Source organism: Microtus oregoni, unplaced genomic scaffold (genome assembly GCF_018167655.1).
Source record: "Microtus oregoni isolate MIOR12 unplaced genomic scaffold, Mior012 000008F_ref0000371, whole genome shotgun sequence".
NCBI lineage: Eukaryota > Metazoa > Chordata > Mammalia > Rodentia > Cricetidae > Microtus > Microtus oregoni.
This window is the reverse complement of record NW_024543067.1, coordinates 22,453,417-22,594,358: the sequence shown is the minus strand read 5'-3', so window position 1 is coordinate 22,594,358 and position 140,942 is coordinate 22,453,417. Positions and strand designations below refer to the sequence as shown.

Genomic DNA, 140,942 nt, shown 5'->3' with positions numbered 1-140,942 from the left:
TTGTACTTCTTGATTTGTTTATCTAGAAGAAGTAAATACTTAGAAATAAACTTGATCCTGTTCCCATCCTGTCTAAAGCACACAGGACTTGGGGAAGCACTCTTTCTCTAAAACAATGTTCATCTAAAAGCCCCTTTCTAATATTTTTCAGCACTTGAGACTTGATGTTTTTTCCAGTAACTAGCATTTCCTTATTTCCTTTATGACTCCCCATTTCTAAAGCAGCACACATATAGATATGTCATTATCTTATCATTGTCTTTATAATCTTATACTTCATTTTCCTAAAAAAACAGTGCTTTTGAATTTTATCATAAATGCAAAATGTTGATACCTCACTCCATTCCACAAACATTGTTTTCTTAGATTGAGAAAAAGGCCTAACCTTGTTGATATTTTCCAAATGGACTTGAACTCACATTATATTTTTATTTCCTCCTTAGACAGCACAGAAATACTATGTAATTATAAGTAATAAATACCAGAGAATCCTTGGTCTCCTAAACACAGGGTGACAGAACTCAATATTCATTGTTCCAGGTCTTCACTTTTACTGAAATCTACTTGGTCGTTGTGCCTTTGATAATAAATGCTCTTTCTTTGACTTCTTATGCAGTCTGGTTAAGGAATGGAAAGAAAATGGCAATGACCTTTGGGAGAATGTATTCCCAGAGTCTTCCTTTATGGTCAAAATAAAATTGCACATCAAAAATGAACTTTAAATTCTATTGTTTGTTGAATTTAAAATTAAATAGATATTTTACATTTAAAGGCTAATCAATTCTCAAATAATGGACATAATCCAGAATAATAGCAAACAGAATTAATATTTTATTATTTTTATTACTTGAATTAACGTACAATGTTATATATACTAAAATATGTTTATTATATTATCCAATTTATATCATTGTTTTGGTTGGAATTTCCTTACTTTTACAAAAGTAATAAAGACAGATATAAAGAAAATTACATAGAGAAATAGTCACTCTTAAAGTACTTGGCCAAGCATGGTAGTAAACATTTTTAATCATAGCACTTGGGAGGCAGAGGTATAGGGTTCTCTGAGTTAAAGGCAAACTTGGTCTACATAGGGAGTTCCAGGACAGCTATAACTACATAGTGAGACCCTGACTCTGATTACAAAAGCAAACAAATGAAAGAAAGAAGGAAGACTGGAGGTGGAATATAGATTTGTAGCTGAGCTGAACTGTAGCAAACAAATTCACTGGAAAACTTATGGGTATATATAACCACAGACAGTTGAGTATCCAACAGTAGAACTGAAGCTCTATTAAAAAGCAATTGACTGGGGCTGGAGAGATGGCTCAGTGGTTAAGAGCACTGGCTGCTCTTCCAGAGTTCCTGAGTTCAATTCCCAGCAACCACATGGTGGCTCAAAACCATCTGTAATGAGATCTGGTGCCTTCTTCTGGCATGCGGGCATACATGGAGGCAGAATGTTGTATACATAATACGTAAATAAAATCTTTAAAAAAAAAAAGCAATTGACAAGTTGGGCTGTGGTGGTGCACGCCTTTAATCCCAGCACTTGGGAGGCAGAGCCTGATGGATCTCTGTGAATTCGAGGCCAGCCTGGTCTACAAGAGCTAGTTCTAGGATAGGCTCCAAAGCTGCAGAGAAACCCTGTCTTGAGAAAAAAAAAGGAATTGACAAAAAATATAAAAAATGAAAATTAAAAAAGAAATATAAAATAAAATACCCTATCTTTCATCAGAGTTTTGGGAACCCAAAGTGTCTCCTTAATTTTCTCTTTGGTTCATATGACAAATGTCCATACCATATGTACTAAGTAGGAGAGAGACTTAAAGACTGGAAAGGTTTTATAAGCTATGAAGGTATGAGTAAGTTGTTGAAGGTACATAAGGATAAGACTTAGGGATTATATATTTATTAAAATTTGCAAGGTCAGATTCCAACTATTTCAAGGACAGGCTTAAAGGTATGCCAAACAAGGTTTATTGAGTTGTGTCTGACTCTTGAAGTATTATAAAGTAGTTAAAAGTACAAAACTAGTAAAAAACTGATCTTGTAGGTGTTTAATAATCATTCTTAGAGGCTATTCTAATGTCATTACAGGGACCAAAAGTGGGAATATTTCTCTCATTTCTATACAAGGTCAGTGAGGTCCCTAGGAACAAAGGCCATTTATTGATCATTTACTGTCCTGTTCATGGAGGCCATGGATAACCCAATCAATGAATTGGAATCATTATCAAGTCTACAAAAGGAGGATCAATGTGGGAAAGATTTCTTCAAGGCTTCAAAGGAAGCCACAGTACATAAAGCAAAGCTTTTGACTTATCCTCATATAAATGGACAACTGATAACAGAGAGACTTGAAGATTCTGAGATTCCTTCCAAGCACAAGTGACCTCTAAAGACTAGATGCTCAACTGGCCTTGACAACACAGAAAGAAAGACTAATTTTTGCCACCTGCATTGGTCTTCAGTACTCAAGAGAAATTTTATTTTATTTTTTTTTCTTTTTTTATATATATATTTTTTTATTGCGAAAAGAAGAAAAAAAACATAAACAAAAAACAAGTTTCCACCTCCTCCCAGCCTCCCATTTCCCATCCCCTTCTCCCCCTCCTCCCACCCTTCTTCCCCTCCTCCCACCCTTCTCCCCCTCCCCCCACTCCTCTCCCCCCCTCCCTCTCCAGTCCACAGAGCAGTCCGGGTTCCCTGCCCTGTGGCAAGTCCTAGGTCCTCCCCCCTCCGTCCATATCTAGGAAGGTGAACATCCAAACTGGGTAGGCTCCCACAAAGCCAGCACATTAAGTAGGATCAAAACCCCCTGCCATTGTCCTTGGTGTCTCATCAGCCCTCATTGTTCGCCATGTTCAGACCTTGGGGATGGGGTGGGATGGGGGTAAAGGGAGATGGGGAGAGAAAAGGTAGAAGGGAAGGAGGGGGGACCTGGGAAACAGGAGAATTGGGATAAAGGAAAGGTGGATAGGGGAGCACGGAACCACAATTCTTAGTTAAGGGAGCCAGTTTAGGGTGGGCAAGAGACTTGACCCTAGAGGGGCTCCCTAGTGCCCAAGATGAGGTTCCCAGTTAGTTCCTTGGGCAGCTGAGGATTGGGAACCTGAAATGACCCTATCCTAGAGCAATACTGACGAATATCTTGCATATCATCATAGAATCTTCATCTGGTGATGGATAGAGTTAGAGACAGAGACCCACACAGGAGCACGGGACTGAGCTCCCAAGGTCCCAAGGAGGAGCAGAAGGAGGGAGAACATGAGCAAAGAATTCGGGACCACGAGGCGTACATCCACCCACTGAGACAGTGGAGCTGATCTACGGGGAGCTCACCAAGGCCAGCTGGACTGTGACCGAAAAAGCATGGGATAAAACCGGACTCAAGAGAAATTTTAATCAAAGGATAAGAGGATTGGTAACAACACAACAGTTCACATTCCACAGACATTAGATGTAAGTCTACATGAGATGTTATTTAGATAGCAAATCTCACTAATATTTTCTTGATACAAAGATTCTGTACAGATGTGAGACAAGACTGCTTTGCCCATTTGCTCTAGCTTGTTATTGGCTAATTCTTACATCTTAATTTACCACATCTACATTAATTTGTGCATTACCATGAGGTCCTGGACTACCAGCAAAGTTTCAGTATGTCTATCTCCAACAGAGGCTCTGTGACTTCTCACTACTTTACCTTTCTTTCTCCCAGCATTCAGTTTAATTTTCCCTACCTAAGTTCTGCCCTATCAACAGATCAAGGCAGTTTCTTTATTCACAATTGGTATTCATAGCACACAGAGGAAAATTCCACATCACCTTAAGCTGCAGAGAAAGCTGCTGACAGTCTGCTCTCATTCTCCTAGGTTACAACTTTATATTACGTTATTTCTACATTCCTATTTCTGGAACCTACACTCTTATATTCTTATTCTTAGACTCTTGACTTTGATTTTTGATTGCCAATAAGTCTGCTTCAATGAGAAGAAATGAAAACATTTTAAAACATAATACAAGATAACAGACTTTTAAAGAATCAGTAGATACCTAAAGCAACTTAGTTTACAATTGTTTTATAAGTCACAAGCACTTTTTATTTTGGTTTTTCAAGACAGGGTTTCTCTGTAACTTTGGAGCCTATCCTGGAACTAGCTCTTGTAGACCAGACTGGCCTTGAATTCACAGAGATCCACCTGCCTCTGCCTCCTGAGTGCTACGATTAAAGGAGTGTGCCACCACCACCTGGCCACAAGCACTTTCAAAAACAAGTTTATTGCTATTTTTTGCAAATATTTGCAAATGCGAATGAATGTTCTATATATGTATACAGGATCTTGAGCCTCTCAAGTTGAGTGTTGGTATCTGAAATCAGAATATATGAGGGACCACCTGAAAAAACATTTTATCCAATAAACCAAAAGTCTTTCACAGATTAACAGCAACAAGAAAAATAAAACCTAAGTAAATAAAAAAGCAAATAATTAATTCTTGGGAACATGATGCCTCAAAACTAAGATGCTGTATATAATAAATTTGCAGCATAAAATGAATACAATTCAATGACAATTTCCAACAATTTATAACAGAAAAGCAGATTACAAAGCTACGTTCATAGTAGAAACACTCAGAGTAATCAATGAGATTTTGAAAAAATAGTACACAGATTGACATAATATGACTTCTTGCTGGAAAGTGGTGGTGTACATCTTTAATCCCAGCATTTGGGAGGCAGACACAGGCAGATCTCTGTGCGATCAAAGCCAGAGAAACCAAAAACTCAAAAAAAAAAAAACCCTTACAACAAACCTATAACAATCAAGAATGTGAACAATATTTAAGATATTTAGAAAACTATTCAGAAAAATAGAATAATTTAATATCTGCTTCCTATCAAAGGATTATAGCACAAGATATAGATTCTGCCCTATCTACCTGCCCAACATGCACCATGCACACCTGAGAAACCTTGGTAGTTCCTTTTGTCCCCTAGAACTAAACATTACTGAATCATATCATTGCAGCTGATGATAACAGAAAGTTAGAAGCATTCTAATCATGTATTGCCAAAAGACAATCAACCATAGTTCTACCAGCTTTTAAACTATTTGAAACATTTATAATAGAAACCTGAAAGTGGAATGCAATATTCAGAAATTCTAGAAACCACATCATCAGTTTTTCAATCTGTCTTTCCACTGAACACCAAAAGCATGCCCCTGTGTGTACACTGGACAATGCTACTATGAGTATAATATCCTACCATACCAGGGCTCCAGAGTCTCCCTCTTCCTGGGAGATCCATACACAGGTAGAGGCTCAGAGGACAAGGACCACTGGCCAGGTCACTACACAGACCAACAGAACTATTGCCTGGCTCATGGTCCATCCAAACCCCAGCAGAAATAACAACCCAACAGACCTTCTCTGAACATTTTACACTCACCATTGCATAGTTTGTGGTCTTCCTTACAACTCATTAAAACAGAAGCAGAGAAGAATCCTGGAAAGAACCACCTGTAAGCTACCTCCCACTATTATTCCTGCTTGCTAAGCTTTCCCAGAGTCCCTCAGCTAAAGCCAGCCTGCTGGGCCACAGAACATTATCAGCTCCCCTACTGGGTGATCAGAGATCAAATTACAAAGACATCACAGAACTTTCTACTCTGCCCTTCTAGCCCAGTCAACAGGGCCCTAGTCCAGAGAGTTAGTATTTTAGTAGACATTTCTCCACTTTCTGAGAGCATATCCTGTTTCTCATCAAAAGCACAGGGTCCTTTGTGTGCACATCCCATTACACACTCAATGTGCAGTGCAGCCAACCCATGTCCTCATTCCTGGGAAATCCTGCAGCCAAATAGAGGTCACATTCACAACTGTTGTTAAAGAAAATCAGGTCATAAATTAGAAAACAATGAGGGGTCATAGTAGGGCTTGGGGACAGAGAAGGAAATGTGGATATGATATAATTATAATCCCAAGAAATTATTTTGAAAAGTTGAAACAGGCTTTATGCTCATGTGCTCCAGAAATTAGGGATTTGTATTAGAGCACATCAAAGATTTCTCAAACCTTTTATCTCAGGGTATATATCTAAAACCAGTAAAATAACAGTCCTGTAAGGCAGGGCCACAACATTTCACTCTGATCTATTGTGGTTAAACTACTGTAACTATAGCAATTTGATTTCATAATAAGGTCAGACCAGATTCTTGATTGCCTGGTCTGTGGACACCAAGAAATGATCATCAGGACATTTATGGAGCATCTAAAATTGATTACCTAGTTCCATTTTGCTAATCTCAACTACTGTTGAAATAGGAAGGTTCTCAACCACTGTCCTGTCTCTCCCTTCCTGCACTGTGAATTTACCAGCTTCAAGCTTTGTCTATGTACTCAATTCTTGAACAGATCCCTCTTCATCTATAATCACACACTGAAAGTCAGAAAGACAGGAGGTCACTAATTAGCTGGTTTATTTTTCCTTCCCACTGACCAATCAAGGCCCAGTCCTGAAGAATTTGAAGGTCTATCTACCCAGCACTGGGCAGCAGAGGCAGGATTAGGTGTTTAAAGCAATTCTCAATTACATAGCCTGAGGCAACAATATTATAAGCTTATAGTCTCCCATTCGAGGATCGAAGAGCCTCCCCCTCCCCAGGGAATCCACACTCAACAAAGCTCAGAGGCCAAGGGCCACTACCCAGGTCACCACAAAGAACAGCAGAACTTTTCTGGCTCATGGTTCATCCCTGTCCTAGCAGCTCTGACAGCTCAGCCAACCTGCTCTTTCTGGTCTGGTGACCACGGCATGGCTTGTGGTCCTCCTTACAGCTCCCTAGACCTGGAAAGAACATGTAAGGTACCTCCTACTGGTGCTCCTAATTGCCAGGTACAGTCCCTTATTAGCTAGGACTGCTCAGCTGGCTTGCAAGACATTGGCAGTTACCCTACTGGGTGAGCAGAGATCAAATGTCTCAGAAAATAAAAATCCTCCAGGTTTGTCCTTCATGGTCAAACAATATCCTAATCTGGGAAATTTGTAGTTTAGTAAAAATCTTCCATTTTCCCAGATCACTTCCTGTTCCTCTTCTAAGACACTGGGTCCTTTGTGTACACAATCCATTACACACTCAATGCCCAGTATAGCCAGCCCTTTACTTCATAGCTGGGAGCTCCTGCAACCAAACTCGGGTCACATTCAAACAGTATTTGTTAAACAAAAAGAAGCCATGAATTAGAACACAATGAAGGATCTATAGGATCGATTAGAGGAAGGAAAGAGATAGTGAGAATAATGTATTTATAATCCTGAAAAATTCTATTAAAAAGTTGAAACAGGCTTTATGCTCCAAAGACTAGGTATTTGTATTAGAGCACACCAAGTACTACTCACACCATTCTCTTAAAGTATACATCTTAAACCTGGAAAATAAATCATGGTAGGCAGGGCCACACCATTTTATCCAGTTCTTCTATTTTACTTGAACTACTGTAACTACAGTAATTATGTTTAGTGATAAGGTCAGTTCTTTATATAGATTCTTGAATGCATGGTCTATGGACCAACAAAATGGCCATACAGGACATTTATAGAACATATAAAATTGATCACTCACTACTCACTGCTAATGTCAACTACTGTCACAGCAGGAAAGCTTTCACCCTCTTTCTTGCCCATCCCTTTTTCTGATATGACTAAACTGGCTTTACAGTTGGTCAGTGAACTCAGTTCATACACAGGTTTTACTTCACTTGTAAATTCACAATAAAATCTACAGAAATTGGAGACACTCATTCACTGATCTATTTCTCCTTCACACAGACCAGTCAAGGTCCAACCTGGTAGGAGTTTCTGGACTGACTTTCCAGCACTGGGTGGCAGAGGCAGGATTAGGTGTTCAAAGAAATTCTCAGTTACATAGTATGATGCAAGCCTGAGCTATAGGAGACATTAATCTAAACAAATTGTTCTCAATCTTCCTAATGCTGTGACCCTTTAATACTCATGATGTAGTGACCCCTCACCTATAAAATTATTTTACTGCTATTTCATAACTATATTTTTGCTACTGTTGTGAATTATAATATAAATATCTGTACTTTCTGATGATCTTAGGCCAGTCCTGTGATAGGTTCATTTGATCACTCCAAAAGGAGTCATGACCAACCAGGTTGAGAACCACTGCTCTAAACTGGTAATTCAAAAACTGGGAAACATTGGAAAATAAAAACAAAGAGATTATAGCAGTGATGCCTTTGAAGAAAATGAAATCTAAAAACTGATAAATAATAATTGGCTTCTAAAAATGATAGAAATAATTGAACACTTAGTTATTCTGACTTTCAAAGAGAGTAGGTACTTTCCTGGTAGGGAGAATGCCCATTAGTAAGAGAAAGCATGACTTTGTCCCATGTAAAATGTTAGCTGCTGAGCACTCTAAGCTGACACATGGAGTTACAGTCAATGGCCTGTGTCTCAAACATCTGAGCTGACTTAACTGTGTCAGCCAGGATTGAACATATCTGCATGAGAGAGTTCACTAATTGGAAACTAAATATGTAGTAGTTCAAGTTATCCTCCCTAAACTGTACACCCACTGCTGTCTGTCTTCATTCACATGCAAGGAATTAATATATGATGGGAAATTACACAGAAAGTCACACACTGTGCCCCATCAGGTCCTTCTTTGTTTTGGAAACCCCTGCAGCCCATGGCCTTAAACTTCATTCTGTGATCCAGCTATAGTCCAGTGTGTTTACCCCCTCCAGTGTAAACAGTACGCTGTTCCTACTTTTCTAGTCAGAAGGGAGAAGCCATAAAACCAGATACATTGAACCTGATAGAAGATAAAATGGGGAATAGCCTGGAATGCATTAGCACAGGAGACAAGTTAGTGAACAGAACACCAATCATGCAGGCACTAACATCAACGATTAGAAACCAGGACTTCATGAAACTGAGAAGCTTCTGTAAGGCAAAAGACTCTGTCAAAAGGACAAAACAGTAGCCCACAGAATGGGAAAAGATCTTTACCAACTCCATATCCAATAGGGGGCTAATATCCAAAATATATAAAGAAATCAAGAAACAAGAAATTAACAAACAAAATAATCCAATTAAAAATAGGATATAGTTCATGTGGTAAGTCCTTCTGTATATGTGTTGTTTTTATTGGTTCATGAATAAAGAAGCTGCTTCAGCCTATGGCAGGGCAGAATAAAGCTAGGCAGAAAAACTAAACTGAATGCTGAGAAAAAGAAGGTGTGGTCAGGGAGACACCATATAGCTGCCATAGGAGACAGATGCTAGAACATTACCAGTAAACCACAAGGGTCAGGATAAAATATAAAATAATAGAAATGGATTAATTTAATATCTAATAACTAGCTAGAAATATGCTTAAGCCATTGGCCAAACAGTATTACAATTAATATGGTTTCTATGTGATAATTTTGGGTCTGGGCAGCCAGGAAACAAATAAGCAGTCTCCAACTACAATAGACTCTTAGTAATGAATGACATGGAGCCAGAACTGGCCATCTTCTGGAACCAGACAAGGCCTCAAGTGAAGAAATTCGGACACCAATGCAACCATAAAACCTTCAACCTACAGCTTTTCCTGCTTGCAGAGTGTTCTGGGTCCAGAATTTAGCAGAATCCTCATCAAAGAGACCAGAGAGACTTCACACAGCAACTGATGGGAGCTTTGGGAGAACAGATGTGGGAGAAGGGGTCATTATTGCATTCAGACTCTTGATGTCCCACTTTGAAGAACTTAATTCAAAGATCTAGTTCTCTGTTTACCCAGGGACTCCCAAGACTTTACTTCCAGCACTAAGTCTGTTGACCATCATGTACATGTGGAAATGAAAACTCAGCTGTTTTCTGAGAGGTAATTCTGGGGAAATCTCTGTGGCTCAGTCTTCTTTGTCCTCCCTTAGACACATGTTAGTTCATATTAAGGGCTACTGGAGATAGCTCAGTAATTAAAGCCTTTGCTGATTCAAGGTCAATGGCAGATTTTCTCAAACAAGAGACATTTAACAATGATATTCATGATTGTCACAGCTGGGAAAGACATATTACTGGCACATAATGGATAGATGTTAATGGTGCTACTAAAAGCCTACTATACGCAGGACAGTCCCTCCACAAAACACATCTATGCCTAAATGCTAACAATGCCCAAACCAAGAAACCTTATCTAGACCAACACAATAGGCATAGAGTAGTGATTCTTTTCTCTTAAATAACTTACTTGTCTTACAGGATCTTCCTGTAAAGTCTTGTGTGGCTTTCTCTGTCAAAAGGCAGAAATCCAGTAAGTAAAACACATGTGATAACACACAAAGTTCATATGTCCCCTGCATCAGTGTGGGATTTCCTTAGCACAGTCTTTTTTTTTTTTTTCGAGACAGGGTTTCTCTGTAGCTTTGGAGCCTGTCCTGGCACTAGCTCTTGTAGACCAGGCTGGCTTCGAACTCACAAAGATCCGCCTGCCTCTGCCTCCCGAGTGCTGGGATTAAAGGCGTGCACCACCACTGCCCGACTCCTTAGCACAGTCTTGTGTGCTATGTACTCCAGGGCCCTACACCATGTCCTCACCCTCTAGTTAATACTTTTGCTCCTAGATTGTGCCAAAGGAATTAAAATTTTTGACTGTGGTCCCAGACATTATAAGAGATTTCTAAGCTTTAGGACCTCATAAGTTATTACCAAAGCAAAAACCCAGAAGATTCTGAAGCTATCCCAATCATGAAGGTATCCTCAGCAGTGAACTGATAAAAGATCTTCCCTCCTATGGTCAATCACCAAGCAAACTTCATCCTGGATATCAAAGACATGAGGCTCACTCATCTCTTGCACTGGTTTCTACCATAACTTATTGCATATTACTTTTTATAAGTTTTCATTATTTGTATGTAAAGGTATACAGAGGTATACCTATGTGCACATGGAGACCAGAAGTTAGCTTTGTAGTATGCATGTGTGTTTCTCTATCAATTTTCATCTTATATTTTTGAGACAGCCTTTCACTAAACCAGAAACTCATGAATTTTTCTAAACTGGATGACTAATGAGCTACAGGGGTATGACTGTCTCTGTTCCTTACCCTTCCCCATACTGGGGTTAGCAGATGGGTTCTAGGGTTACACACTCAGAGAACCTCATTCTTGTGCAGCAGGTATTTTACCAACATCAGCCCTACAAAATATTTACTGATGGTCTAGAATAGAAACAGCAATGAAAAAAAAATAAAAATGTACATCAGGATTAATATGTGAAAGAACCTAGTTTGAACAGGAAGTCAAGGGACTTTCCTCACCTTGCATCATCTAACAGACAAAGCATGTGTAATCAAAGCCTGAGAAGTACCAACATGGCAGGAGTTTTTTGAGTTCTTTCCTTAACTTACTAGCCCATTTCCATACTTAGGAATACTTTGCCCTTTTTTACTAAGCTGTCTATCTCTATTTCTGATCCAATCTAGAAGGAATGACTTCTCCATCTCTCCTCCTACCACAGGAATACTTGCATTTTTATTATTTATATATACACATTGATTGTTGTACCACATACACACACACACACACACACACACACACACACACGAGACACTAGAAGATAGAAGGAAGAGGGCCATACAGGGAATGGAGGTGGGACAAAATGGTGATGGAATATACACAGCATGAATTAAAAACAAATATTTTTGAAGTCAAAAGATATGTTACTTTGAAGAAGAGGTTTTGCTTTTGTTTTCACAAGAGAAATGTCTGAGTTCTACATCCAGAACAGATTCAAGATGCTGCCTGATATGATCAAGCCTCACAGGATACTCCAGTCACAACTTGAACATAATTCTAAATTTTCTTTAGGTCTCCATAAGATTATCAGTGCCCCCAAACAGCAGGAAGTAGCCTGAAAAACTATGCCCATATTCCCAAAAAAATGGACTATGAATATTTTCCTTTATTTAGAGTGTTGGTTGCAAGTTGTTATGGATAATAGTCAGGAGAAAAGCTAAACGAAGTATATTAGATTCAGAGTTCTTGTTGTTTTTTTTTTTTTTAAAAAAAATGGGAGGAAGTACTGTGGGAAAATGGTTTGATGTAGGAATAAGCCCAGCCCCTTAGCGGGCATGTTTGCCTCAGGCGAATGTTTACTTATAAATCGGGGGAGCGGGAGCCCGCGAGCCCCTTCTGCTTTCCTGGCCTCCGCTGGAACAGTGGTTCTGTAAGTCTATTTCCCCATAAAAGCTGTATATATTTTTACAATCTGTCTGCATTCACTTACGCCATTACATTTTGGTGTTTTTCAAAATAAATAAATAAATAAATAAATAAATAAATAAATGGGGATTAACTGGTTTGATGGGATGATTGGTATTTGTGAATTACTGTTTTTAGAAAATTGTATTGGTACTGTTTCCTGTGTATTGATATATTGAATATTGAATGTTCCTACCTCTATTTTTGTATAAGAGTATGCTTATAACTTTGTCTATATTGTATTGATACATCTACCATATCACAATGTACATTTCTACCTCTGATACTATTTATGTAATAACATTGTTTACATTTGACATGTAATGAAATTGTTTACAGGTGAAGATCATTGTCTTCATATATTGCACAGTTGTTTATTCTCTTAGTCTTCAAGTTAGATAGGTATTGAGAATTATATGTTTGTCATATTTATTTTTAGGTTAATCAGGTCTTTTAGATACATAGAGATTATGTTTAGTATAGAAAGTATAATCTTCAGCCTCTTCAAAGAGCTATAGAAAATGGCCTTTAATCTAACCTAGAATTCTGTGCCAACGAGACACAATTACTCCTGGCAATGCCACTCTACTTCCGAGAGAACGTTGAGCACTAAAGACACCCCACTGGGAGCTTGTCTTCTTGGCAGAACTGGCCTTTGGGTTAAGAAAAGCCCATACTTCAACTACTGACAAAGATATGAAACAAGATTGTCTTATCTTGCCAAGACAGGGTAGGATAATTCTAAGAAAGTTCCTTGCATTTAATAATGGTATGTCAGTTATGTTAGGCCTTAGCCAAAGTTGGTTGACTCAACATTGCAAATGAGACTTTGAGTGATTGCCCAGGTAGTCAGTTGTCTCTGTCATTTGTTCACATTTTGGATATCTCTCATTTGTTAAGTAATATTTATTCCCTTCTCAGATCTTTGATGGAGTTGAAGATTATATAATTGTAGTTACTCTCTACATTATTTAGACTCCTTGAGATAGAATGTTCAGCAAAACCTTTGTTCTCAATATTGTTTGTTATATTTATTATTTGTTATTATAGTGTATAGTTGTATTTGGTTTAGTTCTGTCCTATTTAGACAAAAGGGGGAGATGTAGGAATAAGCCCAGCCCCTTAGGGGGCGTGTTCGCCTTGGGCAAATGTTTACTTATAAATCAGGTGAGCGGGAGCCCACGCGCCTCTTCTGCTTTCCTGGTCTCCGCAGGAACGGTGGTTCTGTAAGTCTATTTCCCCACTAAAGCTGTATATATTTTTACAATCTGTCTGCATTCATTTACGCCTTTACAGTTTGTAACCTCTCAATTATATTTTAATAAAATATTGACTGACCAGTAGCCAGGCAGGAAGTATAGATGGGACAACCATGTAGGAAGTAGAGGTGGGGCAATGAGAACAGGAGAATTCTGGAAAGAGGATTTTGCAGTTTGCAGTCATGACCCAGCCACAGAAGCAAGATGTGACTGCCTCACCAAATAAGGTACCAAGCCACATGGCTAACATAGGCAAGAATAATGGGCTAATATAAGATATGAGTCAATAAAAAGTCTGAGCTACTAGGCCAATCAGTTTATAACTAATGTAGACCTCTGTGTGGTTTCTTTGAGACTTAATGACTGTGGGAACTGGGCAGGACAGAAACTTCAGTCAACAGAGAAATTTTTAATAAATCATAAAAATATTAGATTGTGATGCAAGTAAGGACATTTAGGCTCTAACACCAGTTCTATAGTTTAAACAACAAATCGTGTAACCTGATTTTAAATTTCACCAATATCATGATGGTGAATCTACATTGTTAAGACGACTGGATTTAGAATCACCATGGGAGCACTCCTCTGGGTGTTTATGAGGGTGTTTCCAGAAAGGTTTATCTGAGGAAGAGCTTATCCTGAATGTGGGGAGCATCACTCCATAGGTTGTCATTTTGGATTGAATAAAAGGAAAAGTAGCTGAGTGCCAGAATCAACATCTCTGCTTCTTGGCTGTGGATAAATGGTCAGCTGCCTCAGACACCAGTTGCCACACATTCCCTGCTGTGATAGACTATGCCTATTGTTGTAAAGAAGTTGCTTCTCTTTCTGGCGGGGCTACATGGCTTCTTTCTGACTCTGCCCTTCTTTCTCCCAGAATTCAATTTAGTTTTCCCTTCCCCATCTAAGTTCTGCCCTATCACAGGCTCACGACAGTTTTCTTTATTCACCAATGATATTCACAACATACAAAGGGAAATCCCACATCAGTTTATAGAATGAGGACTGAAGCAGACTGATTTTGAGGCCAGTCTAGACTCTATAATGAGTTCACCACCAGCCTGTGCTATGCTCTAAAACCACATCTTACTCTGCTCCACCCACCCTTCCAAAAAGAAACTCTCAGCTGGGGAAGTATAACAAAGGATTTAATGGTGAATGGCAAATGGCAAGGTAATTGTATTACATACACAACACATAAGTTTCTAATGCAGATACCATTGTGTTTCAAATAGTCTTTCTTCATACCAGCTTATACGTCTGCTCCTTTGTTTCTTATCTCAGTACTCTGTGAAGAAATCTGATGCTTGGCTCTGCCAGTTTACAGAAAATAGCTTTGTTCTTCATAGTGCATTAAATTTTCTGGCTAATAGTTTTATCAAAACAGACAGCAATTTAGTAACATTGCAAGTTCCTTTCCCACTTTCCAACTCCATCTCTAATTCACCTGTTCTCCCAGGGTGGTGCCGAAGAAAGTCATGAGCACTGCAAACCTTCCAGCTTTTCAGACCAAGTTTCCTATTATCTTTCACGTGGATGAAAGCACTTTGTCAATACTAATTTATTGCTCTCCACCTAAAATGGCAAAGAAGCTCCTTGGCTCTTAGAATTAATCATCAAATATCAAAGAAACTAGAACTTGTGAGAAATACACTGTTTTGCTCAAATAAAAGGCACTTTATTCAATACTGTTAAGTGGGTTTCATGTACCAAATAACTGAAAAAAGAATTCTGGTAATTTGAGATTGGAAAAAAGTGGGGTTCAAGACAAGAATTAGAGTATCAAATATAAGCAGACTCACACTGATAAACAAAACATGTCTCATAACAAATTCCTGTGATCATAGCCATGCTACACTCATTTTCTGAATACATATTTCTCTGAGACACCACATGCACTTTGAAGACATTAAGTAGGGATGGAATCCAGCAGGGGAGAATATGTAACATTGTCTTTCCAGATCCGCTATCTCTTCTCCTCCACCCCATCTTCCTCAAAGCAGCCTCAATGCCAGCTTAATAAAAAAAAAAAAACACACAGTCATCCCAGAGTTTATATAAATTGGAAATATCACTTCAGCTGTTATACACAGGGGTTCCTCAACATGGATTTTTGAAATAAAATATGGAAATACTGTAATATCCCTTTCTGTTTGACAAAAGCAATTAAAATAAGTTTCCTAAAATAAAAATTAATAAAGTCAGATTTAGATTCTTTCATCAGGTTGGTGATTACATTTGATTGGCAGGGTACTTGCTTAGTATGTGTGATGCTTTGAGATCAATTCCTAAGACCACGCACACAGAAAGATAAATTCTGTCATCCTTATTCTGTAAGCACTGTAAGTGGAATACAATAGGAAGGATGGGTGTGTTCTAAGATGCAATTTAACTACCAAATTGGCAAGTAGCCTGAGCATTGGGGGTTCAACTCCATGTAGGTTAAAGATAAGTGTTAGTTTCTGGTGCACTTAATCTGTTGAAATCCCTTTACAATAAGAGGGTGTTGCATTAAAAGAGTTAATACCTCTAGAGTAGAATCCCCTCCCTGGTTACAGATGACCAGATGGGTCATTTTGCTATCTTAGTCTTTAGAAGACCCCATGTCTACTAACACATTTCCAGTCCCATCAGTCACCACTGCTCTTCTCTAAAATTAGCTGCTACTGGGCTTCCTGTCCCTCTGTCATCATTGTACCTAAAATACTTTAGAAAGCAAGAAAATTGTTCTACATAGGCAGAGGACTATGATGAAGGGAACACACAATGCTAGGACTTGAAGTACTTGAGAAGCCAGCTGGGCTTGCTCTTACTGCATCTTATCCAACACTGAAGAAGGAAAGGGAATTTTATTTCTTCTCTCAACACGTCCAGCATGGTACATGCTACTCTGTCTTGTGCTCACCAACCTTCAATCATTCTACATTGGGCCAGTGAATGTATTTCTATTCAGTGAAGACAAGCATTTCACTAATAACTAAATGAGGACTTGGAACATTCTCTGTACAGTACAACTTACTCACATTGCTTTGGTTATGGTTATGATAGGTAGAAGCTGCTATTGTTATTTTATAAAGATGGAAGCACAGGAAGAAGAAGGGCTAAAGAACATTGCAAATGACACAAGACAGAGAGATGAAAATGGATATAGATTGGATGTCCAAACCAGAGAACAATTTCTGTTCTAGTAACTACACTCTTACTTCCTAGAATTCAGTGGTGGAAATTGCCCAAAGCAAGTCTAACTGGGTGCAGCAGCCCACCCCCAGTGAGTGACAATACCTCTTTCTCCTAAGGAGTTTATAGGAGTTGGAAGGCTTCCTCTATTTAACTCCAAGAACAGGGGTTCCCTCCTTCTCACTGTTTTCTTGCTCTCCTTTCCTTTATCACTGCCCTACTTTCTTAAAGATATCAAAGGTAATTGTGTTGGGCATGGTAAAAACCATCAAGAAAGCCTATATTCCCACTATCTCAACAGTGTAAAGACTATTCGAGTAAAAGAAAGGGGGGCATATCAACTCTATTCAAACAAAAATCTAAGAGTCAGGTCCAGTACCAGTATCAGCCAGTGCAAAAGGCATGGAGGTCACATGGGGAAGGATGTGTTCTCAATTATGTCATTCATACTAGATAACTGATCTTGCATAAGCTTGGCTGATGTGGGATTCCCCTCTGTATGCTGTGAATACCATTGACTAATAAAGAAACTGTCTTGGGCCTGTGCAGAGCTGAACTTAGCTAGGCGGTGAAACTAAAGTGAGTGCTAGAAGAGAGAAGTCAGAGTCAGGGAGACATGAAGCTCCACCGGACACAGTCGTAACTTTAGCTGGTAAGTCACAGACACATGGAGATACACAGATTAATAGAAATGGGTTAAATTAATATGTAAGAGTTAGCCAATAAGAAGCTAGAGCTGATGGGCCAAGCAGTGATTTAAATAATATAGTTTCTGTGTGATTATTTTGGGTCTGAGCTGCTGAGCAGCTGAAAACCAACAAGCAGCCAACAAGAACCAACACTTGGTTTTTCTCTTCCCAGGGACACTAGAATGTAGGTGTTAAGTTGAATTCCTGGTTAATGGGAATTCCCCACTACTGATGTAATAAGCCGATTAAACCAAATTAATAAATCCAGGTTTATTCTGAGCAAAACATTCCTGGGTGGTCCCCAAAGAGGTTGAGGAGACCACAAGGAGAACCCACAAGGTGGGGGTTTTCAATATCCTGGATGGTGGAGCCACTGGGGACAGAGCCCAGACTGAGGCAACTCCAGGGGAGGGGGTTTGGAGTGGAGCTTCCACCTGAACAGTAGGATCGAGTATTTCTTGATTATTCAGAAGATTTTTGTTTCAGTAAGGGAAGAGACAAGACAGAAATATCCAAGTTGCACAATCTCAAAAATCCTATTTGGTCTTTAGGTAAGTAAAAACGGAGTATTGAGGCTGTATTTGCCACTGTTTTACCTTTGTCCAGTCCCAGGCTCCACATGGCGCTTTACCTGACAAGGACCTGAAAGTCCAACTTGTTCCATAGTCAAACCTGCATCTTATGCACAGTTGGGCTGACAATGGCAGCTTGGGTTCTACTGCCCTTGCAGTATTTAGGTTTTGATCCTCTTGCTTGACTAAACCCTTTTCCCTCCCACTTTATTTTTGTTATGGTGTTTATCACATCAGCAGAAAGCAAAAAGGAACATAAGCATTAATATAGTAGGCTACTTAGACTGAAGTGGGAAGATCATGAGTTTGAGGAAAGCCTAGGTAACATAAAGAGATCCAATTTCAAACAAAAAAAATGTACAATTTGTCTTTTTGAACTTTGCTGGTGAATAATCTCGTAATTTAAGGAAAGGGATATTGATTTTCTTTTCGCCATCTCATCACGATTATTTGTTCTATGTTATTTTTCTTCCCTTTATAATTTGTTCCCCAATTTTTTCCTCAATAGTCCTTTTTTTAATTCAGTTTGAAATAAAGTCTCATTAGTTAGCCAAAACTGGCCAGAAACTCACTTTGTAGACCATACTGGTCTGGAAGTTTTAGTGATCCTCCTACCTCAGTCTCTTGAGGACTGGAATTACAATATGCATGACCACACCCAGCTAACTTGTTTTGGGGACAGGGTCTTATACCACAGGCTGTCCTGGGAGTTCTTTTTGTAGCTGAACCTTGAACCTCTAATCTTCCTGCCTTTCTTTCCTGAATACTAGACTTACAAGGAATGTGCCACCACCACCTGGTTTATGCTAGTCTAGGGATTCAAATCTGGGGCTTCTTGCAAGCTAGGCAAACATTCTACCAACTAGGCTACAGCTCCAGGACCTATTCATTATTTATAAAAATATTCCATTTTTGTTCGACCTGCTCAGGCCTGCCCATTGTCATGTTCCTTTCTCAACTGATGATACAGTCTACGGAATCAATACAAATGTTATTAGTCTTTCCTTTCCATTTGGTTTACAGTAATTTAACACAGATACCTTAACATTTATGTAGGAATCATTCCATTTTCCCTCCATTGTTTCTGCCTTTTGTGTAGTACTGAGAAGGACTTTCTGACACTCAGATGCACTGTGTAATAATGTCTGAGTTCTTTTGACAAAAAAACTTTCTCATTTTGTGAGATATGAGATTTACAAATTTCATCACAGAGGTCACAGATCGTTAAACTGATTCTCATTGCTTTTAATAATGTGCAACAGGAGAGTGGTGACCTCACTGTCTCCTAAAAGTTTGCTCACCCAAATCTTTCCAGTCTGTCCCTGATACTTTGTGTTTTGTTACCAACCATACATCCAACCTGTTTATTGCCTCTATGAAGTCCCACATGAGCTCTTCACCTGCCTTCTCTCTATTGTTCAAAACAGAAAAACACAGCTCCCAGCTACAAGTACAGCCCCATTTCAGAAAACAGTAAACACAGCTGTGAGTCAAACTGAGCAATGCTCGTTCTTTAAAAATGGCATAAATAGAATGAGCCAGAAAATTGGAATAATAACATTTTTGTTTTCTTCACATTTCTTCCTGTTTAACTTTTTCTTGTGTTTTAAGATCAGAAGGCTAGTTTTTATTATGCTGTTCTAAGTTCCCCATCATTTCCTGTATGCTCAAAACTTCTAGTTCATGCATGTGGTTTTTAGAGTACTTGTAAATCAGGGAGGCTTTTTTTTTTCCAGAAAAAAAGCCCAATCATTTCAAATATCTTAAAGCCACCTCATAGTGATTTTTAAGAGAATTTGGCTAGCCAGATCTTAAATAAATAACATATATCCTGAAAAATAAAGCTAACAAATTCTAGCTTCCATGGAAAAGTGTTTTATTTTGCAAATAAGCACACCACAAGGGTGTTTTCCTGTACAGCAATAACAATGGTAATCTCATAGTTCATTGATGTGTTGAAATGGCATGATTTCTTTGTTTTTATAAAAATAATAAACATATCAATTTCTTTATACACCCATTTGTTGATGAATAACTCAGATATTTGCAAGTCTTAGATATTTTGAATAGCACCACAATAAACACAGAAGTATAAATATCCTTTTGAAATACTGGTGTCAATTTCTATAGCTATATATATCCAGTTGTGGACTGAGAACACAAATACTGTCTGATCTCATTTACATGTGGAATCTGAAAAGGCTGAATTCATAGAAACAGGGGTTATAATTACTAGGGATGGGAATTGGAGAAATGTGGAGATACTGGTTGCTGGGGATACACTTTTGGTAATAAGGTAAATAAGCTCTGAGGTGCTCATGTCCTATGTAATGACTATAGTTAATAATAGTGTTTTGTATACTTGCACTAAGTGTGAATAAATGACTGCATGTGTCTGAATTTCATTTGTTCTACAGAATGTGAATGTGTTGTTGTTTTCTAGTTCATATAAAAAACTTTTAAAAACTGTGACTAGAGAGGAGGCTCAGAAGTTAAGAGAAAACAGAGGACTAGGGTTCAGTTCTCTGCATCTACATCAGATGACTCACAACTACCTGCAATTCTAGCTCTAGGGGATCTGATGTCTCCCCTGGACTACTCAGACATCTGCACACACTCAGCAGACATTTGTATATATAAATGTATATGTATATGTATGCATATGGGCAAATGGTATACTTTGCCCAGCATGTTCCAGGGTCTGATTCAATAGTCAGCACTGAAAATAAAAGAATTAGAAAAGAAAAATTACCAAAGAAACAATAACTTCATACATTTAAATAATAGTGAAACAATAATGTGACAAAAAAAAATTTGTTGTTTTTTGTAACCAGAGACTGCTCTTTTGTTTCCCGGCTGCCCAGACCCAAATAAACACACAGAAACTATATTAATTACAACACTGTTTGGCCAATGGCTCAAGCATAATCCTAACTAGCTCTTATATCTTAAATTAGCCCATTTCTATTAATGTGTATATCACCACAAGGCTGTGGCTTACTGAAAAGTTTCTAGCATCTTTCTCCTTTGGCAAGTATATGGCGTTTCTCTGACTCGACCTCTCTCTCTCTCTCTCTCTCTCTCTCTCTCTCTGCCTCTGTTCATATTTCCCGCTTAGCTGTACTCTGCTAAACCATTGGTCAAAACAGCTTTATTCATCAACCAATAAAAGCAACACATATACAGAAGAACATCCTACATCAGTACATCAGTTATATGTTACTTGTACCATCCATTCATTTTTCATTAAAATTTTTTTATTAAAAATTTCTGCCTCCTCCCTGCCTCCCTTTCCCCTCCCCTCCCCCCACTTCCCATCCCCCACTCCCCTCCTGCTCCCTCTCCAGTACAAAGAGCAGTCCAAAATGCCCTGTGGGCAGTCCAAAGTCCTCCCCCCTCTATCCAGGTCTAGGAAGGTGAGCATCCAAACCAGCTAGGCTCCCACAAAGCCAGGACATGCAGTAGGGTCAAAACTCAGTGCCATTGTCCTTGGCTTCTCAGCAGCCCTCATTGTCCACCATATTCAGAAAGTCCGGTTTTATCCCACGCATTTTCAGTCCCAGTCCAGCTGGCCTTGGTGATCTCCCAATAGATTAGCCCCACCGGCTCAAAAACAAAAAACCCAGGATACCCAAAACAATCTTATACAGTAAAGGAATGTCTGGAGGCATTACCATCCCTGACTTCAAACTCTATTACAGAGCTTCAGTATTGAAAACAGCTTGGTATTGGCATAAAAACAGAGAAGTCGACCAATGGAATCGAATAGAAGACCTTGACATTAACCCACAAACCTATGAACACCTGATTTTCGATAAAGGAGCTAAAAGTCAAAAATTGGGGTTCAGCCTGAATATCTGAAAAGCAAAACAACCAGCCCCTGGCTCTTACCTTGACCTCAGTCTGAAATGACGATCCTGTCTCCAGGATTTTAACCCACAAACCTATGAACACCTGATTTTTGATAAAGGAGCTAAAAGTATACAATGGAAGAAAGAGAGCATCTTCAACAAATGGTGCTGGCACAACTGGATGTCAACCTGTAGAAGAATGAAAATAGACCCATATCTATCACCATGCACAAAACTCAAGTCCAAATGGATTAAAGACCTCAATATCAGCCCGAACACACTGAACCTGATAGAAGAGAAAGTGGGAAGTACCCTACAACAGATGGGCACAGGAGATCGCTTCCTATGTATAACCCCAGCAGCACAGACATTAAGGGCAACATTGAATAAATGGGACCTACTAAAACTGAGAAGCTTCTGTAAAGCAACGGACACTGTCACTAAGACAAAAAGGCAACCTACTGACTGGGAGAAGATCTTCACCAACCCCGCAACAGACAAAGGTCTGACCTCCAAAATATATAAAGAACTCAAGAAACTAGACTTTAAAATGCTAATTAACCCAATTAAAAAATGGGGCACTGACCTGAACAGAAGAAGTTCAAATGGCCAAAAGACACTTAAGGTCATGCCTAACCTCCTTAGTGATCAGGGAAATGCAAATCAAAACAACTTTGAGATACTATCTTACACCTGTCAGAATGGCTAAAATCAAAAACACCAATGATAGCCTTTGCTGGAGAGGATGTGGAGTAAGGGGTACACTCATCCATTGTTGGTGGGAATGCAAACTTGTGCAACCACTATGGAAAGCAGTGTGGCGGTTTCTCAACATCCATTCATTTTAACTATATAAAATGACAGCATACAGTCATTTCATGACAACACACAGTCATACAGACCTATCAAAGTGATGAATAAGCTTGCAAGATTCTTGATAAAACATATTCAGGCTATTTATAGATGGTGGAATTGTGGGAGGACTGGCCATGGCAATATAACAAAAACCTTGGTTGCCCACCAATTGCAGACTTTCAGATGTGAGCACTTCATAAACCTAATAGTGATTCTCTGTGGTTTTTATAAACTATGGTGAAGCACGATTAAGAAAAACTCAGAGTCAGAAATTGGGATTCAACCTGGATATCTGAAAAGCAAAACAACCAGCCCCTGGCTCTTACCTTGACCTCAGTCTGAAATGACGATCCTGTCTCCAGGAATCTCTGAATGACTGGTGTCTGAGAGCTGTCTCACCCCATTTTATATTCTTCTCTAGAGCTGTCATTAAAGCATGCTCCACTGGGATTAAAGGTATGCACCACCCGATTTCTATGGCAAGTAGTGTGACTACTAGGATTAAAGGTGTGTGTTACCATAACCTGGTCTGTATGGCTGACCAGTGGGAGTGTTTTTCTCTCAGATCTTCAGGCAGTCTTTATTAAAATACAATTAAAATGCCACCACACTACAGCAGCATTTACATTGATTGGATCTCTTCTACTTCCAGTCAATGTGGACATGCTGAGAAAGCCCAGAGCAGTTCTGACTTCTTAACTTTATGTGAGCATTTGGCAGAATACATAGGCAATCCTACCTAGGAAATTCACACTGAAGACATTTGTTAGTTTGTGATCTAAGTATATTGGGAAAACAAGTAATCCTTTTGGAGCAATTATGTGCTGGCTTTGTTGATACCTATTGCATTGCCAGCTGTGTTTTCTGAGCTACCTCATCGCTTTTGAAATCTGATTCTTTGTGACTTGGGCAGTCAAAAGTGTCTCAAAGTAACCAAATATATATAAGTGCATTATAATCTGCCCAGTGTGCAAAGGAAGTTGTGGCTTATTGTTAAATAAATAAATGTAAGGCTCTGGTCCTAGACTAGTTAAGAAATAACCAGCAGCCCTTGGCAATTGTAAGACATGACTAATTATTTGTTTAACAAATACACTATATTACAGAATTAGACCTTCTGTCTGCAAACATTTATTATTTTTTTAAAGAATGCTTTTTGATTATTTTATTTTTAGAGACAGAGTTTCACTCTTTAACCCAAGTTGGTAAATTCATGGTAAATCTGCATAAGTTTCTCAAGTTATACTACTAAAGGCACAAACCATCACACCCAGCATTTTCAGTGTTTTAAAAAAGAAACTTTTGTTCATATTAACATTCCTCAAAAAATGTAACGTAATTAAAGTTCAACTGTGGAAAAGGTGTATTTACATAACATCCTGGTCTTTCATTGAGTCTCTCATTGGTAAAACTCTCTTGACCTTGACTATGGGAGAAAGAGATGACCAGGACCCATCCTCTCACCTTTGCTCCTCCTAACAGTGAATTTCTCCTGGGGTGTACTTAGACCATCTGGCTGACTCACTGTTGATATAAAAACAAGATCCAGGCACTGTGTTGAAAGCTGCTGAAACTGGAGCAAACTAGTCAGTAGCAGCCTGACTATCAGCTGAGTGACTGAGACACCCACACTTTTCCAGACCAGGGCCAGTGTTCTGTGGCAGCAACTTCAGCCTGAGCACTATGCTTGAAACTGCAGAGCTACACTTCAATGTGGATCATGGCTACCTGGAGGGCCTGGTGAGAGGATGTAAAGCCAGCCTCCTAACTCAGCAGGACTATGTCAACCTAGTGCAGTGTGAGACCTTGGAAGGTAAGTCCCTCACCTCATCCCATTAAAAGAAACACAAACAAAAATGATATTGTCCTCTGGAAGGGAGGAAAAGGGCTGCAATCACCTACTCAGAAGGTCAGAACAGGTTCTTAGTCCTGGAATTCAGATGCCTTTGGTTTAGGGACCTTGGATGTGAGGAAAAAAGATTGATATCTATTTATATAATTTAATAGTTTAACATTCCCTTCCATTGTGAATGCAGGTGATAAACCATGGCTAGTGGTCTGAGCATCACCTGCTACTGATATCCACCCAGAAACCCACAGCTATCCCCTGATGTTCTTGCAAGTATTCTCAAATATATTAATGCTTCTTAGTTTGAATTTAGATGCTACTCTAATTTCAAAGATATTTTTACCTTGATTTGTAATGTCTCAGTTAAGAGTATATTGTACACATTTTTAATATATTCTCATAATTATACTTTAAAATATTGTGTTTCCTTTGTCATCCTAACTCTCTTTTTATCCATATAACTATAAACAGTACTAGGTAATACCCTTCACCAACATGAGTCTATGGAGAAAGAAACAGCTAAGAGTTTTGGTTTAGAGAGATTTTTGTCTGGCTCCAGCTTTTCAGTATTGATTTGAAAATTTGTTTGAGATTTGCCTTTAACCGAAAGACAAGTGAAAAAGAAAAGCCAGGAGTGTGGTGGATTAAAAGTCTTGGTTTTAATCTCTGCTACATCTAAGTTGGTGACTGAGTTTTCAAAGTCTCTGAGCCACAAAAGTCTTCCCTTATACGCAGGGAAAGAATTCCTACTTAGTTATTAAGGAGAAAAATAGATATGTACCCAGTAAATGATAATTTTCCTTAAATCACATTTTTCTTAAACCTTAACAAAGAATGCACATCTGTAACTGTTTTATTATTAAAAACATCTTTGTTTACTCATTTTGAAAAACATCCAGATTATACTAGAAGAAAAAGCAATAAGGGAAAAATTCTTGGAAAAGTAATGAATTAGGTGGCAAAAATGGTTTGGGGTGGACAACAAACCATGTTTTTAAAAAAACCTTTTGAAGGTGACTTTGATAGTTAACTTCCTTGTAAGGCTGAAGGAAGCTAAGATCACCATTATATAACAGTGACTAGTTATAGCCAGCATTAAGGGCTCAAGGTTGATATCAGCCTTGTCTGGCCTTTCAATTTACTTTATAAACAGATCTTTCAAATGATATATAATTCTATTGACTACAAACAATGATACATAATTCCAAATACAGTTAGGAGTTTGGTGACTAGAGAATGTTAATTGCTTATAGAAATGTCTGTATAAATTAAAGTAGAAAAAATCTTTAACACAGGGAAGAATACATGCTTCAGAGAGAAGTCAGCCTTTTGGATAAATTCTATTTAGTTTTGAGTCAAGCCTCTACAAGCAATAAAAAAATGCTAATTTAAATGCAAGCAAAACTTGAGCTGCCATTTGACACCAGACACTCACTGCTCATATCAGAGAGAAATCAAAGAAGTATCAAAGTTGGAGAAAGAATTCTAGGGTATAAAAAAGTAAGGAGGAGACCGGGCGATGGTGGCGCATGCCTTTAATCCCAGCACTCGGGAGGCAGAGGCAGGCGGATCTCTGTGAGTTCAAGACCAGCCTGGTCTACAGAGCTAGTTCCAGGACAGGCTCCAAAGCCACAGAGAAACCCTGTCTCGAAAAACCAAAAAAAAAAAAAAGTAAGGAGGACATAAATAAAGAATTAAAGGTTACAAGAGGGGCTGAAGAGATGGCTCAGTGGTTAAGAGTAAGAACTGCTCTGGCAGAGGACCTGAATTCAGTTCCCAACACTCTCACTAGGCAGAAAGGTCGCCACCATCTAGGAACATCAGCCACAGGGGCATCTGATGCCTCAGGCCTCCAAAAGCACCCCCATTCAAATATACACATACCCACCCCTCACACATGTGAGTACACATAATTAAAAATGAAATAAAAGCATTTTTTCTTTTTTAAATTTATACAATGATTTTGCCATGGAACATTTTAACCAAAAGATTCACTGAAAGAGGAAAGGGAAGAGAAGAAGATGTATCTGGCCTAGAACAGTTGCCTAACTGGATTTAATATCTTTATTTTCAAGGCAAGTTTTCAATCCCTTTTTGAGACCTCAGGAATGATGCTTCTTGGAAAACTGTACATGTACCCACACATATAACTTCACAAACAACACTAAGGGGTAGTGAACCATGAGAAGGCATCCCTGTATCCTACTTGGGAAATGCTGCCCAGTTCATCATTGCTTTATCATCATTATATCTCATGATTTTTCTTTCTTCTCAGTACAAATTTTTTTCAATTATTCAATTTTCAGATATCTGTCTACACACTCAGAACTCAGAAGGGTGGGCTGACCAAACAGAACCTCAGAACAGCTTATAGGGACTGCTTCCAACCTTACATACATTTGTGTGACAGACAACTATTGGAAGATACCCAGAAATTCATATACCAAAAGCTAACCACATTTGAGTTATCATAGACGCTGAAAAAAAATCCAGATGAGAAAACCTTTTAAGCATTTTTAAAATATGTACCTTTGGGTAAGTGTACACCACATGTATGCAGGTGTCCACAGATGTCAAAAGAGGGCATGGATGACTTGGAGCTATAGTTGTAGAAAGCTGCACATCACTTGTTATATAGCTCTGCAAAAGCAGCAAGCACTCTAAATCTTTGAAACATACCTCTAACTTCTTAATTAAGAACTTTTTGTCCTCATACACCTGAGTACACTGAGGCTTAGACTGGCTGTGAGCAACCTACAGGCTACCAACAACAGAAAATAGAGATATCAGTGCTTCTTTTTCCACTTGATTTCTACTAAGAGACACAGGGTACATTGTGAGATATGGCTCAGTGATAGAGTGCTTGCTACTTGCCTAGTCATGCATGAAGCTCTAAGGAACACCTCCAGCAACACATACACACACACACACACACACACACACACACACACACACACACAGAGAGAGAGAGAGAGAGAGAGAGAGAGGACTCAAATTGTGCTGTTTTGATGCCAATTCTGTTTTACTAATAGAAATAACACAGACTGCCCTACATAGTCCATTTCTAGGATGTTAGGAAGTAACAGCTCTGGAAAGCAAGGTATTTGTTGCTTTTGTGAATATGCAGGTACCCTTTTTTTTTTTTTTTTTGGTTTTTCGAGACAGGGTTTCTCTGTGGTTTTGGAGCCTGTCCTAGAACTAGCTCTTGTAGACCAGGCTGTTCTCGAACTCACAGAGATCTGCCTGCCTCTGCCTCCCAAGTGCTGGGATTAAAGGTGTGCACCACCACCGCCTGGCTGCAGGTACCCTTTGAGCCAACTCATGGCTAAGAATCAATCAAGAGGATCTTCTGGGATGAAAGTTAAGGACTTAAGGACTTCTGTTTACCTTTGCAGAGTATGCACTATGTGAATTGTGAATAAAGAAGGGAAGGTAAAACTGTGCTGTCACAGTACTATGTTGAAGCAGGTGCATTTTGCAGAGGAAAAGCTAACTTACCAAAAATTGAATTTTTTTCACTGTGTTAAATCCTGTAGTCTTTAAGCCTGTTCTGATGTGATAATAGCAGACTATTTTAGAATCATTTACAAGAATACATGGTATTCAAGTAACTTTAGAAGACAGAAAATAAAATTGTCCAGTAAAAAACTTTGGGAATCTTCATATTCAGGTTTGTGCTGACTTGTGGGTATCACTGGACAAATGTGGTCAGAAACACTCACCCATTCCAAGTCTGACTCTGACTAATGGAAGCATGAACTAGTCATGGGAGTCAGTGCAAGTCAGTCTTTCCTGGGAACAGAAGAAGGAAGCTACTACTCTTGAAAAAAACACACCATTTTCATCAGAATGTCAACTACAAATAATTGTGGAAATAGCCATACCTCTTAGAAAAAGACAAGGTGGAGATGCCAATACCTGAAGTTCAGTAATGAATAGGCTTTTTCGAACACAATGAAAGAGTGCACTGGCTCTGGGGTGTGGACAATACTCTATAATGGATTTTCACATTGTTCTCCTTGACACAAATTTTTGGAAGGTAATGAAAGATGCCCACTTTATATTCCTGACCATAAGGTCTCTTTAAAGGGAATTGATCTCCAGTCCTTTCCCAACTGCGCCTTTAAGTAGGAACTAATGCAGTTGGCATACATTAAACACTTTCTGGCTAAGTCCAAAGAAGAAAATATGGATAAGATATAATTCCTGCCTTAAAAGGACTCTCATTCTAGAAAAGGAAATGGTTAGGCGAATAAGAAACCCTTAAAGAGGACAGTTTAGCAGAACCAATCAAATTTCCAAATGCATAAAAATAGTGCCAGGAAGTTTCACCTTCCATCGTGAGGCTTACACACATGTGAGAGGACATATGTGCAAATGCTCTTTGTTGTATTATTATTATTTGTATTATTATAACACAGCAAAAGATGGGTGCTGTGTTAGTTACTTTTCTACTGCTGTGATAAAATGCCACGACTACAGCAACTTATAGAAGGGATGGTTTATTTGACCCTCTGGTTCCAGACAGATGAGTCCATGATGACAGACAAGAGGCATGGCAGCTAGAGTTGAAGTTGAGAACTTAACATTTTGAACACCAAACAGGAAGCTGAGAAAGAACCAGAAAGGGCACTGAGGCTTTGAAACCTCAAAGTCCACCCCCAGGATGTACCTCCTACAGCAAGGTTACACCTCCTTAGGTTCCTGTAACATTGCCATCCTCCATCTTAGGGACCAAGTATTCAAATGACATAACCTATAAGGAACATTCTCATCCAAACCTCCACAGGTGCCAATCAAATGACCCACTGTAGGGAACTAGTTAATTAAGTTTGGGGACATTCTTACTGTAATGGAAAAATTAAAAATGCAGCAGGATCCCTGGTGGCTACAGTGGCAGAAATGCTGCAGGTCCCTGAGCAGCAGCAGTGGGCAGCTGGTCCCAAGGGCAGCCAGTCCTTGGCAGGGACTGGTGCAGGTCCCTGAGCAGAAGCAGTGGGCCATGTGGCAGCAGGCAGCGAACAGCAGGTTCTGAGAGCAGCCAGTCACAGGTAGGGATGGCACAGTTCCATGAATGGCTGCAGTGGGCCATGAGGAGAGACAGACAGATGAGCATGCTATGAGACCATACCACAGGTCTCTGAAGGCAGCTGGTCCTGGGCAGGGAGCCATGTGGTGGGAGGCGAGAGACAGAGACATGGATAGGTACACCATTCAGAGTGAGGTTGAATATTTATTTAGTGGGTTATGGAGGGGGGAGGGGTAAGGGGAAAAGAAAAAGAAGACAGAGAGAGGGGGGAGGGAAGGAGGGAGGGAGGGAGGGAGGGAGAGAGAGACAGAAGTGGGAATGGGAGAAGTGGGAAGAGGCGGAAGCTGCCTCTTAGAGAGAGAGAGACAGAAAAGGAAGGAATTCAGGCTAAACGCAGGAAGGAAGATCTGCCTGCCTTAGTGGAGGGGGGAAGTGAGTATTGCTTGTCTCTTAAAGGGACAGAATAGATCATTACACTTATAATGGAATATTCTACAGCTGGAAAAACTTAAAACTAAAATAAGAAACTCCTGTATACTGGAAGTGAAAAGATTACCAAGATTAGCTCTCATGAAGTGAGCTAAGCAAAGAGGACCATGTGTGGGATGATATGTCTTAGCTTCTTAAAAGGTGTTACATTTTTGAAAAAAAGTTATATTATTATCTAGATGCAAAGAATATGTAATGATTTAAAAGAAACTAAATACAATTATTATAACAATATATTAGAATATATAATATTATATATTACCTGAAGATAAGAGTAAGTGATGTGGCATATAAGAAATATTGGAAATTTTTCACTGTATACACTCACATACAGATTCCTTTTACATTTAAAATATGGGGGCCAAGGAAATGGCTCAGCAGTTAAGAATACTTGCAGTTCTTGCAGAGGACTGTTTTAGTTCCCAGCACCCATATCAGTTCACTACTGTCTATAACTCCAGGACCATTACACAAATACACACACACACACACACACACACACACACACACACACTAAAAACTTTTGTGAAAAAGTAAAAATACATATAGGAGAAAGACTGTTATTACAAAGACTTTTCTCTGAATCATTAGACACAATTTGTGCCACATTCTGGGATTTACTTTTGTTTTATATTTAGATGAATATGCAACACTATTGCTGTTCCATGGTACACTAGTGGCTTTCACTCAACTGTCAACTGACCTCTGCCTATCCATCTTTCAATCCTTGGGTCAGAAGCTTTTGACATTTTTTATACATATCTCTTGAGTCACAAATTCCCTTTACCTACTTTTCCTAGAAAATATCTGTTTCCCTTTTAACCCTCATTTTAAGTCTACTTCTAGAAGCCCTTTGCTATAGTGGCCGTGGTGACACAGAATTGGAAAACTTCAACTTTGTGATCCTTAACATGCAGTGAAATAATTGCACAGAAACTATATTATTTACAATACTGTGTGGCCAGTAGATCAAGCATATTTCTGGCTGAATCTTAACCCATTTCTATTAATCTGTGTATTGCCATGTGGCTGTGGCTTCCTGTATAAAGTTTCATCTGATGTCTCTCTCTGGTGGGGCTACATGGCATCTCTCTGATTCAGGCTTCTCTCTCTCTCTCTCTCTCTCTCTCTCTCTCTCTCTCCCTCTCCCTCTCTCTCTCTTCTGTCCTCTATATTCTGTTAAGCCATTGGCTGAGGGCAGCTTCTTTATTAACCAATAAAAGCAACACATAAACAGAAGGACTTTCCACACCAACTTATGTCTCTATTAGGGTCCTCTTCGCTGTCTAGGTTCTCTGGATTGTGAATTGTAGGCTAGTTTTTCTTTGCTTTATGTCTAAAAGACACTTATGAGTAAATACATATTATATTGGTCTTTTTGAGTGTGAGCTACCTCACTCAATATGATGTTTTCTAGATCCATCCATTTACCCACACATTTCAAGATGCCATTATGTTTTTTTTCCACTGTAAAATATTCCATTGTGTAAATATACCACATCTTCTTTATCCATTCTTGGTCAAGGGGTATTTATGTTGTTTCCAGGCTCTAACTATGACAAACAATACTGATATGAACATAGTTGAGCACATGTCCTTGTGGTATAACAGAGCATCCTTTGGGTTATGCCCTAAAATGGTATTTCTGGGTCTTAAGGTAGGCTGTTTCCTAATTTTCTGAGAAATTGTCACACTGATTTCCAAAGTGAGGGTGCCAGTTTGCACTTCCACCAGCAAGGGAAGAGTGTTTCCTTTACCTCACATCCTCCCAAGCATAGTTGTCATTAGTGTTTTTGGTCTTAGCCATTCTTACATGTATAAGATGGAATCTCAGAGTTGTTTTGATTTGCATTTCTCTGATGGCTAAGGATGTTGAGCATTTCCTTAAATATCTTTCAACCATTTTAGATTCATCTGTTGAGAGTTCTCTGTTTATATCTGTACCCCATCTTTTATTGGATTATTTGTTCTTTTACCAGCAAAATTTTAACACATCTGTCTCTGCTGGTGGCTTCATGGCTTCTCCCCTGATTCTGTCTTCTCCCAGCATTCAGTTTAGTTTTCCCCACCTAGCTTTGTTTTGTTTCACCCTATTAGGCCAACCCAGTTTACTTATTAACCAATGGTATTCACAGCATACAGAGGGGAATCCCATATCAGTTTCTATTTGCTAATTTCAGCTCTCAATTTGTTTATTTCCTGCTGTCTAGTCCTTCTGGGTGAGTTTGCTTCTTTTTGTTCTAGAGTGTTCAGGTGTTCTGTTAACTCACTGGTGTGGGATTTTTTTCCAGCTTTTTTATATAGACATTTAGTGCTATGAACTTTCCTCTTTACACTGCTTTCATTGTGTCCCATAAATTTGGGTATGTTGTGTGATCATTTTTATTGAATTTTAGGAAGTCTTTTTTTCTTCCTTTTTTTTTCTTTACCCCTTTGTGATTCAGGTGAGCATTGCTTAATTTGCATGTGTTTGTGTGCTTTCTGAAATTAGTGTTGCTGTTTAATTCTAATTTTAAGCCATGGTGTGGTGTGGGAGGTCCTTCTGTCTATATGTTGCTTTTATTGGTTAATGAATAAAGAACTGCTTTGATCCTATGGCAAGAACAGAACAGAACCAGGCAGAAAAAGCTAGGCTGTATGCTGGGAGAAAGAATGGTGGAGTCAAAGAGATGCCATGGAGCCACCTCCAGAGTCAGACATGCTGAAACTTTGCCAGTAAGCCACTGTCACATGACAATACACAAATTAATAGAAATGGGTTAAATTAATATGTAAGAATTAGCCAAAAAGAAGCTAGAACTAATGGACAAAGCAGTGATGTAATTAATATGATTTCTGTGTGATTATTTCGGGGATCTGAGCAGCTGGGGACCAACAAGCAGCCCCTCTTACTACAATGGTGATCCAGTAAGATACATGGGGTTATTCCATTTTTTTAATCTGTTGAGATTTGCTTTGTTACTTAGTATGTTGTCAGTTTTTGAGAAGTTTCCATGAAGTGCTGAAAAGACGATATATTCTTTTATGTTTGGATGGAATGTTCCATAGATGTCTCTTAAGTTCATTTGAGTCATAGCATCTGTTAGTTCTCTTATTTCTCTGTTAATTTTATGTCTTGCAAACCTGTCCAGTGGTGAAAGTGGGGTGCTGATGTCTCCCACTATTACTGTGAGGGGTTTAATGTATGATTTAAGCTTTAGTAGTGTTTCTTTCTTTCTTTCTTTTTTTTTTTTTTTGGTTTTTTTCGAGACAGGGTTTCTCTATGGTTTTGGAGCCTGTCCTGGAACTAGCTCTTGTAGACCAGGCTGGTCTCGAACTCACAGAGATCCGCTTGCCTCTGCCTCCCAAGTGCTGGGATTAAAGGTGTGTGCCACCACCGCCTGGCCTTTTTTTGTTTGTTTGTTTGTTTTTTGAGTAGTGTTTCTTTTAGATATGATGGTACCCTTCTATTTGTGGCATAGATGTTCAATATTGAGATTTCCTTTTGATGGATTTTTCCTGTAACTAATATGAAATGTCCTTCTTTGTCTCTTTTGATTGATTTTAGTTTGAAGTCTATTTTGTTAGATAATGTTAGATAATGGTGTTAGAAACACCAGCTTGTTTCTTAGATTAATTTGATTGAACAATTTTTTCCCAACCTTTTACTCTGAGACAATGTTTGTCTTTGAGGTTGAGGTATGTTTCTTATATGCAGCAGTAGGATGGATTCTATTTCAATATCCAGTCTGTTGCCTGTATCTTTGTATAGGTGAGTTGAATTCACAGAGGTCACTTGCTTGGGCTCTGCTCTGGCAGAGGTTGCTGGCTTGGGCTTGTTCGCAAAGATGTCTTTGGCTTGGGCCTGTCTCTGTGAAGATCCCTGACTTTGTCCTGGTCCCATAGAGGTATCTGATTTGAGCCTGCTCCCCTGGTGGTTGCTCTCTCACACATGTTCCTGCAGAGGTTGCTTTTTCAGACCTGCTCCCACAGAGGTAGCTAGCTCAAGCCTGCTCCCACAGAGGCTGCTAGCTCAAGCCTGCTACCACAGAGGTATCTGGCTCAGATCTGGTACCACAGAGGTAGCTGGCTCAAGCCTACTCCCACAGAGGTAGCTGGCTCAGGCCTGGTACCACAGAAATCTCTGATTCAGGCCTGCTTGTTTGGCAGTCACTCCCTTGTACCTGCCCTGTGGAGGTTGCTGACTTGGGCCTGTTCCTGTAGATGTCCCTGGCTCAGGCTTACTCCCGCAGAGGCCCCTGGCTTAGGTCCAGTTCCACAGATGTCTCTGGCTCAGCCCTGCTCCCTTCATGGTCACTCCCTCTTACCCATTCCTTCTCCTGCAGAGGTTGCTGACTCATGCCTGCTCCAGTGGAGGTCACTGGCTTGGGCCTGCTCCAATGGAGGTTGCTTGCTCAGACCTGTTCCTGTGGAAGTCCTTGGTTTGGGCTCGGTCCCCTGGAGGTCCCTGACTCAAGCCTGCTCTGGCAGAGGTCACTGACTCAGGCCTGCTCTGGAGGAGGTCACTGGCTTGGACATACTTCAGCAGAGGTCCCTTGCTGAGGCTTCTAAGTCTTGTTTTAAATTACTCAGAGAAGCAAGTGACTATTACACGCCACTTATAAGAGCAGGACAATGTTAAAACAGTTCTTAGAAAAGGGTGAATTTTATGACAGAAGTTCATAAACAGCAAAGAGCCTAGGAAAATCAATTAATAGATTGGCAAAAGAATCTGTGTGTCAGATGATCATCCAAAACAAGAAAAGGTAGGAGGGAAATTTTAGTGAAGAAATAGATGCCTATAATTCCAATAGGTGGGAGGCTGAGGCGGAAGGCTGTTGAGTTCAAAGCTAGCTTACCTACATGTGAAAACCCCCAAGACCATAGAAAGGAAGGGAGGAAGAAGCAAAAGAGGGAGAATTGGAGAGAGAGAGGAAGAGGAACCAGGAGGAGGAGAAGGAAGAGAGGGGGAAGAGAGGAAAGACAGGAAGGGAAGGGAGGAAGGGAGAGAGGGAGGAAGAGAAAGAAGATTTGATATACTAAAGCACTGAAGAGAATTATGCAGTTTTAATATTTTATGAATAATATTGTTAGCAAAATAGATGAAGTACCTTGTTTTATATTAATTAATTTTCTCATAATTGTGAAAAATATCTGACCTATGCAACTTAAGGAAAGAATGTCTTAGTGTGTCTTACAGTTTAAGGAACTGTGTCACTGAGGACACAGTGAGTCAGTCTATGGTCTGTTCCCATTTTTAGGATTAGAAGCAGAGAAAGGTCTGTAATTTTACCGAACTTTACCCAATAGGCTTAGATTCTATGACCCAAAGTGTCAAGAGACACCTTTTGGGGGTGACTTCTGCCATGGTCCAGCCACAGCAGGCTTGTATGCTTCAGGGTAAGGGGCATGTGGAGTACAAATGTTAGGTGGAAGGAACAGAGATAAGGAAGAAACACAGAGACATAGGATAGATAGTACAGGGAGGGCAACTCAGTGGATTCGGGATACTGAATTCACCCACATTTACTTGTTAAATGCTTTTATATTCTAATACAAAGTGGGGGAGAAGGCAAAAGACGGCTTTAACATGACAGAATGGACAACCAGAACTGTTACTTTCTTCAGTACTTGAGACATCAAGAAATTATTTCCTGAGTAAAGCGTTTGATGTTTTGAGCAGGAATGTGTAGTGAACACATCCCAGACCACGTATCCCATAGGCAGCCATTCTGTATGTCAAACCTCCATACAAATGGATGGAAATAGAAAACACTATCCTGAGTGAGGTAAGCCAGACCCAAAAAGAGGAACTTGGGATGTACTCACTCATATTTGGTTTCTAGCCATAAATAAAGGACATTGAGCCTATAATTCATGTTCCTAGAGAAGCTAAATAAGGTGAATCCAAAGACAAACACATAGGCATCCTCAGGAATATTAACCTTCATCAGGCGATGAAAGGAGACAGAGACAGAGACCCACACGGGAGCACCGGACAGAAATCTCAAGGTCCAAATCAGGAGCAGAAGGAGACGGAACACGAGCAAGGAACTCAGGACCACGAGGGGTGCACCCACACACTAAGACAATGGGGATGTTCTATTGGGATCTCACCAAGGCCAGCTGGCCTAGGTCCGAAAAAGCATGGGATAAATCCGGACTAGCTGAACATAGCGGACAATGAGGAATACTGAGAATTCAAGAACAATCGCAGTGGGTTTTTGATCCTACTGCACGTACTGGCTTTGTGGGAGCCTAGGCAGTTTGAATGCTCACCTTACGAGACCTGGATAGAGGTGGGCAGTCCTTGGGCTTCCCACAGGTCAGGGAACCCTGATTGCTCTTCGAGCAGATGAGGGGGGGGGACTTGATCGGGGGAGGGGGAGGGAAATGGGAAGCGGTTGTGGGGACGAGGCAGAAATCCTTAATAAATAAATAAATTAAAAGATTAAAAAAAAAAAAGAAGGAACAGAAATGGGCTTGAACTCTCTGACCTTTGGTCAGGGTGGACCAGATTCACCCCTATGGGACATCTTAATGTTCAAAACACTAAGTAACCACACCCTAGGTCAGGGTGTGTAGTCACATTTGTTGACAACAACTTTAAAAGAGCAAAATAAGCTCAAACTCTCTGACCTCCAGTCGGGGTGGAACAGGCACACACCTGTGTGTGTCCCCACACCAAAGGTTCTACAATCTCCCAAACAGTGCTACCAAACCCAAGAATCTGCGGGGGATATTCCATATTGAACATAACACAACATAACAATTTAATATATATATTAAAATATAGATAATTATTAAACCTAATAATGGAACTGAATATATCAGTTGGGAAATGTAAAGCCATCTGTATTATTGAGAGTTTTATATAGGAACAGAATTAACAGAATGAGTGAATATTGTAATGGGTACTTCACTAGAATGACTTACAACCCATAGGTCTGAGTAGGCCTCTGCATAATGGAAAGGTTGACAACCCTGTCGCTGTTTGGACCATGAAGCTGGATGGTATAGCAGTCCCAATGTGGTGGTGAAGGTCTAAAATATTCCTGGAGAGTGCCCTGGTCCTGAGTTGACAGGATGACAGCACTGGTGGTCAACAGCAGCAACAGAGTAGACACACATCACCAGCATAAAGTGAAGGCTGCCAAGCAAAGAACACTTTTCTTCTAACCTCTGTGTATCTGGGTCTCTACCAGAAGGTGAAACTTAGGGTGGGGAAGAGCCTTCTCCCATTGAAAAACTTGGAAATCATCAGCTCAGAGGATTGTCTCTCAATTGATTCCAGATCCTTTTAACTGACATTTAAAATTAATGGCTCTGGTCTAGGTTTTTTGTGTTTGTTTGCTTGCTTGCTTGCTTGTTTTTAGCTATGTGAAATAATACCATTTCTTGGGTAATTTGAAATTCTTATGGTATGCTACAATATCAATATTTACAGTGACTTTTTCATTTCTTTAGATTTCAGCACTGTAGTCTAATTATATATACACCCATGTAAAAATCTAAGAAGATAATCAATATGTCTTCATCTTAAAGTTACCACAAATACCTCTTCAAGTTTAACTTGACTTGGGGGTTCTTTACATTTCAGATCTGAAAATTCATCTCCAGACCACTGAGTATGGTAACTTCCTGGCTAATGAAACAAACCCTCTCACTGTTTCCAAAATTGACACAGAGATGAGGAAAAAGCTCTGCAGAGAGTTTGACTATTTCCGGAATCATTCATTGGAGCCCCTGAGCACATTTTTCACCTACATGATGTAAGTAAAACTCTGCTAAACCCTGATGGAGGAAGGTCATTGGTTAAATAAAAAGAAACTGCTTGGCCCTCATTGGTTAGAAGATAGGTGGGAGGAGTAAACAGAACAGAACGCTGGGAGGAAGAGGAAGTGAGCTCAGACTCCACAGCTCTCCTCTCGGGAGCAGACGCCTGAGAGAGACACCATGCCCCGCTCCTGGGCAGACACATGCCATGAAGCTCCGACCCAGGATGAACTAGGCTAGAATCTTCCCAGTAAGACCGGTTCTCACAGATTATTAGAGATGGGTTGATCGGGATATCAGAATTAGCCAGTAAGGGCTAGAGCTAAAGGGCCAAGCAGTGTTTAAATGAATACAGTTTGTGTGTTGTTATTTCGGGGCATAAGCTAAGCAGGCGGCCGGGGTGCTGGGAACACAGCCCCGCCGCTCTTATTACTACAAAATCCCAATATGATGGATGATGACCCCTAATGCTTAAAAGTGGAAGAACAGGCCTGAGTGTCTGTGTTAGACCTCATTGCCTGTAATTTTGAATGCATACAGATTTTAGTGACTGGTGAATTTACAACCTGTTTTTGTAATAGAGAAGACTTCATGGATATAAAGCTGATTGTGGAGGTGGTGATAACCTCCATCTACAGTGCTTTTGTTTTAATGAATACTTAGTGGAGCTAATCCTTAAAGTGTTAGTACTGAGGTAAATCTTATGTGAGTTTTTGTATCGTTTTCAGGGTGGGAGAATGTTGTAGGAGGTCACTTCTTTGTTCCAAACTGCTCAGTCCCAAAATAATCACACAGAAACCATATTGATTACAATACTGTTTGGCCAATAGCTTAAATGTATTTCTGGCTAACTCATATCCTAAACTAACCATCTCCATTAATCTGTGTATTGCCACAACGCTGTGGCTTACTGAGAAAAGTTTAGGTATCTGTCTCCGGCATGGATACATGGCTTCTCCTTTTATTCCACTTTCTCCCAGCATTCAGTCTAGTTTTCTCAGCCTAGCTCTATTCTGTTAAGCCACTGGCCAAAACAGCTTTTTAATTCATTAACCAATAATAGCAACACATATACAGAAGGACCTCCCACACCAGGAGAAGACTCAAAAATTGTTTTAAAGGTCATATTTACCTTTCTGGTCCCTTTCTCACAGTACAATTGCCTCCTGTCATAGTTGCACATTTTATTCTTTTCCCTTTTCAGTAGTTTCAACTTTCCATTCTAAGGTAAATTCTAATGCTAACAAAGTAATAAATGACAAACTATACCAGTGCTCACCTGAGACATTTGAAATAGCTTTGTACCACTCTAGCCGTCCCAACTAAAAACACTTACAACAGATATGCTGTGTATTACATAGATCAAATTTAATTATAAGCAACAAAGTTATAACTAATAGACCCAAGTTCTACCAAACGCTTAGCACTCAAACATGCAGTGTATTCACAGAAAGATGTTAACAATGATGTAAATGCTGGATTGTATGGGTCTAAAAGTAGATAAATGAAATAAAAGAACAGGACTTGGTATAGAACAATGTGTTTAGCAGTAGACAGAAATCAGGAAAGTGTCTATGAATCAATGTGAGGATTGGAGTGCATGTAAGAAGGGCCTGGGAGAAAACTATGGAGTGTAGAGATAGGTTCTGAGGAGCAGGGAGAGGGTTAGGACAACTAGGCAGATGGCAGAGGGGTCTTCTAAAGGGGCAGTTTCAGCCTCTGCCTTTAAGACTGCCTAGTAGTATAACAATAAAGGTGATTTTGTGTTCCCATCTCTCTTCTATTTCTTCATCATCTATTCTTACAGTATGTAAATATCATCAGCTCTGACCGTGAGTCTAGTGAACAGACAAAGGGACTCTGCTGAGCTGAATAAAGCCGGATGGATGCTGGCTGCTGTGCCTCACTTTAGATTGAGAGGAAAATGTCAGTTAGAAAATCTTCTCACACTATTTCAGATATGTATTTCAATCTAAAAATGACAACTAGAAAATATTCCATAGAAATAGAACCACATACCATAGTTAATATGGGTCAAATCAATGTGAACATTCTGTCATTAGTACTGGACAAGACCAGAAATAAAGGGAGGCTTGACTGTTTGAGATTTCCTACTATTTCATGCTCTTGGAAGATCAACTTTACTTCATGATTAATAAATATTGCCAAGAAAAATATGGCTGAATTTGTTGCTTAGTGCACTTGTTAGCACAGAAAAGACCCTGGGCTCTATAATGCATGTTGCATAGGAGGAGAAAAAAACAGAAGGAAGGGAGAAAAATAAAGAGAGAAGGTATGCAGAGAAGGAAAAATCAAGGAGCATGATTATAACTTAACAAGAGTTCAGAAAAGCATAAAAATTGCCCTATTCCACATATCCCTTGATCTCTACCCAGTTCCTCTCCCCAGTGGAACCACTTCTTATTTTCTTATGTATTTTTTTATAAAATCACTTACATGTATATGTGTCTAATAGTGCATGCCCTAACCAACACTCAATATTTCAAATGTATATAGGCATCATCTTTCATTCTGCCCCCTTTCTCTCTCTCTTAATATTTCTTACTGATATCCCTGTGAACATTGTCATCCTTAAATAATCATATAATTCTGTGTTATAAATATGCCATGACTCCATTTACCAGTCATCTCTCAACATGTAGCTAAACTATTTTTATTTCTTTACATTGAAAAATTAAATTGCAATTATCTAATTTCCATGAAGATATTTCTTTTCAGTGCAGGACCTTATGTTTGCAAGGAAAGGGAAGTGCTCTGGTAGTGAGCCACATCCCTAGCCATCTAGGCATGTCTTGAGCTGATTTCTAGATTCAGTTTGTTGCAGTAGAAGTGATAAGTCAAAGAAACATGTTGTTCTTGACTTGTTTTGTTTTGAGAAAGGTTCTCTGTATCCAAATAAGTAGTCTGAGACTCACGTTGTAGCCCAGGCTTGCCTTAGACTCGTGATCCCCCTGCTTCTGGTAAATATTTCTAAACTGCTCACAACAAAAATAGCACCAGTTTGAATCTCCAAAATAGTGTATGAGAAGGCTTGTGTTCTTATACAATTGCCAGCATTATGTATTCTTTTAAAACTTTTACCAATCTGATAAGGTAAAAGCTCGTAACCTCTCCCTTTGATTTTCTGTTCCTTATGAGTAGAACTGATTACTCCATACTTACATATTACTAGACTAAATTATTTACCTATTTTATTAGGGTTTACAGAACTTTTTAATTGATGTGCATACTTTGTAAATTAATATAGTAGTCTTTTTTAGAAATAATGTGTCAAAAACTCTTTTTGGTTTTATGTGATTTAATATTATAATACTTAGCATTGGTATTGTATGATTTTGGTGCTGAAGACCAAACTCAGGACCTCACACATACTAGGCAAAGTGCTCTACCACTGACTATACCTCAGATACAGTAATCTTTATTTTTTTATATTTATTTATGGGCATTTGCATGTGTGTTTAGGACATTTTATGAATTTGTTTGTTTGTTTGTTTGTTTGGTTGGTTGGTTGGTTGGTTTGGTTTTTTGATACAGTGTTTTATGTAGCCCTGTGTGGTCTAGAACTTAGAATGTAGTCAAACCCACCCTCGAATTCCTAATCCTCCTGCCTTCACTTTTCAATTCCTCGGGTTATAGGGATTTGCTGCCCTGTATTGCCTAGTTTTTTGTTTTGTCTTGTTTTCTTGAGACTGTCTCACTGTAGAGCTCAACCTGACCTTGAATTTGTGTTCTTCCTTTCTACGCCTCTTAATGGTAGGACGACAGGCATTCAGCACTGCGTTCACATCTAGATCTGTAGGACTCTTTCAAAAAACTGAAAAGAAAGGAAAAATCTGTTCTGGAGATTCCAAGCATATGCTTCCACCACTTTACTTTGCATTTTCACACACAATCCCACTAACAGCCAGGCTTATCTAAACTGTCTGACCGATCCAGAATTTACAGTCCTCTTGACTCAACCTACCAAGTATCTGGGATTGATCTGGGAATGTGCACCTAGGTCTTATGACTTTTGAACTTTTGGGAATTGAACCAGGGTCACAAGCATGTTAAGCAAGCACTCTCCCACTGAGCTCCCTCCCCACCCTTAATATTTTGAGACTAGGTCAAACCATGTAGCTACCTGACCCTACAGCCCAAGATGGCTCTGGTCTTTTGATTCACCTGCCTCAACTTCCTGAGAGCCAGCACTGCAGATGTGTACCACTACATCTGGCTCCTACAGAGCGATCTGTGTTTTATCTCATCATATATTGTGCTGTGACTTTTCATTTCTGGCCGAAGCCTGCTGCTTTCTGCAGAGCTTAGAGATTTATGTCAATAACCAACTGTGTACAAATGTGGGAACAGTGTCCCAGTTCTGAAGTATCTTCTCTAATACTCCCTCCAAAATGTTCTGTGAAGTCAAGCACCTATGTAGCCCCAGTGAACTTCCAACAATCAGAATTCTATCTTTCCCTAGTAGAAAATATCCTGAGGCAACACTGTAGTGCTGTTAAAGTCAACCCTAAGAAAGACAGTCTAAATTTAAATTGATTATCTTAAGCTATGCACATTTTATGTGAGATAATTACTGCACATGAGAAACTTATTTTAAAAATGTGGAGCAGATATTTTTAAATCCTTCATAGCAAGAATATATGAAGGTTTTTGCATACCATAATTATGCACAGTTTATGAAACAAAGGAACAGATCCAGCAGCATGTTAGTGAAGATTGCTTAGTATAGACTAAAATTGTTTTTCTTCCTTCCGACTCGGTACTTTACAGAAGCATTTCAGCTGCTCTTCTCTTTTGGATGAGCATCGTTTTAAAATAATTTTTCAAGCATTCAAAGCATTCTACTACCAAGATGATAAAAATTTTAATGCAATGACCAGAAAAATACAACCTTCAAGACCTATGTAGCAGTCCTGACCTCCATCAGGAGTAGATCAAAAATATGCTGATAAATATTGTACCTACTTTACTGAACATGTACAGATTTTTGTTGTCATGCTGCTTTAAAATATAACTACATATACAGAATTTATATCAAATCAGTTAATAGAAGTGATCTAGAATATAAGTTAAATATATGGAATGATGCATGCAGATTACATACAAATACTATGCTATTTTACCTACTTGAATGTCTGGGAATATTAGGTATTTGGAGTAGGGATTTGGAACAGTAGGCACAGGGATGAATACAATGAGAAATCTTGGGTTAAAGATGAGATATACTGAGAATCTCAGGCTAATCTGAAGAAACCTTAAAGATTCACTTATAAGGGGTAACCAAAGTTCTTTACTGTCTCATCCATGGCCTACAGATTATCTGAAGGCTTTGCTCTGTGCTGTGTGTTCAGGTTCTATAGACTTGGGCCTTTCAGTACTAAAACCAGGCAAGTCCTTAGCAGTCTAGACAGGAAATGAACACCATGACTCAGGTTCACTGAGAATGTCTATCTGAACGAAGTAGATGTGTCCTTGAATGGTGAAAAGCCAAGACAGGATTAGGCAGCAACTGTCACAAACTCGGGCATTCAGTCAGGCAGGGGCGCCTACAGACTTAGAGCAATAGCTATGATGTTAAAGGATCTGCAGAGAAGGCAGACACAAGCAATATTTAAAATGTGCATATATTGAGGGAATAACTGAGACATGAAAAGAATTTGTGCTTAGAAAGAGGAACTCTTTTCATCTGGGTATGGACCTAGATGTTTAAAGAGAAAGGAGTGGGGACAAGAAAAGAGACTGGCCAGGTTCTGGGCTTTTATCCTAAGTAAAAGTCAAGAAAGGAGGACTTTCCCAAAGATGCCCAAGTTGACATGCCTTCCCTGTGCCAAACTGTGACCCTCTCTTGATAGTCACTACCATATATGACAAGGACTGCATTCCTGCTGTGAGACCATAAGATGAAATGATTGGACGCTTCCACTGCAGCTGGCCAGATAACTAAGTAGTTTAATGTTATGTCTTTATGCTCTTTTCTCATATGACCAGTGAGAGGGTACCAGCTCTTAGGACTGTTGTGTACACAGTGCTCATTCAATAACTGCCAATGCTGCTATCATAATTATTTACTGGGACATATTGAAAAATAATCTTCCTAAGTCTGCAGAGCTGTTATGTAAGTACCCAGTATTGTACTCCAAGAAGCCCTGTTCTAAATGTGCTGCATTCCTTCTTGTTTACTTATTTGTTTTTACTTGTTAATTCTTCCTACTTCATAAAGTGAGTGGAATGATGTATTTAGGGAGATAATTCTGTTATTATAAAAGATGTGTTCAGGAGATGAGACAAAGCATAGAAAATACAGAGGAAGTTATTTCTTAAATTTGCACTGGAAATCTTGGCAGGGGAGATAGGAAAGAGGGGATGGTTACATTGTGGTTAGACACTTTTAGGAGTTAGAGGTCTCAGAATTTAGTATCTAGATTTGTGATGAGTGAGGGAAAACAGCAGTAGTTACTAGTAGTTACTAGGCAGTCTAGGAAAAAGGAAGAAATAATTTACAAGGGTTTTATTTTTCTCTGTAGACAAAAGAAGTTCAAAATCCAATGTGAATTAAAGCATATAATGTAAATAAATTACCATTTATGTCATCATTGCTTGACATCTTTGTATAGTCTCTTTCTATTCATTTTTAAAGGACTAAAATCACTGTTGATTTGAAATATTAGCTTCCTTACATCCACTGTCACCTTTTTCCCAACATAAATAATATTCTGACATTGGTTTTAAACGACGGTAGAGCCTTCCCTCTGGTTCAGACTATTTAGATATGTTAAGCTTTGTGTTTCCCTTTCTCAAAACTTTGCTTATTATATACTATGTTCTTATTTCCACAGTCAAATTTCCAATAATATTTTGTGATTGCCAATAGTGGCAATCAATCTTGACTATTAATTTGACTGGATTAAAAGATGCCAAGAGAAGAGCAAAGCACACCTGTAGGTGTGTCTGTGAGAGACATTTTTTCCACCAATGGCTAGAACTTAAGGCCTCTCTCTGATCTAATAAATAGTTTACTCTATGGATAGGCTAATATTTTGGATAAATTATTGGAAGGTGATGGAACTGGGCCCTGGTTGAAGGAAGTAGAAGGCATGTCTCTAGGGCATGCCTTTCCTGCCCCCTCATGTCTTCATGATGTCACAGGATGTCACAGGTGTCACCTGATGTGTTGTGCTGCTGATCAGGTAAATATTATTCAACTTCAGGTAGCCCAAGCTTTACTTCTGGCAAGCCTTCCTCAATTCACAAAAGTTATGAGCGGTTTATGTTCAGTCTGTGCGAGCAACTGCAGCGAATCCAGCTACCAGGCCAGTGTGAGTGGAAGGCTCTGCTCTGCCACTGCTTCCCACCATGGTTAAGTAAAACTTCCGAAATGGTGAGTCAGTCAGTCTTTCTCTTGACTTGTTTACATCAGGCTCTGTCACAGTGATGCAAAGTCACTTACCTCAGAATCACTCTTCATTCCTGGTTGTGAGTTTCCAGCCGAAAAGTCTTTCTCCCAATTTTACACAAGGCTCTGCCTGAAAGCTTTCACCGTCTCCAGAAATTCCACCAGAAGCAAGGACGCGGCTAAACAGTCTCACCTGCAGTGACTGATAAGGGCCTCATCATTTTAACCTCCCCAGCCCTATAAGAGCTGAAAACACCAGCGCTATTCTGCAGAATTGAAATCTGGTCTGTCTAAACTGGGTGATATTTGTTGGATCATCACATGTTTTTAAGAACTACTGCAAGTGAGGATTTGTGCAAGAGTCTAATACTAAAAATAAATTCATAAGAGTTTTGTTTTCTAACTGTGAAAGAATTATTAAAGGAGCAAATTCCAAGATTGTGCTTCTAAAAATCATGGCTTAGTGGGTCTTGGAACATGTCTGTGAATCTGCATTTTATTTAATAAGTCTTACAGGTGACCCTGATGCAGGTTGGGAAATTCTCATAACCATGACTCTACACTATGCTACTTTGGGATCCTCCAAGAAAAAGTCCTTTAGTCATTCAAAGCCTTGGTTTCCACTTAAGGAAGAAATGTCATTTTATACAATACAGAGTTGTGAGTTTAATTCTAAAAACGGATTAGCTTCGTATTTTGTGATAGCAACTGCTAATAAAATTCAGAGTCTCTGGTTTAAAAATGTTTAGTAATTTCAAGAGAAAATGGGATATGGTTAAACCAAATGAGGGTCCCTGGGTTGTTACATAAATCGCAGATTTGTGAAAAATCACCAGTAAAAATGTGCACTTACACAATAATTAAGCACATCCAGTCTACCTTCACTCAAAAATCTTCAAGCATGCAAAAAAAAAAAAGGTAGCAAATTTTACTTGCGAATGCCAGCACAATGTTCACCTGGGGGAGTGAGGAAAAGGTACACAAAGAGGCAAACATCCAAGCCAAGCTTGTAGGAAGAGGTTGTATACCTATGTGGAAGTGGAGAAACGAACAAAGAAAAAGAGACCAGTTTAATATTGCTGCTAAAATTAGCAAAATTCGCGCCCGAGGATTAAGGATAATAAGGGACTGGGTGTGGAGGAGTTTAGGATGTCTTCCCTTGCGACAGATTTTCAAGTGGGATACAAATCTGGGTCAAAGGCAAGCTCTTTCCTTTGGGCTTTGTCCATGAGCTGCCTAACCATGAATTGTCCACCAGGGGGCGGGGTTGATCCTGGTAACCTGGTTTCCAAACTGTTTCTCCTTCCTTGTTTTTGCTTAAAGACATTTGAGGCTGTTTCATAACCTTTGTTCTTAGGATACAGATCAACATCTACCTTGGTAGTGATCCAGATATCTGTGGTCCTAGTTTTATTTTATCTTCCTTTTTTTTTTTTTACTGCAAAGAATCAGTATGTTTTAAAAACCTAGTTTTTAATTAGAATTTAATACTCACGACAAGGTAGTGCATTTATAAATGCTTTATATGTATTGAGCTCACTTAATTCTCACAACAAACATACTAAGTGGCATTAATATTATTGGGTTTTTTAAAATATAGGAATACATTAAGATCCTCTACTATTCACTAGGATTTGTTTCTTCTCTGTGTCAGAAAGAAAAATATAACAGTCTATAAAACCTGCTCTGAGTGATAATTGAACACACTAAAGATGAAATATTATTGTGTTTTACTGTGAGAAGCAGACTGTGAGATGGTTACAGCATGTTTAACTGACCTAACTGACCAAAAATATACTTTTATCTATTAATAGTTTTCTCACTTTCTGAGAAGCTTCAAGTTTGCTTGAAGAGGGGGAACCATCTTTTTCATATAATGATCATTCTGTGGATAGAATAGTTACAGAAAATGCAGGAAATGGGCAATTTCCACTCCCAGAGAAGGATCAGTACACACACTTGTGTGAACATAAAGAAAAGAAAATGTTTATTGCATCCCTATTCTGCTCTAAACCCGGAACACTCAAAAACATACTTAGTAAAGTCCTTGTCTTTGCAGATGGTTAAAAACTATGAATAGCTATATTTCAAATGAACACATGAAATAACTTACCCAAGAGCACACAGTTGGAAATGGCAAAATTAATAATCAACTCCAGATCATACATTCTATTAAATAGGTAATGAATATTTGTGAATGAATGTGCTGAATATTTCTTACACTCATCATTGCTTCTGCCAGTATACATGCATAGAAACCAAGACACAGGGACAGAGAGAATAAACAGTCAGACAGACAGAGATTCCCTTCCAGCTGAAGGCATCTCTCAGGTTTATTTTTATTTTATGTGGATGTGTGAATACCTATGTATGTATACCAAGTGCTTGCCTGGTTCCAGAGGATGCCAGAAGAGGGTGTCAGATTCCCCTGGAACTAGAGTTACAGGCAGCTGTGAACTACCTGATGTTGGTACTGGGAACTCAATCCCAGTCCTTTTCAAGAGCAGCAAGGGCTCTTAACCAGCCCTGAGTTGTAAACATTTTTAAAAGCTAAAATAAAAATGCATCTGACTATTGCCTGAGAAGGTGAGAGGGGTTTGAACTTTCAGCATCTTTATGCATGGGGAAAAGACAAAGAACGTGACACAGGTGTGGAAAAAATGTAAATAAGTTTGAGGAATTTTCAGCAAGTCTGGTCACTCCCTTAAATACTAAAGAGATGAACAGTTATAGAGTTTGTGTGATGCACAGTAAGCAACATCCTCATTTTTGATGTTTGCTATTATAGGCAATGATAAATGAGAAGTAATTTTTCAGTATGTTATTTTGAGAAGGAAAATGAATGTGACAAACAAAAATTAAATCATTCTGAAAAATTAATTTTCACTTCCTCTATTTTAAACAAAGAAGCTTCAGAGAAATAGAAATGTTACTGAAAATGCAGAGGGAGCAGAATTTTTGTGTGTGTTCTGATTCTCACCAGTGTATTTGCAAACCATTCAGAATGTCAGGACTTCCCCATGGCGTACATCTGGTTGGGTCTGAATTGAGCAATTCCAGGACTTAATTAGATGTTTATAAAGTCAAACCTTCACTTGAAAAATTATTAAGTCGAGAAATACAGTGTGGCCCTTATTGAGTCATAATGAATGACAAGTCAGCCTGTATGAGTAAACCAGTACTTTCCATTGAGAAGTTTCACTGGGGGCTGAAATAAATTGTTTTAAAATATACCAAATATGTCACACAACACACACACACACACACACACAAAGATCTTTTGATGAACAGTTATATCTGAAATTATATGGTATCTTCCTTTCTCTGTTTCCCACATGTGCAAACATGACCTAGTCAACATATCTAAGAACTCTGATCACCTAAGACAGTTGTCACAGAGCACAGATAGAAGGATGCTGGTGTGGTCTCTTAGGTAAGAAAGAACTGGAACAATCAAACTTTATGTAAAAATGTAAAAAAAATGTAAAAAAAATGTAAAAAAAAATCAGTCCACAAGATGACTCATTGAGTAAAGATACTTATCTACCAGAACCTAGTGGAAAGAGAGAACTGACACCCTCATAGTGTGCTCTGACCTCCACACACACCATAGCATGCACACCCAACCCATGAAGTAAACATATGTAATAAAGACGTGACTTCCAGGATCAAGCCACATCAAAATCACATACCTTTAGACCATATATCTAGTATAATCACCAAATTATACACTGTTCATTTGAGGCCAAAGAAAGGAGTTCAGACTGAGTCTTCAGTACTTCCATCCAAAACAAGTTCAAGTCTTTTTATGTACAAAAGTGACTGTCACTTAGGAGAGCCACTGGTAAGCACTGCTTCCATTTTTGTCTGGGGGGTTTCATATTAGCATATGTTAATTATAAAATATAATGACCTCATTATAACATTTTTATTTATGCATATGATATACTTTAATAACACTGTATTAAAGTTAATGATTTCCTTGCCAAAGAGAAAATTAATATTTAGAATAATGACCATCCAAAGACATGAAGAGTTCAAAAGTACAGAACTGGCCACAGAGAGATGAGAGAGAGAGAGAGAGAGAGAGAGAGAGAGAGAGAGAGAGAATAAGAATGTCAACTGTTTTTTTCAAAATACCTATAAATTAAGCACTTAAAGCTAATCCCCCAAAGCATAACCAGATTTCCGTTTTAATTTTCTTTATTATTAGTGTGTGCATGTGTGAATACAGGCACACTCATGTAGATTTCACAGGATAACTTTGGGGAATTGGTTCACTTCTTCCACAGTAGGTTGGTTCCAAAGATTAAACTCAGGTAAACGGCCCTGAACTATAACATCACCATGGCTCATGGTCTTTTGGATGTCTCAGCCTTCTACACAGCTGCTAGGCTTCTTATCCCCACCTCCTACCCTCCAAGAGAAACGGTGAAAATTGAAAGGGTTCTTTTAGGCGATCTTGTCTGTTTCCAATTTCCTGGTGAACCTATATATGTTTTCCTTTAGGTTCACCTTATTACCTAGCTTCTCTAGCATCATAAACAATAGTGCAATATCCTATGTTTATAGCTAACATCCACTTATGAGTGAGTACATGCCATATTCATCTTTTGGGGTCTGAGTTACCTCACTCAGAATAGTGTTTTCTAATTCTATTGATTTGCATGCAAAATTCAAGATGTCGTTGTTTTTTACCGCAGAGTAGTACTCTAATGTGTAAATGTGCCACATTTTCTTTATCCATTCCTGTTGAAGGAGCTGTGGGCTATGTTCCTGTCGCCTGGTCGCCCACATGGCTAGCTTATGCCCCGAAATAATTACACGGAAACTGTATTCTTTTAAACACTGCCTGGCCCATTAGTTCCAGCCTCTTATTGGCTAGCTCTTATATATTGATCTAACCCATTTTTAATAATCTGTGTAGCCCACGAGGTGGCTTACCAGGGAAGATCTTAACCTGCAGCTGTGTCAGGTGGGAGAATCACGGCGACTACTGACTGGGCTTCTTTCTCCCAGCATTCTGTTCTGTTTACTCCACCCACCTAAGGGTTGGCCTATCAAATGGGCCTAGGCAGTTTCTTTATTAATAACCAATGAAAGCAACAGATTAGAAAGAAATCACTCCCACATCAGTGGGGCAACTAGGTTGTTTCCAGGTTCTGGCTACTACAAATAATGCTGCTATGAACATAGTTGAACAAATGCTTTTGTAGTATGATTGGGCATCTTTTGGGGCATGATGGGTTCACCCACTGAAACAGTCTACCTGAGCTAATGGGAGCTCACCAACTCCAGCCAGACTGGGAAGGAACAAGCATAGGATACAACTAGTACCTCTGAATGTGGTTGACAGTTGCATGGCTGGGGCAGACTGAGGGGCCACTGGCAGTAGCACCAAGATTTATCCCTACAGCCTGTACTGGCTTTTGGGGATCCTATTCTCTTTGGATGTGTACCTTGTTCAGCCTAGATATAGTAGGGAGGGCCTTGTACCTTCCACAAATAAATATGCCTTACCCTCTCTGGGGATTAGATGGGGGTGGGGTGGGAGGGTGTGTGGAGGGAATGGGAAGAGGGGAGGGAATGGGAACTAGAATTGGTATTTTTTAAAAATCTAATATACCCCCGAAAAAAGAAAGTATTTTTTTATTTAAAAGTAAATGTAAAACCACATATGAAGAAATCTCCAGATCAATAAAAAGATATAAACATTGCAAAATTTTTCATATTAAAGATGTGGTTTTTCATGTTCTATTTCCACTCCTGCAGAGACCAATTTGTAGGAAAATCTCCTCTCAGAGTGTATGGCTTTCTTTAATTCGAACCACTCTCCTGTGTTTTCTTGTTATGACTAATCCTGAGGTCAACCATTCAAAACTGAATAAATATTTCCATTCTTAAGCTGAGGAAATGGAGTGTTTGAGAACTGGCTTTTAAGTGGCAGAACTGGCCTTAGAATCATGTTTATCTATTCCCAAGTCACGGCTCTTTCTAATGTGACGATATTATGATTTAAAAACCGCTTTGATATGCATGGGTTACTTTAATCTACCCCATGGCCCTAGCAAGTCTGCCCCTTCATGTTCTCTGGTTCCAAATTTGTTTAAAAGAACACTCTATTTCCCTCTGTTTTGATACTTGTTTACACACCCCCTTCAGTCTTGAACCCTGCTCCTCTGTGTCACCAAACGCACGTGGGTTGCCAAGTATGCTCTCACCTAGCCCAGGGGTTTGCAATTGCCAATCTCTCCCCACTCACTCTGATGACTGTCAACAAATTGTTGTCAGATTTGACCGGGTTGATCTGCAGGCACATACTCCTCAGCCCTAGCCTCGGTGCCCTCATGAGTAAAGTCTTGGCAGTGAATTGTCAGGAGGCTTGAATGAGAACTTGCAAAATGTTTACCACATAATACAAACTCTAGTATGACTAGTATTTACTTATAAGTTTTGAAGTAGGGTCTCACTATATGGCTCAATTTGACCTCAAACTTCTGGTCCTCTACCTCAGTCTCCCAAGTGTTAGCATTACAGGTGTTTTCCACCACACCCAGCCTAAAATGTATTTTTTACAATTTAAAGTAGTTCTGAAATTGAGTGACTATACTATGATTTCCTCAGATGCCAATACCATAGGCATAGAATAAACTATTAAGAAAGGGGCTAAGAACAGGGAGATTGGTGTAGACTATGAATAGTAGTGAAAATTACCCTGCCGGAGAAGGTACTGATTTTGGATCTGTGACCAAATTTATCTAAATCTATCTGCGAACAAAATTACCTAAAGCAAGAGTTTGAACTAGGTAAATAACCAGGTGACTTGAAGTTAGTGACCATATTCATGGCCACAGAGCTTTATGTATATTACAGCAGGAGAAAGTAATCTATCTTCTGAGCAACGTCCTTCCTCCAACAGCTGATGGTATTGATGTGTGATGGGGACAAGAAGGCAAGGAGGAAGGCAGGAAACAGATATCTCCTAATCATTCCTTTCCTAAACAATGCTATAAGAACTGGTGTTATTGCTATTTTAGAAACAAGTCTACTCGAAGAATGAGTTGAAATAAAATTCAAACCAATCCGTATTACCCTTGTTCTTTGTGATAAGAAGCCACCTTCTGTATTAGCAAAAACATAAGCACATGTAATAAACACAGTCCACACAGCTGTACAGGTGATTACATGTAGGCAAACCCTCCTCACGGTGCTAACTTAAGTTGCAGAATGTCAGGAATACATATGCCGTTATATTATAGAGGTGCAGTGGGGAATAGCAAGGGCCCGAAGTTCACCAAAGACTATTAAATGATAGTAAATCCTCTGTCAGGTAATTGCCTTTGAGCCTAAAGGGACAGTTAGATAAACAATACCATGCAAGTATCATTTTCAACAGATAAAGAAGATTCTCAAATTTCATAATGTCTAAATTTGTTGCTGCTGTTTGGAAAGCAAAGAAACTGTTTATGAAGGATAATTAACTGCTTCAAGAATGCTAGTTAGAATTCTCAGAGGGGTAGACTGTAGACTTTCCATGGCAAGGCAGACTTGCTTTTCCACCATAAAATGAATTGGTGATTCAGCATGTAACCCATGCACCAGGCTCCTGCAACAGCATTTCCAGTATCCAAATTCACCGCAATCCTCTGCAAGGTGTCACTTTTCAAGTCTATATTGTGGTGCAGTCCCCACCATTGTCAAACATGGTTTGTTTGTTCGTTTACCAGTTGACTGTCCCTTCCCTCCTCCAACCTGTCACCTCATTTTCTCCACTGCTTCTCCCCCCTTGGCATTACACATTGCCCTCTCTCCTCTTTCACATGAAGCAAATACTGACCTTCTAAATTGAAGATGTCCAGCTCATGCAAGGCTATTTTCTCCTTTCATTAAGGTCAGCTTGTCTCCAAAGCTACAGAGAAACCCTGTCTTGAGAAACAAAAACAAAACAAAACAAAAAAAGGTTAGCTTGTGGTATGAGCTCTCTCTCTTTGTCCTTCTCATTTCCTACTCATTTAAACATACATTGATCATCTCTGCCTTTCTCTCCCCCTTTCCTCTCCCACAAACACACTCTACTAAGTGTTTTTACTAGCTTAGATGGTCTCTTAGTTTCTGTAGCATATGGATGTCTGTGTCAGTGTCTACCTTAATGTACCTGTGGCCATTGACACTTTTTAATATCTCCTTATAACTTTCTAGGACTTTTTGGAGTTACTGCCCTGGCTATCCCCCATCTGGCCATTTTTCTTCATACACTTTATCACAGGTTCCTCCTGTGGTCACACAGAATGAACTCTTTGCTATTATCTTAGTTAAGGTTTCCATTGTTGTGATGAAACACCATGAGGCTAGGAAAATGTTTATTTGGCTTTCATATCCTGAATCTCTGTTCACGGAGGAAGCTAAGGCAGAACTCAAAAGTAACAGGAACCTGGAGGCAGGAGCTGGTGCAGAGCCATGGAGGAGTGCTGTTTACTGATTTGCTCAGCCTGCTTTCTTATGGAACCCAAGGCCACCAGCCCAACTGTGGCCCTCCCACACCAATCAGTAAGCAACAGAATGTCCTATATGCTTGCCTACAGACCAATCTTTTTTTTTTATATTGTTTTTTTTTTATTGAGAAAAGGAGAAAAAAAAACAAGTTTCCACCTCCTCCCAGCCTACCATTTCCCTCCCCCTCCTCCCACCCTTCTCCCCCTCCTCCCACCCTTTTCCCCTCCCCCCACTCCTTTCCCCCTCCCTCTCCAGACCAAAGAGCAGTCAGGGTTCCCTGCCCTGTGGTAAGTCCTAGGTCCTCTCCCCTCCGTCCATATCTAGGAAGGTGAACATACAAACTGGCTAGGCTCCCACCAAGCCAGCACATTAAGCAGGATCAAAACCCCGTGCCATTGTCCTTTGCATCTCATCATCCCTCATTGTTCGCCATGTTCAGAGAGTCCAGTTTTATCCCATGCTTTTTCAGTCACAGTCCAGCTGGCCTTGGTGAGCTCCCAATAGATCAGCTCCACTGTCTCAGTGGGTGGGTGCACCCCTCGTGGTCCCGACTTCTTTGCTCATGTTCTCCCTCCTTCTGCTCCTCATTGGGACCTTGGGAGCTCAGTCCAGTGCTCCAGTGTGGGTCTCTGTCTCTATCTCCATCCATCACCAGATGAAGGTTCTATGGTGATATGCAAGATATTTGTCAGTATTAATATAGGATAGGGTCATTTCAGGTTCCCTATCCTCAGCTGCCCAGGGAACTAACTGGGGACATTGCCTTGGGCTCCTGGGAGCCACTCTAGGTTCAAGTCTCTTGCCAACCCTACAGTGGCTCCCTTAACTAAGAATTGTGGTTCCGTGCTCCCCTGTCCAACCTTCCTTTATCCCAATCCTCCTGTTTCCCCAAGGCCCCCCCTCCTTCCCTTCTAACTTTTCTCTCCCCATCTCCCCTTACCCACATCCCACCCCACCCCCAAGATTCCAATTTTCTCCCCGGTAATTTTGTCTACTTCCCTTAGCCAAGAGGATAACTTTATGTTTTTCCTTGGGTTCACCTTCTTACTTAGCTTCTTTAGATTCACCTATTGTAGACTCCGTGACCCTTATTTATGGCTAGAAACCAATTATGAGTGAGTACATTCCATGTTCATCTTTTTGGGTCTGGAATACCTCACTCATGATAGTGTTTTCTATTTTCATCCATTTGCATGCAAAATTCGAGAAGTCATTGTTTTTTACCGCAGCGTAGTACTCTAATGTGTATATATTCCATACTTTCTTCATCCATTCTTCCATTAAAGGGCATCTAGGTTGTTTCCAGGTTCTGGCTATTACAAATAATACTGCTATGAACATAGTTGAACAAATGCTTTTGTCATGCCTACAGAGCAATCTTATGGATGCATTTCTCAATTGAGGTTCCCTCCGATCAGATGCCTACAGCTTGTGTCAAGTGAACATAAAACTAGCATGCACACATACTCTTTAGGGAGTGATCTTAATCCCTCTCAGGCTTTGTCTTCTAGCTTTAAACTGCCTCCCCCATCTGTAGATATCTTTAGTTTACACTTCTGAGGGTTTCTGGCTCTTTCTTGGTTAGCTCTTGGTTAAACTGATTCTGTCCAGAATCTACATGATCCGTAAATGTCTTCTTCCCACATTGTCTCTTCTCAACCAAAAACTTCCCAGTCTACTCATGGTCCTAAACACTGAAAACAGAGTAATACAAGGACTAAAAATACTGTACTTGAAGCAGACTGCCAGAGTTTTGGTCTCAGCTGTCCTATTTGTTAGATGTAGTTGCTATCATGGGCTACATTTGCATCTATCTGGGCCACAGGTTCCTCAAATAGAAAATGGAAACACTAATAATACCAATATTACAGTGATGTTATGGAGAATAAATAAAATAACTTTTATGAAGCACTATACTCTATATGTATGTATTTACCTTTTCTTCCATTTTAATATTAAACACATAGACCATAACATTACCTATAGTTGAAAAATTCAGCATTCACCAATATCCTTAATACCCAAGCTCCTCCCTTTATCTATCATGACCTATCATGAGCAATCTTGGGCCTACCCCAGTGATCTAGACTTTATGTGTGTGTGTTATCTCAGATGTTCTTCCTTCTACCTTGAAAACCTCTATCCTCCAGGACTCAGCGCTTTATGTCAAAAACTCCACTCATTCATCAAACTTGAGTTTGAATGTCATTTCCCAGGGAGTCTGACCTGTGGACTTCTTCAGGGCCCAACTACAAAATCACCACACTACCCAGTTAATTGTTCTCTAATGCTTGGGTATTATTCCAGATGCAGCTATATGATAGACAATGTAATTCTGCTCATGAATGGAGCATTGCAAAAGAAGTCTGTGAAAGAAGTTCTAGCCAAGTGTCACCCACTGGGCCGTTTCACAGAGATGGAAGCAGTCAACATTGCAGAGACCACCTCAGATCTCTTCAAGGCTGTGCTGGTTGAAACACCATTGGGTATGGAAACTTATTTTTTGTTTTTATTTGTTTTTCTTTTGTATTTTAATTTTCTTATTCATTTTACACACCAGTCACAATTGATCTTCCTATCCCTCCTCCTGTTCCCCCACCCTGCCTTTCCCCACTGACTCCTGTAAAAGGGTAAGGCCTTTCATGAGGAGGCTACAAAACCTGGTTACATTCAGTTGAGTCAGGACCAAACTACACTACTCTCTCCCTCATGCAGAAAGCCTAGTTTGGTCCCATGCAGACTCCACAGCTGTCCATCTAGAGTCCGCGAGTTCCCTCAAGACTGGTTCAGTTCTCTGTAGATCTCCTCATCTTGACCTTGTCACCATCCCCTTGCTCATATACTCCCTCCTCCATCTCTTCAACTGGACTCCTAGAGCTTGGCCTGGTGCTGGCTGTGGATCACTGCATCTGCTTCCATTAGTTACTGGATGAAGGTTCTATGATTACAGTTAGGGTAGTCACCGTTCTGATTACAGGGGAAGGCCAGTTCAGGCACCCTCTCCACTATTGCTAGGAATCTTAGTTGGGGTCATCCTTGTGGGTTCCTGGGAGTTTCCCTTGTACCAGGTTTCTCCTTAGCCACATAATAGCTCTCTCTATCAAGACATCTCTTTCATTGTTTTCCCCCTCTATCCCTTCCCCAGCACTACCATCCCATTCCCCCATGTTCTCATACCCTGTTTCCCCCTCTTTACTGTCCCATCCCCTGCCTCCAGTTTACCCGGGAGATCTCATCTATTTCTCCTTCCCAGGGTAATCCATACATCCCTCTTAGGAGCCTCCTTGTTACCTAGTTTCTCTAGTACTGTGGGTTGTGGTCTGGTTATCCTTTGCTTTACATCTAGTATGGATACTTATTTGTAAAATGGCCTGTGCATGTTAGCATAGTCATTAGAAAATGTACCTTCAGGGCTGGAGAGATGGCTCAGTGGTTAAGAGCACAGGCTGCTCTTCCAGAGGTCCTGAGTTCAATTCCCAGCAACCACATGGTGGCTCACAACCATCTGTAAGGAGATCTGGCGCCCTCTTCTGGAACACAGGCATATATGGAGGCAGAAGGTTGTATACATAATAAAAATAAATAAATAAATCTTTAAAAAAAAAAAAAGAAAATGTACCTTCAATATGAAACATTTTTATGAAAGTAGTTTTATAATATACAGGTTCATAGTTGCTGACAGGACTCTGAGATGGGCATGGTGGCACATACATGGTGACTAAAGAAAGAGGTTGGCAAACCTGAGGTCAGTTTGGTTACACAGAGAGACTCTACTTCATAAAAACAAACAATATCAAAAGAATCATCTAGGCCTAGGGAGATGGCTCAGTTGGTAAAGCAATTTTCTTTCAAGCATAAGGACTTAAGTTTGTGCCACAGAATCTTGTAAGGAAAAAAAAAACTAAGTATTGTCACACATTTGTCTAATCCCAGCACTAAATAGGACTTGCTGGACCCCTAGCCAAGCCTATTTGGCAAGCTCCAGGCCAGGGAGAGAGATCCTATTTCAAGACACGAGGTGGGTGCCTCTTAAGGAATGATACCTAAGGTGTCCTCTGTCTTCTATTTGTACACACACACACACACACACACACACACACACACTCACACACACTCACACATATGTGTGGGCATCCATGTACATAGGAATATGTATACAAATGTACAATACACAGAAAAATCATCTAACCTTGCTGTCTTGTCTCTCAGATGAAGACACGAGAAGCAATCTGGTCTCGGTCATTTATAAGCCATTCAGATTAAGGAAGGGACTGGAGCTCGTATCCCAACCACCAAATCCATATGCTTTCTACCAGGATATAGCAATTATGTGATAAGCTTGTACATGCTCAAACTATGTGTTCCCTTTCTGTTTTCCTTATCCTTTCATATTAAACTCTTATTTAATTCGGGTCATATCTAGGGACTATTTTGTTTAAAGAAGTTTATAAATGTCTTTGCTATGAGCTAGTTGAGAGCCTCTATTAACTTACCTAGATCAATTATGAAATGACTTAATTTCAGTATAACTTACCACCAATAAAAATGTCATTGTTCAAAATGTTAATGGGAAAAGTTTCAAGCATTATTACCGTCAGAATTCTAGATGGTAGCAATTCATTATTGACCATAAGCAAAATAGCTTTCATTTTAAATTGGGGACCAGGAGCTGGAGAGATGCTTCAGTGGTTAAGAGCACTAGCAGCTGCTTTGGAGGACCTGGGTTCAATCCCTAGAACACATGTGGTGTGTTCCAGAGAACACAGCAACCTCTTCTAGTCTCTGCAGGTACTGAGAATACTTGTGGTGCAGACATACATCAAGTAAAACACTCATGCATATAAAATAATAATTAAAATAAAGTAATTTGGGGAGCAGGGTTAAGCATAGGGCATTTTGCATGCTAAGAATATGCTCTACCCATGAGACCACACTCTGAGCCAAAATAGTTACCTTTCAAACAGATATTCTAAAAAAAAGGCAAGGGTGTGCTAGGTCACATTTAAGTATCTGTGGCTTAGCTAGTGCAGCCTGGTGGAAACAAGGTGAGTCTGGGATGAGTGAGCTGTGAATCTGAAGCCAGACTTTGCAAGGTCTCAGTATAATGACTTGAGCAATTTAATTTATCCCCATTTTCCTCATTTCAAATCCTAACAGTTTTGAAAATGAATTTAAACATAATTTTAGTAAAACAATGTGCCTGGTATAAATTTGGTTGCAGGTGGTAAATATTACTATAAGGTTGTGTTAGGGTATAAGGAAGGAATTGCAAAAAGGAAGCAAGTCTTAAATGACTGCTTCCAAGGTTGTGAAAATTAAATAAGCTAATGTGTAGCCATTGTTTGGTACAACATGTAGTGCCGAAGGTTCACACATGGTAAATACTTAATGAATAACAAGTTCTATCATCCTTATCAATATTTGCCTTACCCAGTGTGGACTGCTACTCCACAGAGTTTTCATTAGCAGTGAGCACACGTGGTGGCACTATACTTATTTCCTACACTTTATCGTCTGGCTTGTGATTCATATTCTTTTGCTTTCAGCTCCATTCTTCCAAGATTGTATGTCTGAAAATACTCTCGATGAACTGAATATTGAATTACTGCGCAATAAACTATACAAGGTAATTTTTCTTCCAGATGTATTTTTCTTGATTACACAATATAACATATTGGAGTTCTTTATTATCAAAGTTACTTTGCCCATTGACCAGCTTTTGCAATTATGAAGTGATGCATATTTAGAACATAGTTTTTATTGTTTGGGCTCATGCATGCATGTCAGTTTATTCTATCCTTTGCTGTATGTACAATGCCTGAAATGCAAAATGTGTTGGTAAGATGATGGTAGATAGGCAGATAAATTTGTGGGAAAACTATATCAGAGGCAAGCAGCATAGACAACAGGCATTCTCTTTTATAGCATCCATCTTTGCTGTAGATCTTGTTATAAAACTTTGAATCTTAAAATTAATCTGTCCATGTAATTTAAACCTATGCCAGTATTACCAACTTGTTGACACAATGTCATATGTGCCACTGCATGATTGCCAGAATGTCTGAATTCTGTTGCCATCATTAGCATAGACTGTGTACTATAGGGCAAGAAAAGTCTTCCAGTGAACACTCTCATAAAGTATATTAATATATACCACTGTGGTATATAAATAGTGTGTTAAGCTAAAATACATAGTTCTTTCAAAGGTATTTCATTATAGGCATTTTTGTTTTATAAAGAGACACTTGAAAGGAGGCACTCCTGAGATGTAACTAAGAGAACATTGTGTTCTAAGCCGTTCATGGGCCTTAACTCGCTCAGCCTAGAAGCAAAGCTGTGATTTGTGCAATTCTTGTTCCTCTTATAAACATGAGAGATGAAGAGACATGAGGCTTCCTTGGTAGAAGGAACTTAGTATTGAGTTAGTTAAGTATTAGATCTGGAATACAAGCCCAGGCAGTCTAACCTGACAACCTAGGCTCTGCTTTTCAATATATTCACGTAGTCAAAACCAATGTGTCTTATGAAATTTAATATCAGAGTTACTAAATCATTTGCAGAGTTCAGCAAAGTGCTTGGCACTCTTGTTGGAATAGCTGGAGTGAAGTACATAAATGCCTGTTAGGTAATTATACACTGTAATAAGTGCAATTTTGTTCTTTTATTGAGTTTTTTTTAGTCTCGGTCACAGGTATACTAAATCTCTATTAAATTTACTATGGAATATCTCCTATGTTAGGAGCAATTCAGTTTCCATTAGAGCATTTCATATGCTATGAAAAGATGACCTAGACATTTCTAGAAGGAAATTATTCATTTCATGGTTTATAATCTTCTTTCTTTCTAAGTCTTACCTTGAGGCATTCTACAAATTCTGCAAGGATCACGGTGATGTCACAGCAGAAATTATGTGCCCCATTCTTGAGGTAAGAAGGACCCTTTGGCTCTGTTTTTGCCAAATGAGTTTGCATACTTGTCCTTACTTTAACCCTGTTGTATTTCTTTATCTCAGAAGTTATCTGAAAATTCAATAAGCAACATCATTTGATGTCTTAAGGGAGTGTTTTCTTGAAAGCCAGCATTTTGCTTAGTGGTTGAACACTTACCTAAAATATATAGGACTTTGGATTCATTTCTGCCAATGCAAAACTCAATCAGACAAAATTACTTTAAATGTGTGGTTATGATTCCAGTTGATGTATATGTAGAAAGTAGGTTATAATTCATTAAACATTTTATATTACTAACAACTGGTAGGTTATGAATATTTTCATAATATCCACTCAAACTCTCTCCAACGAAGGAACATTGAACAGCAGGAATATCCTGTAGGTTGAGCCCACAGTCCATTATAGCTCTATTCATGACATGATCCTTATAAAAGCCTAAAACTAAGGCTACCTAAGCAGTTCTCCACCATTCCAGCTTTGAGCAGAAAGAATATAGTTCAAATGCACCAAAACCAGGAATTTGATAATGTGTGGGATGCTACATCACTGTCTTCTGTGGAACTAATGTCAAGACTCTTTTTTAAATTTTCTCTATATCACCACAGAACATACTCATGCTCAGAGGTCCTCTTGACAGAAGCTTGACTCATAGGTGCATGGGAGATTGGGGTGGACATCAAGAGAGGCTGGAGTTCACCCCAGGGCACAGATTCCACTTAGTGTTTAATATGCATCCCTCAGTGGCTTTCCAAGACTCTTGAAAAATAAAAGGAATGCTGTGTCAAACTGTGCTTAGGAGTGATCAAAACAATATATTTAAACATTTTAAATTAGAGTGGAGTTCACTACAATGGTACACATCATACTAAGAGCTTTCAGACAAAAGGAACAAAGAACATTAAAGCATAAAATGAATTCATAAGAAGACACATCAAGTAGGATGGATACAGAAGCACTTGTTATGATAAAGAGAGCTTTTGATGGGAATGCCCCTTCCCCCTCAGTGTAGGGAGTGTTCCGGTATGCAGACCTATGGAATGGAACTTGTGCTTACAAGCTAAGGAATAAACTATAAGGAACAAACTTTGTAATTACTATGGCAAGGCATGGGAAATGAATGGATTATTTGGATAATCCATTATAGTCAGTTAGAGTCATCTGTCCTTAGCCTGGCATGTGAAGTGCTTCCTGGTGTCTCCCCATCTACCTGTCTATCCAATTTTACAGTAGCTTCCTTAGGTGTTTAAGGTGTTAACCATCCTCCAAATACATCATGTGTTTTCTACTGCAACAATCTCCTCTGGCATGGCCTCTGCTGACTTGATGTCTGCAATGCTGCCTACCCTGTCATATTTCCCTTCTTAAAATTCTAACATCTTGCAACTGGAAAATACCGAAGAATATCTGGGACAACTATCTACATGTTACTTATCCTACCCTATCTTTCATTTCAAGGATTCTTATTGCCACGAACAATCCACTTGCAGTTCTTACCCCTGGAAGTTCTAAAATGCTTTACAGGATTGGCTATGTGCAGGAGCCAGAATGTAATTGCCTTTGCTTCCAAATAAAGCTACCCTGCTTCTGACCCACCCATAAGTCCCATGAGAGCAATCAAAAGGACCAGTGGAAATGCACTCTCTCCTGATAAGAAACACCAGTTCTAACAAAAGTGTTCCAGTAGAGCTTTTGCAAGCCCAGCTTTGTTATTAGCTAGCAAGTGTGGAAAGTGATGAAGGACAGCTCAGGTCCTTCTTTTCAACTTTCTTGGGCTGGTGAACAGCCTTGGGGACTTCTTAAAAGGCAGAGTGTGGTTCAGTAGGTTTAACTATAGACTGTGGTTTGAGAGTCTGCATTTTTAACTTTCACTGATGTCAAAGCTACTGAGTCACAACTTCAAGTAGCACCACTGTAGGAAATATTGTAGAGAATTCAAAAGTGATGAAATCAGTCAGGCTGTTCTGTTAGATTCAGTAGAGAGTTAGAATATTCTGTGTGACGAGCATTGGCTCCAAAAAAAAAAAAACAGCAAATAAAAAAGACAGGGCTCTTCTAAGAATTAAGAGTAGGGAAAGGAAAAGTACAGAGATAGATGTTAGAATGACATAGTAAGAATAAAGTACTTCAAGGACCTGGGGAGGAACTTCTGAGCCCACCAATATTTAAGATAAGAAGAGGAGGGACCCTTGAGGGAGAGAAAGGGGGCCTAAGAGAAAAGATGTAAGAACTAGTAGATGGGGAGGAGTGCGGTGAAATGCTTTCCTCTGGACATGACAGAGCTGGTACATACACAACTCAGCTGTGGTTACCTATGTGTAATCTGCATGGGACCATCTCAGCTTCCAATCCCAGGGCAGAGTAGAGAAGAGTACCTGAGGCTCAACCCCTGCTGAAGAGCTATTAGTGGCTGATGTGGCTGCTGGGGAAGAGAGAATTACTTTTCTATAGAGATGTGGTGTGGTAGGAATGGGTGAATCTGGTGAATGACCTCATACACATTCATATATGGGAAGCACAAACTCAATGGGTTAAAGGTAAATATATGTTTATATATTTATATACATATATAAGGAATATATACAGATATATTTTAGGATAAAAGAGAATAGAGGATGATGGAATATTTAATGTGGATATAAGGAAAACTGAGAGATAGCAGAAACATGGAGAGCAAAGGAATAGGAATGAAATCTCAAGAAAGATAGCATGATTATTGGAAACAGGATTGATGGAGTAGGAGCTCAGCAGTCTATGGTGTTCAGCACTGGTCATCAGTACATACTGACCTACTTAAGGATCATGAAGAATAAGACCTTACAAGGAAGATAAATCACCCCAAGCCACATGATTCTTAGCTACAGAGATTCTTAGAATCAGAGGTTGGTCATTTAATGGTAGGTCATTAAACACACACACATACACACACACACACACACACACACACACACATACACACACACAACCCAAACCATGAAATAAAGATGGTCTGTAGTATGACATTTAATTCTATAAAATAAATAGGACTAGGGATGTGGCTCAAAGGTAGAGCTGGTGTGACATGCATGAGGCCCTGGATTGGATGAAAGGACCCTGCCAAGGTATGCCAGCCACTAAGAGAACAAACACACCACATACAACAGAGTTAATGTGAGAGGTTTATTGGGAGACAGGGATGAGGATAGCAGAGTATGGACATGAGAAAGGCAAGCAGACAGAGAGGCAAGAGAGCAAAAACAGAGAACTGTGACAGAGGGACACTTTTTTAAAGGGTACATGAGTCGCATAACTAAGGCAGCCTGGCCATCTTGGCAGGAACTAACATTGGTTCCTCAGCATCACAAACAATAACACCAACAATAGTGACAGGAACAGTTAAAAGGGGCTAGTAACATGTAGTGTTGCACATTTTTGTTGTTCAAACACCTTGGCAGACATGTTTACTTGCATTGCCTTATTCTGTCCCTGTGTGCACTTTAGTGGTATTCTTACTACCTTTACGGAAAACACATTCATTACTCTTGTGACCTACGTTGAGCATAGCATGTAAGTAACTTGTTGCAGGGAGCCTGGGAAATTAAGCTTGGTGGGGTTTCAAAAGTCATAGGCCATCACAGGGCTGGGCAATCTCTCCAAGCAAATTACACCTTTTCAAGGGGAGCTAAAGGGACATAAGTAAGACTTGCCTACATTGTAAGTAAACATGGAAAGCAAATCACTTCAGAGATGCAATTCTTTATGTAGCATGTGGTGTAAAAGATTATTGGATTTGCTGTTTTCATGCCTTTCACTTTCAGTTTGAGGCCGACAGACGTGCTTTAATCATTACTCTGAACTCATTTGGCACTGAATTGAGCAAAGAAGACAGGGAGACCCTCTTCCCCACCTGTGGCAAGCTCTATCCTGAGGGACTGCACTTGTTAGCTCAAGCTGAAGACTTTGAGCAGATGAAGAGAGTAGCAGATAATTATGGAGTAAGTGATTTCCCCAGCACTCTGAGTGCCTTGCATTACTTCAGCATGGGCCCTTTGGAAGCTCACACATCCATTTAAACACCTCAACCAAACTGATATCCAGATTGCAGCAAGCAGTGCCTCTTTCTGTAATTATGCCTCCCAGAGAAACACTTCAAGTTTCTAGGCCAAGCTGGCTGGCATCTTTTAAGATCCTGCCAAGAAAGCCCTTGTTTAAATCTCCCAGGAGTGGTTATCTACTGAGTACGTTTTGAAATTCCTTATAAAGCAACTTCCCCAAGAGGCTGGGACAAGTTCCTGGAAGTGAGAATTCATGTCAAAGTTACATCAAACAGCCTGACCTCAATCGTTCTTTGAAATACCCACTGGAAGAAAAATATAAGAACTCCTGAGTCAACTGGGAGCATGGGGATCATGGAAGAGGGTAGAAGGGGAGTGGGGAGAAAAGAAGGGGAGTGAAGAAAAATAGTTCAATAAAAAAATTTTAAAAATATATTCACTGAGAAAGCAGAGTCAGTACAGAACATCTATAGGGACTACAGGAGAACATGGGATATGTATGGGTTTCCCCAACCCCTTTGCTGAGAGGCAGAAACTGGGAGAGGAAGGGAACTGCTCACTGGCTTTCCCTCCTTCTGCCCTCAGCACTCTAAGACAGGCTAGAGTTCCTCATACATCTTCCCCAGATTCACTTCCTCAATTTTGTGGGTAATCACATGTATATCCCACAGTTCACTTCCTCAGTTTAAGAGTGACCCTGGTGTTTCCTTGTAGATTTCCAAATCCTTCCAGTAAAACAGCCAGCAAACAGTATCTATAAACCTTCTTACTCTTTCATCTATGATTGTGGGCAACACTTTAGTATAATGTTAAAATTTGAGCTTCTCCCCAGTTTTTACTCTTTCTGCACTTGAAATTCCATGAGATATATCGGGTGTCATCTCAAGGACTCACAAACCTATACAAGTCAAACTGCAAGGGTTCACTAAGCCTAGTGTTTTTATGTATGAAAATGACAATGTACATTAGGAAAAATATGGCGTTTCCCTTGTACTTGTAGCCCATTCAGATTTCAAGTGAGAAAGTAAAAAATTTGTTCACCTCTTTGTTTGTTTGGATTTGTTTGGAGAATGGGGGTGTCAGGAAGTGAAAGAGCATTCAGGCCTTCTGTACAAATTTTCTTTAAAGGACACACACACACACACACACACACACCAATATCTATATTTCTAAGGAAATGCATTTATATGAATTCATGAGAGATGTAATATCCTTTACATTTAAATTCTTGTCTTTGTTTTTAAGGTTTACAAGCCTTTGTTTGAGGCTGTAGGTGGCCCTGGGGGAAAGACATTGGAAGATGTTTTCTATGAACGAGAGGTACAGCAGAAGTGGAAATATTATGGTTTATATGCTTTTGTTGTTAGCATGGGCTTTAAATGTTCTTTCGCTGATGGTCCATGTCACCTTTTCTTTCCTTAGGTGGAAATGAATGTTCTGGCATTCAACAGGCAATTCCACTATGGTGTGTTCTATGCATATGTAAAGTTGAAGGAGCAAGAGATGAGAAATATCGTGTGGATAGCAGAATGCATCTCACAGAGACATCGAACTAAAATCAATAGTTACATTCCAATTTTATAAACCAGTAACAAGACCTCAAATGCAGAAAATTATACATGTTGAAAAGAAGCTATTGAGGAAGGAAAAGTGATTGTGTCTTACGTTACCTAGATCATACAAAAGTAAGTCATATCTCCTTTCCATGAATTGTATGTTCCCTGAGAGCCCAATAAACTGAACATGAAACCAAGTAGTACCTTCTTATTTTCAGCAAATATTAATCATTTTTTTATGTTTATATCTCATTGCTCACTGGTCCTACACATTCATTTTAATTGACTTGATAGCATTTTTCATACTCTCATTTAGTTATGTTAGAATCATACCTAAACAAGTATTTCACTCTTCCTTTTCTATTCTTCTCCCCAAGCTCAAACACTGAGTGTCTGATCTACTGGTTAGTTGTTTACTTTTTCCATCAATTCATAAAAATGCAAGGCTGTGTGTAGCCATCATACACTACATTTGGTGAAGACACTAGGATTGATAAGCCTGGGAAAGACAGATTTCCAAGATGTTAGTGTTGCTAAATATGTTAATAAATTAGATTCTCTCTCTCCCTCTCCCCTCTCCCCCCTCTCACACACACATTATATACATATATGCAGAAGAGAGATAGAGACAGATCGATAAACAATATATACATATCTATGCCTGAGGTTCTGTCACACTTTATTTAAGAAGAAAATTCCACTAATTATATTTTGTTCCTTCAGAAGAAAAAAGTCACAGATTTAGTATGATTGCCTCATAAAGCCTGGGACCAGTGGAGAGAACTGCTCAAAAAAAAAAAAAAAGAAAAGAAAAAAGAAAGAAAGAAAAGAAAAGAAAATATCAAAGTATGTCCCTAATCTTGCTTTAAATAGAAAAAGTGTTCTTAGATATAGCCTGTATTTACTGTGCTTCAAGAATTAAGCATGTGGGGGCTGGAGATATGGCTCAGTGGTTAAGAGCATTGCCTGCTCTTTCAAAGGTCCTGAGTTCAATTCCCAGCAACCACATGGTGGCTCACAACCATCTGTAATGAGGTCTGGTGCCCTCTTCTGGCCTGAAGACATACACACAGACAGAATATTGTATGCATAATAAATAAATAAATATATAAAAAAAGAATTAAACATGTGCAGTTAACAAGATGACTCAGCAGGTAAGGGAGCTTGCTGTCAGTCCTAACTACCTGAGTTCAATCCCTAGGAGTTCACATAGTAGAACGAACTTAGTACTGCAAGATTATCTTTAACCCTTACATATGCAATACACACATACACAAAAAAATTTTTTAATAAAATTTAAAGAAACTTACAGAGATAATTTGAACATTCTTTGTATAAGCATACCTAACAAAGTATATAAATACACTATCTAGAATGAAATGCATTTAAAAAGGAGCACAACATTTTTCTGCAGAAATATCATTTGTAAGTATAAGGAAAAATAATGATTTGTTGGACTGAGAAGAAAGTCAAGTGCCTACTTCCTGACTGCAGACACAATGTGCCCAGGTGTTTCACGCTCATGCCACCACACCTTATCAACAACGGCGCACTGTTCCCTCAAACCATGAGCCGAAATAAACCCTTCCCTCCTCTCTAAGTCCTTTCATTGAGTATTTCTGTGACAGCAACACAGCAAAGTAACTAGTACAGAAAACTGATACTAAAGTTGCTGAGATAAACTTTTATATGTTTCATAGGCCTTTAAAGTTGGTTTTGTGAGAAATAGATTTGGGAAGTTATGGATTAGAATAGCCCTGGAATGTTTTAAGCAATGCTTAATAGACCATTCTGATATGAGTTTGAAAAAGCAGAATGCTAAGGGAAATCCAAACTGTAGAGTCACATCTCATGAGATTTCTGAAGCACTTTAGTGAATACTCAGCTAGAAGAAATTCGTGTGATATTCTGTTAAAGGATCTGGCTGTATTCTGCCTGTGTCATGAAAACTTGACAGAAGCTGAATTCAAAGGAAAGTGACTGTTTATTTGGAAGAAGAAATTTTAGGTATAACATGCAGACCTTGTTATGGTTACTACTCATTGCTTTTATCAAAGTCTACAATGAAAGAAAGCAACAATAACAGAAAGACATGAAAACACGGACTCAGGGCAAAAAGTAGTATGAACAATTTGAAATAACAGACAAGGTAGGTGTATATTTGCTATATTTGCTAAAAGGATTAGCACCATTAAAGAGAGTCCTCTTGCTTTGCCCTGAGACAATGGAAAAGGTGCCCCGAGGGCATGACCCAACTGGTCAAAGGATCTCATTTGTGAAAATTAATTTGAAAGAATAATGTTTGAGTTAGGAATGCCAGAAGAACTGAAGGGACTCTATACTCAAAATCAATTCCCTGGGGGAACTGTTTGAATTTTCTTTTTGTTATTTTTGCTTTTTTTTTCAGGTTCAGTCTCAAAGGTACAGAGAGACTACTGCAACCAAGGGACAGAGATTGGGAGGCATGATACTTCTTAAGCTAGGAGAAATCAGCTTGCATGTATGAAATATGTAAGAGTGATGGAGTCAGAGAGTCTTGCACCAAGGATCTAGAAACTTTCTAAGGCCAAGCAATACTTGACAGAATTATATTCCCCACAAGGAGGTCCTGAGAGACAACTGTGTGGAAGGAAGATAAAGGCCAAGCTGTGATGGGGGTTCTAGGATGTTGTAGATGCCAGGGATGTTATGGGATATCTACTGAAGTAAGTTATAGACACAGAGTGGAACCAGTGTGTGTGTGTGTGTGTGTGTGTGTGTGTGTGTGTGTGAGAGAGAGAGAGAGAGAGAGAGAGAGAGAGAGAGAGATCTCATAGGTGCTGAAGTCAGCAGAATGAGAGAAGCAAGAATGGCAAAGGCCACTGGAACCCAGATTATTCTATCATGAGCTCCAGATGCTGCATAAGGGGAAACAGTGATTGACATGTTCCCTTTTGGGTTTCAGTATTTCTTTTATATCCTCCTGTTCTTCATTTTTGAAATGGAAACACTTATTCTATGCCATTAGATATTGGACATATGTAACCTATTGTTTTATTTCATTTTATAGGGGCTTATAGTTAGTAGATTGTCTTGAATCTTAAAAAGAAACTGAACCATAGCAAACAAGGAGACAAGAATTTATTTACTTCTATCTTTGTGTTTGTTTGGAGACAGTCTTGACATGGAGCCATACCCTTGGTCTTTGTGCCTTTAGATCCATGTATTCAGATTACAAAAAGATGCTACTACACCTGATTTATTCTGTTTTTGAAGCTGTCGCCTTCACCATTCTTTTCCCTCTCCTGTTTCCAATACTTCATTAACCTCTTAGTTTCCATCTCTGTCATCTGTTGTACCACATCTTGGAATAGTATAGTCTAGTGAATTCCACTCCCCAGATGCCTTCCAATCAGCAGCCAGTCTTACTTACGGATTCATTCCTTCTGCATATTTCTCATACCTTGTCCCTCCTCACTCCTTTTAGCATTGTCTTCATGATCTTACAAGACCTCTTTCCAACTATCTGTGGTCAGGAACCTGTTAGGACTAGAGTGAGATTTAGTAGTTGCACAGTTAAGACATTTACTGAACATCTAAAAACAAACACCATTGTTTAGTGTTAGGAGGAGAAAAAGGGGGAGGCGGGGAACAGACAAAATTGTACAGTAATGTAAAGTGTGTGCTTTACACAATCAGTATGACAATTTATGCCCTGTGCTGGGTGTAATTTATGAGATACTAGCCTTATATCAGCATAGTTCTACATAAAATCTTTGACTGTAGGACAACTTGTGGTATCCATTCTCTCCCTGCCACCATGTGGGACCTGGGGATTGTACTCAACCCTTCACCTGCTGAGCAATCTCACAGGTTAATTATTTTAAAAATTAAAATCCTTTCCATTTATGCTTAAAGTGAGATTTCTCATAAATTACACCTCTTCTCAGTACTTCCTTCCTCAGTCTCTGCAATTGAGTTTTCTGTCCTACAGTCAAAGATTTTGTGCAAAACTATGTGGCTGTGAAGAAGATATTCATTATTCTAAGAGACTATGTCTTAGTGGCCATCAGATTCCTAAACTACATGTGAATCCAAATTATTAAATTTATTCTAAGGACTGATATTAAAATGTTCATTGCTGATATAAGGCTAGTATCTCATAAATTATGCTCTGTGGCATTTGTACCCCACCCACCCAGCCACAAGTAAACAAAATGCAAGTACTCCATGTACTTTTCTTAACCAAGGGTGAGATGCTCTTATCTACTGAGCAGAACAAGCAGGCAGCAAGGAGGAGACCCCTGTGTAGGTGGAAAAGTACTCCACCCCTGGCCAGCAAAGTGAAGTATGTCAGTCCTGAGGCGGGTGGAGGGGCTGAGGGCATGACTACTTTGAGCTCCAACTAAATTGAAATTATAATTCAAAGTACCTATAAACTGCTTCTTAAAATTGATGTAGACACCAGTCCTAGTTTTTGCAAGAATAATAAATGAAATTTTTGTGAATGGGTTAAGATAAGTACTGATAAGAGGTATTTTCTGAAGCCCATCTCTAGAACTGAATAATCGATTCAGGAAAATTATTTTTTGAGGCTTTATCATCGGTAGAGAACGAAAGTAGCTTTCCCCTACTCCCTCGTTTTAACCTAGAGAAGCAGTTCTATCTTGCAGTCATCTGCTTGCTTAAAACTGAGTAAAATGAGCCAAGCGGGAGAGTAGGACACAGTCAGGACTGACATGGGATCTCCTCAGTAAACACTAGAGATCTAGAAAAACAGGTAGGAACTTCAATCTATCTGTTTCCAGAGGCAGCGTAAGTCTCGGCGTTGGTGTTGAGGAAGTGGCCACTGCTGTTCTGGCTGAGGCCACTTTCAGGAAGGAGTGGGGAGAAAGTAATTGGTTCAAATCGGTAGCAGCTGGACTAGGCTGCCCCTGCCAGAGTCCCACAGAGAGGTGCACCACAGTCCGGAGTGGTTGGAAACACAACACAGGAAAAGGAAAGCCTCTGTACAAAACAAAACAGAAAGCAGAACTGCGTTCAGAAGAAACTTCAGGAGGGCAGGACTTAAGAAAAAATAACTCCAGGTTAGAGCCATGAGAATTGCCACCTGAAGAGAAGTTTAGGAAAAATGAGCAAAAATCTATCTTATGGATGTCAAATGAAAAGTATCAATCACTTTTGAGTAAACAATATTTTAACAATTTTTCCTTCCTTTCCCTTTTCCTTTTTCTTACACTTTTGGGCTTTTCCTACATATATATCTACTAGGATATAATTACTACCACATAAGCACTTAATGTAATTAGGGAAGAATAGACTCGGAACAAGAAAATAAAACCTCCTTTAACTATAACTCACAGGCACTGTGAAAGCAACAAGGTTGGGCCGCTGAGGAGCAGAGGAAGCCAGCCCCCGCCCCCCCCCCCCCCAAGGCTGTGTCTTGGCATCCTAGGGTCCCAGAAGCAAGGACTTGAGCACTTTACTGGGCTTCAGAGACTCACCTCAGACCCAAAGGGTGAGCAGAAAACGGTTCCCATTTCTGAGGATATAGTTCTAGACACAACAGAATAGCACTTCCTTTAAATAGAAAGTGTCTACTTTATTGCAGAAGCTGACATAAATTGCTAGGTTTTCTTTTTAGACAAAAATAAAGTGAAAACAGCCCCATTAACTTTTAGGAATCAAGTAATACTGTCAAGTGTCAGCCCAGAGCCAGAATTTAAGAAAAGGACATTTTAAATATTAATTTTTTAAAAAAAAACTAATGGGAAAATATATGGCACATTTATTTTTAAACCCAGAGCACCTCAGCTAGTGTGTCAGAGCACACAATTGTTCCTCCTGTGGATTGCAGGGTAGAGCGGGATGTTCATCTCCCAGCCCTCAGGGTGCCACTACCTCTAGTATCCTCTAACCTTTATTATTTTTCTGTCTATCCCAGAGTGCTGTACCAATGTATCATTTTATTCATATGCAGTGATGTGAAAAACACTTGAGCAGTTTCAGCCAAAAAAGATAAGAAATTAAGAAGAATGCTTTCCTCAAAGAAATTGCTTTCAGGACCAACAGGAGCTATTTTTATGATTTTATGGTATCCTTTGTGGACTTCAAATCACCTGTCCTTCACAATTTGATTTGTGTTCACAAATTGAAGAGTGTTCACACATGAGAAATTACATTATCTGTGTCAAGATGAGGCACTATGTCTTATAGCAAAATCCATACTAAAAATCCAAGCTAAAATATTTTCATGAGTAAATCAACATACATAATTTCATCTTAAAAATTATCTATTAGTTGGACAGTGGTGGCATATACCTTTCCTTCCAGTATTTGTGAGGCAGAAGCAGGCAGATCTCTGAGTTTAAGGCTGATCTGGTCTACAGAGTGAGTTCTCTGACAGCCAGGACTACATAGAGAAATCTTGTCTCAAAACAACAAAACAACAACAACAACAATATTTATTTATTTTTACTTCATGTGTATGGGTGTTTTTACCGACATATATGCTTTTGCACCATACATATGCAGTGCCTCTGTAAGCCAGAGAGCATTTTATCCTCCTGAGCTGGAGTTACACATAGTTGTTAGCTGCCATGTGGGCCCAGTGAAAAAGAGGACCTCGCAGAACCAGATCCTTGGCAAGAAAAAGAAGTGCTATTAACCACTGAACCATCTCCTCATGCCCAGTAGGTACAATATCTTAATGTTTCTATTATCCACCAGTCTACTTCCATGGTCGTATCTTGAACTAACAACTTTAGTATACTACTTCAAATATCCTTTTTTTTTTCTTTATTTAATACATCTTGTTGGGGAAAAATACCTTTATTTTCTCATTGCTATATTTTCTCATTGCTAACATCTTTCCTAACAAAATCAAGAAATAAGTTGTGCAATTGAATTAGGATGCTGAAAAGTAGGCACAAATGGATGTTTAGAAATGTAGAGAATGCCTCACTTAACAATGTTCAAGTTAGAGTTTTCACCTTTTGCCCTACTTAAGTATTATTGGAATACTTTAAAGAATACATTTTCCTTTTTTTCTAAAACTTCAGTTGCTTATTCCACCTGACTTTGAAAAATTGATTACAGCAAATGAAATACAGTTGTCTAAGTAATATAGTAAACAAAAATAACATCTTGATTTCTGAGAAAATGCACTTCTATGCAGTTCCTGAGTAGCGCCAAATTATGCTACTCTAAACATCAGTGTTTACTCGGGAGATTAGATGTAGTCTCTGAAAACAGTTTGTTCTAAACCTTTGCCATCATTTGTGTGTCCCAAATCAAGGCTGCAATGATTTCCCCTCTCATGTGGCATTTTCCTTGCACGTTTGCTTTCCCTATTTATTTACTGTCACTCGGCTGCATTTTCTATAAAGACCAGGGACATATGTTACTTGTTGTTATTGAATAGCTACTCAAGTCAGACAACCCTAGACCATCATTATGTTAAACTTAGGTTATGTATAAAAGCCCATAGACATTTTCACAGTTTTTTTTACTGACTGCATGGGAACACAGTCAAGAAACAGAACTATCTACTGGTCTGACTTAACTCTCCCCTTTCAAAACCTGTCTTCACAGTGGAAAAGAGAGCAGAATGAGGAAAGGCAGGCTCCCCTTCCTTTCCCTTCCTTTACATTGCAAGTAAAGTTCACAGACTTGAATAGAGTCTTTCTCTACTGAATTTCAACCAGTGAGGAGAAGTGAAAATAGTCAAATGCAATCACCAGTCAAATTAGGCTATAGTCTCAATTGCTCACTCTAGTTCAAGGTGCCCTAACTCACCACATTGATAGCATGGAGTCCTTGATGGCTCCTTGATCCCTTACCCCAGATCCATAGCACTTCATTTTGGTGCAGACTTTGTGAGTGTGTATAAATTCTACATGAGAATAACGCTTCTCTTCCATGTGGTCAGAGCAATGAACCAGAGGGATGAACTTGCTACCATTGTGGCAATATTTTCTCTCTCTTGAGCACTTCGCAGTTCTTGGTAACATGACTATCTCTACCACATTTAGAGCAGGAATCTTCCAGAGGATTACATTCCTTGGCAAAATGACCAGTTACCACTGCAATAAGAGTATTCTGGGAGAGAAGAGGAAGTAATGTGGAAAGCTCTGCTATGGCTTTTCATTTCATTACTCAAACCTACACCAATAAGGCATTCCGGAGATCACTAGCAAGAGCATTCACACATGAAGTCCTGTGGCTTACTGATTACAGCTACAGTTAGAACTTCTGTGTCTGAATGGCCCACAGCAGTGGAGAGTTAGATACAGTATCAAGGAAGGAGTCATTTCCCATCTTTATGAGTGATATGCATTCAGGAGATATCAGAATTGGGGGCTGAGCTATGTCTCAATGGTAAAACCCACTGGGGTCATACAGACCTGGGAAAAACAGTAAAGTTGGCCCTCGTGGTGCAAGTGTGAGAAGCTGGACCCTAGGGTGTGAGATCAGGAGAACTGGCTCTGCTCCTTGTTATCTGCTATACTGGGTGAGATAGACAGAGCAATGCAGATCTCACCTAGGTGATGGCAATGAGGAAAAACCTGGCAGACTGACCAACCCAGCTACCACCCAGGCCCAGAAGCAGGACTATGAGATAGCAGACCCCAACATCCACCTCATCCGTGAACTGTTGGAGCATGCGAAGGGGCTGGGCCTGCATATACAAAACTACAGGATCTTCATGACATAAGGCAACAATAGGATATCCAAAAGGAGCCCAGTATTGAAGGTGTTAACAGAAGCCAGAGGCCTTGAATCAGACTAATGGCTCATTGCAATGAACACTTACAACCAAAGATGTATGGACTAAAGGTTGTGTGACTAACTTGTAGTAATAGGAGCAGCGGGGCTGCATCCCCAGCACCCCGGCCGCCTGGCTAGCTTATGCCCTGAAATAACAACACACAAACTGTATTCTTTTAAACACTGCTTGGCCCATTTCTATCTAGCTTCTTCTAGGCTAACTCTCGCACCTGGACTAGCCCATTTCTAATAATCTGCTGTAGCCCACGAGGTGGCTTACCAGGGAGATTCTAGCCTACGTCCATCCTGGGTCGGAGCTTCATCGCGTGTGTCTCAGAGAGCAGAGCTATGTGTCTGCCCAGGAAAGGGGAGCATGGCGTCTCTCTCCAGAGAGCAGAGCTGTCAAGTCTGAGCTCACTTCCTCTTCCTCCCAGCATTCTGTTCTGTTTACTCCTCCCACCTATGTTTTAACCTATGAGGCCAAGCAGTTTCTTTATTGCTTAACAAATGAAATCAACAGATTGATATATGACACTCCCACATCACTAACTAGGCCACACTACTGCTTCCATGCTGAGATTTTCTATTTGTTTATGGTTTTAGTTTTTTTTTTGTTTTAATTTTAAATTTTGGGGCTTTGAGGGTGTTTTTTTCGGGGGGGGGGTTGCAAGAGCAAAGGGTAGAAGCAAGGCAACAGAGAGTGGGATCCAAATCCTTTATGTGAAATTCCCAAAAACTCAATAGAAAGTTTTCTTTTTTATAGAAAAAAGTAAGATGGGGCCCAAACCAATGTTTCTTTTTTTGTATTATGTGAGTCAAGTCTCCAAGAGGGGTTACTATTAGGAACCTATATTGGCTCCTTTAAATTTTTCCTCTACTAGCCATGCCATTTACTGGAATGGGCCAGTATTTTGCTCACTGTGTGGCTCACCTTAGAGGGCAGACAACATTTCTCCCTGCAGGGGTTTCTCAGGAAGTGTACTGCTAAGTTTAGCTTCCAGAGTCTCTGCTGCCTCTGGTGAAATCAGAATTTTAGGGCCTCTTTAAAGGAGTCCTGGCATCTCCTGGGTCCCTTCTATTTTTGCAAGGAAAGAGTCCAAGTACAGTCCTTTCAGTCCCTTTACCCTGTTTGGTCTCCAGGATATGGCCCTTGAATGCCCAGAGGGACAGTCTTACCAGACAGCACAAGTAGTCAATGTTCATTTTAATCTTTAGATAACTTTCAGACAAAGGTTAGACAAAAATAAACAGATTTTTAATTAACATGAAATTAGATGTCAAGTGTTTTTGACTCTTCCATACATAAATACTAATATGGTCTTCTTATTGAATTCATCTGTAAGTCATAGGCTCTAAAGATCATTGATTCAAAGAAAATAAGACATGCTATTAGATGAACCTAAAGTAAAAGAGGAAATTATTTTCTTGTGTCACAGCTGTACCTGTGTAGCACCTGCACTACTGGATGGTTCTCGAGTTGGGCAAGGGACTGGAGATTGAAAAACACACAGAGACACAGGTCACTCTTGAAATAAGAATGCCCATTTTATTGTATTCCAGGGCTGGACTAATGGCTACACCCTAGCTCTCGGGATAAACACTATGACCAAAGCAAATTTGGGAGGAAAGGATTTATCTCAACTTCCAGATAACAGTCCACCATTAAGAATAGTCAAGTCTTTGCCTGACTTGTTATTCTTTTCTCCACTTGGCTTCCCATATCCATACCTCCACTCTTACTGTTTTTTTTCTGTTCTTGCCAGCCAAACCCCTGAGCTCATTTTGTGACCATCATACATGTTTTCTAATTATTATTCTTCTGTAAAAATTTCTAACCCTGGATTCTCCCTACTTTTAAGAGGTGTGTGTGTGTGTGTGTGTGTGTGTGTGTGTGTGTGCAAATGCATGTGCAGGGGTACATGGCTATACCTGCCATGGGAAGTGTGTGAAGGTCAGAAAACAGCTTTATGGAATTGTTTCTCTCGTTCAAGCTTTACACAGATGCCAGCGGTCAAACCCATCACCAAGTTCGTATAGCAAGCACCTTTGTCTGCTGAACTGCCTCCCCAGTCCTCCCCTTAGGTTTTAGTGCCATAGCATTACTATGCTGCCCAGCTCTAGAGGATACCATTCATATCTTTGGAATTGTGCAAGACTCAATTACATAATAACATTGCATAACACCCACTCAAATAATCCTCCAATCTTAAGTAAGCACGTTGTATTCACCTTTCTCGGAAAACTGTCTATGAGTAATAATTTCAACCACAGTGTATAAAAATAATTTTTTGTTTTATGATGTTGGTGTTGCTTATCTAACTATGTTCTTTAAGAGAAGAGAATTTATTTTCTAGATTACTACTGCATGCTCAGTATTTGGCCCAGAACCTGGCATCTGGTAGCAAAATATATATATATATATATATATGTATATATATATACAATATGCAGATTATTCCCACAATAAAGTTTAATTTAAATCATAGAAGAAAGAAAAAAACACAGCTAGACAAATGAACCTATACATTACTGTTGACAAACATTTTGCTGCCCACATTTAGGGAAGGCAAAGGAACTAAACCCCACAGATTTCCACTTCCCTACTCAGTGCCCCCAGAGAAATATATCCTCAGGACCCCAGGGTGGTTTGCCACAGGACCCTGTTGTTTACTTTACTGATTAATAATTGGAAATTACTCACCACAAAGTAAGCATCTACCATGTGTTTGTCGAGAGAACAGATTTCCATCAGCACCACAACTGACTGCTGCATTAAGTGTCTCCCTTAAGCATGGTATTCCCTGAGCAAGGGGTTGAGGGGATAGCCAGGTACTGTGCATCTGCAGTGACATTTGACAATACTCTACCAGTTGGGATTTAATAGAAATAAGTGTTAGAAATAAGTGTTCAACTAAGTAAAGCCTTATTCCCATGATCTACAAACACAAGCATCTGCAGAAGAATTTGAAAGAACAGAATGTAAATTCTTTGAGATTGCTTCATGACACCTCACCCCTCCTGCAAATGCCAATCCAAAAGGGACAGCGACACTGAATCCAGTTGCTTGCCTGTTCAAACACTTAACATCGCCACAAAATTCACAGAACTCACTCAGCAGCTGATGGGAAGAGATGCAGAGATCCAAAGCCAAACAGTAGGCAGAGCCCGGAAGTTGGGGATGAAGGATTATGGGAGCCAGAGGGGTCTAGGATACCAGGAAAACACGGGCCCACAGAATCAACTAAGCAGGGCTCATAGGGGCTCACAGTGACTGAAGCAGCAATTATGAACCCTCTAGGAAAACAGAAGAGAAACTGATGTGGGGAAGAGAGGAAGTGGGGGAAGGGACTAGGAGGAGATGAGGAAGGGAAAGCAGTGGTCAGATACAATGTATAAGAGAAAAATGTAAGGCAAAGAAAAGGAAAAGCTTCACAGGACTCTAAAATATGTAAATAAGTGGTTAACTCTTAAGTTCATTTAAAATGGGGGAAGGGAAGAATGAATTATCAAGAAAGATTTACATTGCCTGCACTGTCTCTTTATTTAGTGAATCCTATTGTCTCTCTTTCAAAGTGTTCCAGGCAAGCAGATTGGAGTAAAAGCTCTCAGTATTAACAATTAATGAATATATTAAGGAGCAAGAGGCAGAAGATGTAGAAAAAAGAGAAGAATAGAAATTATTCCAAACATTTGCAAATGGCATTCAAGGTTAATTCCAAAGCCCTTGGCATTACTTAGCTCAATGTTTATGCACCAGCTCAAAGCCACAAACCTTTCCTCCCATCAAGAACAGATGTACAGACAAGATCCTCTTAAGCTAGAGGAATATGTATCAAGATTTCCATAAATAAGTGTTCTTGGAGTCTCATGTTTACTATGTACTGTTTAATCTCTTTTGATTATTAGGTAGCATTTAATCTTTTTTATTTGCTTGTTGAGCAAACAAATTCCTATTTAGGACAATAGCTTCGCCAGCAACACAACTGACCACTGCCCTAAGGAGGCAAAAGTGGGACTCAGGGTCTGCCTCAAGCACAGTATTTGCTGAGTGAGGAGGGCGGAGTGGGTGTAATAGCCAGATAATTAGGAATAGGTTAAGATTAAGAAACAATGTTCCAATATGAGCTGAAAGTCACATGGATGCAGTCCTGTGAACTCTGTAACTGCTATTCTCTTTCAGGATAACGAATGTTTGAACTGCTTTCTCAATACCATCCTCTTGGTACAAGCACTTTAATAATAAACCAGTCCCATATGCCTCATTGCAAATCAAGAGTTTCAAGTAGACCACTCCATAATGAATCAGTTGAGTGTCTCCAATTCTGTAATATATACATAAACAGAAAGACCTGAAGAATAGAGCCTGAGTCATAAAAGATGAAGGTATTTTGGATATGTGCCTATATTAGAGACTCAGTTTTTCCATCTATTGCTGCTTTTCAATCATATCTATTCTAGCTCTTGCTGGAATCTACTTGATCGCCATGACGAAATATCCTAATAGGGGAATACCTCAAAAACTTGTTTTCTTCATTATATAGAAGAACAGAGGTTTGAAAGAGCAAAGTACTGATTACTTCAGAGATCAGAACCTTTCTTCACAGTCTTCCTTCAGGTAACTGGAAAATGCCCAATCTCAAAGCAGCCTCTCTCTTCTCAGTCTCTTACTGATCTACCTTTCAAAATGAAGTGTCCTCGTTCTGCTAGGCAGGGCCTAGTGGATATAGTCCTTATATAAATATTTAAAGTCTAATTGGCTATGAAGCAAATAAATACAATAAAACTCTAATAAAGTAACTGATTAGCGCAGAAATGAAAGTGAGTCCATGAATCAGAAGAAGTTGGGTTTTCCGTTTCTGATTTCTCTAGCCATAAGTGCTAAATACAGTTCCTGAATTTTTTTTTTTTTTGGATTTAGTTTCTCCATCTGTGAAAGTGACCTAAGTTTGTATAGCATTTTAAATTTCTAGCAGATCTGAATTAAATAATGTATTTAAAGGTTAGAACACTGCCTGTCATAAAGTAGGTGCCCAATAAAAGACCCATTTGTACCCACTTGGATAAACTTGCATTACAATGACTTTTATATGTGACAAGTCCACTCATTCAGCTGAACACACCAAGAAAGGGAACATTACCTCTTTTCTGGTTTGTAACTCCATTAGTTCGTAGCATGTCATTGCTTAAAGGATTATACCTACTTGTTAAGAAAAATGGTAAGCTTAATATTGATATTGCAATTAGACACAGATAAGTGATGTGTATGACTGATTGGTTGATTTATGACTGGAATTTTTTCAATTTATCCCAAACTTACAGGTATTGCAGATTACTTCTAAACAGTGAGAACTCTATCTTCCTTATTCTCTTGGGTCACATTGCCCTGTTCCCTTTGCATAATGATCTTTCCTGTCACCAGTATAGGCCTCCCTTCCCAAACACCCAGGGACTGTTTCTGAGCTCCTCTCGCAATTCCAGTTATTTATCTCCCAATTCTCTTTCCTCTTTGCACTCCCAAGTCCTTTGTGACACTATGCGCTACCATGACAACTAAGCCCTTAGTTATATCTATCTGTCTTATTTCCTGGGACTCAAGGCTCTTTTTCTTTCACTCTTTCCTTCTAGGCCTCAAATAAATCTGATAGAATTTTAAATAAATATAGTGTATTCTCACAGAAATTTAAGAGTTTTGTTTTTTTTTTATTTATCTGTGTGTATGCACATGCATGTGAGTGCCCACAGAGGTTAGAGACCGGGCGGGGGGGGGGGGAGACCTTGGGGACTGGGGTGGCAGGCAGTTGTGAGCTGCCTAACATGGGTGCTGAGAACCAAATCTGTGTCTTCTGAAGATCAGTAAAGGCTTTGACCACTAAGTATCTCTCTAGTCTCTCTAATCAAAAGGTAAATAATTGCCTCATTACTTTCTTGAATACATGCTTCTACGTAGAATGTGAATTCTTCCTTATAGTTCAGTATGCCCTACTCACACAATAGATGAAACCACAACCAATGTGATAGAATATCATTGGCCCTTGTTCCTTGCTCTGTCTTGGCCCATCCCAGGCTTTCCACCCCCTCTCTCAGCCTATATAAGTTTCTGCAAGATGCAACTAAACAAGATTCTGCTTTGACAGACTCCCAACTCAGTGGGTGTGTTTCTCGACTGGGTTTGTCCTACACACTCAGCCCCAGGGAGAGTCTGGCAGGTCCAGCTCTGCCCCGACTCTTCCTGCCAGAGAACCCTGCATAATACAATGAAAGCACTTTAAGGAAGACATGGTGCAAGCTCCTATATTTAAGACACAGGGATGTTTCCAATAAATAATAGTGCATAGTAGAGCCTTGAAAACACATGAGCAAACCAAATCCAAAATCAGTAAACAAAAAGAAATAATTAAGATCATGGCATAAGTCAATGAAATCAGAAAAAAAAATAAAAAGAATTAATGAAATAGAGTTGAGTCTTTTAGAAGATAAACAAGATTAATAAAATTAAAACTTAAACTAATAAAATTAGATATGAAAAGGTTAACATTATAACAGACATCAAAGAAATTTAGAAAAGTCTAGAACATATTTTATTTTGACTAATTTGGAAAATCTAAAAGAGATAGATAATTTCTAGATGGTTATGATCTACCAAATTTATATTGATTTGAAATAAATAATTTAAATAGATCTATAAAAGTAACAAAATTAAAGTAATAATAAATAAAAATTCCTATCTAAAAAGTCCAAACCCAGACTCAAATAGATTCAAGCTCTATCAGACCCTTAAGGAATTTATCATCAAGGTTTCTCAGATGCAGTCAGTGGAGACTGTCTTCTGCCTCCTACCGCTCCTTATCCCAGCTCCTTCAAGAGTGGTGTGCACAGACAGCAAAGACACAAACAGGAGCTATTTTATTTGTCAGTTCAGAATTGATGGGCTTTAAAGTGACAAAATAACAGAAAACAGACTGCCACACAAGATTTAAAAGAAACAGCAGTGAGATGCTTTCTGAGAAAGGGTTTCAACTCGAGAGCTCTCAGGAGTTTTGAGGTGCTAACTGAGAGCTGTCTCTTGTAGCCTTCAGGCTGGATGGAAGCTTTCAGAGCAGCAGGTGTGATACTAACAGGGAAGTTAAAGATCTCAGGAGCAACAGGTCTTGAAAGCTGGGAGCAGCTGTAGGAATGAATTCCCTTTTGCAGCTAAGTACAGACTCTTAGAGGCCAAGGCAGGGAAGAAACCCTCTTCTGCAGCCACTAGTGGAATGGTGGTACAGGGGGGCCTCTGGAGAGTCTGTCCCCATAAGTCTTTCCTCTCCAATGAGTGAGTCACCTAAAGATCCAGGCTCTAAAGTCTTCAGGCTTCTCTGTTGTAAGAGGACCCCTTGTTGGTTCCTGGCTGCTTAGCTCCCAAATAATCACACAGAAACTATATTATTTAAACCCACTAGCCCTGGCTTCTTATTGGCTAACTCTTACATATTAATTTAAACCATATCTGTGCATCACCATGAGGTCATGACCTACCAGCAAAGTTTCAGCACGTCTGTCCCCAGCAGCAACTCTATAGCTTCTCTCTGACTCCGCTTTTTCCTCCCAGCATTCTGTTTAATTTTCCCTGCCTAGCTAAGTTCTGCCCTGCTATAGGTCCAAAGCAGTTTCTTTATTCATTAAAGGTAATCACAGCATACAGAGGAGAATCCCACATCACTTCTCTCTCTCTCTCTGTGCTCCTGTGATAGCAGGATTTGTGAGCCAAGCACTGAAGTTGTCCCTTCTAGGCTTCCTTCATTGCCTCTTGCAGTTCTAGGTTTACTTGCTTAGAACGTCCAATTTTATACAGGTGTTAGTTGGAACATAATTGGCTTAATGCAGGTGTGCAAAGGTGAAGAAATAGAACCAATAGGAGGAGCCAGCAAACCTGTTTGGGGGAAGAGGAAGAATCCTGAGCCCATCAGAAGTTAACAATCCTGTATGCTAGTCTTCATCTCAGTCTGGCTCATTGATATTTTCCACATACTATTAAAGCTAGTTATTTTGTAAGGTATTTGCAGACTGAAATTATGTCATGACTATTTATTTCCTTGAAGCACCAAGTAGCACATAGTATTATTCCATAGGTGCTACTGGATATGTAAATAACTGGATGAGAAAGTGATAAGTGACTGAGTCATTCTCCAGAATAATTGTTTAAAAAGTGCATCTGGGTGTACTTCCCACTTTCTCTTCTATGAGGTTCAGTGTGGCTGGCTTTATGTTGAGGTCGTTGATTCATTTGGACTTGAGTTTTGTGCATGGTGATAGATATGGCTGAAAGACACTTAAGAAAATGTTCAACATCTTTAGTCATCAGAGAAATGCAAATCAAAAGAACTCTGAGATTCCATCTTACACCTGTAAAAATGGCCAAGATCAAAAACACTGATGACAACTTATGATGGTTGTGAGATAAAGGGAACACTTCTGCATTGCTGTTGGGAATGCAAGCAAAAGCTGGTACAGCCCCTTTGGATGTCAGTGTGGCAATTTCTCAGAAAATTAAGAAACAACCTTTCTGGGTCCAGGGGTAAGTTGATCCCGAATTTCCTGAGAAACCGCCACACTGCTTTCCAAAGTGGTTGCACAAGTTTGCATTCCCACCAGCAATGGATGAGTGTACCCTTTTCTCCACAACCTCTCCAGCAAAGGCTATCATTGGACCCAGCAATACCACTCTTGGGAATATACCCAAGAGAGGCCTTATCATACAACAAAAGTATATGCTCTACTATGTTCATAGCAGCATTGTTTGTAATAGCCAGAACCTGAAAACAAGCTAGATGCCCTTCAATGGAAGAATGGATGAAGAAAGTATGGAATATATACATATTAGAGTACTACTCAGCAGTAAAAAACAAGGACATCTTGAATTTTGCATGCAAATGGATGGAAATAGAAAACACTATCCTGAGTGAGGTAAGCCAGACCCAAAAAGAGGAGCATGGATGTACTCACTCATATTTGGTTTCTAGCCATAAACAAAAGACATTGAGCCTATAATTAGTGATCCTAGAGAAGCTAAATAAGGAGAACCCAAAGAAAAACATATAGGCATCCTCCTGAATAGTAACCTTCATCAGGTGATGAAAGGAGACAGAGACAGAGACCCACATTGGAGCACAGGACAGAAATCTCAAGGTCCAAATCAGGAGCAGAAGGAGAGAGAGCACGAGCAAGGAACTCAGGACCGCAAGGGGTGCACCTACACACTGAGACAATGGGGATGTTCTATCGGGAACTCACCAAGGCCAGCTGGCCTGGGTCTGAAAAAGCCTGGGATAAAACCGGACTCTCTGAACATAGTGGACAATGAGGACTACTGAGAACTCAAGAACAATGGCAATGGGTTTCTGATCCTACTGCACGTACTATCTTTGTGGGAGCCTAGGCAGTTTGGATGCTCACCTTACTAGACCTGGATGGAGGTGGGGGTTCCTTGGACTTCCCACAGGGCAGGGAACCCTGATTGCTCTTCGGGCTGAGGAGGGAGGGGGACTTGATTGGGGGAGGGGGAGGGAATTGGGAGGCGGTGGCGGGGAAGAGACAGAAATCTTTAATAAATAAATAAATTTAAAAAAAAAGAAACAACCTTTCTCAAGACCCGGTAATACCACTTTTGGGTATATATCCAAAGGATGCTCAACTGTGCCATAAGGACATGTGCTCAACTATGTTCATAGCAGCATTGTTTGTCATAGCCATAACCTGGAAACAACCCAAACTCCCTTCGACTGAAGAATGGATAAGGAAAATGTGGTACATTTACACAATGCAGTACTACACAGCAGAAAAAAATAATGACAACTTGAATTTTACAGGAAAATGGATAGAGCTAGAAAACATCATTTTGAGTAAGGTAACCCAGACCTAGAAAGACAGTTATCACATGTACTCACTTGTAAGTGATTTTTAAACATAAAGCAAAGAAAACCAGCCCACAAATCACAATCCCAGAGAACCTAGACAACAATGGGAACTCTAAGAGAGACATACATGGATTTAATCTACATGGGTAGTAGAAAAAGACAAGATCTCCTGAGTAAATTTGGAGCATGGGGACCTTAGGAGAGGGTTGGAGGGGAGGAGGGAGGCAGGGAGGCAAGCAGAGAAAAATGTAGACCTCAATAAAATCAATTTAAAAAGGTGCATCTGGGGAACAAAAGGTAACTAACTAGATTGTGGTGATTTGAACAGGAACAACTTTCACAGGCTTATATATTTGAATGTTTGGTCATTAGGGAGTGGAGATACTAGACAGTGGAGATACTTAATTAGGAGATGTGGCCTTGTTGGAGTATGTGTGACCTTGTTAGAGGAAGTAAGTATGTCACTGGGAGGTAGAAAATAAGATTTCAAGGGCCCATGCCAGACCCAGAGTCTCTCTCTCTTTCTGCTGTCTGCTGATAGGGATGTAGAACTCTCACCTACCTCTAAAGCACCATGTCTGCCTATGTGCTGCCATGTTTTGTGCCATGCTTCCCATCATGATCATACTGGACTAAACCTCTGAAACCATAACCCAACCCCTATTAAATGTTTTCCTTTATAAGACTTGTTGTGGTTATGGTGTCTCTTCAGAGCAACAGAAACCCTAAATAAGGCATAGACTAATACTTCTCCTCTTCCTTCCACCCCTATACAAATTAGAGTCATCCTAGAGCCCACAACATGGATTTTATAGAGTACAGAAGCTTACCATTTAAAGGTAACATTTGGGAAAAAAAGGAAAAGAGAAAAGACAATGTTCTTGCTTATCAGAAGAAGAAGAAGAAGAAGAAGAAGAAGAAGAAGAAGAAGAAGAAGAAGAAGAAGAAGAAGAGGAGGAGGAGGAGGAGGAGGAGGAGGAGGAGGAGGAGGAGGAGGAGGAAAGAAGAAGAAGAAGAAGAAGAAGAAGAAGAAGAAGAAGAAGAAGAAGGATGGCAGCAACAAAAAAATCTTTGGAATTCATTTATAGAAATGAAAACATCCCTGTGTTTGTTTGATAGCATGAATTCACTATCTGTCAAAATTAATGTATAGTTTTGTAAGTTTTGTATAGTGAGCATGTGTGTGTGTGTGTGTGTGTGTGTGTGTGTGTGTAGGATCCTCATTGGAAGGCAAAGAAAATAACTTTCAGTCTTTTCCATCTAGAAAAACTCATGTTCAACCTTAACTTGGCCAAGCTACATAGGGAGTGTCCGCACAGATCGTTTTTCACCTGTTGAGTCTTTCCCACCCTTCTTAAGAATGTCCCTTCAAAATAAATGGCACAGTTGGAAAAAGTATTGCCATGGAGAAGAATGAAATGTGGAAGAACTGATGTTCTGGTTAAACAGTATGTCTTAGACTTTTGTTTTAGTCTGTCTGGGACCATTGCATCAAATGTCATGAATTCACGTGACTTACTAACAATGAAAATATGATTCTTGCAATTCTGTGGCTAGGAACTCCAAGATCAAACACAAATCTTGTGTCTTTTGAAGTATGCTTTCTCACTAAGGGTCACATTTTCCAAGAGCTTTGCAATATGATTCAGCAGTCTCTCTCTCTCTCTCTCTCTCTCTCTCTCTCTCTCTCTCTCTCTCTCCTTAACGATGAATGTTGGAAAAAGTCAAATTTGAGGAACATTTGGTAGCACCCACATTAACCTTAACAAACTATTTCCAAACGATTCCTTACAAGGGTGGGGGTCTAATTTTATCTTATTCAAAACCTTCTAAAAGAATTTGACCTCATAGTAATCCCTTCAGAAAACACACACACACACACACACACACACACACACACACACACACAATTTGGAAACCCTATCCAGAAGTATTAGGAGATTTTCTTTTTGAAAATTTTAGTTATTTGATGTCCAGGCTTTTTATAACTCTGTGTGGGTAGTTGTGGAAAAGAATTTATGCTTAAAGTTCCTTTGTTCGTAGTTGCTGTATTCTGGACATAGTTTGAGTATGTTTCTATTGTTAAATATTAAAAGGATAGACACTTGATTGGCCATGGTGCTTAGGGATGGGAACATATGAATGGTGATTAGAATTAGATAGTTCATTGGATTGTAAAACCCATGGTTCAATCCTGGTAGCTTTAGTGGAAGAGAGGGGAAGGAGCGGGTTGGGGGGGGGGACATACCTGAATGCATAATGTTCTGTGCCACCTGGAGCGCCTGCCAGTAAAAATACCATCAGCAGATGTGGGCCCCTTTGAATTTTCAGAATTGCAAGCTATAATAAATAAACTCTTTTTAATAGAGAGCTTGCTTCAGGTATTTTATTATAGCAATAAAAAGTGGAATAACACAACGTCAATACAAGTTTATTTTATTCTACTTTGTGGTTAAAGTTCAAGAAGGTGTTCACAGTAATATGTACACACTTCAAATTCCAGAACTTGGCATGCATAGTCAGAAGGATGGTGAGTTTGAAGGTAGCCTAGACTAAAAATTAAGACCCTGTTTCAGGAAAACACACACAATCTCAAATGAGCTTTAACATCTTATTAATTTTCTAGTTAGCTATGATACAAGTACACTTTTTAATACATGTTCATTTTACATTTGGGTAAGAGTCACAGAAAGTTATGCCTTAGTAGCAAAATGCATCGCTTCATTTTGGAAGCTTATAATCATAAATAAGAAATAGACACATGTACCATATAAATTTTACATGCTGGGACTGAGTCAGGTCTCAACTGGACTGAGAGTTTATTAGACAGGATTATTATTTCTTAGAAAACAGATTTCGAGGAAGGACTCCAACTGTGATCTTTAACACAGACAGAGAATTCCAGGTGGTGATGTTACAAACAAATACATCAGATGGAGCCATGAATTGCAACCTAGTTTAATCCACACATAAATGTATACACACATTCATAAATACATGTGAATTACAACCTAGTTTAATACATACATACATGCATATACACATTCATAAATACATATATACAAATTGTCAAATTTCAGACCAGGAAAGAAGACACTGTTGTTTATCAGAACAGGATGAATGAGTAATTGTTTTCTTGGACAGTTTCTTTTATTTCATATTTATTATTTTATAATTTTGCTGTTTGTCTATTTTTGATGCAGAGTGAGACTGTGTAGACAAGGCAGTAGCTACAAGGTACTAAGAAAAATTGCAGCTTTATCTTGGAAGCTGTGTCTCTGGGCAGAATGTACCTTTGTGGTTAAACATCCTTGAAGTTGCAGATACATTCTTGCCCACTGCCACACATGCAGATGGTCCTTCTGCCTCAGAAGACCTGTCCTCAAGTGACATCATGTGTCTTGTGGTTTTCATTCCACCTTGTGGGCTTTTCAAGAACATTGTGGGAAGAAACTCCTTGAAAAGTGAGATTTGGACCATTGTGATTTGGGGGGGGGTAAGATGGGGTATTTTACCCCTATGAATAATTTATCCATCTCATGAATATTTTAAAAACTTATTAAAAATCAACAGCACATTGAATAAGAGTCGGGAGAGTGGGCACCCTTGCCTTATGTCATATGATCCTGGGCAATATAGAAAAGCCTTGTCTCAAAGGGAAAGAGCAAGGGAGATAGATGGGTGTGGGGAAGGGAGAAAATGGAGGAATTCCTGGTACACGCTACAGTGCAGATGAATGTCCAAGGCCTCTTCAGTAACATTGTTCCATGAACAGCTGTCCCCCTCAATGAGAGAAATATACTCGCAATCTTTCAATGGTTTTTCTGAAGAGCAATGAAAGGAGCTACAGTACTAATTCCTTTGAAGCCATATCTCTAAGATTCAGCCTTCAGCTCAAAATATTTAAACATAACTTATTTCTTTCTTTCTCAAAAATTAGTAATTGCTTTATGTCATTTCCCTTATACTGACCTGAAGTAATTTTCTGCTGACTAAGTACCAAAAATATCACAAAGTTTCCAGCTGATTGTTTTTAATAAAATATAATTGCATGATTTTCCCTTTTACCTTTCCTCCTTCTAACACCTTCAATGTGGCCCCACTGCTCCCCTTCAAAATCATGGCCCCTCTTTCTTTACAGATAGGAAAAAATGAAGGAATGATGGGGGGGGAAGGAGAATGGGAGGGAGGAAGGAATGGGAGGGAGAGAGAGAGGGAAGGCGGGAGGGAGGGAGAGAGGGAGAGAGGGAGGAAGGAATAGAAGGGAGGGAGGGAGGGAGGGAGGGAGGGAGGGAGGGAGGGAGGAAGGAAGGAAGGGAGAGAGAAAGAAAGAACGAACCTGAATATATAAATACGACATACTCTGTCTCTTTAGTGTTACTAGCACATGTATGATCTCAGAACTTGTTGGCGACTGCAGACCCTCAGACCCTGAATTTTCTATGACCCCTTGCCTGCCGGAGTAAACAACTTGTTTTCCTATGCTTGCAGCTGCTCTGAGCACAAGACCCTCATGAGTTCCTGAGGGCAGGGGAGTAGTTTCTGGTGGGCTTGCAGCTAAAAAAAATCCCTAGAGTTAGGGTGTGGCCATTTAGTCAAGGAGAGCACTATATAAGCTGCCCTGGAACTTTCTTATTAATAATAAAGGGAACATTCTTATTTCAAGGATGACCTCTCTCTCTCTCTCTCTCTCTCTCTCTCTCTCTCTCTCTCTCTCTCTCTGTGTGTGTGTGTGTGTGTGTGTGTGTGTTTCAATCTCCAGCCCCTTTCCCGACTTGTGAACCATCCCATAGTGCAGGAGTTAAGCTACAAGAACTGACTACTTGGTATTAGATAATCAATTGTGGTCATCCTAGAGAAGATTATTTCTCTGGTTCTCAGCATCTTTTTGTCTTCTATAGTTCATCTAGAGATTGGAGCCCATTAAATTTTCCTCTTCTAATTAACTTGACTATTGGTGTTATACTTGTTCAGGTCTTATTTAGGCAGCCATGTTGCTGAGCTATCATGCGTGAAGCCTCCCTGCCATTTCCAGGAGACACATTCTCATAGCAGTTGGACTCTACTTTGTAACCTACAACATCTACAGAACTTGCTATCCAGCTCTTTAAAAACTCCAAAAGGAAAATGGGCTTTGAGGGTAGGTATGACGTCAGAAAGTGTGTAAGCCAGGATTTTTCAGTGAAAAATATTGTGCATATTTCCTGTGAGCAAAATAAAATATCTTTCAACGATACCTTTTCCCTTTAAAAATACAGAACTGTTGTGATAAGATTGGAATCAGCAGTCAATGAAATTCTGGATGGAATTCTGCTTGTGCTCAGTAAGAGCCTTGAGACTCAGAAAAGAAAGAGAATTACAGAAGCCATTGGCTTTTATGAGGAACACTTTGTCCTGGTACATTTCGTTTGTTTTAATGAGTTCTGTTTATGGCAAGATACTGAATGTCTATTACATAAATTGAAATTTGAGGCTAGATAAGTATGCAATATTATTAGATAAAATTCCAGACAAGGTGAGACAGACTCAAATCTTAATCCAATTCAAAGAGCTTCTTACAAGGGGCTCCAGGAACTTCCCATCATGCAACAGACCTCTCTATCAGCAGGGACACAGCACAGTGTTCTGTGGAAAGTTTATGTTCTAGCATTTTACCATGCTATCTTAAATTGTTGATTTTTCCACAACATCCATTTGAATTCTATGCCTGTTTCTTCCAGCAATTTAGAATTAACAAGTGGTCACAATACTCTTGACACCTGTGACTTCACTCATCTGTCCACTTTACCTATTCATTTTTATTTTTAGTCTATTATTTCATTTAATTATAATTTTAAGAAAGCCTACTTATAGCTAGGTTTAGGACTGTCCTCTGAAATCTTGGGATGCTGATACAGAAGTACTCTAAGTATGAGGATAGCCTAGGGACCACAGTGAAGTCAAACAGGAAAGAAGCAAATAAATACAACTCAGGGTGTAAAGTCCAATGTACAGATAACTAACAGATTTCTAAATGGTTACTATCTTTTACCATTGTTTTGGTTTGAAGTGTAATGGCCCTTACAGGCTCAAATGTTTGAAAACTTGGTTCACAGCCAGTAGTGCTGTTTGGGATTCTTGTGGAACCTTCAAAAGGCAGAGTCTTACTGGATGAAGTGAGTTACTAGGGACTGGCTTTGAGGCTTTGTGAGATGACCTGGGGCTATGGAATAGTCCTGTACTAAATTATGTGTAAATTATGTTCTGATTGGTTTAACAAAGAAGCTGACTGACGAATGGCTAGGCAGGATAAGGTTAGGCAGAAAAACCAAACTAAGGATGGGAAGAAGAAGGGTGGAGTCAAAATAGACATGAGCCAGCTGTCAGGGAAGCAGAGGTATGAAGCAGGTAGCTGCCAGATGCTAGAGGTAAATCCAGGGCCCATGTGGTAATATATAGATTAATAAAAACTGGCTAATTAAAATGTAAGAGCTAGTAAGTAATAAGCCTGAGCGATCAGCCAGCATTTGTAATTAATATCAGCTTTTGTGTATTTATTTGGGACCAAGTGGTTGGGACAAAAGAAAAACTCAACCTTCGATTACAGCCTAGCTTCTGTTCACATTCTGCTTCTGCCATCAGACTTCCCTGCCTACCACCATATCTTCCTGACCAAGTAAGCCATGCCTTTCTTTTACTGTAGTGAAAATAGACCCTTTTTCCCTTCAACTACATGTGTCAAGGTATTTTATCACAATACCAGGAAAGGTAACTAGCACAGTCCCTGTGAACACTTCATTTGACCACTTTGACTAGTTAAAGCACTTTCGGTTTGAAGGTGAGAAGCTTGGTAAATGTGTCTGTACTAGCTTGTTTTTCTGTTGCTATGATAAAGTACTGATCAAAACTAGCCTGGAGAAGAAAGGGGTTTATCTTAACTTACAGATCATAGCCGATCATTGAGAAGGGAAGGCAAGAACAGAGGCAGAGGTTCTGGCTGTCAGTGTAGTGATATTTCATTTGTATTATAATAAATAAAGTTTGCCTGAAAATCAGAGAATAAAATATCCCTACTGGTCAGCCTTACAGACCAAGCAGTGGTGACACATACCTTTAATCCCAGGAGTCATACTAGTTTGTCATAGAAACCAGGTGGTAGTGATACAGGCCTTTAATTCCATCCTTAGAGGGGATTATAAAACAGGAAGAGACAGCTCTCAGTGTAAGGGATTAGTAAAAATGGCTGCAGATACCCAAGTGGCTGCAGTAGCAGAAACACTGCAGGTCATGAGGCAGCAGTGGGTCACAGGTCCTGAGAGCAGCCAGTCCCAACAGACCATGCTGCAGGTCTCCGAAGGTGGCTGGTCTCAGGCAGAGAACCACATGGCGGGCAAGAGACAGAGACATGGATAGGCACGCCTCGCAGAGTGAGGCTGAACATTTATCTAGTGGGTTATAGAGGGGAAAGGGAGAAGGGAGAAGAGCAGAGAGGGAAGGAGGGAGAGAAAGAGGGGAGAGAGAGACAGAGGAGAGAAAGGGGAGAAGTGGGGAAGCTGAAGATCAGCTTGCCTAGACAGGTGGAAGAGGGAGTAGGTGTGGCTTGTCTCTTAAAGGGACAGAACAGATCATTGCACTCAGTCACAGATTCCTGGAGGCAGGATTACCATTTTAGACTGAGGTAGAGTTAAGAATCAGTGGCTGGCTGTTTTGCTTTTCTGACTTTCAGGGTGAGCTCCAATATCTGTCTCTGGGTTTTGATTAATCATGCTACATGTCAGTTCAGTATAGGGAGGCTGAGATGATAGGAGTGCTGGGAGGAGTTAAAACCAGCATGGGCTACAAAGTGAGAACAGTCACACAAAAAGCTATTGACAGAATTTTTCTTTATTTTCAACCATTAATTTTTACTATAAGAACACATTCAGTACAAAATGGGTGAGATAAACAAACAGAAAAATGAAAAACACATCACTAATGTATGAAGCTACACAAACTAGGAATTTTACTTTTTGTTAAAACAGAGGTTTTGCTATGTGTAACAACTTCTTTGCTTCACTTTCCTTTTTCCTTCTTTTTTTCTTTCTCTCTTTCTTTTTTTAAATGTGTATTGGTGTTTTACCTACATGTATCTCTGCACACCATGTAGATACAGTGCCTGCAAAATCCAGAAAACGGCATTGGATCCCCTGTGACAGTTAAAGATAGTTGTGAACATCCATGTGGGAGCTGGGAATTGAAGTCCACTCCTCTGGAAGATCAACTGGTGCCCTTAACAGCAGAACCTTCTTCCCAACCCTTCCTTTGCCATTTTAAAACTAGGAACTTCCCGGATACTTTTCTATACACCATTTCAGTTTCAAGATTTGCCATCATTACTATTCTAGCCTACACTCAACCTTTATCTGGAACATGGTGTAGTAATTAAAAGCTATTATTTTTCAGTTTTCTACTTCTGACACTTTCTCATCAGATACATCAGGAATGCAAATATTAAAAAGTAATTGAAGATAGCAAGTCAACTTCTCAAACCAAACCAACTTCACTTTAAAGTGTATCAATGGCACATAAAACAGCCATCCACTGAGAAGGAAGAGGACCACGTAGATATAATGCATCTTTGGAGACTTGACAAGAGGAATAAAGACCAAGCACAGGCTGATTGTGATTCCTATGAATACAAAAGGTAAAAAAACCTGAAAAGATAAAATTAAAGAAAGCAATTAGATCTGAAAAATTGTGTGTGTTAACTGAATGTTCATGTAAGTAAAAATAACATGACACTGATGATCAAAAATAGGCTAAGCAAGCTTCTGAGTCAGATCAATTTGCTCAGGACTCAATACTACAATAAAAGGAAGTTCTGGAGACTCTTCATGAGTGGAGATGGCCATAAGCACATGCTGATTGCTGATTGTTATGACCACCTGTAGTCATAGGTGTCATGAACTTATTCAGAAGGAATTGCTGAGCCTGCTGGGGGTCCTGGCAATCTCTCACAGAAAATATTTCAAATCAGTAGGCAAACCAAGAGAAAAACTCTTTTTACCCTCTGTTAATCTGTTAGTATCAACAGTTAAATATTGGAATTGTGTAGGTCTCACAGATTAAAAAATATTTAACCATTTGTGCTTAAGATTGCCCTGACCTTCCTTTTTGAGCAAATATAAGTCAAATAATAGTATAATAATATATAATGATAGCTTTCATATCATACCCTGTATTTTTGCATGCATTTGTTTATATAATACACCTAAGATAAAAAATCTTTTTTCTGAAACAATGCTATTTTTCTTTTGACAAAATATGAAGGATTCATCCTTGGTACCTGGATTGTGTAAGAAATACAAACATCCCACACTTAACATTGCTATATTACCCTTGGTTTTTGTTTCTTTGTTAGTTATTTTGTTGGGGTTTTTTTGAGGGTTCCACTAAGTAGGTTGGTCTTGAACTCATTGTTTTCCTGCCTCAACCTCCCAAAAGCCTCTAAATTAACTTGAATTATAGGCATATACAACCTGATTCTAGACAATCAATTTTTAAATGTCTATAAAAGACATAAATCTAGACCCTAATTGTACACTAAAGCTGATTATAAATTATAAAAAGTTTTTAATGAAAGGTTCATTTATTTGAGTCTTAAATAATGGTCTCTTCTTAATTGTTTAGAGGCCCTTAAGAAAGATAAATCACTATCTCACAGCTCAGAATTTTTACCAAATAACTGAATGAAGTATGTGAACACTTCTGAAGGAAGACAAAAAATATTTAACCATTTGTGCTTAAGATTGCCCTGACCTTCCTTTTTGAGCAAATATAAGTCAAATAACAGTATAATAATATATAATGATAGCTTTTCATATCATACCCTGTATTTTTGCATGCATTTGTTTATATAATACACCTGAGATTTTTAGGGGACAAGTATTGACTGTGTCCATTGTAGATATGAAAGATCTGAGGGTCAGCGGTGAAATAACAAGCTTAGAAAAGACAGTAGGGAAGTATACTTGAGGCCGAACTATAATGTTTACCTTGTGTTTCTCAGGGTACCAACAATACATAACTTCCTTTCAATTTATCTAATCAGTGATATATGCATGAGTCAGAAAACAGGAAAGAATCAAACAATTTTTAAAGATAGAGGTGTAAATTAGGAAGTGAGGACTTCCCACGGAAGGGCTTCCAAGGAGCTCATGGGCACCAACCGTACACTAGACACCCCTGGGGCTTCTCTAGTCTTCCTCTGGATGTTACTGTCAGTGCATCAATTAGCATTCACTGGATGTCCAAATAGATGACAACCTTGCCTAAAATTGGGGGAAAGTCTCATTTCTTTTTGTATTAAGAGAAGAGAACCTAGCAAGGTGCTTGAACTATAATCACATGACTCCTCAAATATCCAAGAGTTAAATGATGGCTGAATAGAAGAAGCATAGGGGAAGACTGAAAAGAAAAGATAGTGGTAAATCAACAGCATTGATGATGAGGACTGATGATGATGATGAAGATGATGGCTTTCTTTCTCTGTAGGTTCTTTTTTCTTTTTTCCAAACAAATGGCCCCAAATATTTATACAGTTTCAACAGTTTGTGTGAACAGTTTTACATTCATATTTGTTTCCTTAAGTTTCTCAATAATAATTATAATAATTTCCAGTTTTTTCTTTATCTCCTTCCCTTTCTGTCCCTCAACTTCCCAACTGATAATCATTACTTACTTGATTCATAGCCTTAATATTAGAAGCATACACAGTATAGCAAGCAACAAAAGAAGTTTTCTAACTATTATTCACATAGGCATAGGATCTATCATAATGTCTTCATGCTGCCAAGATTTTGTGTATTACCTTTTCTGTTATGAAAGAATGTCCTCCTTTTACATGACATATTTTCTCCCCTCAAGTAGCAGCAAGCTTACATAAAAATAATATAGTATTTGATAGTAAAATGTCATGAAATTGAAAGAAAGGAATCTTTCAAAGATCAAAATAAGCTGATATTTCAGAACAGTAAATACCATTCATAACTTGACTTCACTTCTTCTGTCTATCATTTGCTAAATGTACCCTTACTGGAGAAGAAACATCATGTGTAAATAGCTATGTGAGTAAACCAATTCCCAATGATCCGTCTGCCTTTCTCACTAGCAAATCTTTAGACTGAATTTCAGATATTTTGTATTAAGTAAAACCTATTTACTACAAACAGAATGAAAATGAGACTGGATAGTCGATGTTTGTTTCTTGGTTTGTTGAGCAGTAACACTTCTGCTTGAAGATCTGAACAGTCTCCTTCCAGTCACATATCTTAATTCACATAGAACAAATTTACCCAGCCCACATTTACCTTATAAGGTCTGTGTAGATTGGGCTCCTGGTACCTCAGTTTCAGGATTCCTATCATGGATAACAGAGTCCAAATGGAAGAAGCAAAATAGAGATAGTTTATCAGTTCAATTAAGTTTGTTAAGACTATTGCAAGCGATCCCAAACTGACATTTAGAAACACAGCTATGAATGGAGAGGAGTGAACATTAAGGGTACTAAACATCAGTGGCAGCTGGCCATGCTTGGCTGCAATATATACCACTCTTGCTACCTCAAGTACATTAATCACAAGGTTGCTAAACAACGAGGCAGAAATAGCAAAAGGAACAGCCCATGTTAATTGAGGGATGATTCTGTCAGTCCATGTAAGGGCCACAGCATCTACAAAGAAAAAATAAACACAAAAAAAGTGTGTTAGAGAGAGAGAGAGAGAGAGAGAGAGAGAGAGAGAGAGAGAGAGAGAATATAATGATAAACCTTTATACAAAATCTAAAAGAAAAAATCTATGAAAAGAATTTAACTTTTTTATTTCCTTTTTAGGTAGTATCTTAGGTTTGTGCCCATTTCAGTTCATCACCCTGCATCATGAATGGTTGATTTTATGTCTTTCTCAAAATACCAGGAACTTTTTAAGGGCAAAGACCCCTCATACACCTTCTATAACATCAGTAGTTTACTCACTGACAGACATTGTAATAGTGAGTTTTCAACAAATACTTGAGAAATACATTATTTGTGTGGCGTGAATAACTAAAAACATGCTTAAGAACTAAACTAGAGTGCTGATAGACTTAGCCAGTGTCAAAAAAAGCAAACCTGACAGGGTATAAGACTCACCTATAGCACAGTGTAAAATGTCAAAAATAAACATAAACTACACCCAGATGAAAAAAATTTCTGATGCTTGAGACTTCTCTAGGCTTTTCTTGAATGAATGATTCTCAGATAGAGGTGACTTTGCTTTTCATGGGTCATGTGGCAATGTCTGGAGAGTTATCTGATTTCCCATAACTGGAGAGATGGGAGTTTGGTCTTGGCATCCTAGTGGATAGCAGCCACAGATACTGACAAGCATCTTGTGATTCTCTGGACAGTTTCAATGAACTGCGTGATCCAGGACTTGGATTATAGGCCAAAGCACTTGCTTATCATATGTGAGGCTGAGTTCAATACTGAGCGCACCAAAACAAAGTAGTCCAAAATGTTGATGGCATTGACATTCAGGTACCTTGCATTAAAGAAAGAAATAGAGCATATTCTGGATTTGTTATTTGTATTTTAAGGTCAAAAAGACCTTAAGAACACTAATTCAATATGTCAGTCAATATAAAAAATACCAATAGATGGAATCCAAGGAGATTTGGAAAAGGGAAATGAGGGAGTAGACATGATCAAAATACATTGCATACATGTATGAAAATCTCAAAGAATAAAGAAAACATATAGTTTAAAGAAATCGCCAATAGACAGAAATATCCATCATCTTTTGAAATTCTGTCAAGTCCAATTTGTACTGTGAAAATGCATGGTAAGACAGATCACTCCATCCCTAAATTCTGTGTTCAGTGACGTGAGCAGAGTAGAGCTTAATATCCCTGAAGGTAGGTGTTCTCTGAGCTCATAATTTTGTTCACAGGTAGTTGGTTTCCAGATGAGTCACCAATACATCATTATTCTGATGTATAACATAAGAATTTTCAAATGTAAGTTCCTCTCCTCACTAAGTTTTCATTCATGTGTTTCAAATGTAAATGCTGCTAACATGTCTGATTCCCTTTCCAGAGTTTCTCTATCATGACTCATATCAGTCTATGTGGGTCGTATGCTTGAGTTCTGTGTGTGCACATGTGTAGGTATGGAGGTGCTTGTGTGACTGGATGCTTACATTTGCTTTTGCTCACTTTCTAGTGTATCTTGGTCATAGTAGTACACATATATCCATACAATTATCTTAGTTACTTCTCAGTACTCTCTTATATAACCATAAATTATCTACTTGTCCTGTATTGATAGATTACTTGACTGTTTTCATTTTTTAATTAATGGGAAATGTGCTTTAAAGCTGAACTGCATGGCAACCTTCCTGTAACAGGAAAGCTGAAGAGAGGAACAGAGTTTCAAGCCAGCCTGGGCTGTATAGCAAGATTTTACTCCCCCCAAAGAAAAATGTACTTTAATAAAAGACACTCATAAAAATAATGTGAAATAATTTAATGCATGATAAATAGTTTAATGCATGATATCCCCCACTGACCAAACCAAGAAATTATTTTAAGATATCAAAAATTACTCATGCAAATTGTTTCTTTTCATTTATTTTATTTTATTTTTAATTTTTGAGACAGGGTCTCATTATGCAGCTCTGACTAGCCTGGAACTACCTGTGTAGATCAGCCATGTCCAGCTCATGTGCCTTCAATTCTAAGTATTTATATATTTTTCTTTAGAGTACATTCCTAGAAAATCTGTGAGCATACAATTCTTTTTTTCTAAATTTTCATTTATGTATTAGTCTTGTGTATGTTTGAGAGAGAGAGAGGTCAGAAGACAACTTTCAGTTCAAAGTCAGTTCTTTTCTTCCTCCATGGGTTCCAAGGATCCAGATCAGACCACCAAGGTTTTGCAGCAAGTGCTCTACCCACTAGACCTTCTCACTGGCCAGTGGCCCATAAGTATGTATTTTTAAATAAGAGAAATACTACATAGCTATCCCGGAAAAGATTATATCAATTTATGAGTAACTAATTCAAAAAGTTCCTCTTACAGTTCATATTTCTTACTACAGTATTTGTGCCTAAGTTCCTGTAGGCTGCCTGAACAAGGACGCTTTCTTAACATCTGTTTCCACATTACTTCCTAACCATTTAGGTTATTTGCCTTATGTTAATATCCCTTATCTTACCTGTGGCTCAGAAACCTCTAGAACACCACATGAGTACTCTGTCAACAATCTGGCAGCAAGGTTTCTGAAACTCTGGTCTTCAGGTTCAAAATGTTGGAGCCAGGAATCCTTACCACACTATTTCCACACTTCAATTCTAGAGAAACACCCTTCTTTTCTCACACATACAACTTTCACAATGAAGATTTTTTTTTTTGTTAGTTTGTTTTGTTTTGAGATAGGGTCTCTCTATGTAATCCTAGAACTTGCTATATTGACTATAGACCAGGTAAGCCTTCCTCTAACTCACAGAGATCCACTGCCTCTGCCTCAGAAGGGGTGGAATTAAAGGCAGACACCTCCATACCCAGCTTAAGAACTTTTTTAAAAAAACAACAATAAGTCTTGCTGGACTTTATTAACAATTAGTGAAAACAGGACAGAGATCTGACATCTACAGATTAAACACCTTACATGTGACTATCTGTGCTCTTTTCTATATAAACCACAAGAACTACTATTATCATAGATTTCAATGTGCCTCAAATCAAATGTAACATCAATTCACATTATATTATAAAAATCTCATTTTCCTTTGGGAAACTTCACATATTTCTATGTGCTTGATTGATTTCTATATAAAAACATGCCTCCCACCTTTCCTAACTCATAATGAGTCTATCTCTTTTGTTTGTAACCATCTCTGTAGTTATATAAATCATGCACCCATAAGGCAAAAAAAAAAAATCACTCACAACCTCATCCTAACTGAGTATAATTGTTCACTGGTTCTCCCTGTTTGGGAAGAAAATGTAGAGCCTTTTCCATCATTAACACATCATAACCATGTGTTATTCTCTTAAGTGTTGATCAACAAAACGACTTTCTAAAAATCTCAGAATAGAGCCAGTGAGGGGGCTCTTCAGGGAAAGGTGCTTGCTGCCACATCCAAAGACCTGAGTTCAATCCCTGCAACTCACATGGTAGAAGATAGCCAACTCCTGCAAGTCATCTTCTGACTTTCATACATACAATGCGGCACACATGCACACACACACAAAAATATAAATAAATGCAATTTAAAAAATTTTAAACAAGTCCCCAGAATAGTCTATTATGTGGACTTTGCTGAGTTACTTATTTCAAACTTATTGCATGTTTTGGTGATCTTTAATCTTATGCTACCATAACTGATGAAATAATGGCCTTTCATAAATGTGTATTTTTATATATAGTTCTGGAAAAGGCAGTGAGGAAAAACAAGTTACAGAAAACTGAAGCTTCCTGAGTTTTCCATACAAGTTCAAATTATTGAGCTTCCTATAAAATTGTTGCAATTTTATGATATGCCAGAGATGATGTTATAATTCTTTAAAAGTCAATATAGCCAGAGCACTGGCAGTCATAATGAATGCCAGCTTTATTGAACCACAGCCTCAATGCTCACAGGCCAGTGGCTGTGGGCACAACCACAGCTGACACTATAAATGAACCCACACAGCTGAGGGAGTTAATGAATCAGTGGCTGTATTTGCCCAGGGCTGTGTTTGCTTTGTCCCTGCAGAAGATTGATTCTATCTCATTTATCATGCTAAGGATACCTACACTCTTAATCAACTCTAGTGTGGCACACTACCTGCCAGCCCCCTATGGAGCAGACTCACTGCAATTTAGGTAATTGAGGGTGTTTTATCCTAAGTCTTCCCTGAGATTTGAAATATTCACAAATAAACAAATGATCATGTTAAAAAAAAAACTTGGGAATCCTGAATGTCCTGGTTTTACATTTGTATACAATGTAATAAATTACAATATGACACCTAACAAATATGTATGTAAAATACTTTATAAATATAGCTCCAGGTCAAAAAAGAGACTTACCTCCAGTGTCTCAAACACTCACTAAAACAAGAAGACATTCTCTATACTGCTTAGTCCAAAGCTACGGGGTGACAGATTTATCTCAGAAGGTAATCACTTGAGGTGTGATGTTGGTTTTTCCCGTTTTTCACTTTTCCCAAATTTTCTTTTACCCCATATTTCTGCTATTCCTCTTTAAATAACTGTTCATTTCTCTTTGAGAATTTCTCATTCTCTGTTTTGGAAAGGGTCTCTCTAAACTAGATATCTTCTAGCCTCAGCCTCCCAAATGCTCTGGATCACAGGCATATACTGCTAACCTTGGCATAGTCTTTTTAACTCTCTATTCTTCAATTTGAGCTTTAATCAAAATCTCAGTTTATTTAGGATCTTTTTTTCAGCATAAAATTTGGAGTTAAGATAAAATATTTATTTTAAATATTAATAATATTAATTATAGTAATCAACTGACCATTAGTGCTTACTTATTCAGCTGTTAATATCCCTTATTTCAAATTTACCATTCTTAGTGTCATATAGGTTACTGAGAACCCAGCATTTCCAAGTATTAATAGATATAATTGCTGATATGTCATGTCACTATGCCTGAGATCATGCAAACAGTAATTAATATTTTGAATCTGTGACACCCAATGGCACTCTAACTGACTTTTCCACATTGTCAGAAAACACATAGCTATTCTTTAAATGAATCTTCCTTCTAAACCAAGTCAGACTCTCATTACCCTGTTATTAAAACCTCGTCAACTGAGTCTCTATATAGAATAGTGACCAGTAAGCAACTATGCTGACTGGCAAAGTGATGTTTCACTGTATTGAATGGACTGTATTTTATTTACTATCTTGTTATTTGTGTACAAACCTGAAGAGAGGATTTCCCTGGGCGTCAGAACCGTCAGGTAGGAAATGTTAGCCAGTAAATATAGCACAGTTACTAGAGGCAGTGCTGTAAATACGCATCTAGGAATTGTTTTGTTGGGTTTCTTCAGCTCCCCTATAATGCATAAAAGAGCAAGATCAGACTTGGGGAAAGATTACTTCTTAAACTTATCTTTAAAATTGTATGTGTGTCAAGTATTGGACTACATTCTTTCCATTCATTCTGCTACCACACACACTCAAAGGCAATCTAGTGCACAATGAACCTTTCAAAATTCTAGAGTCTGGGCTCACGGTGTCTGTTCCATTTGCATCCTTCCCCAGTCTCCATGGTCCTTGAGTAGAATGTAGGCACTGAGTTCAAACAGTAGGAATAGAACATTGAACAGAAACTTCATGAAATTTAACCTCACCAAGAGAAGCTCCACATTAAGCAATCACATAGACAAAAGAGAATTTTTTTGTTTGTTTTCATAGAGGTTTGAAATACCTTGAGTGTGGAGAAGAGTTGAGTCCATGATTTAGGAAGTCAAAGTAAAAGATCATTGAACTGTACATTTAATCTGATAGTTAATACATAGTGAAAGACGTTTATTTCATACATGCACTATATCAGCCATGGTCTGATCTTTCCCTCAGAAGACTGATAATTACCTGCTATATATGTTAGGCATCCCCCGCCTGAAAACGCAAAGTATCCTTGGAAGACCGCTTCTATTATCTGAGAGATCTCGGGAAACTCCCCATCAAATGCATTCTGAAGTCTTCCCACGTTCTCCTTCTTCCCTTTCACCAACATGACCACACCGCTGAGTGAAATGAAGCCAAGGATGCCCATCTTCAGCGCTGTGCTCACCGTCTGAAGCCATGACAGCTCTTTCACGCCACGAGAATTCAGAATTCCCACAATCCACAGCACTGCCAGGGCAAGACATTTCTTTGGCAGATTTGGGGAAGAACAGCTGGGATAGAAAGGCTGAATGCCATACTCGGCAAGTAGCAGAGCTTGGCTAGCAATTACTCCTGGGCTCAAAAACAAGGAGGTCCAAAGTCTCAGGAATGCAATGGAGGGGCTGAAGCATCTCTTGATAAAATAGTAGTGAGCCCCAGTGTATGGGAAGGCTATCCCGATCTCTGAAAAGCAGAGCGCACTAGTCATGGACAGCACAGCACAGACAGCCCAAATACACAAGGAGACTCCCACGTTCATGGAAGAGTACTGCAGCACCCCCTTGGGAGACACAAAAATTCCTGCACCAATTATATTAACCATTAAAAAATTTACCCCCCAGAAATATCCAAGTTCTCTCTTAAGCTGTATTTTCTTCTCTGTATCCATTGCCACTGAGACAAATTTACACTCACTAAAGTACAGTTTGTGAATGTTTCTGCCTGTAGGTTCATGGATGTTCTGAAATATAATTGTTCTGTATTTTTGTTCTATTTCCATTAAATAGGGTCTATTTTCAATAATTAACAACGTGTGACACATTTCAGTAAAACAAAAAAGATACCTGTAAGGATTTAGTTTGACCTTTCATTTAATAATTATCAGAATAAGAACTGAAAATGAATTTTAAAGGAAACAAGGTTTCGGAAATGGGAACGAAGAGCTTTCTTGTTAAAGTTGCAAAATACTTGGCTATGTTTAATCTACCACATCCTAGGACAAAAGAAATTGTCAAGATTAAGTGGACAACTTAAAAATCAAAAGAAAGATATGAGGAGTAGAAATTTCAAAGCTGAAACACCAGAAGATTTTTCTTGGGTATTGTTTGTCTGTCTGTTTGTTACTGGGTCTTGGTGTGTGTGTGTGTGTGTGTGTGTGTGTGTGGTCTAAACTTTTAGCACTTCTCTTCCTGCTGCCTCTACATTACTGGGGATACCAGCATATATCCCCATATCCAGCTTGCATGGTTATTTTAAACTCTGCAGTGAAATAAGAGTGGATTTTAAGAAGAAAACAGATTGAAGGTACATTGGAGACTACAGGTCTTTTCAGTGAGACAAAATATAAAGTGCCTATAATCTCAGCTACTCAAGAGGCTGGTGCACAAGAATCACAGAGTTCAAGGCACAGCGCTCCCATCTTCACCAGGTGTGGTTCAAGTATGGGTCCAGAACGTATGAGTGCAAGGTGGCGCTCATTGTTCAAGTGCTCAGAAAGGTATAAATGAGGAATCCTTGGTGATGTTCCCATAGTGATAAGTCTGTCATGTATAGAGTTGTGGGAACATGAACTCCCCCATCTATAGTACTTTGGGGATCAGGACATAAGTGGAGCCTCTGCACAAGCCTTGCTAGATCAATACCTTCCCGATAGGTGAGGTCAGATACCACAGACAGCATCCACTATGTTAGTTGAATCAAGAAGCACAGCATAGTCCCACTAGAAAAATGTCTAAGGGAGCTATGCAAACAGGGCTACTGTACAGTAGGTCCTGGAGGTGAGACATGAGCCAAGGAAATTGTTCTCCAGGTTTAAGACTTAATGTTTTCTCTGTTAGATTTTGAGTGTAGCTGGTGCCAGTTTCCCTTTGTACCTGCCCATTGCCCCCCTTTAACTGGATTTGTCTGCCCCATGCCTGTCCCAGTAGTGTATTTTAGAAGTAGATGTTTTTTTTTTCATTTCATAGTTTCAACACTAGAGTGCAATTGTCCTAAGATGGTTTATGCCCTGACTCTGATGCATATTCGATTCACATGATTAATCTTTTGAGTTGGTGCTATCATAAGTTAGTACTTGAGGCTATTGGAATTGAATTAACATGTTTTATCTGTGACTATGACACATGTTTGGGGCAGTTTGCTATAGTTTGAGACCGTCATATGCTGGAAAATGAATTCCCAAAGCTGCAGGTCAATAGTCTTGAAGAGAACCTTTGGAAGTTAAGATTAGGTGAGATCATGGAGGTAGTGTCCCATGACAGCATTAGTGGCTTCATAAGAAGAGACACCCAGGTGAAGATCTTTTCCCATTCTGTAGGCTGTGGTTTGTCTTGTTGACCATGTCCTTTGCTTTACAGAAGCTTCTCAGTTTCAGGAGATCTCATTTATAATTGTTTCTCTCAGTGTCTGTGCTACTGGGATTATATTTAGGAAGTGGTCTCCTGTGTCAGTGTGTTGAGGTGTATTTTCCACTTTCTTTTCTATGAGGTTCAGTATGGTTGGTTTTATTATGTTGAGGTCTTTTATCCATTTGGACTTGAGTTTTGTAACCCAGACCATAAATACAAATATAGTAAGTACTCACTCATAAGTGGCTTTTAGACATAAAGTAAAGAAAAACCGGCCCACAATTCACAATTCCAGAGAACCTAGACAATAAAGAGAACCCTAAGAGAGTCATATATGGATCTAATATACATGTGAAGTAGAAAAAGACAAGAGCTCTTGAGTAAATTGGGAGCATGGAGATCATGGGAGAGCTCAATAAAAACAATTAAAAAATAAAATCAACAACAATTTCTGCCAAAAAAAGAGGCCCAGGATAGTTACTTTGTCTTTGTTACCGGCTGTGATACAGTGAGAGCACCCTCAGGTAATGCAGAGCAGAGACCACAACTGTGCTCTTATACTGCTCAGCATCCAGAACTAAGAGTTCCCGTAAATGACTTGATTTTCATTATATAACAATGATGTAAAGACTAGAAATTCCATTAACCAAGGAAGATTAAACTCATACTACAGATAGAGATTGAAAACTAAATACCTTCACATGGAACCTGGAGGAATTTTGCCCCTGATCCCTATGAGTTGATTCATTCCACTTACAAATCATTTACTACCCTTGTAAAGTTTGCCTACAGCTTCCTCACCTCCATCTTTCCTATGTAAGAGTCAATCATCGGGGACTTCTTTCGGTTTCACATTTTGTATGGTTCCTCTATAGATGTGAATGTTAACAAATACATATGGTTTTTCTCCTTTTAATCCATCTATTACCTGTGTATTTCAGCAGTCTCAACGATTCAAACCTTCACTAGGATAGAAGAACATAACCTTTGCTATACCAATGTCCTCCTCCTTCCTTCCCTTCTTCCCTCCCGTGCAGGTTCAGTCTTTTTGTTTCTGCTTGGTTTTGTTCTGATACTGGGGATAGAACCCAGTTTTTGTGCATACTAAGTACCCATTGCAGCATTGAGCTCCGCTCCAGTCCCTGTCTATGCGAATAAGGAAAGAAACATTCCACATGAGAAGATCTGACAAGGAAACCTGGAAACTTATTTACCTGTTTTAATAATTTACAGATTGAGGGCAAAAGTTTACAATTTTTACATTAGAGATCTTTCTACTATCTTACTCTGAACTTTGGAATCTTGTTAAATAATAGGCACTTAGATTTTTCAGACATCCTTGCGAAAGAAAACATTGTTTAAATGTATTCCTTCAAGCTTTTTATTGAAACTTTCCAGATTAAGAAAAAAAAAATTCTAACTTGTTTCTCTCATTTGCATACTACCTAGGTGTACTGTCTTGTGTAGGAAAACACTGTAAATTTAATCCTTTTTCCCAGAAAAGGCTGATTTTTATTTGTTTGTTTTTGATTCAAGTAACTACAAATAGAGATCCAGAGTGCATGCCCCAGGCCACAACAAATGCTGGGCACCACCACCCTGACCTCCCACCCCTGACCCTGCCTCTGTCCCACAGAACAAAAGGAGGTGATGGTCATACACCATTTTCCCATCAAAGTTGGCAGCCCTCCTTACTCTGCTGCAGCATCCAAGGTGAAGGGTCCCATCTTCCCTGATGAGGTTGGTAACCAGCCCACTCTGTCCCAGTCTCCCTACCCCTAGAGTGCCTTGGGGAGATAAACTCATCTTTTCCTGTAATATTTTTATTTCTTTCTCTTGACTTAATTGCTCTAATTAAGATTTTGAACAATGTTTAGTGGAATTAACCACTTATTTCAGGCTTCCATAATCTCTCTGTAGCACCAAACTGGAGCCCTAACCTTTAAAACATCGTTCTATGGGGAGACTTTTTCAATCACTTTCTTTGGGGGACTTTTAAACCCAAACTACGACACCTAATGATTCACCTACATTAGTCACGAGCAAAACTCCTAGAAATAGGTAATTCGTTCCTATAGCTATTATAAAGAAAAATAAAATGTCATTTACTCCATTCTTTGAAAAAAACTGGACTTGCAATCATAACTAAACAAAATAAGCAGTATTAGGTTGCATTCAGTCTACCAAGAAAGTTAAACCAAATGGCTTGTTCATTAATAATATTTGAAAATTGCCTTAATCAGTGTTCTATTGCTGTGAAGAGACAGCATGACCATGAAACTCATAAAAGAAAACATTTAATTGGAGTTTTCTTACAGTTTCAGAAGTTTGAACCACTATCATCATAGCAGAAAGTATGGCAGCACACAGACACAGTCCTGTAGAGTTGCTAAGAGTTTTACATCCAGATCTGAAGACAGCAGGAAGAGAGAGACACTTGGCCTAACTTAGGCTTTTGAAACCTCAAATCTCACCCTCAGTGACACACATGTTCCAACAAGACCACATGCACTCCAACAAAAATCACACTCCTAATCCCTCTCAAGTGGCTCCATTCCCTGATAACCAAGCATTCAAATATGATAGACTATGGGACTATTCTTATCCAAACCACCATAAAGGTTATGACTAAATGTTTCATAAAATTATAATGAAATTTTCTAGGTAGGAACTTAGAGATCCCATCACAGAAGAAAACAATAAGCCATGTTTCTTTGTTCTGTCTGGACCAAGGTAGCTGTTACGGTTTGAGACTAATCTCTTCTCAATTGGCTGGCATCTTGAACACTTTCTCCTTCAGCTTGTGACACTATTTTGAGCTTAGACTATGCAGCTTGACTGAAAGAGATAAGTCAGAAGGCAGGCATTTGAAGACTATACTGGCCACTGGTTATAGCCCACTTTCTTAGCTGTCTAGTCTGCACCGTAGGAAACAGTTGCCAACACAAACTCCTGTCACCACAGATAGCCCTTCCACCCCACTTACTTTACCATGATAAACTGAGACCTTCTGAAACATGGAGATAAAATGAACCCTTTCTTCTTTAAGTTGTCTGTGTCAGGTAATTTGTCACAACAAGAAAGGTAACTAATACAGTTATATAATATTCTTTTTTAAAAAAAGAAAGAAATCTTTCATTTCATTTTACAAAAATTCTTCCATGAGATTTTTTTAAATGAGGGGATATCATGAATTATTAGTATATTAAGAAAATTTCCAACAGAAAGAAAGAGAATGTGAGGTAGTATATAAATTCTGACCAAGGAATTCTTAAGGCATAAAATCTTACTGAATTTTTTTAGGCTAGTCATGTTTGGTTTTATTCTAGATCTCTGGGCCATCTTGTCTCTAGTTTTAGTTACCCAAGCAGTGTCAGGTATGGTTTCCTTCCTGTGGAATGGGCCTCAGGTCAAATCAGACATTGGTTGGCTACCCACACAGGTTCCGTGCCACTATTGTCCTAGCTTAATATGCAGGCAGAATAGATTGTAGGTCAAAGGTGTTTTGACTGGGCTGGTGTCCATATTTTTCTTTTGGTAGGCTGTAGAGTACCTTCCTGTGCCAAAGACACTAGAACAGAGGAGTGAAGGCTCCATGTAAACACCAGCTCAACTTCTCCATTTTCAATGAGTTGTGTAGGTGTTGTCTTCAGCAATGGGTGCCCCCAGTGTCAGTTTGCAGAGAGCAACCTTTAGTCTTAGCATCAGCCTAGGTAGTTTGGGGATTTCCATGGGACACCGTTGGTCAACAACTCAATTTCTTAAATGGCAAATAATGCTAAAACTTGGCTCTGTAATTATTTTTAATGTACCCTAGATTTATTAATTCACTCTTCACATGTCAAAAAATTCCCACATAAGAACTGGAGAATACAGAAATCACTACATAGAAATCACTTTTCTTCTTCCCTATTGATTTTACATATAGGTGTTGATCTTTTTCTTAATGGCAAGCTCATTAAATTGATTAGAAATCTTCAAATCAGGCTTAATGGAAAGAAGGGAGTAGAACCATCAGATTATATTTCTGGCTGAATGTTCTGGAAAAGGCGCGATGTGATTCTGAGGCCCTGTTTTGCCAAAAGATTTGGTAAAAAGGTGTTTCTCCCAAATATGGAATCTCATAGTCCTCCTAGGATTCTGTGCAACCATCCTATTTGACATTACGTAGATTGTTTCAATTGTGGCTCATGAATAAGAATGGAATTAGTTCGTCTGTTTCTGCCTCTATAGAGAGTCATAAACAGAATGGCCTTCAAAGTTCAACCTCTGAGATCAGGAAAGGTCAAACACAAACCAAGGAAACTATTTTTGATATCTTGGCCTTGAAAAGATCAGCTTGGTCCCTGAGAGCTATTTAAAACCTGCTCTTGATTCTCAGATGACATCAGCTCTTCCAATTACACGTTTGCAAGTCTCCCACTCCACAGCCAGGACCGCTGATGTCACAGTCAATGCCAGTCACTTTGAAAGGGGAGGCCACGTAGAACAGAATAATCACCAAAATTAACACATCTTCAATATAACCAGTGTTATCTGGATGAATCTGATTTACTGGAAACAAAATACTTAAAATATAAAATATCTCCTCGTATGGGAAGTCCTTCTGTATATGTGTTGCTTTTATTGGTTAATGGATAAAGAAGCTGCTTTCAGCCAATGGCTTAATGAAATATAACCAGGCTGGAAGAGATATATATAGAGAGAAAAGGTGGAGTCAGGAGATGCATGTAGTCATCAGAAGGGAAATATACGATCTGCCAGCTGGAACCTTGTCAGTAGGCCACGAGTCTCATGGTAAAATATAAAATAATGGAAATGGGTTAATTCTAGATGTAAGAGCTAGCTAGAAATACACTTAAGTGGTTGACCAAGCAGTAATTTAATTAATACAGTTTCTGTGTGATTATTTTGGGAGTCTGGGTGGCCGAGAAATGAACAATCAGCCTCCTACAACAATCTCCTGAGGAGCTCTTAAGAAGGAAGTTCTTCAGTTCATGGATTCCAGAAGCAGACTGTCTGTGACACGTGGCACTTGGTTGTTTATTTAAAATGTTGTTAATGGTACTAAGTGCCTTCTAGATTTGCTATGAGAATAGAATGAGTTTAATGGTTTGTAAATGGTGAGACCCACTCCCTGGGACACTGAGAGTGTGTCCGTAGGAATTGGAATCATTAGTGCAATGCAGAGATCCTGTTCTCCATTAAGATTTATTCCCACACATCCTAAAGAATGCAAAGCTACAACTCCTAGTAAAAGAAAATTGGCATTGCTGTTTTATGTCAACATTGGTCTAACTCTTTTTCTTGCTCTAGAATAAAGAAGTCTCTATCAATCCTGGAATAGTGAGTATGAAGATTGGGACTGCAAATATTGGATTACAAAAATTTGTAAAGAATTTCATTTCTCTATAACTGAAATTATTTTATTCTTTATCTCAAATTTCTATCTTGGGTGAAAATTTGTTTTTGCCTACTCAAGGTATCTTAGTAATTTATGGTTTATAAAACATAGACTAAAGATGTAACTTTCTTTTCTCTTCCTAGTTTGTCCTTTCTTCCTAAAACAAAAATCCCTAAGACTTTTTTTTTAAGATTTTACAGAGATATATATATGGGGGAATGAAGGATCTATATTTCAGTGCTGTCTTTTTTCTGGTTTAATTGTATCCAAAGTGGAGTTCTAACTGCCTGAACTCCACAGTTGGTGTCTTTCTTCATGACTCCCGTAAACAACCCTTGCTGGTAAAATAGTCTATTACCTTGGCATGGGTTTTTCTATAATGAGTGGTAGAAACTGTTTTGCAAAAAAGCATTGATCACTTGGATTCCTAAGGTGACTAGGTGGAAAAAACCTGGCATTCCCACCTTCACTTTGTGCCTCTCCTTTATCTTACTTTCCTTTTACAATATTTTATCTCAGATCGCCAAAGGCACCTAAAGTTCTCCTCTTTGTCCTTAAACCTCAAGTTACTATTGTTTGTAGTCATAAGTCTGATTGATAGACATCTTTATGACAAGGGACAAAAGCTACCCTCAAACCATGTCAGGCTCAGAGGACAACCACTACACAAATAAAGTTAATTGTCAAGGATGCCAATGCTAAATACTGTGGAATAGAACAATGTTCACGTGGGAACAAGATGGCTCTCCTTCAAACAATAAGGACTTCTTCAAACCACTTTGCAGAATCAGCTGAGACAATGGTCTACTTAATCAACATGTGACCAAGACTGCTTAATTGTGAACACCTTTTGTCCTGCCCATTCTTCCCCTGTGTCCTGAAGCTAATGTCAGTGTCCTGAAAACAAACAGGATGCAGACACTGAATCTTTTTTAGCTGTAATTCTCAGTGTGGTCACATTGAATAAAGATCCTCTCTTCCTTTTGTTGTTAATCATCTCTTTAATTGGTATATTGTGACATGTGGACATGCCTAAACTTTTGAAGCTTCTAAGAACAGAGCTTTTGTTCCCCCAAAGCTATCACAAGTCTGACTTAAAAGATTCTGTTGTGGGATTCCCTGGAAAATCTTAACGCTTACTCAGGAAGAGTTAGAGCGAGGGGCTGGTTAGTTCTTATTCATTTTCCTCAAGCATCCACACCATTATTTCTACTAAAACCACCTTTTGTTTGCACTGTATCATGTTAATTATCTATTTCTGCACAACACATTAGCCTGATACCAGTAGTTTTAAATTATTAACATGGATTATCTATTTCTGTCACTCATGAATTCAACTGAATGGTTCTAGTTTCGGTCTTTTATGAGGTTTCAATTAAAATGTCAGTCAAGACTACAGTTATTTGAAAGTCTGGATGCCAAGCACACTCAGGCCTCACTGGCAACTGACCAAAGGTCTCAAGTTCTCACCTGTAGACTCCTCTGTAGAGCTATGGAATGCAGCTAGCCTCCTCCTGACAAGACAAACAGTATAAAGAAGTAACATTGTCTCTCAAGATCGAGCTTTAGAGTCCAAATTTTGGACAGTAGCTGCCACATATCATATCCACCACACTGATGCACTGTGAAAGAAGGCACAAGGATGTCAGCATCAAAAAGCGTCACATGGATCTCATATGGATATTATCAAGTTTCTGTTCTTTCAGAATTCAAAATACAAATCATTCTTTCTGACCCCCAATCCCATCAGAAATGGTGTAGATTCTGGAATTTACTGTCCTAGTTCTTCTGTTTCATATTTATTATCTCCATAACTCTGGACAATTTAATGCTTCTACTTTAAACCCTTCATGTATAAAATGAAAATAATGATACTCACCACAAAGTTTTATGATAGGATTATAAAAGTAGCTTACCTAAGATATTAGAAAGTCTTGTCACTGGCAAAAGAAGGTGCAGTTAGATGTTGTGGACTATATGCCGCTCAAGGAGTTCTTTTCAGGGACCTCTACACAAGTGCAGCCAGAGCTTTGAATTATATGGCAGAAAAGACTTAAAGGATTAACTAGTGTGAAACAAAGTTTGGTTTTTATTAAGAAAATGGTATTATGGCTGGGCGATGGTGGCACACACCTTTAATCCCAGCACTCAAGAGGCAGAGGCAGGCAGACTTCTGTGAGTTAGAGGCTAGCCTGGTCTGTAAGAGCTAGCTCCAGGACAAGCTCCAAAACTATCAAGAAACCCTGTCTTTAAAAACCAAAAAAAGGAAAGAAAGAAAGAGAAAGGAAGAAAGAAAGAAAGGAAGAAAGAAAAGAAAATGTTATTCCAAGCTTACAAGCTTCAATTTTTCAACAGTATTAAGAAAAAGAGCTGCTTAAGGAAGAAACATTAGCACCTAGTCAAGAGGAAGTATTGATTGCTCAAGAGAATTGTGACCAGTTATCTTTTTTTTTTGTGGTTTCTTTTTTTTTTTTGAGAAAAGGAGAAAAAAAAAAAACAAGTTTCCCCCTCCTCCCAGCCTCCCATTTCCCTCCCCCTCCTCCCACCCTTCTCCCCCTCCCCCCACTCCTCTCCCCCTCCCTCTCTAGTCTAAAGAGCAGTCAGGGTTCCCTGCCCTGTGGTAAGTCCTAGGTCCTCCCCCCTCCGAGCAAAGAAGTCGGGACCACGAGGGGTGCACCCACCCACTGAGACAGTGGAGCTGATCTAGTGGGAGCTCACCAAGGCCAGCTGGACTGTGACTGAAAAAGCATGGGATAAAACTGGACTCTCTGAGCATGGCGAACAATGAGGGCTGATGAGAAGCCAAGGACAATGGCACGGGGTTTTGAACCTATGTAATGTGCTGGGAGCCTAGCCAGTTTGGATGTTCACCTTCCTAGAAGTGACCAGTTATCTTGACAACAGATATATCTATATGATTTTGCGACTTCTGATGTTTTATTATTCAAAGAATGCAATCTTTATCTCAGTATAGAACATGAAGTAGCCTTGAGTGGCAAGAACCTTCCCCTTTCCCACTGAGCCACTTCTCTGGTCCCCAAAATCAAGTGAAAACAAATGCAGTGAGAATGAGGAAAAACAGAGCCCAGCTTTGATTCTTATTGCATAACTGTTATGGTTTGAATGTAAAATGTCTGTCTCAATCTGATGTATTTAAACAATTGGTTCCCAGAAGGTGGAATTGTTTTGGGGATTGTCAGACCTTTGGGATGCAGAGTTGATGGCTGTGTGGCCACTTGGATAGTCCTGTACTTTATAGCCTAGTCCTGCTTCTAGTCCCAGGTGACATGGATTAATAAAAATGTTGCAGGATCCCTGGCAGCAGCAGACAGCAGAAACACTGCAGGTCCCCAAGAGGTGGCAGTGGGCCATGTGGTGGCAGGTGGCCATGTGGTGGCAGGCAGCGGGCCCTGAGGGCAGCCAGTCCCAGGCAGGTCCCTGAGCAGTGGAGACACGCAGTGGCCGACAAGAGACAGAGACATGGATAGGCATGGCATGCAGAGTGAGGTTGTATATTTATTAAGTATGCTATGGAAAGGAAGGGGGAGAAGGAGAAGAGCAGAGAGGCAGAGAAGAGATGGGGGAAAGACAGAAGGGGGGAAGGGGAGAAGTGGGGAGAGGCAGTGAGAGGGAGATGGAAAAAAAGAAGGAACTCAGGCTGGGAGATGAAGATCAGCCTGTCTCAGCAGATCGGGGAGAAAGTGGGCATGGCTTGTCTCTTAAAGAGACAGAACAGATCATTACACAAAGTCTCTGCTTCCAGCCTGCCAATGCAAAGTGACCACCTGCCTCACCTCCACTGCAGCAGACAGGTGCCAGTTTCACCTCATGCCTTCCCTCTTGTCTATACCTATCATTGACTATAGTCTCTGAACAATGAGGCAAGGTAAGTCCTTCATCCCTTAAAATGTTCTGTCATGTATTCTGTCACAGGGATGAGCAAAGTAACACAGTAGCCACTTTTCTTTCACAAGCACCTGGATTTCAGAAACTCCATTTTGAAATTCATGCTGTTGTTCTCAGTCTGTGGGGACCCTAAAAGAGTACCAGGGAGACTGACTCACCAAAATGCGAAACCAAGGGTTATTATTGTTATGCCCAAATCTGTGAAGTCCCCCAAAAGCCAACAAGGAGACCAAGTCCCATATGTAAAAGCAAAGAGCCTTTATTTTATGTAAGTTTTCAAACTCGATCTCCCCGCATATCCAACATACTGGAAAAACAGAGAGCCCTGAGCTCAGTTAGAATAGAGTTTTATAGTAGGAAAGGGGGGGTGAAGGGTTTCTGAGGTTTAGGACCTCTGATTGGCTGACATTTGTCTAGGGGTGTCCTGGTGAGTGTGTACTGGCAGGTGATTCTATCTACAGTGGTTGGAACGTTAGTCATTTCCTGTGGATGGTCTGGTTTGGGGTGTGCTCAGGTAATCTCAGTTTGTGGTTCTTCCTGCAGCCAGGTATTGCTTTAGGGTAAACTTGTGAGACTCAGGCCTCTATTTAAATTTATCGATGGCCGAGTCTTACTTTGGCAGGTGATAATAGTTGGAAGTAAAGAACTTCCTTTGGGTGACCTGCCCATACTGAGTTTATCTTGGCTGTCTCCCACAATTATCATGCATGTAATTGCAAGCCGGCTTGGACCTTGTCATCACAGCAGCGAGAGGAGGTACCCCTCCCTTCTAGAGAAAAGTTGCCTGTCCTGAAGGAAATGATTATCCAGGAAGCCCATACTGGACCTATCAATCATTTTAAAACAGATTTCCTCTCTAAGTCATTTATTTTTCTTGCTTTTGCTTATAACAATGTCTCTGCAGTCTGTATCTATAACTGTAACTCCTGGGTCAGGGAATACAGCAAATACCAGGAGTAACTGCTAACTGGCATGAAGGCCAGCAAGTGGTTTATTTTCATAGACTGTCCCAGGAAACTGGCTAAGCACATAGAACATGAGCAACAGAAACTCCCTGCTGCTGCCTTGGCTTTGGAAGAGGATGTAAAGGTGTTCCACAATGCTCTCAAGCTAGCTCATAAACACACCAAAGTCTTTTAATTAAGGTTGGTTCTACTGTTGTTCAAGTGACCTCAGCAGAGAGAACAAAAGTATTGGAACAATCTGTCTTTTTAAATGGCATCTACTATGCTTCTGAAATCAAAGAGGTCTGCTTAGTGGATGAGAATCAGTTCACCTAAACCATTGGAAAACAAGGCACATCACCTATCTTCATGCATCAGGAGTATGAAGCCATTGTCCAGTCTATCATCCATATCAATACCCCTGGGAGTTTCTACAGTCTTGTGCCCAGTGATAGATAGCCCTTTTGGCATTTAGGGAATTAGATCTTTGGATGAGCCCTGGTACAATCCCTACATAAGTGGCCAGACAGTCCACATCCCCAGCACGTATACTTAGAAAATGAAAATTGGGGTCAACTCACTTAAGACAAAGGGGGTAAACTGAAGACACCAGCAGAGAGTCAGGATGGGCACGGCAGCCAGCAAGCTGAAAGAAAAATGCCCAAAAGAAGGTAAGGAGAATCCAAAGAGTGTGCTACTTGTAGTTGTTGTGGGCTTGTTGCTGCTGTCTGTTGTGTGATCCCCTTTTCCTGAGGTGTTGGGCAGGGGGTGAGAAGATGTGGATGCAATGACACAGACTTCAGGGGATTCCATTATAGAAGCTCTTTATTGTAAAAGGATCAGGGTTTTTTATGGGGCTAGGAAAAATCCTGCTGCTGAGGAACGTTTTTGGTTGGTCCTTTTGAAACTGGCTCTTACTGCTGGCGTGTTGTGATTGGCTAGGAGTGTGCATCATTAGTTGCTGTGCTTTTGGTCCACTGACAGGTTGTTTCGGCCAATTTTGCTTATTCGTTGTGAGCAGCATGCACTTGCTGCTGCTTGTACTATTGTCCCGCCTCACTTAAATAACAGAGCTTATGTTGTTCCTCAAGGAAAGCCTCCAGCATCCACTGACATATGAAATCTGAAACTGGATTTTCAGGATTGGACATAGACTAGAGAAGACTTTTCTAGCAGTCAGCAATCTAATTGATCCTCTGAACTTCCTCCCCAAAGGAAGTTTTTGGCCTGTGGAACAGCATGGTAACCATCTACACTAGTGTAGAAGAACACATTTTTTTTTTCCTCTTGGCCAACCAATCAACACTTAATCTTCCCTTTGGCTTGTAATTCTTCCCATTGCTAGCAATTATGCAGTAGGTCAGTCAGACTACTGCTCTTGATCTGTTTGCTGAAAGCTACAAGACTCTCCTTTGGCAAGTGCAGGTGCCATGGTGTTGGATTCTGTACATGTCAGACTCTGAACACTTGTTCAATACCACTATTTCCTATGACATAAATACTTTTACATTTAGCCAATTTCAAGCTAGCAAACCTATGTCACTAGACATGGAGATGGGAGAAGGTACTCTATCTTTAGTTCTTGTGAACCAAGCAGGTAGACTCAGGACATACCGAAAAAGTACATTCTCATCAATATACTACGTAGAAAATGACAAAGTATTAAAGAAAAATTTTTTTAAAGTTCTATTAATCAAGATATCTTCTTGATTAATAGACACAAGTCATTCTGACTCTCTCTCCCATAGTCCACCTTACATTTGTTCACCATAATATTGCCCAGCCACCCTGTGGTGCCAGGCAGTCCTGTGATTTCTTCTACCTGCCCAGCACAAGCAGCTCCAGGAGGGCATGTGGCATCCTTCACCGGCCTGGTCCTAATCAAGAAAGTACGGTTTCATGGCACAGTTTTAAATAAAAGATTAACATGTTTTAGTTGTAAAACAATGTTACATGTAACTCAATTACGTAATGTGGCTTTCAAAAAAATTCAGAGAAATGTGATACCTGAAATTTAAAGGATAAATAATCCTGCTGTTTGATCATTTTCATTTGTAATTTTAAATACTTTATTAATTTTGTACAATGTGTTTTGATTATACCACTCTTCCCCCAAGTCTTCTGAAATCCAGCCCCTGTTTGTACCCACCCAACTTTATGTTCTCTCTCTCTTTTTATATCAAATATAAATTGTGCTGTCCCTACATTCTTGGATATGTGGCCTTCTGCTAGAGTATGGTTGTGGTTGCCTTACAAAGGGCTACATTTTTTTCTGAGACAGGGTCTGGCTGTCCTGGAACTCACTGTGTGGACCAGGCTGGCCTCAAACATTTGTATTTCCACCTGCCTCTGCCTCCTTAGTTCTAGTATTAAAGACATGTAATATCTAGTAGGGTTATTCTATTTTCAACATATACATATATATAGGTTGCACGAATTCTAATTGTTCTCAATGATAAAAACCGAGAGCCAGATATCGGGGAAATGCTGAATGATCAGAGAAAGGAGTAAGCCAAAACCAAATCTTATCTTGCTAACTCCTTAGTTGAAAAAGGGTCAACCTCATGTATCCTCCCACCTTATATTTCTCTCTCTGCCCAGCCATATCACTTCCTATCTGTACAGACCTCCAGAACTCTATGGTTAACTCGTGGCTAGCTACACCCTCTGATCTTCAGGCAAGCTTTATTTGTTAGAGTACAAAAAGATATCACTATATCATGCACACACACAGTCCATGTGTATGTGTGTGTGTATGTATCATGTATCTATGGAGTACATATAAATATATGGAAGCTTTTCCTGTAGGTGGGTTTTCATATAACTTTTTTGAAAGGTTCTCAGTGTTATTCATTACTCTCTATATTCTGCCCTTTACCCTACCCTCCTACATGCAACCCCAATTTAATTCTTCCTATTCTCTTTAATTCTTTCCTATTTCTCTTTAATCCATTATACCACTGTGTTCTGCTTTCCCTCCCTTTAAAGCCTTGGTCCATTACTAATTTCCTGACTGCTATGAAACACACATATCTAAAGATTCACAAATGAGGAAAAATATGTCATGTTTGTCTTTCTGGGAAATTTCACTCAGCTTGTTTCCAGTCTTATGCATTTACCTGAAATTTTCACAATTTTATTTTTCTTAAAAGATGAGTAATATTCTATTGTGTAAATGTACTACAGCTTCATTATCCATGTGTGAAGTGGTGGACACCTAAGCTGTTTCCATACTCTGGCTGTTGTGGATAGAGCAGCAATGAATACTAATGAGCAGGTATCACTATAGTGCAATATAGACTCCTTTACACATATGACCGATAGTGGGAAAGCTGGATAGTGTGGTAGATCTATTTCTATCTTTTTTGTTAACTTTTTTTTTATTGAGAAAAGGAGAAAAAAAAAACAAGTTTCCTCCTCCTCCCAGCCTCCCTTTTCCCTCCCCCTCCTCCCACCCTTCTCCCCCTCCTCCCACCTTTCTCCCCCTCCCCCCACTCCTCTCCCCCTCCCTCTCCAGTCCAATGAGCAGTCAGGGTTTCCTGCCCTATGGTAAGTCCTAGGTCCTCCCCCCTCCGTCCATTTCTAGGAAGGTGAACATCCAAACTGGCTAGGCTCCCACAAAGCCAGCACATTTCGTAGGTTCAAAACCCCGTGCCATTGTCCTTGGGTTCTCATCAGCCCTCATTGTTCGCCATGCTCAGAGAGTCCAGTTTTATCCCATGCTTTTTCAGTCACAGTCCAGCTGGCCTTGGTGAGCTCCCGATAGATCAGCTCCACTGTCTCAGTGGGTGGGTGCTCCCCTCGTGGTCCCGACTTCTTTGCTCATGTTCTCCCTCCTTCTGCTCCTCATTGGGACCTTGGGAGCTCAGTCCAGTGCTCCAGTGTGGGTCTCTGTCTCTGTCTCCATCCATCACCAGATGAAGGTTCATAGCCAAGAGGACAACTATATGTTTTTCCTTTGGTTCACCTTCTTACTTAGCTTCTTTGGGATCACCAATCCTGAGTGAGGTAACCCAGACCCCAAAAGATGAATATGGAATGTACTCACTCATAATTGGTTTCTAGCCATAAACAAGGGTCACAGAGTCTACAATTGGTGATCCCAAAGAAGCTAAGTAAGAAGGTGAACCAAAGGAAAAACATATTTCTATCTTTTTAAAGAACCTCTAATCTGATGTCTCTAGTGGCAATACCTGTTCACACTTCCACCATCAGAGAATAAGTGTTTTCCTTTCCCCACATCCACAGAAGCATTTGTCATCATTTTTAAACTGTGTTTTCTAGATTTTTATTTTACATATATGAATGTTATACCTGCACATATGTTGGTACACCACATGTGTACAGTGCCCATGGAGTCCAGAAAAGAATGTCAAATCGAGTGGGACTGGATTAACAATGGTTGTGAACTGCCATGTAGGTTCTAAGAGTAAAATTCGGGTTTTTCTAGAGGAGCAGTCAAGTGCCCTTAAACACTGAGCCTTCTCTCCAATCCCCACCTCCTTTTAATCCTAGACATGCTGACTGGGGTAAAATGACATCTCAAAGTAGTTTTAATTTGCATATCCTTGATGTGAAAAACATTTTTTTTCATTTATATTTCATCTTTTGAGAACTCTGTTTAGTGTAATGACCTATTTTTTTTTTAACTGGGTTGTTTATTTTCTTGATGTTCAGTTTTTGTTTCTTTTTTGTTTGTTTGTTTGGTTGGTTGGTTTTTTTTCTCTGTATATTCTAGATCAGCAGCTCTTAAGCTTCTTAATACTGTGACCCTTTAATACAGTTCCTCATGTTTCAGTGACCCTCAGCCATAAAATTATTTTCATTGCTACTTCATAACTGAAATTTCACAATTGTTATGAATCATCATATAAATATCTGCGTTTTTAATGGTCTTAGGTAACCCCTGTGAAAGGGTTGTTTGACCCCCAGAGGTTATGACTCACAGGTTGAGAATCACTGTTCTGGGGCTACTTCCCCCTTCTGTAGTCTGCCTCTTTCACTTGAATGATAGTGTCTTTTGATGTACAAAAGCTTTTTAGTGTTATGAGGTCCCTTTTATTAATTATTGTTCTTATTTCCAAGGCCCAGATGCTAGCAAGGGAGAACCATCTCCTGAAACTTTCATGTGTCCTTCACCTCCATGTGTGCACAATTGCACAAGTACACACATATATGAGAGAGAGGAAATAAAATATAATAAATTTTAAATGAACAAAACAATATCAATCCATAATATATTACTTTTAAATTTTGAATGTAGGAATATTTATCAGGCATTTAACTCTGGAAACAATGCTGTTACAGTATTTTTAGCACTCATGGGTTTTCATGAATTCTCTTTTGTTGGAATATTCTTAAGAAGTTTCTGTTGCTTTTATAGTCTCCTGCTCCTATATCTACTCATCAACACATTGCATAAACACCTGATGTTAATTATACATCTGTAAAGTTTACTACTAGTAAACCAGGTATTCCATTGGGAAACAATAAAATTGTGTGAAAAGATGACATGATCAGTCCAGTGCTGGATTATGGTTTACTATGAAACCCTATAAAATGTTGCTGCATATTTCTCTGATGATACAGACGACAAAGATGAGTTAATTATATTACAATGGAGCCATCGGTGAAGTGGTAGAAGAAGACTGAATAGAGGCAGTGATCTCAGAGGGCGTTAAGTCAGGATTCTGGTCAGATGGCAGACATACCCCTGACTCATCCAGTCTCTTGAAAACAGTAAGATTATGAGTTATGGGTAGTGACTCAGATTTTCCTCAGGGCAACATAGGTAAGAGAATCTTAGAGTAGGAAAGGGTCTCATAAATGCACAACACATATTGACTATGTTACAGCGATAATATTGCGGGCTAGTGGCAGGATTTAATGAATGCCTGGGGTGGGAAAGAATTAAAAACATCAATAGTTACAGACATTTTTGAGTCCTGCTTCATCCCTGTTTCCAAAAATCACTCCATGGTTGATGCTAAGATTTCACCCACAAATTTCAAACTCCACAATTAAAGATTCATTCTTTTGTTCTTGATTAGTCTGTTTTGACTTTTTAGTGTATGGCAGTGGTTCCTGAGTATTGAACGTAGGGCCTTGTTCAAGTATTCTGTTACTGAGTTGCTATCTCCACAGCTCTCTTTTTACCTTTTATTTATTCACATGAAGTTGGCAGTCTTGAATTTCTTGTGCAGTCTAGGCAGGGCTTGAACTCATTATTCTCCTACTTCAGCCTCTTGTGAAGCTATAATTTTGGGCTTTACTCCTAGGCCCAATATTTATATCTAATTCTTAATACTAGTCTTTAGGAAAAATATTAAGCTTTACACCTTTTAGGTTACTAATTAGTCAAGTAACTAAGAATAATGGAAAAACAAAAATAGATAATAGACAATGGAATAGACCACACAACACAAAAGTACACCAATTTTCCCTTGTAACTACGGCTATCCCTACCAACTTTAAAATGCAAATGTGTCTTACAATAACCTTAGTCATGAAAACACATTTCATTAAATGTTTACTATGAGTCAGACACTGCTCAGTGCTTTGCCTTCTTCACTTATGTGTTGAATTATGAAGTGTCAAACGGTATTCTTAGTCATAGGCTAAAACAAAAAAAAAGTAATATTCCTGCTTTAGAATGTACATACTAAAAGGAAAAGCAAAAAGAATATATCAAAGGGCTATGCTGGAAACAAATCAGGAAAGGAATGGAGAAAGCATGACCTTATTTAATACAAAAGCTTAAGAAATACTTATTTGCCCTGACAGCTGTAGTCCATCAGGAAGAAAGTCAGAGAAGGAACTCAAAGCAGAAACCTGGAGGCAGGAATTGATGCAGAGGCCATAGAGGGGTGTTGCTCTACTGGCTTGTTCTCCATGGTTTGATCAGCCTGCTTTTTTTATACAACCCAGAACCACCTGCACAGGGATGCCATTGCCCACACAGGGCTGGGCCCTCCCCCATCGATCATTACTCAGCCAATTTATGACGGCATGTTCTCAACTGAAATTTCTTCTTCTTCAATGACTCTTGTTTGTGTTGAGTTGACAAAAACAAAACAACCAGCACAGGTATAATCCAAAGAGTTCAAACTTTTAAGGTGCTTATGGTGTTTATCACAACAGCAGAAGGTAAACTAAGATGGCACCATTAAATGGATTTGCTAAAACTCAATGGTCTTCATTCACAAAATTTAAATAAATATTTTCTGAAGTTTAAAATGAAAAAAAAAAGAAATACAAATGAAAATCAGGCATGGTGGCATACACCTTTGATCTCAGCAGAGGCAGACAGATCTCTACAATTTCAAGACCAGCCTGATCTACATAGCATCCCAGAATAACCAAGGCAACACAGCAAGACCTTGTCATTTAAAAAAAAATATTTTTAAGAAGTACTAATGAAAGCTATTAGCCTTTAAGAAGTCAAGTGGCTAACTCAAAGTCACTCAGCTAATGACTGAAGAAGCAGAACCCACTACCCTCAGAGACTTTTCTCATAACTATTTTGTGATTCTCATGGCTGTTTTTATCTAATTATATTCATTACCTGATGAAAAAAGTGCAAAGAAAAAGAGATTATCTTGGAATTTTTAAAGAAGGCAAACCACAAAGTGATAGCGCTGCTGCCAGGCATGGCCCACTCTCACCCCCCAAGCCCTTAGCCAATGCTAACTGTTGCTAACCAACTTCTTGGTTGGCCCTGTGCCATTCTCACTGAATGAGAGCCAAGGCTTCTGACAATTTGAGAAGATATTCTAGCAATGAGCTACACCTCAGTCCAGTTTTTTCTCTGTTGTCTGATTTTCCACTGGATCATGATTGCTTGACAAAAATGACTAATTTCTTTATTCTGATAGTCATAGTATTAAGCATAGTATTAAGTCCCCCAGACAGTTGGTCACTAAGTGGCTGTGAGCAAATACATTAGTTATTAATGTAGGATTTGACAGAAGCTTAGCTTCTCCCCTTGCCTTGTGTGTATGTGTGTGTGTGTGTGTGTGTGTGAGAGAGAGAGAGAGAGAGAGAGAGAGAGAGATCAGAGGTCGAACCCAGAACCATTGTGAATGTTGAGCTACATTTGAAACACATAAAAATTCACTTTTTTAAAAAGCTAAAATGGAAAGAGAATTTTAAGACAATCCTCTTAAGTAGTCCTTACTCCAAATGTCCTTTCCTGCAGTTTCAATATTTAACAAAACATAACAACCCAAAGTTAGTTGTTATACCTGTGACCCTTTACTCGACTTCTCTAATCCTCAATATCTTTATAACACAATAGTAAAATGTAAGTAATGAAAACATATGACATTTTGTGATGTGAGGAGCAGAAATAATAATCCATATTACATTCTTATAGATGTGCTTTGTGCATGATCATTGCTGTCAATCATCACCATCATCATCATCATCTTCGATACTTAGCATAAGCTTAAAATTACAGCATCTTTTCTGAAATGTTCCTTTAAGAAAATAAATCTTTTTTCAACAATTTTCTGAACTAATAATGTTACACACTCATTATTTCTCTCAATGTCTACCTTATATTTAAAGTGTTAAAAAAAAACCAACTCCAAAGGAATAAGACTAAGAAATTTAAAATTGAAATTGTAGATGGTGGATTGACATTTTGGCATGGTCATCCATGGAGAACCACTTAAAGAAGTTCACTTGTTGCTCAAGTGAGAAGAAGGGCAGAGTGCTAGTTCATAAATAAGCCATTAGTGGTTTCAAACATGGAAACATGACTAGCTGCATAATTGTTCAAACAAACCATACTTCCTCACGTCAGTAATGGCCTGAAAGAGCTGTCTGCCCTGTCTCTAAACAAGGGATCATTTTGTCTAAGGACACTTGAATGTTCTGATTAAGATAAGGAGCAAAGCAACAAACTAGAAAATTTAAACACGTTATTGTTGAGTGACTTCTCAGTGAGCTGGCAAAGATCTACACACTGATGTTCTGGGCATTTATTCTATAATGATAGTAACATTTTCCTTTCAGGGGGAGGGAGAGTTGTCTGAGACACTCTTCCCCTGTTGCTATTCCTTGTTATAGTTTCCAATTTAGGAAAAATGAAGTTCAGATTTGTGTAAGAAAATTTTATTGAAATAGACATTCTTGTCACATTTATAACTAGAGAGGTTTGCTATTCCCATCATGGATTGGGAATAGCAAAGGTGTCTGGTCCTCTTGGCTTGTGGGGCATTTCAGTTACGCACAAAATAAACACTACTGTGTTAAGAAAGTTGGTGAAAAATTAAGTTTACTTAAGAAATACCTCTACCCAGCCCATGTTACAAGAATCTCATAATGATAGATAGAAGATAGATCTGGGAGGAATATCTAGACATGGAAATATTTTATTGATTCAAAATTGCTATGGCTGTCCTGTGAGCAACTAAGCATATTGCTGAGTTTTTTACTGAATTTTAGTGCAATGGATACCTCTCTTGTGTAGTCTTTAAAAATTTTCATTTATATCCATTATTCCACTGATTGTGATCCCTGCTATATATTATGAACATTTTAAGTTATACTGTTATAGTCTTTGGAAACTAGTACCTGCATTGGTTTCTGATAAAGAGAGTTTATCTTAATTGTCAAACTGATTGGACTGAGAGATGACTAGGAGAGTAGCCAGTTCTATCTGTTGTGTCTGGGACAGATTTTCAAAGGCAATTAGATTATAAGATCTCACTCTCCTCAGTAGATCAATCCTTTGTCAAGTTTACAATATGTTACCTTTAATAAGTGATGTGAAGAGTAGAAGATGGGGCTTAGTGAGAGGAGTCTCTGGGGAGATGTTCCTGGGGCTATAATCTGCCTTCTTTCCTTCCGTAACTCTATTTCCACAATGATTCCTTTCTTCCACAGAGTGCCTTCTTTGTCCTGCCCTCACTACTATGATGAACCCTCTGAAACCATGAAAAGAAATCTTTACTCCTATAAACTGCTTTTCTTGAGCATTTGGTTACAGGGTAATCTAAAAACATTCACTAAATAGATAAACATATTAATACTTTTGAGGTTTATTGACTTTGTGGTATGGCTAGAATCACAAACTGCTAGGAGTGAAGGAAGCGAGACTGACAGGAGGAAGGCAAAAACGAACAACACAGAAGGGTGAAAGAGAAGGAACCACATCTCTGTATTCTGGTGACAGTAAAAGGCCCTACAGATGATGGAAGCTGGTTTACACACTGAAGCTGCATATGACATGTTATCAAGTTTATTATCAACTATAAGTATAGGTGAAAAGATAGTTCTTATAATTGCTAACTTAAGGGAAATCTGTAGAGACAAAAATTCACTAATAATGAAGGTCTTAATTTGTTACATAGAAGTATATGAAGACAGACCTCAAAAATATTCTAGCTGGGTCAGTGCCTCATACAAGTAATCCCAGCATTGAGGAAGCAGAAGCAGAAAGATCTAGAGTTTGAGACTAAAACTAGATTTAAAGAAAAAAGTAAAGATTCTTTTCTTTTTCTTTTCTTTTTTTTTTTTTAAGAAAAGACACTTTTATTTGGAAAATGTTCTTTTTATTGGAGTGTAAAAGACCAGAACTAAGAATGGGCAGAGGCAGCTTCATTCAAGTGCCCTGCTATGCCCCTTCCAGTTTTCTGTCCTTCCTGAAAAAGTTAATGGCGGAGTTTTAAATTTACTCCCTCTCTCTCCTTCCTTTCTTCTTTTCTTCCTCCTGTGTAGTCCTCAGGCCTCGGCACCACCACTGCTCACCAGCAGCCTATGTCCACCTCGACGCCTCCCCAGGGACCAGCCATCTTCTCTCCGCTGCTCTAGGATCTCCGTCCCTAGCCTCACCTCTTCCTTTGGCTACTCATGGTCTGTCTTTCTTCCCTTCTCAACAAAAGCTGACACTCCCAGCTTGCCTCTTGTCTACTCCGACGCACTAGTTTGGTGTCCATCCCCCGCAGCGCCCCTGAAACCCACCACCCATAGTCAAATCCAGAGATTGGTCGATTCTTTTCTTTTTTGTTTGTTTGTTTTTGTTTTTGTTTTTTTTTTCGAGACAGGGTTTCTCTGTAGCTTTGGAGCCTGTCCTAAAATTAGCTCTTGTAGACCAGGCTGGTCTCGAACTCACAGAGATCCACCTGCCTCTGCCTCCTGAGTGCTGGGATTAAAGACGTGTGCCACCACTGCCGGCGATTATTTTTGTAATAGAAATTTAAACATCCTCAAACAACTTAGATTACTTTATAAAAATATAAAATTTGAGCCAGTGTGATATCTCAGAAGGTAAAGGAGCTTTCCACCAAGTCTCAAAACCTAAGTTAATCTGGGACCAACATGTTAGAAAGAACTGACTGCCTGGAGGTCAAAGAACACCTTTCTGCAGTCAGGTCCCTCTATGAGCTCCTGGGACTGAATCCGGCCATCAAGCTTACCTCTCCAAGCACTTTCACCTGCTCAGCAGATCACTGACCATAACGTTCCCTCTTGTTTACTGTTCCTTTCATTAATGATCCTGGTGCTGGAAGTTCTTGAACCCCACTACACATGGTCCATTCATTCTTTTCAACAAAAGCATTGTAAAGAACTTTAGAGCAAAACAAGGTTGCCTCAAAATTGTCTTCCTGTAACCACTAAGTGATGTACCACCTGTAACAGTTAAGTGATTTTGTTAAAATAAAAATTATGAGAAAAAAAAAACAGGGAACAAAACTAGGTAATGCAGTGTGCTAAGACCTCCTAACTCTTGTCTGATGAAGGAAAGAAGCTTCACAAGAGCACAGCATATGCAAATGTTTACACCCCATGCTGCACAGAGAACACCAGCAGTTTGTTAGTCACATGCTCTCATGGTCCAGGGAAGAAAACTCAGTGGACCTTACAGAACTAATGAGGAAAAATAAACCACTGTTTCATTTAAAATAGCTCAAAAAAAAAAAAAAAGAACTAATGAGGACTGTACTCAGGAGCAGAAGGAGGCAGCAGGAGCTGTGGTGCAGAGGGGCTGGGTTTATTATAAAAGGACAGAATGCCTCCTGATTCCCACTTAAAAATAGGGTTTGTTTGTTTCAACAATTTTTCTGGCTGACATAGAGGAAATAACCACTAAGTGGAAGACTGAGTCGGGATCAGCCTGGTCTAGTTAAGAGAGACCTGACTAGTGAGAAGGCCCACGTGATGGTCATGACAATCAAGAGCTGGGAAACTCACAGTCAGTGGTGAGGCTCAAAGATGTCTCAGAAGAACTTGAAATGTTAGGACTATTCTCTTAAGTAGAGTCAAATTCCTAGGAATTCTGTTACTCTTATCTTTAGATTTGGATTAAAATGAAATGACTTATATTTTGTTATAGAAGTGAGTGATGGAAAAATGGGTTGAATAAGAAAAACTAACCATGGAATTGGGCATGTTTCAATGAGCCTCACTTAACCAGAGAACTTGTCTGAAGCCAGGAAGCACTCAGTCTTTCATTGTGTTCTCTGATACAGGGAAGGAAGCAGTGGACGCTCACAAACTAGGATGTATATGAGTAAATCCTCCTAAGTACAATTTTGATCTGCATATTTAAGCCAATGTACCACTACATCAAAGCCATGGAACCAAGTTTCATTCAATGAAATACTACCAAGTTAAAATTACAACTTTCAGATCCATGTAAGAGCCTATGTTTTCTCTTCCATGGTGATCCAAGAGGCCATGTGTTGAAGATGGTAGTGCACAACAACAAACTTTCAATGTGTAAAATCTCCAAGGTCTGAGAATCACTTGTTATAGGAGTTGGCTGACCCTAGGCTCAAGATACGATAGCACAGCCTGGGCATTGTTGCCAATAGGAGACACCCTTCCCTTTGAGAGATTATTTCCTCTTGTCACATCTTATGCCATAGATAATGTCTTTCTTTTTTTTTATTTTTTTTATTTTATTTTTTTTTAATTTATTTATTTATTAAAGATTTCTGTCTCTTCCCAGCCAAAGCCTCCCATTTCCCTCCCCCTCCCCTAATTAAGTCCCCCCCCTCAGCCCGAAAAGCAATCAGGGTTCCCTGTCCTGTGGGAAGTCCAAGGAACCCCCCACCTCCATCCAGGTCTAGTAAGTTGAGCATCCAAACTGCCTAGGCTCCCACAAAGCCAGTACGTGCAGTAGGATCAGAAACCCAGTGCCATTGTTCTTGAGTTCTCAGTAGTCCTCATTGTCCGTTATGTTCAGAGAGTCCGGTTTTATCCCAGGCTTTTCCAGACCCAGGCCAGCTGGTCTTGGTGAGTTCCCAGTAGAACATCCCCATTGTCTCAGTGTGTGGTTGCACCCCTCATGGTCCTGAGTTCCTTGCTCGTGCTCTCGCTCCTTCTGCTCCTGATTTGGACCTTGAGAATTCAGTCCTGTGCTCCAATGTGGGTCTCTGTCTCTGTCTCCTTTCATCGCTTGCTGAAGGTTACTATTCAGGAGGATGCCTGTATGTTTTTCTTTGGGTTCTCCTTATTTAGCTTCTCTAGGATCACTAATTATAGGCTCAATGTCCTTGGTTTATGGCTAGAAACCAAATATGAGTGAGTACATCCCATGTTCCTCTTTTTGGGTCTGGCTTACCTCACTCAGGATAGTGTTTTCTATTTCCATCCATTTGTATGCAAAATTCAAGAAGTCCTTGTTTCTTACTGCTGAGTAATACTCTAATATGTATATATTCCATACTTTCTTCATCCATTCTTCCATTGAAGGGCTTCTAGGTTGTTTCCAGGTTCTGGCTATGACAAACAATGCTGCTATGAACATAGTAGAGCATATACTTTTGTTGTATGATAAGGCCTCTGGTATTGCTGGGTCCAGGGGTAAGTTGATCCCGAATTTCCTGAGAAACCGCCACACTGCTTTCCAAAGTGGTTGCACAAGTTTGCATTCCCACCAGCAATGGATGAGTGTACCCCTTTCTCCACAACCTCTCCAACAAAGGCTATCATTGGTGTTTTTGATTTTCGCCATTCTGACAGGTATAAGATGGTATCTTAAAGTTGTCTTGATTTGCATTTCTCTGATCGCTAAGGAAGTTGAGCATGACCTTAAGTGTCTCTTGGCCATTTGAAGTTCTTCTGTTGAGAATTCTCTGTTCAGCTCAATGCCCCATTTTATAATTGGGATGGTTAGCCTTTTACAGTCTAGTTTCTTGAGTTCTTTATATATTTTGGAGATCAGACCTTTGTCAGTTGCGGGGTTGGTGAAGATCTTCTCCCAGTTAGTGGGTTGCCTTTGTGTCTTAGCGACAGTGTCCTTTGCTTTACAGAAGCTTCTCAGTCTCAGGAGGTCCCATTTATTCAATGAGGTCCTTAATGTCTGTGCTGCTGGGGTTGTATGTAAGAAGTGGTCTCCTGTGCCCATGTGTTGTAGAGTACTTCCCACTTTCTCTTCTATCAGGTTTAGTGTGTTCAGACTGATATTGAGGTCTTTAATCCATTTGGACTTGAGTTTTGTGCATGGTGATAGATATGGATCTATTTTCATTCTTCTACAGGTTGACATCCAGTTTTGCCAGCACAATTTGTTGAAGATGCTCTCTTTTTTCCATTGTATACTTTTAGCTCCTTTATCAAAAATCAGGTGTTCATAGGTTTGTGGGTTAAGGTCAGGGTCTTCTATTCAATTCCATTGGTCGACTTCCCTGTTTTTATGCCAATACCAAGCTGTTTTCAATACTGTAGCTCTGTAGTAGAGTTTGAAGTCAGGGATGGTAATGCCTCCAGACGCTCCTTTGTTGTATAAGATTGTTTTGGCTATCCTGATTTTTTTGTTTTTCCATATAAAGTTGATTATTGTCTTCTCCAGATCTGTGAAGAATTTTGATGGGATTTTGATGGGGATTGCATTGAATCTATAGATTGCTTTTGGTAGAATTGCCATTTTTACTATGTTGATCCTCCCAATCCAGGAGCAAGGAAGATCTTTCCATTTTCTGGTGTCCTCTTCAATTTCTTTCTTCAAAGACTTAAAGTTCTTGTCAAATAGATCTTTCACATCCTTGGTCAAAGTTACCCCAAGATATTTTATGCTATTTCTGGCTATTGTGAAAGGTGATGCTTCTCTAATTTCCCTCTCTGTTTCCTTATCCTTAGTGTATAGGAAGGCCACTGATTTTTTGGAGTTGATCTTGTATCCTGCCACATTACTAAAGGTGTTTATCAGCTGTAGGAGTTCTTTGGTAGAGTTTTTGGGGCCGCTTATGTATACTATCATATCATCTGCAAATAACGAGAGCTTAACTTCTTCTTTTCCGATACGAATCCGCTTGATCACTTTATGTTGTCTTATTGCTATTGCTAGAACTTCAAGCACTATATTGAAGAGGTATGGAGAGAGTGGACATCCTTGTCGTGTTCCTGATTTTAGTGGGATGGCTTTGAGTTTTTCTCCATTTAATTTAATGTTAGCTGACGGCTTGCTGTAAATAGCTTTTATTATATTTAGGTATGACCCTTGTATCCCTAATCTCTCCAAGACTTTTATCATAAAGGGGTGTTGAATTTTGTCAAATGCTTTTTCAGCATCTAATGAAATGATCATATGTTTTTTTTCTTTCAGTTGATTTATATGCTGGATTACATTGATAGATTTGCGTATGTTGAACCAGCCCTGCATCTCTGGGATGAAGCATACTTGATCATAATGGATAATTTTTCTAATGTGTTCTTGGATTCGGTTTGCCAGTATTTTATTGAGAATTTTTGCGTCGATATTCATGAGTGAGATAGGCCTGTAATTTTCTTTCATGGTTGGGTCTTTGTGTGGTTTTGGTATCAGGGTAACTGTAGCTTCATAAAAGGAATTTGGCAATGACTCTTCTGTTTCTATATTGTGAAATACATTAAGGAGTATAGGTATTAGCTCTTCTTGGAAGTTCTGGTAGAATTCTGCATTGAAACCATCTGGTCCTGGGCTTTTTTTTGAAGGTAGATTTTTGATAACGGTTTCTAGTTCTTCGCGACTAACAGGTCTATTTAGATCGTTCACCTGGTTTTGGTTTAGCTTTGGTATGTGGCACTTATGTAAAAACATGTACATTTCTTTTGCATTTTCTAGTTTTGCGGCATACAGGCTTTTGTAGTAAGATCTAATGAGTCTCTGAATTTCCTCTGTGTCTGTGGTTATGTCCCCCTTTTCATTTATGATCTTATTTATTTGAGTGTTCTCTCTCTGTCGTTTAATTAGTTTGGATAGGGGTTTGTCGATCTTGTTGATTTTCTCCAAGAACCAACTTTTTGTTTCATTGATTCTTTGGACTGTTTTCTGGATTTCTATTTTGTTGATTTCCGCCCTCAGTTTGATTATTTCCAGTCTTCTGCTCCTCCTGGGCGTGTCTGCTTCTTTTCTTTCTAAAGCTTTCAGGTGTGCTGTTAAGTCTCCGATGTATGCTTTCTCTGTTTTCTTTAAGTGGGCACTTGGTGCTATGAACTTTCCTCTTAGCACTGCTTTCATAGTGTCCCATAGGTTTGAGTATGTTGTTTCTCTATTTTCATTGAATTCCAGGAAGACTTTAATTTCCTTCTTGATTTCTTCCTTAACCCAGGTGTGGTTCAGTAGTTGACTGTTCAGTTTCCATGAGTTTGTCGGCTTTCTGGAGGTAGGATTGTTGTTGAATTCTAACTTTAATCCGTGGTGATCTGATAAGACGCAGGTGGACACTGGTATTTTTTTGTATCTGTGGAGGTTTCCTTTGTTTCCGAGTATGTGGTCAATTTTTGAGAAGGTTCCATGGGCTGCAGAGAAGAAGGTATATTCTTTCCTATTTGGGTGGAATGTTCTATAGATGTCTGTTAAGTCCATTTGCTTCATTACCTCCAGTAGTTCTCTTACTTCTCTATTAGGTTTCTGTCTGATTGACCTGTCCATTGCTGAGAGAGGTGTATTGAAGTCTCCTACTACTAGTGTGTGTGGTTTGATATCTGCCTTGAGTTTTAGTAATATTTCTTTTACATACATGGGTGCTTTTATATTAGGGGCATAAATATTCAGGATTGAGACATCATCCTGACAAATTATTCCTGTTATGAGTATAAAGTGTCCATCTCGATCTCTTCTGATTGATTTTAGTTTGAAGTCAGTTTTGTTAGAAATTAATATGGCCACACCTGCTTTTTTCTTAGGACCATTTGCTTGAAAGACCTTTTCCCAACCCTTTACTCTGAGTAGATGCCTGTCTTTGTGGTTGAGATGTGTTTCTTGCAAACAGCAGAATGTTGGATCCTGTTTTCGTATCCAATCTCTTAGCCTGTGCCTTTTTATAGGTGAGTTGAGACCATTAATATTAAGTGATATTAATGACCAGTGGTTGTTCATGCCGGATATTCTTGTTGTTTTTGGAAGTAGAATTTGTGTGTCTCCCTTCTTTGAGTTGTGCTAGTGAAGGGTCGCTAGATGCCTGAGTTATTGTAGGCAGTGTTGGCAATGTTGGATTCCTTGGGTTGCGGTTTTCCTTCTATTACTTTCTGTAGGGCTGGATTCGTGGCTACGTATTGCTTAAATTTGTTCTTATCCTGGAATGTCTTGGTTTCTCCATTTATAGTGAACGAAAGCTTGGCTGGGTATAGTAGTCTGGGCTTGCATCCATGGTCTCTTAGCTTCTGCAGTACTTCTATCCAGGACCTTCTGGCTTTCATTGTTTCCATAGAGAAATCAGGTGTAAGTCTGATCGGTTTACCTTTATAAGTTACTTGGCCTTTTTCCTTTGCAGCTCTTAGTATTCTTTCTTTAACCTGTATATTTTGTGTTTTGATTATTATATGGCGAGGGGATGTTTTCCTTTGATCCAGTCTGTTTGGTGTTCTGTATACTTCTTGAATATTCAAAGGAATATCTTTCTTTAAGTTGGGAAAGTTTTCTTCCATAATTTTGTTCAAAATATTTTCTGGGCCATTGAGCTGTGACTCTTCTCCTTCTTCTATTCCTATTATTCTTAGATTTGGTCTTTTTATTGTGTCCCATAATTCCTGAATGTTTTGTGATGAGAATTTGTTGGCTTTGCAGTTTTCTTTGATCAGAGCGTTTATTTTCTCTATGGTGTCCTCAGAATCTGAGATTCTTTCTTCTATTTCTTGTATTCTATTGATTATGCTTGTTTCTGTAGGCTGTGCTCGTTGACCTAGATTTTCCATATCCAGCTGGTCCTCAGTTTGTGTTTTCTTCCTTGCTTCCATTTCAGTTTTCAATTCTTGAACTGTTTCCATTACCTGTTTGATCGTTCTTTCTTGGTTTCCCAGGGTATTATGTACGTATTTACTTATTTCTTCAAATTTTTGGTTATACTTCTCACCCATTTCTATAAGGGCATTTTTCACATGTTGTTTGAGGGACTCTACTGCTTTCAAAAAGTCAATTTTTTTCCACTTCTTCTGTGTTAGGGTGTTGGAGACCTTCTGTTGTAAGATCATTGGGTTCTGGTGTTTTCATGCTGTTTTTCAGATTATTGGGTGAATTCTTTCCTTGACGCCTGCCCATCTCCTCCTGTCGATGCTATCTAAGGGGTCTGTTAAAACTGGTTCAGGTTTCCCTGCTGGCCAGGGGCTCCTTTTATAAAATGCCCTCGCTCTGTTTCCTGGTTCCTGCCAGGGGGTCAAGGTCCCTCTCACCCCTCAGAAGGGTCTTCAGGAATAGGACGCGGCTCCTCCTCTGCCAGGGACCTCCCCAACCGAATGCCTACCTCTTTGGTTTAATTGTAGTGGGGCGATCTGTTCTAGGTGTTTCGCGCGGTCCATGCCGCCTGCTTCTGCTGCTGGGATGGTTCCCGCCACCAGCAGCCTGTGTCCTCTACTGCCGCTCCGGTCCCCGCTGGTTCCAGCCTGTCCCCAGTTGGTCCCCGCAGGCTGCGCTGGGCGTCCTCCGGCTGCCTTCCGCCACCCGGCCCGGTGTTCCAGCCGCCTTCCGCCGCCCGGCCCGGTGTTCCGGCCTAGATAATGTCTTTCAATTGTGCTACAGAACACAGAGCATTGAGAAATAAAGGAAAAATAAGAAAAATAACTTACTATGTTAACTGTTAGCTATTTCTTCCAAGTTTTTCTTCTGGAGAGAGGAGGGAGGCTTGTAAGACTCAGAACATAAACTTCTACTTAGCAAGTTCCTAAAATTCACAAGCTTCAAAAGGCCCTAAGCAGACAAGTCTCTCTTTGGCCAAGCTGTCTGGAAGTTGTGCAAGGATCTCTATGGGTGCAGCTTTCCTGAGTCGTGTTCCATACGATAGGGGGCTTTTCAGTGATTCAGCTGTATTTGAGTTACCCATCATCCTGCTTTTAACCACTATCTATACTCCTGTAAGAAGCCCAACAAATCCAAAAGTATATTAATTGCTTCTTTGTTTGTTCAAGCCTCCACAGGAAAATTTATAGCACAACATTAGCAAATAAAAAAGAGGAAAATCAACCTGCCAGCATGCACTGTGATGAAGAAGAACAGAAAGAAAATAGGTGAAACTGATGATTATATGAAATCACCCAAAGGCCAAAATGTGGCAGAAAAAGAAAGGTACCATTGTGCTGATCAAAGTGTAATAGCAGAGGTGAAATTTTTACTACAAATATAAAAGCAAGTTTGAAAGTCACCAATAAAATCAGTCACCAAATGAAAATATTAGAAAAGGAGTTGGTTCTTTAATGTATCCAATTTAAACAAATAAATATGAAGCACAGATTTCCACAACTCCAAAGTGATCATTCTGAAATCAGTGGTTTGCTTTGTTTTTTTTTTTTTTTTTTTTCAAGATGGGGTTTCTCTGTGGCTTTAGAGCCTGTCCCGGAACTCGCTCTGTAGACCAGGCTGGCCTCAAACTCACAGAAATCTGCCTACCTCTGCCTCTCAAGTGCTAGGATTAAAGGCATGTGCCAACACCACCTGGCTCAAAATTAGTGAATTTAATCCATGCAGAACAAATGCTCGCAAGGAATCACCACCAAGGAATAACTTTTAAATAAAGAATGATTCCAGTAGACTGGGCATCTATACAAACTTGAAAGGAAATGCTTCATTTAATAAACAACACTATTTCACATGCACTGGTAAAATAATATTTTCAGAAATGTATTCATGATGGTTCAGTGGTTAAGAGATTGTCCTCCGCTTGTGGATGGCCTGAGTTTAGTCCCCACCCAAATGGATGGCCAACTTGTAATTGCCTAATAACATCAAGGAATCTGTTCTCCTTTTCTGGCCTCTGTGGACACCTACATACATACATACATACATACACACACACACACACACACACACACACACACACACACACACTTAAAAGAATTTTTAAAGCAATGAAATATATTATTCTGGCTAGAGTCATCTAAAATGAAAGAATCTCAATTGAGAACATGCTTTCATAAGACCAGCAGTAATGCATTTTCTTAACTAGTGACTGATTGGGGATAGCCCAGCCCATCATGGTGATACTGTTCCTGGGCTGATGGTCCTGGGTTCTAGAAGAAACCAGGCTGAGCAATCCAGTAGCCAACACCCTACTGGCCTCTGTATCAGATCCTGCTTCCAAGTTCCGGCCCTGTTTGATTTCCTGTCCTGACTTACTTTAATGATGAACAGTGATATTGAAGTTTAATTCATATGGGTTTTTTTGTTTTGTTTTTGTTTGTTTGTTTGTTTGTTTTTTGAGACAGGGTTTCTCTGTAGCTTTGGTGCCTGTCCTGGAACTAGCTCTTGTAGACCAGGCTGGCCTTGAACTCACAGAGATCCGCCTGCCTCTGCCTCCTGAGTGCTGGGATTAAAGGTGTGAAGTCAAATGGTTTATAAACACAAATTGTCATAAGGGGATCAAGGGGATTCAAATTGGAAAGGAAGAAGTGAAACTTTTGTTATTTGCAGATGATATGATAGTGTACATAAGCGACCCCAAAAACTCCACCAAAGAACTTTTACAGCTGATAAACACCTTTAGTAATGTGGCAGGATACAAGATCAACTCCAAAAAAATCAGTCGCCCTCTTATACACAAAGGATATGGAAGCAGAGAGGGAAATCAGAGAAGCTTCACCTTTAACGATAGCCACAAACAGCATAAAATATCTTGGGGTAACTCTAACCAAGGAAGTGAAAGATCTATTTGACAAAAACTTTAAGGCATTGAAGAAAGAAATTGAGGAGGATACCAGAAAATGGAAGGACCTCCCTTGCTCTTGGATTGGGAGGATCAACATAGTAAAACTGGCAATTCTACCAAAGGCAATTTATAGATTCAATGCAATCCCCATCAAGGTCCCATCAAAATTCTTCCCAGATCTTGAGAGGACAATAATCAACTTTATATAGAAAAACAAAAAACCCAGGATAGCCAAAACAATCCTATACAATAAAGGATCTTCTGGAGGCATTACCATCCCTGACTTCAAACTCTATTACAGAGCTACAGTAATGAAAACAGTGTGGTACTGGCATAAAAACAGAGAAGTCGACCAATGGAATCATATAGAAGACCCGAATTTTAACCCACAAACCTATGATCACCTCATTTTCGATAAAGGAGCTAAAAGTATACAATGGAAGAAAGAAAGCATCTTCAACAAATGGTGCTGGCATAACTGGATGTCAACCTGTAGAAGAATGAAAATAGACCTATATCTATCACCATGCACAAAACTCAAGTCCAAATGGATTAAAGACCTCAATATCAGTCCGAACACATTGAACCTGATAGAAGAGAAAGTGGGAAGTACCCTACAACAGATGGGCACAGGAGATCGCTTCCTATGTATAACCCCAGCAGCACAGACATTAAGGGCAACACTGAATAAGTGGGACTTACTAAAACTGAGAAGCTTCTGTAAAGCAAAGGACACTGTCAGTAAGAAAAAAAGGCAACCTACTGACTAGGAGAAGATCTTTACCAACCCCGCAACAGACAAAGGTCTAATCTCCAAAATATATAGAGAACTCAGGAAACTAGACTTTAAAATGCTAATTAACCCAATTAAAAAATGGGGCACTGAACTGAACAGAGAATTCTCAACAGAAGAAGTTCAAATGGCCAAAAGACGCTTAAGGCCATGCTCAACCTCCTTAGCAATCAGGGAAATGCAAATTAAAACAACTTTGAGATATCATCTTACACCTGTCAGAATGGCTAAAATCAAAAACTCCAATGATAGCCTTTGCTGGAGAGGCTGTGAAGGAAGGGGTACCCTCATCCATTGCTGGTGGGAATGCAATCTTGTGCAACCACTTTGGAAATCAGTGTTTCAGTTTCTCAGGAAATTCGGGATCAACCTACCCCTGGACCCAGCAATACCACTCTTGGGAATATACCTAAGAGACGCCCTATCATATGACAAAAGCATTTGTTCAACTATGTTCATAGCAGTATTATTTGTAATAGCCAGAACCTGGAAACAACCTAAATGCCCTTCAATGGAAGAATGGATGAAGAAAGTGTGGAATATATACACATTAGCGTACTACGCTGCGGTAAAAAACAATGACTTCTCGAATTTTGCATGCAAATGGATGGAAATAGAAAACACTATACTGAGTGAGGTAACCCAGACCCAAAAAGATGAACATGGGATGTACTCACTCATAATTGGTTTCTAGCCATAAATAAGGGTCACGGAGTCTACAATTGGTGAACCTAAAGAAGCTAAGTAAGAAGGTGAACCCAAGGAAAAACTTATAGTTATCCTCTTGGCTATGGGAAGCAGACAAAATTGCCGGGGAGAAAATTGAGATCTTGGGGGTGGGGTGGGATGGGGGTAAGGGGAGATGGGGAGAGAAAAGGGAGAAGGGGAGGATGGGGGGAACTTGGGGAAAAAGGAGGATTGGGATAAAGGAAGGTTGGATAGGGGAGCACGGAAGTACAATTCTTAGTTAAGGGAGCCACTGTAGGGTTGGCAAGAGACTTGAACCTAGATGTGCTCCCAGGTGCCTAGGGGGATGTTTCCAGTTAGTTCCTCGGGCAGCTGAGGATAGGGAACCTGAAATGACCCTATCCTATAGCAATACTGACGAATATCTTGCATATCACCATAGAACCTTCATCTGGTGATGGATGGAGATAGAGACAGAGACCCACACTGGAGCACTGGACTGAGCTCCCAAAGTCCCAATGAGGAGAAGAAGGAGGGAGAACATGAGCAAAGAAGTCGGGACCACGAGGGGTACACCCACCCATGAGACAGTGGGGCTGATCTATTGGGAGCTCACCAAGGTCAGCTGGACTGTGACTGAAAAAGCATGGGATAAAACCGGAGTCTCTGAACATGGCAAACAATGAGGGCTGATGGGAAGCCAAGGACAATGGCACGGGGTTTTGATCCTACTTAATGTGCGGGCTTTGTGGGTGCCTAGCCAGTTTGGATGTTCACCTTCCTAGATATGGACGGAGGGGGGAGGACCTTGGACTTTCCACAGGGCAGGGAACCCTGACTGCTCTTTGGACTGGAGAGGGAGGGGGAGAGGAGTAGCGGGAGGGGGAGAAGGGTGGGAGGAGGAAGAGAAGGGTGGGAGGAGTGGGAGAAGGGTAGGAGGAGGGGGTGGGAAATGGGAGGCTGGGAGGAGGCGGAAACTTGTTTTTTTTTCCCTTTTCTCAATAAAACATAAAATAAAATAAAAAAAACAAATTGTTTTGGTCATGGTGTTTTGTCATAGCAATAACAATCCTAATTATGGCATATATCATTAATTTGTTTATTCATTCATTTATTTATCATGTGTGTGAATGTATTCACACCTGTGTGTTTGCAAGTGTGAGCACCTATGCAGGCATGTGCATGCAGAGTCCACTTATTCCTTTGAGAAAAGATCTTCTCTGAACCTGGAACTAATATTCCCTTGGAAGGGCTAGAAGCCAGTATGCTCCAACTTTCCTCCTTTTATTCCATTCTCTGTAAACTTGGATTGTACGCATGTTTTTCATTCATACCTGAGGTTTGTTTGACATTCTGACATCTTCTTTGCATATAATCTTTATGAGCTTTGTTACACTTGAATGCTGGGATCCAGTCCTCATGGTTGTGCAGCTAGCACTCTTACTGCTTAGCCATTGGTTCAGCCCCCAAAAAGAATTTATAAGTAAAGAAAATATAAGAAGAAGAGGGTTAGAAGGAGAAAAACAAGATGAGACGAAAGAGATACTCATCAGGGATTAGGCTGACGAAAATTTGCTATAATGGAAACAAAAATGAGACTATTTGCTTTCTCATGGCATGATACAAAGCAAAGGGAGAAGCACAGCAAATTTCCAATAGGAAAAATAAGCATAAAGCTCATAAAGATTATATTCATAAAAGATTCAGAATGTGAAACAAACCTCAGGTATGAATGAAAAATCATGAACAAAAACTGAATTCAGGCATAAAATTCATCCAACTATAAAAAATGCTAAACTAATATGATCTAACAACAATAATATACAATTTTACCTTAGTAGTTGAGCTAGCCAGTGAGGATGAAGATAAAAACTGTGAAAAGAGATTATGTTGTGGAGTCAGGAGCTTTATTCTGGGTTTAGGTGAATTCTGGCCAGCTTAGTGAGCCTCAGAGTTCATCATTAGTGATCCTAGGCAATCATGCCAGTTTTCTGTACCTCGGTTTCACACCTTAAAAAAAAAAATGAGAAGAAAGTACTTCTTCTTGACAGAGTTTTAAAGATGACATGGTTTTATGCATGTGAATATTATACATTTAGGATTGTGCTTGAAAAACTGCAACCACCTAGGAAGTGCTATTGGATTTTTATTTGTTGTTGTTGTTTTTGTTTTTGTTTTTTGAGATAGGGTTTCTCTGTGTAGCCCTGGCTGTCCTGGAACTCACTCTGAAGACAACGCTGGCCTTGCACTCAAAGATCCTCTTGTTTCTGCCTCCCAAGTGCTGGGATTAAAGGCATGCACCAGACTACCTGTCTAAACAGCTTCTTTATCAACCAATGGTATTCACAGCATAAAAAAGAAGAATCCCACATCAGTTTTCATTGCCCCTTTCTTCATAATTAGAAAAAAAATGTATAACATAATATACTTTCAATTTTATCTTCCTTGTACTCAAATACATTTAGATATAATAGTCTTTATTTAGAGTGTGAGCTTGTTAAAATTGCTCACACTAGTTTATAAGTATGTATTTCCATCTGGATGAATGGAAAGATAGATAATAAGGATGATGAAGATAAATATATGATAAATAGATAGATAGATAGATAGATAGATGATAGATATATGATAGATAGATAGATACATAGATAGATAGATACATAGATAGATACCTAGATACGTAGATAGATACATAGATAGATTGACTGATGAAATAAAGTGCCTTCTGTATGGGTTTACAGTAACTTTTAAATGCTTTTTGAAATTTTTATCATTGCTTAACTTCTTCATATTTTCCTATAATATTAAAAAACAAATAATACTACTTGAAAACTTGCTTATTATACAAATTATACTGTATATTTTAGACTTACATCATTAAGTATCACGGTAATGCTAACCACCAACTTGGCAGAATCACTTGGGAGATGGGCTCTGGAGAATTATCTTGATTCCTGTTCACTGTGGTTGGCACCACGCCATTATTCCCTGACTAGGTTCCTGAATTGTATCAGTGAAGGAAGGGATAGAGCAGCAGCATGCATCCACTGTTCTCTGTATCCCCACTCCGGATACAATGATTTACGCTTTTAAAATTCTGTGGCATTTACTTTCTCATCATAATGTAGACAAATGTAAAAGAGCTTTTTCTAATGTACCAAATCTACTTTTGTCTTTGACAAATCTTTTTTAAAAGTTCTTAACTAAAAAAACAATCAACTCAGAAATCTTCACAGAAAAAAGGTATCAAGAGAAAGTAAATTCTTTCATTGATAACTCCCCAT

At 39.3% G+C, this 140,942-nt stretch overlaps 2 protein-coding genes across 2 annotated transcripts; one reads left to right on the top strand and one right to left on the bottom strand.

The window, feature by feature from the left end:
- The first annotated feature begins 24,368 nt into the window (after positions 1-24,368).
- On the top strand, positions 24,369-66,435 carry Atp6v0d2 (ATPase H+ transporting V0 subunit d2). Its single transcript, XM_041657709.1, has 8 exons — positions 24,369-24,498; positions 37,632-37,803; positions 56,022-56,200; positions 59,261-59,340; positions 60,563-60,640; positions 64,459-64,635; positions 65,941-66,015; positions 66,118-66,435. The coding sequence occupies exons 1-8, from the start codon at positions 24,369-24,371 to the stop codon at positions 66,277-66,279; spliced, it is 1,053 nt and encodes a 350-aa protein (XP_041513643.1). The 3' UTR covers positions 66,280-66,435.
- Positions 66,436-93,309: 26,874 nt separating this feature from the next.
- On the bottom strand, positions 93,310-103,181 carry Slc7a13 (solute carrier family 7 member 13). Its single transcript, XM_041656735.1, has 4 exons — positions 102,497-103,181; positions 101,826-101,957; positions 96,220-96,581; positions 93,310-93,564 (listed from the first exon to the last, which is right to left on the bottom strand). Exons 1-4 carry the CDS (start codon positions 103,179-103,181, stop codon positions 93,310-93,312), a joined length of 1,434 nt encoding a protein of 477 aa, XP_041512669.1.
- Between the last annotated feature and the right edge of the window lie 37,761 nt (positions 103,182-140,942).

Excerpts from the sequence above, each read along its gene's own strand:
- Atp6v0d2 (XM_041657709.1), top strand. The coding sequence starts at position 24,369 with ATGCTTGAAACTGCAGAGCTACACTTCAATGTGGATCATGGCTACCTG. Across the intron at positions 56,201-59,260 it reads GCTGGTTGAAACACCATTGG|CTCCATTCTTCCAAGATTGT; the intron begins GTATGGAAACTT and ends TTTTGCTTTCAG. Across the intron at positions 59,341-60,562 it reads TGCGCAATAAACTATACAAG|TCTTACCTTGAGGCATTCTA; the intron begins GTAATTTTTCTT and ends TTTCTTTCTAAG.
- Slc7a13 (XM_041656735.1), bottom strand. The coding sequence starts at position 103,181 with ATGGATACAGAGAAGAAAATACAGCTTAAGAGAGAACTTGGATATTTC. Across the intron at positions 101,958-102,496 it reads ATGCCTAACATATATAGCAG|GGGAGCTGAAGAAACCCAAC; the intron begins GTAATTATCAGT and ends TATGCATTATAG. Across the intron at positions 96,582-101,825 it reads CAGGGAAATCCTCTCTTCAG|ATGCTGTGGCCCTTACATGG; the intron begins GTTTGTACACAA and ends TTTTCTTTGTAG.